We start from the raw sequence: 144179 nt of genomic DNA, 5'->3' as shown, positions 1-144179 counted from the left end.
CTATGCTGCTGCCCAGGCAACAAGTTAGTGCTTGGTAGCTAAAGATGTACACATAAGACTTTGGCTCGCCTTGTAAATGTTACAATGTGGAATACCAGGATGAATGATTCATGAGTGTGTACACATACCAGTGATGGAGCAGAGATTCCCAGACAATACTGGATCTGGCTCTTTAAAACAATTTCAACTGCATTGTGAATGTAAAGGCCTTTTTAGGACCTAAAATGCTCCGAAAATAAACTACTTTCATAAAACTTTGACTGCAGAGATAATATACAAAAGTTCCTTTAATGGAGAACACATTTTCACAATGTTAGCACTAACAATTTTGCATAACGCCAGCTTTTGAGAGCGAACAAATGATTTCCCGGTGGCCGGCTAATGAGAGAGATCAGCTGATCGCTCACAGCAGCCGGCCGCCGGGTGATCAGCTGATCGCTCACAGAAGCCGGCCGCCAGGTGATCAGCTGATCGCTCACAGATGCCGGACGCCGGGTGATTAGCTGATCGCTCACAGATGCCGGACGCCGGGTGATTAGCTGATCGCTCACAGCAGCCGGCCGCCGGGTGATTAGCTGATCGCTCACAGCAGCCGGCCGCCGGGTGATTAGCTGATCGCTCACAGCAGCCGGCCGCCGGGTGATTAGCTGATCGCTCACAGAAGCCGGCCGCCGGGTGATTAGCTGATCGCTCACAGATGCCGGCCGCCGGGTGATCAGCTGATCACTCACAGAAGCCGGACGCCGGGTGATTAGCTGATCGCTCACAGAAGTCGGCCGCCGGGTGATTAGCTGATCGCTCACAGAAGCCGGCCGCCGGGTGATTAGCTGATCGCTCACAGCAGCCGGCCGCCGGGTGATCAGCTGATCGCTCACAGAAGCCGGACGCCGGGTGATTAGCTGATCGCTCACAGAAGTCGGCCGCTGGGTGATTAGCTGATCGCTCACAGAAGTCGGCCGCTGGGTGATTAGCTGATCGCTCACAGAAGCCGGCCGCCGGGTGATTAGCTGATCGCTCACAGCAGCTGGCCGCCGGGTGATCAGCTGATCGCTCACAGAAGCCGGACGCCGGGTGATTAGCTGATCGCTCACAGAAGTCGGCCGCTGGGTGATTAGCTGATCGCTCACAGAAGTCGGCCGCCGGGTGATTAGCTGATCGCTCACAGAAGCCGGCCGCCGGGTGATTAGCTGATCGCTCACAGAAGCCGGCCGCCGGGTGATTAGCTGATCGCTCACAGAAGCCGGCCGCCGGGTGATTAGCTGATCGCTCACAAAAGCCGGACGCCGGGTGATTAGCTGATCGCTCACAAAAGCCGGCCGCCGGGTGATCAGCTGATCGCTCACAGCAGCCGGCCGCCGGGTGATTAGCTGATCGCTCACAGCAGCCGGCGCCGCTGGGTGATTAGCTGATCGCTCACAGCAGCCGGCCCCTGGGTGATTAGCTGATCACTCACAGAAGGTGGCCGCCGGATGATTTGCTGATTGCTCACAGAAGCCGGCCGCCGGGTGATTAGCTGATCGCTTACAGAAGCCGGCCGCCGGGTGATCAGCTGATCGCTCACAGAAGCTGGCCGTCGGGTGATTAGCTGATCGCTCACAGAAGCCGGCCGCCGGGTGATCAGCTGATCGCTCACAGAAGGCGGCCGCTGGGTGATTAGCTGATTGCTCACAGCAGCCGACCGCCGGGTGATCAGCTGATCGCCCGGCGGCCGCCTTCGTTCGGTCGCCGAGAGAGAGCATGCGCAGCGGAATCAAAAGGATTCCACTGCTCAAAAAATGCTACATGCTGCGTTCCTGCCGCCCGACGGTCAGTAGTTCCACAACTGATCAGTCGGGCGGAGAATGAAACTTACATCATCAGTCACAATCCGCCGCTCATACAAGTCTATGGGAACAACGGAATCCGCCAAACGAATTCCATTGTTTACCAGAGCCGCGGATTTTGACTGATACAAATTGACGGAAATGTGAACCTAGCCTAAGCCTCACCTGGTAAAATGGGACGTGACGTACGTCGTGGATTCCAGGAGTACTGGAGTAAGAAGGTCTTCTTGTTCCCATCCTCAACACGCCAATCACTGGCTGAGGTGGGTCATCTCTGAGGGTTTAAATTAGTGAAGAATAGTGACGAGCGGACTCACAGCTGATCCCGAAGATCTGTTTCTTAAAATCTGGTTCTTGTCTCCATATAAGTCTATGGGGACCAGAATCCAGAGATTAAAAATGGTGGTAGAAGGGATAGGGGGATGGGTGCTCATTGTACTTACCGAGACTCCAGCACAGCTGTACACTGCTTACAGGCCGCCCATTCACTTCGCATTAAACCCATCACATTGGCACTGCTTTCCCCGCCCACCGGTGCCTGTGATTGGTTGCAGTCAGACGCGCCCCCACCCTGAGTGACAGCGTGTCAGATGATTGCTTCCAATCACAGATGCTACCTGCATCTATTGTGGTGGCAAATAAATACAATATTTGGCTTCGAGTTCCCCCGTATTATGATACCCAGCACCTCACAGGTGAACTCACCTGCGTCTCCTGGCAGAAAACCGCATTTTTATTTGCCAAGAGATGCAGATTTGGTGCTAACATTTTTTCACCATATTCCTGCACCCAATCTACACCTGGCAAATAAAATTGCATCACTACCGCATCATGCCTCATGCGGTTTTGATGCGGTTTTTCGCCAGGAGGTGTACTTTTGGTGCATAAATATGGTGTAAAAATGTCATCACCAAATTTGAATCTCTTGGCCCAAAAATGCAAAACAAACGTTTTTTTTCTGCCAGGAGGTGCAAATTTGGTGCTGAAATCTGATGCAGACATTTCAGCACCAAATTTGCATCTCCTGGCAGAAAACTGCCAAAATGCATCAAAACCTTTTTTTTCTTGCATTTTTGGGCCCAGAGATGCAAATTTGGTGATTACATTTTTATACCATATTCCTGCACCCAATCTACACTGCCTGGCAAAGAAACGCATCAAAAACGCATCAGGTATGATGTGGTATTGATGCGATTTTTTTTTTTTTTGCCAGGAAGTATAAAATAGGTGCAGGAATATGGTGTAAAATTTCAGCACCAAATCTGCAGCTCTTGGCAAAAAAATGCTGTTTTCTGCCAGGAGATGCAGGTCTGTGAACCTGAGTTTACTGAGGTCAGGTTACCTGCGGTCAGAGGTGGAGGACCATGAGAACCTCCCGCTGTGACCACAAATAACCTGAGTAACGTCACTGCTGATGCCACCGCACCAGGGCAACCGGGAAGAGTCGGGTAAAGCGCCGGGCTTGTCGCATCTAATAGATGCGACAATCCCAGGTGGCTGCAGGCTGCTTTTTTTAGGCTGGACCTCTCCAGCCTCAGAATACCAGCCCCCAGCTGTTTGGCTTTATCTTACCTGGGTATCAAAATTGGGGAGGGGACCGCACACTGTTTTTTTTTTTAATGTTTTATTTACATTTTTTTATTTTTTTTAAAAAAAGCCACATGTGGTTCCTCTTATTTTGATACACAGCCAAGATAAGCGCACGGCTGAGGGCTGCAGTCTGTAGCCGTATGCTTTATCTGTGCTGGGTATCATAATACGGGGGGACCTTAAGCCAAATATTGTATTTATTTATTTATTTTTATATCATGATAGTGACTTGCAGACAGCATCTGTGATTGGTTGCAGTTAGACGCTGTCTCACAGGCTGGGGGCGCGTCTGACTGCAACCAATCACAGATGCCAGGACGGCCTGTGGGTGGGGAAAGCAGTGCATATGGATGAGCAGTAATTAGCGGCCCAGGAAGTGAAGGAGAGGCCGAAAGAGCAATGTAAAGCCTCAATGGAGTCTCGGTAAGTCTGAAGCACTTGCTTAATTCTTATTTTCTTCATTTTTCCTTTATTTTAAATTTTTTTTAATTTCCCCAGTGCCAGAAGTATTCTTAAAGGGGCAGCCCGGGATTATTTGTCTTTTTTCTTTTTTAAATATGTGCTTAAAAACTAATAGGTAGGTAGCTGATAAACAGAGGCAATTACCTGCCTGTTGCACATGACCTCTCCTACCAGCGGTTCAGTTGCTCCACATCAATAGAGCAGCTCTTCTTCAGAACTGCTCTGTCGACTACTTACCACAGTTAGGCAGCGGGGAGCCGGCTGTGAATCAGCATGATATCAACAGCCGCACCCTATTAACACAGCAGAGCGGATAAAAAGCGTTGTGACATCAATACAAGCAACTGGATCGCCGCCTGGAGCGAAATGAGAATGCTTTGTGTTAGCGGAGAATGGCTCTAAAGCACAACTAGCAGGTAGTTAGCAACTACCTGCCTGTTAGTTCTTAGGCTATGTGCGCACTAGAAAGTGCCTTTTTCTTAAGAAAAATCCGGACCCTCTTAAAGAAACCAGCACCCGCGATACAAAAACGCACCAAAACCGCAGGGAAATCCACGTGCGCTTTTACCGCGGGTTTACTGCGGATTTTCCGCAGGTTGGTCCCTGCAGATTTTTACCATTATCTATGGCAAAAACTGCGGAAAAAAAGTGACATGCTCATTATTTCCGCAGCGGAAAATCCACAGGTAAATCTGCGGGCATAAAAAAACGCAGTGTGCGCACAGCCTTTTTTAAAACCAATAGGATTTGCTGGGGAATGACTGCAACAATGTTAGACACATTTTCTGCAGCAATTCCGCGGTAAATCCGCAGCGTGCGCACAGGGCCTTAGGCACAGTTTAAAAAAAAAAAAAAAAATACTGGATATGCCCTTTAAAAAAATTGTCAGCCATTTAATGCTGTCTGTACCAAAGACAGTATGAAATCTAGACAGACGCTGCTAGCCAGTTCCCTCTGGCTTCTCATCTCCCATCTTTTACTGATTGATTGACAGGTCCTTATTTACACTAATGAAGAGACCTGTCATTGGAAGGCAGAAACAGAGAGAGATTCCCAGCAAACGTTTGGGTACCTTGTCTGGTTAGTACCTAGTAGCACCCCCTTTGACAAGCATCACAGCTTGTAAACACTTTTTGTTGAAGCCAAGAGTCTTTAAACTCGTGTTTGAGGGATCTTCATCCATTCTTCCTTGAAAAAGTCTTCCAGATCTGTGAGATTCCTGGCTTGTCTTGCATGCACTGCTCTTTTGAGGTCTAGCCAGTCTGTGAGATTCCTGGCTCGTCTTCCAGTTCTGTGAGATTCCTGGCTCGTCTTCCAGTTCTGTGAGATTCCTGGCTCGTCTTCCAGTTCCTGGCTCGTCTTGCATGCTCTCCCCTTTTGAGGTCTAGCCACAGATTTTCAATGATGTTCAGATCAGGGGACTGTGAGAGTCGTTGTAAAACCTTCAACTTGTGTCTATTGTAGATTTTGATATGTTTAGGATCTGTCACGATCCTCTTATGGCTCTGCAAAGCCATTGTTTGTGCTTTGCTATCTGCATTCTCCAGGGTTAGATCCTGCGGGAGGAGCCTATTCCATTGGGTCTCATCCTGGGGTCACACTGCCCTTCTCTGGGGGCTGCTTCCCTCTGCACGCTGCCAGCAATAGTTCCTGCTCTGCAGCGTGTGCCTCTGGTAATTTAGTTGCTCTGATCCTGCCCACTACCCGTTACTCCATTCCCTGTCCTCCATCCCTCCTGCCCTACCTGATCTCCCTGACCTGCTCCCTGCCTTACTGTCCCTCCTCCCCTCCCACGTGTACTCCCGGCTTCCGACCACGGCTTGCTCTCTGACTACGGCTCTGTTCCCCTCCAACTCCAGATGATACTGCCTGGCTTCCGACCACGGCTTGCTTTCTGACTATGGCTCTGTTTATTCCTTTGTACCACCGTCCCCTCCCGGCAGTGACCTCGGCTTGTCTGACAACTCTATTGTGGCTCTGCATGGATGCTAGTGACCGCCAGTAGATAAGCGTCTAAGTACACTTAGAGGCATAACATTTCACCGCAGCGTTAGCTCCCCCTAGTGGTATCTCACAGGATCATTATCCATTTGTAGACATCCACATTCTGAATAGAAGAACAATTCAAATTGTCTCTTCATGGAGGAAGGAGACAAACTCTAGCGCCAGGTATTGGAAGTAGCAATCCTAAAGTCAAAAGTGACTCTTCAACACAGCCTTTTCATATGACCTAGATTTATGCCAGATCAGAACCTTAATTTGCAGACACAACTCCAGTTTGGTAAATCTTCCTGAAGGTCTTTTGCAGTGAAGCAGGGGTTCTGATTTACCTCTCTAGCAATCCTAAGAGTAAAGCGGGCTTTACACACTACGATATGCTAGCGATATCGAGAGTGTAAGCACCCGCCCTCGTCGTGTGTGCGATATCGTGTGATCGCTGCCGCAGCGAACATTATAGCTACGGCAGCGTCACACGCACTTACCTGGTCGTCGTCGTCGCTGTGACTGCCGAACAATCCCTCCCTCAAGGGGGAGGGACGTTCGGCATCACAGCGATGTCACCGCGACGTCACTAAGCGGCTGGCCAATCAAAGCGGAGGGGCGGAGATGAGCGGGACGTAACATCCCGCCCACCTCCCTCCTGCCGCATTGCGGCCGGCGGCAGGTAAGGAGACGTTCCTCGCTCCTGCGGTGTCACACACAGTGATGTGTGCTGCAGCAGGAGCGACGAACTACATCAATAATCAACCATTACCGATTTTTAGTTTTGGGACGACCTCTCCATGGTGAACGATTTTCACCATTTTTAAGGTCGCTGGTAAGTGTCACACGCTTCAATATCATTAATGACGCCGGATGTGAGTCACTAACAATGTGACCCCGACGAAAAAACATTAACGATATCGTAGCGTGTAAATCCCCCTTAACTATCATACGTTTTGGTGTAAAAAACCTGAAGTTGAAAAAAGGATGTCTCCTACAAATGGGTATTGATCCTAAACACATTTCAAAATCCACAATAGACGACTTCAAAAGGTGCAAGCCAAAAGGTTTTACAATGGCTCTCACAGTCCCCTGATCTGAATATCATTGAAAATCTGTGACTAAACCTCAAAAGGGGAGAGCATGCAAGACGAGCCAGGAACTGGAAGACAAGCCAGGAATCTCACAGAACTGGAAGACGAGCCAGGAATATCACAGAACTGGAAGACGAGCCAGGAATCTCACAAAAATGGAAGACGAGCCAGGAATCTCACAAAAATGGAAGACGAGCCAGGAATCTCACAAAAATGGAAGACGAGCCAGGAATCTCACAAAAATGGAAGACGAGCCAGGAATCTTACAGAAATGGAAGACGAGTGAGGAATTTCACAGAACTGGAAGACAAGCCAGGAATCTCACAGAACTGGAATACTTTTCCAAGGAGGAGTGGATGAAAATCCCTCAAACAAGGATTGAAAGACTTGGCTACTACAAAAAGCATTTATAACCTGTGAAACTTACCAAAGGGGGCGCTACTAGGTACTAACCATGCAGGGTACCCAAACGGCATCAACCCATTTTCCTTTTGTTAATTTAAAAATGTATAAGATGAAAGTAATTTTTTTGCCTAAAACACAAAGGTGTCATCTTTAACTTTATGTCTTTTAGAGATCATTTCATCTTAAACTTGCTAAATTGTTATTATTTACAGTAATTTTGACCAGGGGTGCCCAAACTTTTGCATGCCACTGTAGATAGATAGATAGATAGATAGAGGGATAGATAGATAGATAGAGGGATAGATAGATAGCTATAGAGATAGAGAGAGATATAGGAGAGATAGATAGATATAGAGGGATAGACAGATATAGAGGGACAGATAGATGTAGAGGGGTAGATAGATAGATAGATATAGAGGGATAGATAGATATAGAGGGCTAGATAGATAGATATAGAGGGCTAGATAGATATAGAGGGATAGATAGATAGATATAGAGGGATAGATAGATATAGAGGGATAGATAGATAGAGGGATAGATAGATAGAGGGATGGATAGATAGATAGATAGATAGATAGAGGGATAGATAGATAGATAGATAGAGGGATAGATAGAGGGATAGATAAAGGGATAGATAGATAGAGGGATAGATAGAGGGATAGATAGATAGATAGATAGATAGAGGGATAGATAGATAGATAGATAGAGGGATAGATAGAGGGATAGATAGAGGGATAGATAGATAGATAGATAGATAGATAGAGGGATAGATAGAGGGATAGATAGATAGATAGATAGAGGGATAGATAGATAGATAGATAGATAGATAGATAGAGGGATAGATAGATAGAGGGATAGATAGATAGATAGAGGGATAGATAGATAGATAGATAGATAGAGGGATAGATAGATAGATAGATAGATAGAGGGATAGATAGATAGATAGATAGATAGAGGGATAGATAGATAGATAGATAGATAGATAGATAGATAGATAGATAGATAGATAGATACAGTTAGGTCCAGAAATATTTGGACAGTGACACAAGTTTTGTTATTTTAGCTGTTTACAAAAACATGTTCAGAAATACAATTATATATATAATATGGGCTGAAAGTGCACACTCCCAGCTGCAATATGAGAGTTTTCACATCCAAATCGGAGAAAGGGTTTAGGAATCATAGCTCTGTAATGCATAGCCTCCTTTTTTTCAAGGGACCAAAAGTAATTGGACAAGGGACTCTAAGGGCTGCAATTAACTCTGAAGGCTTCTCCCTCGTTAACCTGTAATCAATGAAGTAGTTAAAAGGTCTGGGGTTGATTACAGGTGTGTGGTTTTGCATTTGGAAGCTGTTGCTGTGACCAGACAACATGCGGTCTAAGGAACTCTCAATTGAGGTGAAGCAGAACATCCTGAGCCTGAAAAAAAAGAAAAAATCCATCAGAGAGATAGCAGACATGCTTGGAGTAGCAAAATCAACAGTCGGGTACATTCTGAGAAAAAAGGAATTGACTGGTGAGCTTGGGAACTCAAAAAGGCCTGGGCGTCCACGGATGACAACAGTGGTGGATGATCGCCGCATACTTTCTTTGGTGAAGAAGAACCCGTTCACAACATCAGCTGAAGTCCAGAACACTCTCAGTGAAGTAGGTGTATCTGTCTCTAAGTCAACAGTAAAGAGAAGACTCCATGAAAGTAAATACAAAGGGTTCACATCTAGATGCAAACCATTCATCAATTCCAAAAATAGACAGGCCAGAGTTAAATTTGCTGAAAAACACCTCATGAAGCCAGCTCAGTTCTGGAAAAATATTCTATGGACAGATGAGCCAAAGATCAACCTGTAACAGAATGATGGGAAGAAAAAAGTTTGGAGAAGAAAGGGAACGGCACATGATCCAAGGCACACCACATCCTCTGTAAAACATGGTGGAGGCAACGTGATGGCATGGGCATGCATGGCTTTCAATGGCACTGGGTCACTTGTGTTTATTGATGACATAACAGCAGACAAGAGTAGCCGGATGAATTCTGAAGTGTACCGGGATATACTTTCAACCCAGATTCAGCCAAATGCCGCAAAGTTGATCGGACGGCGCTTCATAGTACAGATGGACAATGACCCCAAGCATACAGCCAAAGCTACCCAGGAGTTCATGAGTGCAAAAAAGTAGAACATTCTGCAATGGCCAAGTCAATCACCAGATCTTAACCCAATTGAGCATGCATTTCACTTGCTCAAATCCAGACTTAAGACGGAAAGACCCACAAACAAGCAAGACCTGAAGGCTGCGGCTGTAAAGGCCTGGAAAAGCATTAAGAAGGAGGAAACCCAGCGTTTGGTGATGTCCATGGGTTCCAGACTTAAGGCAGTGATTGCCTCCAAAGTATTCGCAACAAAATATTGAAAATAAAAATATTTTGTTTGGGTTTGGTTTATTTGTCCAATTACTTTTGACCTCCTAAAATGTGGAGTGTTTGTAAAGAAATGTGACAATTCCTACAATTTCTATCAGATATTTTTGTTCAAACCTTCAAATTAAACGTTACAATCTGCACTTGAATTCTGTTGTAGAGATTTCATTTCAAATCCAATGTGGTGGCATGCAGAGCCCAACTCGCCAAAATTGTGTCACTGTCCAAATATTTCTGGACCTAACTGTAGAGGGATAGATAGATAAATACATAGATATAGAGGGATAGATAGATAGATAGATAGATAGATAGAGGGATAGATAGATAGATAGATAGATATAGAGGGATAGATAGATAGATAGATAGATAGAGGGATAGATAGATAGATAGATAGATAGATATAGAGGGATAGATAGATAGATAGATAGATAGATAGATAGATAGATAGATATAGAGGGATAGATAGATAGATAGATAGATAGATAGATATAGAGGGATAGATAGATAGATAGATAGATAGATAGATAGATAGATAGAGGGATAGATAGATAGATAGATAGATATAGAGGGATAGATAGATAGATAGAGGGATAGATAGATAGATAGATAGATAGATAGATAGATGGATGGATGGATGGATAGATAGATAGAGGGATAGATAGATAGATAGATAGAAAGATAGATAGATAGATAGAGGGATAGATAGATAGATAGATAGATAGAGGGATAGATAGATAGATAGATAGATAGATAGATAGTGTTAAACTAATGTAACGCTCCTCATTGAGGAGACAAGGATGACCATCAACAAAGAAATTGAAACCGGTGGAGTCAACTAATGAGATCGTCATTTTTATAAGGCAGACTGAAAAATAAAACCAGGAACTAGCTGCTTTCTATAGAAAACACATCTACATTTCTGTAACTTTTTTTCTTCTAGTCTCCTGCATTGAATTGATCGTCTGTTATCGTAGTTGTTGCCATATGTGAAGTTTGGTCTTTTTCCAAATATCTAAACAGAGGGGACCAACAGTGAGGGGATTCAGGAGGCAAAACATACAAATATAGTATGGGTGAAAAAAAAAAAAAAGATGATAAACTATTGGAGGGGACAGGATATGGATGAAAGGGAGGGGAAGCAAATCTGAGAGCTTAGTTTTATATTATCAAATCAGTACATGAAGCAATAATCCCATAAAGCAAGAATCAATCTGACCTAAAATTGTAGCTGGTAACAAGAAGCACAGGACAGCAAGAACACTGTAAAACGTAATCATTAACGAGACCAAATAAGAGAAAAAGTCTCAAAAAAACAAAGAAATTCTCATTTCCAGAATAAAGCTATTGTACTTTAAACGGATACTTACAGCATTTTCTTCTTCAGCGAGTCCCAATAAACTCTAGTAACTGGCAGCTGTTTCTTGACCATGTGTTTCATGGGGGAGGACACAACCCCTCTACAACATGAAAATAGAAATCTACAGATGAATTAAGGCAACTGGTGGATGAATTAGAAGAGTCTTATATAGGTATGAAAACTTTGTATGAGAACTTGGAGGCAAAATATCTCATGACATATCTTTTGGGTAAGATGGTTTGCCCACTGCAGATAGTTCATCACCAAATTTGCACCTCCTGGCAGAAAATGGCGTCAAAACCCAATCTGCACCTCCTGACAAAAAGTCGAATTACTATCGCATCAAAATTGCATGGTGTTTTAATATGTTTTTTTTTTCTTTTTGCCAGGAGGTGTAGATTGAGTGCAGGAATATCGTGTAGAAAGTTCAGCAAAAAATCTGCATCTCTTGGCAAAAACATTTGCGGTTTTCTGCCAGGGGATGAAAGTCTGTGAACTCAGTGACCGAGGTGAGGTCACTCAGTTCAATGAGGTCACCGGTGGAGGACCGTTGAAATCTCCAGCTGTAACTGTAAATAACCTGAGTGACGTCCCCGCTCATTGCTACGGCTAACTCATTCTCTGTCTGAAGCCCACAGCGGAAAGTCACGTTTTGTACTCGCGCGCGGTCACTTCGTGTGGATTACGTCGGACCTGGGTTTTTTGGGGGTTAATAAAGGGGTGAAAAAGGGTGTGTGTATTTTATTTCAAATAAAGAATTTTTTCAGTGTTTGTTTATTTGTTTTTACTTACAGATTAGAAATGGAGGCGTCTCAGACGCCTCCCATTACTAATCTAGGGCTTAGTGAAAGCTGTGAGCTATTATTAACCCCTTATTACCCCGACTGCCACCACACCAGGGCAATCGGGATGAACTGGATAAAGTTCCGAGATTGTCGCATCTAATGAATGCAACAATGCTGGTCGGCTGCAGGCTGCTATTTTTATGCTAGGGGTCCAATAACCATGGGACCTCCCCAACCTGACATTTCCAGCCCCTAGCTGTCTGCTTTATCATGGCTAGGTATCAAAATTTGGGGGGGACCGCATGCCGTTTTTTAAAGTTAATTAAATAATGTAAAAATAAATAAATAAAGCCGGATGCAGTTTCTCTTATTTTGATACATAGCCAAGCTGGGGGCTGCAGCCTGTAGCTGTAGGCTTTATCTGTGCTGGGTATCATAATATAGAAGGACACTACGCCATTTTTTTTTTAATACATTTTGTTTATTTTTACACCAACATAGGCACACAGATAGTGTCTCTCATTCAAAGCAGTCAGACATGCTGTCAAACAGGGTGGGGGTGCGTCTGACTGCAACCAATCAGAAACGCAGGGACTGCCGATGGGCGGGGGAAGCAGTGCATATGTATGAAAGGATAATGGTTGACCCCAGAAGTAGCATTAGCCGCGTGGAGACTGGTAAGTATAACGCACCTGCTCCAATCTCCCTATCCCTTCTACAACCATTTTTACACAATTCGGGTCCTCATAGACTTATATGGGGACCGGCGTTCGGCCAGATATCCGAGATCAATTACGGGCTTGAACTGGGTTTTTTTTTTCTTAAACACGGTTGGACCCACCGATCCCAGGTATCTGCGAGTCTGTCCATCATTACTCATGAGCATAGTGTACATACTTTGTAAATCCATGTTGTAGATCCTTCCTAAAAACTTTTCTGTCTGGCTCTGGGACACTGACTTTTAGGGTGCGCTCACATCAGCATATATACAGTGCTGGCCAAAAGTATTGGCACCCCTGCAATTCTGTCAGATAATACTCAGTTTCTTCTTGAAAATGATTGCAATCACAAATTCTTTGGTATTATTATCTTCATTTCATTTGTCTTCAATGAAAAAAAAAATAAAAAAAAGTGTTATAAAGCCAAATTGGATATAATTCCACACCAAACATAAAAAAGGGGGTGGACAAAAGTATTGGGACTGTTTGAAAAATCCTGTGATGCTTTTCTAATTTGTGTATTTAACAGCACCTGTAACTTACCTGTGGCACCTAACAGGTGCTGGCAATAACTAAATCACACTTGCAGCCAGTTGACATGGATTAAAGTTGACTCAACCTCTGTCCTGTGTCCTTGTGTGCACCACATTGAGCATGGAGAAAAGAAAGAAGACCAAAGAACTGTCTGAGGACTTGATAATCCAAATTGGAGATGGACTTGTAGCCTTGAGATTGCTCATGCTTCCTCACAAAGACCTGAAAGTTCCTGTGTCTACGGTGTGCAGTGTCATCAAGAAGTGTAAAGCCCATGGCACTGTGGCTAACCTCCCTAGATGTGGAAGGAAAAGAAAAATTGACGAGAGATTTCAACGCAAGATTGTGCGGATGGTGGATAAAGAACCTCGACTAACATCCAAACAAGTTCAAGCTGCCCTGCAGTCCGAGGGTACAACAGTGTCAGCCCGTACTATCCGTCGGCGTCTGAATAAAAAGGGACTGTATGGTAGGATACCCAGGAAGACCCCACTTCTTACCCCAAAACATAAAAAAGCCAGGCTGGAGTTTGCCAAAACTTACCCGAGAAAGCCTAAAACGTTTTGGAAGAATGTTCTGTGGTCAGATGAGACAAAAGTAAAGTAGAGCTTTTTGGGAAAAGCCATCAAAATAGAGTTTACAGGGAAAAAAAAAAGAGGCATTCAAAGAAAAGAACACGGTCCCTACAGTCAAACATGGCGGAGGTTCCCTGATGTTTTGGGGTTGCTTTGCTGCCTCTGGCACTGGACTGCTTGACCGTGTGCATGGCATTATGAAGTCTGAAGACTACCAACAAATTTTGCAGCATAATGTAGGGCCCAGTGTGAGAAAGCTGGGTCTCCCTCAGAGGTCGAGGGTCTTCCAGCAGGACAATGACCCAAAACACACTTCAAAAAGTACTAGAAAATGGTTTGAGAGAAAGCACTGGACACTACTAAAGTGGCCAGCAATGAGTCCAGACCTGAATCCCATAGAACACCTGTGGAGAGATCTCACAATGGCAGTTTGGAGAAGGCGCCCTTCAAATCTCAGGGACCTGGAGCAGTTTACCAAAGAAGAATGGTCTAAAATTCCAGCAGAGCGTTGTAAGAAACTCATTGATGGTTACCGGACGCGGTTGTGCGCAGTTATTTTGGCTAAAGGTTGTGCAACCAAGTAGTAGGCTAATGGTCCAGTCACACTAAGCAACTTACCAGCGATCCCAACAACGATAGGGATCGCTGGTAAGTTGCTAGGAGGTTGCTGGTGAGATGTCACACTGCAACGCTCCAGCGATCCCACCAGCAACCTGACCTGGCAGGGATCGCTGGAGCGTGGCTACACAAGTTGCTGGTGAGCTCACCAGCAACCAGTGACAAGCCCCCAGCGCTGCGTGGAAGATGCTGCGCTTGGTAACTAAGGTAAATATCGGGTAACCAACCCGATATTTACCTTGGTTACCAGTGCACGCAGCTACACGTGCAGAGAGCAGGGAGCAGCGCACACTGAGCGCTGGCTCCCTGCTCTCCTAGTTACAGCACACATCGGGTTAATTACAGGATGTGTGCTGCAGCTACATGTGCACAGAGCAGGGAGCAGCGCACAATGCTTAGCGCTGGCTCCCTGCTCTCCTAGTTACAGCACACATGGGGTTAATTTCCCGATGTGTGCTGTAGCTACATGTGCACAGAGCAGGGAGCAGCGCACAATGCTTAGCACTGGCTCCTTGCTCTCCTAGTTACAGCACACATCGGGTTAATTAACCCGATGTGTGCTGCAGCTACATGTGCACACAGCAGGAGCCGGCAGCACAGGCAGTGAGAGCGGCAGAGGCTGGTATCAAAGGTAAATATCGGGTAACCAAGGACAGGGCTTCTTGGTTACCCGATGTTTACATTGGTTACCAGCCTCCGCAGAAGCCGGCTCCTGCTGCCTGCACATTTAGTTGTTGCTGTCTCGCTGTCACACACAGCGATCTGTGCTTCACAGCGGGACAGCAACAACTAAAAAATGGCCCAGGACATTCAGCAACAACCAACGACCTCACAGCAGGGGCCAGGTTGTTGCTGGATGTCACACACAGCAACATCACTAGCAACGTCACAAAAGTTGTTCGTTAGCAGCGATGTTGCTAGCGATGTTGCTTAGTGTGACGGGGCCTTAAGGGTGCCAATACTTTTGTCTGCCCCATTTTTGGAGTTTTGTGTGAAATGATCAATGATTTGATTTTTGTTTCATTCTCTTTTGGCAAGCAAAATAAATGAAGATAATAATACCAAAGAATTTGTGATTGCAATCATTTTCAAAAAGAAACGGAGTATTCTCTGACAGAATTGCAGGGGTGCCAATACTTTTAGCCAGCACTGTACAATGGCTGAGATTCTCAACCAGAAAAGTTGTCGAGAGTCAGGAGGGTTTTTTTTTTCTTGCTTAGTGTCCGTATGCCATGTCAGTGCTCTGCTAGTGTGGGGTAAATTGTCCTTGTTCTATCATTGTTTGTGTAATTCATGTCAGTTAAATAAAATAAAAAAACATTTGGAAATTATTTGTATTTAAAACTGAAAGAAAACTAGAAGCACAAAGCCAAGCTCCAACTAATTCCAGTAATTTGTACCGTGGTCACATTGTGCGTGTGGTGGGCATCCTGTTAGGATTCATACAACACAAGCCATTTATTATTTAACCACAATGACTAATGCTGAATGTCACACTAGAATGGTGATGTGAAGCAGCAGTGGGCGCATGGGTATTATTCTCTTCATAATGACACAATTATTAAATAACCTCACTAAATTATTCACAATAAAACAATTTCAACATTTTTATATTCCAATAAGAATACACACAAGATACCACATATATAGACACTAGATCTCTCTTAAAGGGAATCTGTCAGCAGGAATTGCTATGTAATCTGAGAGCTGGATGATGTAGATGCCGAGACCCGGATTCCAGCGATGTATCGCTTGCTGATCTGCTTGCTGTCATTTTGATACAATAACACTTTTCTCTGCTGCAGACCTAGCAGTGCTCAGAATGCTGAGCTGTGTATAAATCCGCCCACACCACTGATTAGCATCTTTTCCTGTACACTGTATATTGACAGAAAACTGCATCAGAGGTGGGGAGTGGTTACTCAGAGGAGCAGGGCTAAGGGTACCGTCTCACTAAACCACATACCAGCGATTCCGACCACGATACGACCTGGTCAGGATTGCTGGTACGTCGCTACAGGGTCGCTAGTGAGCTGTCAAACAGTCAGATCTTCCCAACGACAAGCCACCAGCGACTCGTGCAACGATGCTGCGCTTGGTAACGAGGGTAAATATCGGGTAACTAAGCAAAGCGCTTTGCTTGGTTACCCGATATTTACCCTGGTTACCAGCGTACACCGCTTACAGGCTGCCAGCGCTGGCTCCCTGTATACGTAGCTAGGGTACACATCAGGTTACTAAGCAAAGCGCTTTGCTTGGTTACCCGATATTTACCCTGGTTACCAGCGTACACCGCTTACAGGCTGCCAGCGCTGGCTCCCTGTATACGTAGCTAGGGTACACATCGGGTTACTAAGCAAAGCGCTTTGCTTAGTTACCCGATATTTTCCCTGGTTACCAGCGTACGCTGCTTACACAGAGTCGGTGCTTGTTGGTCTCCCACCGTCAAACACGCCGATGTGTGCTGCACAGCGGGAGACCAACGAGCAAAAAATGAACAAGAACAGTGTGTAACGATCAACGATTTCAGGGGCCGGGTCGCTTCTTAGTGTCACACAGAGCGAGATCGCTGATGAGGTCACTGGTACATCACAAAACCTGTGACTCAGCAGCGATCTCGCTATGTGAGAAGTACCCCTAAGATAAGAGGCACGACGCAACTAGTTCTGAAATGATAATCTCCTGCTGATAAAACACAGATTTTATTAAAACAGCAAAACACAGCTAAGAGGTACTTCTCACATAGCGAGATCGCACTCATAACTCACTCTAACTTCGAATCCGAACTTTGTTTTTTTTTTGGAAGTCAGTTTCCGAACCCTAACATCGAACTTCAGATTTGCTCATCTCTACTCAACAGTCTCAGAGAGATATACGAGTCTGTTGAGTTAGGAGACACACATTCAATCCTGAAGTCATGGTCCGTATTCGGACAGTCATATACGGACGTCTGAATTCGGCTTTGACATAGTTACAGACTGACCTGCTGATTCCTTTTTTTCACACATTACTAACGCATTTTACATACCAGTTCATCCACAGTGTTGATCACAACATACTTGCTTTATAATATGTTCAATACTGCACATTACTGACCATATTTGGAAAGGGAATTCAGATTGATTAGAACTTTTTGCCTATGAAAGCGATATACGTGTATGTTACATTGTTACACAGTTGTACATTGAAAATTACAACCAAAATTTTTTTGCTCTGGTTTTGAAGAAAAAAAAAACAAAAACATCATATGAAATGCCTCGCCGGACTAGCACTGCCTCAGCAACCACTTCTTTCTTCAAATAAATGCTGCCTTAGTAAGACACATAAATCTCCTTATTAAAATAAAGAAATCTGCACCCATTCCACTACAGTAGGAGATGGTGACAGTGAGGGGACCTTTAATGTCTGGTTATCATCCCTCTTAGTCATGCTAAAATGCTGGCTTAAATGCAGATATCCATCATTAAAGGGGTTGTCTCCTCTTTATTATTCCCCCTCCATCCCCCACTTCAACTTTGTAATGCACTTGCATACAGTACAGACCAAAGGTTTGGACACACCTCCTGCTTTGCACACTCTTGGCATTATCTTGATGAGCTTCAAGAGGTAGTCACCGGAAATGGTCTTCCAACAGTCTTGAAGGAGTCAGAGAGATGCTTAGCACTTTTTGGCCCTTTTGCCTTCACTCTGCGGTCCAGCTCACCCCAAACCATCTCAATTGGGTTCAGGTCTGGAGACTGTGGAGGCCAGGTCATCTGGCGTAGCACCCCATCACTCTCCTTCTTAGTCAAATAGCCCTTACACAGCCTGGAGGTGGATTTGGGGTCATTGTCCTGTTGAAAAATAAATGATGGTCCAACTAAACGCAAACCGGATGAAATAGCACGCCACTGCAAGATGCTGTGGTAGCCATGCTGGTTCTGTATGCCTTCAATTTTGAATAAATCCCCAACAATGTCACCAGCAAAGCCCCCCCCACACCATCACACCTCCTCCTCCATGCTTCACGGTGGGAACCAGCCATGTAGAGTCCATCCGTTCACCTTTTCCACAAAGACACGGTGGTTGGATCCAAAGATCTCAAATTTGGACTCATCAGACCAAAGCACAGATTTCCACTGGTCTAATGTCCATTCCTTGTGTTCTTTAGCCCAAACAAGTCTCTTCTGCTTGTTGCCTGTCCTTAGCAGTGGTTTCCTAGCAGCTATTTTACCATGAAGGCCTGCTCCACAAAGTCTCCTCTTAACAGTTGTTCTAGCGATGAGAAGGTGTGTCCAAACTTTTGGTCTGTACTGTATGTCTAAGTGTCTCCTTCTTGGTCTTCCTGAGTGCTGTCAAGTGGCCTGAACTCAACTTATTGCGATCTGGCTGTGATTACGTTATGTCAACCAGTGACATGGGTCTTTGGCTTTTTCTAGCTTAAAGGGAATCTGTCACCAGGTTTTTGCCACCTAATCTGAGAGCAGCATAATGTAGGGGCAGAGATCCTGATTCCAGCGATGTGTCACTTACTGGGCTGTTTACTATAGTTTTGATAAAATCACTGTTTAATCAGCAGTAGATTATCATTAGAGGACTACTTGGAGTGCTGCAGGTAGTCCAGCATATCATAGAATCATAGGATCATAGAATATTAGAGTTTGAATGGACCTCCTGGGTCATCTAGTCCAACCCCCTGCTCAAAGCAAGATTCATTAAATCATCACAGACAGATGACCGTCCAACCTCTTTTTAAAGACTTCAATTGAAGGAGAACTCACAACCTCTCGTGGCAGCCTGTTCCACTCATTGATCATCCTCACTGTCATATGCTAGATCTGCAGCAGAGAAAACATTCACTTTATAAAAATGACAACAAACAGCTCAATAAGTGACACATCACTGAAATCAGGGTCTCTGTCTCTACATTATGCTGCTCTCAGATGAGGTAGCAAAACCTGGTGACAGATTCCCTTTAAATCTTTGCCCTTTTGACAGGATGTCATCAGTTGACGGTGGGGAAGCAAGCATACAACCTATGTCTACAACACATACATAGACTAAAGAACAGCTGCTTCTTCTGTATATGCAGTCTGACGTCAAGAAAGAAGATGCGATCACATCTCAATATTTCAATCAGTACCTCCCCACCTACACCTTTTATCTAATAGTGAAGCCACCTGCAGCCAAATGGGTGGTTTCCAATCCAAGGTGGGGTGACTGTGTTGTGTGTGGTGTAGCACAGCTGAATGTGCTGTGTTTGGTGTAGCAGAGCTGACTATGTGCTGTATCACAGCTGTGTTGCATCTGGTGTATCAGAGCTGACAGTGTGTTGTGTTTGGTGTAGCAGAGCTGACTGTGTGCTGTATCAGAGCTATATTGTGTATGATGTAGCAGAACTGATAGGGTGTTGCATCTGCTGTAGCAGTGCTGACCGTGTGTTGTGTCTGGTCTAGCAGAGATGACTTTGTATGTAAATCTGTCACACAATAGTAATCAGAGGCAAGGTAGATGAGCGAGCTCTGATGACGAACAATACCTACAGGGTAGGAAATTCAACTTAGATGACAGGGTGTACTGAAATTTTAAAGGGAACCTGTCACCAGATTTGGTGACTATAAGCTGCGGCCACCACCGACGAGCTCTTATATGCAACATTCTAATATGCTGTATATAAGAGCCCAGGCCGCTGTGAAGAACGTAAAAAACACTTTATAATACTCAACTAAGGGGCGGTGCGGAGCAGACGGGTCGGATGGGCATCTCCGTTCTCAGTCTTCTCAAGCCTGGGTCCTACGTCCTACGTCATGCACACAGGCCAACACTGGGGTACTGCCCTGCCACACTTTGATCTTCCCTGAGCAGGACAGATCAAAGTATTGTAGTGCACATGCGCAGAACCTCAATGCCGGCTATTGTGGATGACATCGGACGCGCCATCCACACTAGCTTCAGAAGAAGGAGGACAAAGATGGCCGAAAGAGGACCTGGAGAATTGAGACGCCCAACCGACCCTTCTGCTCTGAACCGACCGTTTAGGTGAGTATTATAAAGTGATTTTTACGTTCTACACAGCGGCCTGGGCTCTTATATACAGCATGTTAGAATGCTGTATATAAGAGCCAACTGGTGGTGGCCACAGCTTATAGTCACCAAATCTGGTGACAGGTTCCCTTTAAGACTAGAACACATACCTGGGGCCTCGCAGGCATGCTAGGTTACTTGTTTTCTATGGTTGATTTCTATGGTTGCGTGTTCTAGGGTTAAAGAAAGGGCACAGTGCACATTTAATTTACTATTTTGTAGCTGAATCTACATGAGGGGCAAGAAAATGAATAATGAAAGCCCTGTCACTGCACCTTACCCCATTGTAGATTGTAAGCTCTTACGAGTTGGGTTGTCTTTATTTTTGCTTTAACTATTGTCTGTTCTATAACTGTTACTTATGTTTATTTACTGTATATATGAACCTCTGAATTGTAAAGCGCTGTGGAATATGTTGGCGCTAGGAGCAGACATTGCAGGGATTTAAAACTGCTGCAATGATTTTCTGCATCCATTTATAAAACATGCTCTAGTTCATGGGTATACTAATACTAGCTGTAGTACCCGGGCATTGCCTGGGATAGTAACTGTCTCTCTGTCTCTCTCCCAGTCGCTGTCTATCTGTCTCTGTCTGTGTCTTTCTTTGTCTGTCTGTGTCTATGTCTGTATTTGTATCAGTCTATCTATCTCCATCTCTGTGTCTGTCTCTCTCGTTCCCCGGCTGCCTCTTTCCAGGGCTGCCTCTTTCCAGGGCTGCCTCTTTCCAGGGCTGCCTCTTTGGCCGTCTCACCACTGACATCACATTACCTCACACATAAGCTTCTTATACTAACAGTTTATTTTCTTCCTATAGCAACCACTGACAGTTGCTATTAATAGCCTGTAGCTCCCACCTCCATTCAGTTTAATGGAGGCAGGATTTTGGAGAGTAACTGTAAAGTGCAGGGTTACATTTTCCCGTCAAAACAGTCTATGGACGTTCCCTGGATCACATGGGGCATCTGTGCAAAATTTCGTGATTGTAAATGGGGAGAGATAGCGGAGATGGGTTTTAAAAACCGCGCCAGAGATCCCAGATGTAAGCTTGATCAATGTAACCTTTATTTCGGCATAGGTCTACGCGTTTCAGGGGTCTCAGCCCCCTTCCTCAGGACCAGCAAGCACAAGATACATCAAATCCTCCAGGGAGGGCACATTAGTACCCCTGCCATCTGAGATAACACAAGAACCCCCTCCCCAAAACCTGGTTACCACTATAGTTCCTGATGAGGTGTTCTCAGGAAATGTGGCTATTACTGAGAGCACTGTGGCTACACCTCCCCCTATTATTTTGGCTACTGATTCATCTAGATCTGCTGTAAAACCCAGGGATTTTGAGGACACTAAGAGACAACTAGAGTCACTCAGGGTCCAAATAGAGAAAATTCGAAAGAATAGAGAATTTATTTCTGAGCCTGTGTCGGTAGATTCCCCTCCTCCAGGCGATGTATCATCTGACAAAGCCTTTATTGATCTTTTAGACCTATCTACACATGAGGACTATATTCCTTTACCTTTCTCACAGGAGTCTTTAATGATTTCCACCTCTACTATTCCAGGAGAAGGTGTGCCTGATCATTCAAGGGAGGCTACTATTATAGTGGATAATACCTCCAGGAATGACTCTTGTGTGCCTTTTTTACCCAGGGCCAGGGGCACACAGCCCAGCATTACTTGTTTTCTCACGCCAAGGGGGGAAAAAAGAAAAAATCCTATAGAGGAGCCAGGGCTGGTACCAGGATCCAGCAAAAAAGAAAGGAAAAATATACAATAAAAGATAACATGATGGGCATTTTCAACCTTTCCAGTTATACCTTGTCTAATGTGGGCGGCACGGTGGCTCAGTGGTTAGCACTGCAGTCTTGCAGCGCTGGGGTCCTGGGTTCAAATCCCACCAAGGACACCATCTGCAAAGAGTTTGTATGTTCTCCCCGTGTTTGCGTGGGTTTCCTCCGGGTTCTCCGGTTTCCTCCCACACTCCAAAAACATACAGATAGGGACTCTAGATTGTGAGCCCCAATGGGGACAGTATTGCCAATGTATGTAAAGCGCTGTGGAATTAATAGCGCTATATAAATGAATAAAATTATTATAATTATTATTATTATTATTAATGTAGAAGTCAGTGTACTTAGAAAAGGGTTGTCCTTTTGTCCCACCAAATCTGCCAATGACTTTGATTTATATCTTGATTTTCAAAGGTTCATTAGGAAATTGACACTGACCCGTCATTTCCAAATTAATAAATACAGTCCCCATGATGAGAACGTGGTACAGGACAGTTTCCAGCACACTGATCTGAGATTAAAATCAGCTTTTTATCCTCTCCAGAGTAAGGGACACCATATCAAGACTTTCAATGATCTTGTATTGGAGGATTTTAAGGAATTGCAGAATAAGAATTCTCCCTCAAGACTTAACCTTACCAGAGAAGAAAGATGCGCTCTGTTGGCACTGAAAAATAACAATTCTCTTATTATTAAAAATGCTGACAAGGGAGGAGGAATTGTAATACAGGACAGAGGTGCATATATCCAAGAGGCTCTAAGGAATTTGTCCAACCCCCTCCATTATGAGGTTACTGATATAACTACTTACAATCAGTCTGTCCTAGATTACCGTGCCCTGATACAGAGGGCTATTGCTCTGGGGGTTCTAAATAAACACGAGAGCAAATTCCTGGAAGTAAAAAATCCGAGGGTAGCGTTCTATTACCATCTACCCAAAATACATAAATGCCTCCATAATCCCCCAGGCAGACCCATCATATCAGGGATTGGGTCTTTGACTGAGAATCTGGCTGCATACGTGGATCAGATCATGAGACCACATGTTATTAATCTCAGGAGTTACCTGAGGGATTCCACACATCTAATTAATATTATTAAAGATGTGAGTTGGATGGACTCATACTGTTTTGTCACACTTGATATTGCCGCTCTTTATACTAACATCCGACATGAATTGGGGCTGGAGTGCCTCAGACAGTTCCTAGAAGTTGATGAAAGATTGCCTATTCCACAAAAAGAGTTTGTGCTGGAGGGTATGAGATTCATTCTGATGAATAACTTCTTCACTTTTCAAGATGTGTTGTACCATCAACGCTGTGGCACAGCGATGGGCTCGAGGGCTGCACCTATTTTCGCTAATTTATTCATGGGTCTATTTGAGTTGTCACACATCTATTCCTCCGATCTTTTTAGACATGTCATCGTGTACAAAAGGTACATCGATGACCTGTTCTTTATATGGGATGATTCAGGTAAAAACCTGCACGACTTCTTGAGAGGCATACTAAATAATGATTGGGGTCTGACGTTCACACCCACTATAGAAAGGGGATCTATTGATTTCCTGGATCTCACCATTGCACACGACAGAGGGACAATTTATACTAAAACCTTTTTCAAAAAGGTCGACAGCAATGGGTACATCGATTTTACAAGTAGCCACTACAACAAATGGCTCACTAATGTGCCCAGGAATCAATTTCAGAGAGTGAGGAGGAATTGCACCCTTGATAGTGACTACAAGGAACAGGCTATGATTCTTAAGGATAGGTTTCTAGATAAAAAATACCCCCCATCGCTAATCAAGAAAGCATATCAGGTGAACAAGGATCTGAGCCAGATAGAATTGACTACACGGAGTGTTGCTTCTGGGATAAAAAATGGTCCCAATTCTGGGAATGAATTTTCCTCTCATTTCCTTACCACTTATAGTAGGGATGGTGATTTTATTAAAAACATCATCCGAAGACATTGGAATGTTCTTCGGAATGATCCCTACCTGAGGGGAGTTCTGCCTACTACTCCTGGGATCATTTATCGGAGAGCACCCACATTAAAAAACATGTTAGCCCCAAGTAGGTTAAAAGAGGAAATTCCTACCACTATATCCTATAAACCTATAGGGGTATACAAATGTGGCATAAAGAAGTGTTTATGTTGTAAGGACATACAACATGGGAGGATACATTTCGGCCTCTATCCAGGAGGGGTGGAATTTAACATTAAAAGTCATCTTACCTGCCAGACAGATCATGTTGTTTATCTAATAGAATGCGAGTGTGACAAGAGATATGTGGGCAGGACGATACAGCCGCTTCATAATCGTATCAACTCACACAGACACAACATTAAGATTGGGTTCATGTTGCATGGTCTATCTAGGCATATCAATTTGCAACATAAAAAGGCTACCAGGATTAAAGTGACCCCTATAGAGCATATTCCTCCATATGTCCATAACCGAATGGAGGTTCTAAACAGAAAAGAAACTTTTTGGATATATAAGCTTGATACTCTCAAACCAAGGGGTCTCAATGAAATCACGGATATATTTCATGAGTAATCTAGATATTATTATTCTAAATCATATTACTGTAAATTTTAATATTTTATTATTGGTCTTATTGTTTTGATTGTTCTTATTGAGGTTTTACTAGTGTTGTACCTTTTATCTATATTTACTTGATCACCATCCATGCTATGTTATTTTTTCCATTTTTATGGTTTTTACACATGATATATCTAAATTGTTTATTTATTTAATGTCATGTAGGATTAGAGTTTGTTTGCCCAGATGGATAATTGATTATTTTTGTGGTAGATTTTTGCCTTATGTTTTTATACTTGTTTTATCTTTATATCTAAATTATTATCATGGTCAGAGTTCAGTATTTTTATCCAGATGGATAGTGATTCCTTCTGGTAGACTCCTTGCCGATTTTTCAGCAAATCCTATTAGACGGGATCTTTTTTCAGGTCCGTCATATATAGATATATATGTGTAGTTTTGCACTGTATCTTAAATCTTGTTTCTTTTATTTAAGATTCCGTTTTCCTTTTCTTCTCATTTTCTTTTTACGCTTTGAACTCTGCTCACCCTAGCTCTGGTTTATTGGTTCATTCACTGCACCGGCTTCTTGCCTTTGATCGAACGCATGCGCACTTTGGTTTTTTCCCACGCTTCTGAACTCTCGTCACCCCTATCTTGCCTGTGATTACACGCATGCGCACCTGGTTTGTTTCCCACGCTCCTGAACTCCATTCACCCCTACCTGTTCCTTGTACCCGATTCCTTTTTCGGATGTATCATGTTCACTGCACAGTTCTAATAGTCATATCTTGATTTCTTCACACGGATATATACATTTGTCTTCGGCTCAATACATTTGGCCGTGGTAACCAGTTGTTTCATTTAAACCCTTTTTATATGGGTTGACTACACTTATAGGTGTTTTAATAGATCTTTTGTGGGGTACATATATGCATTTATGCTTTTTTGGTTTTATGGATTGCACTCATCTTGTGCTCACTATTGAATCATTTTATGAGATATATATGTTGTTTTTTCACGACACCATCATCTGTTCCGTATATAATTAATATGGAATAGATTTTTCTCACTTGTTACATTTTTTTAGTAATTTCCTTTTTCTATGGTTTCTTCACCTTCTTTAGATCATGAATTTTTACCGCACATCGTTCTGGCTGTGTGGACTTACTGCTTCAAAAAAAGAGATTTGATGTATCTTGTGCTTGCTGGTCCTGAGGAAGGGGGCTGAGACCCCTGAAACGCGTAGACCTATGCCGAAATAAAGGTTACATTGATCAAGCTTACATCTGGGATCTCTGGCGCGGTTTTTAAAACCCATCTCCGCTATCTCTCTCTGTTATCTGCCAACCGGGGTACTGCTGCCGTTGATCCACATATGCGGTTACAGGAGTTGTGCCTTTCACAACTCTAATAGGTGAGTAGGATTACTCCTTACTATACCCCCTGTTTATCAGGGTAAGACCCTATGCGCTTTTTCTCCACAGGTTTCTTGCTTGTGATTGTAAATGGGACGGTGCAAATTCCTTTAGCGGACATACACATACATAATAAACACATACATACACTGAACTTTGTATATTAGATTTCCAGGCCAAACATGCTGATATTCATCTTACATGTAATAAACCAGAGGTACACTGGGATCCTGCAGTAAAGTATTTTTCTTCCCGACACTGAAAAAGATAATGCTGACCACAGAAGGGAAACAAGACAAAGTTTATCAGTCATGCAGCCATTGAGCAGAATACAGATTTCTAGAATCATCCATTATGCACGTGCTTACAGTGACCTCTAGTGTTGCTACACTTAATAGGATAAACCTATTTTGCAAACTACATTTTAAAAGAGAACCTGTCACCTAATTCATGCTCCCAAATTGCGGACAGCATGAATCAGAGCCTTGGTCCTTAAAAAGAAGCTAACCAGGAACGGAGCTAAAATACCCTCCTCTATGTTTATACCCTCTTACATGATTTTTAAATTAACCCTATTTATATGATCCCCAGCTGGATCCTCAAAGTATATTGTCTCTGAAACACCGGAGCATTTTACATAAAAATATACCGGGCTGCAATATTTCAAGGAGGCTCTTAATGATCCGGATTGTGGGCACGTATCAGTAGTGTTTGGAAGCAGCGTATTTTCGCTGTGTAGTACATTACAAGCACAGAGAATGGGATTAATAGATATCCCATCCACACTGTGCTTCCTTTTAATGCTGCGTAAACTGACCTGTGGCGCGAGTTTCCTATTTGCAGGCATGTCAATTACTCGTGTGGAAACACTTGAGTCTCCTGCACGGGAGAACAGTGTAAAAATACGCTGCATCCAGAACACCACATCGCTCTGATTGTGGGCATGTACCGTTTTTCCTGCTGCCTGCGGTTTTGGTAGCATGAATTAGGTGACAGGTTCCTTTTAGGCTGCGTGCCCACGATCAGTGTTTGCAGTGTTTTGGATGTAGCGTGTTTTCGCTGCAACCAAAACGCTGCATTGTACAGTACAAGCACAGTGGACGGCATTTATAGAAATCCCATGCCCACTATGCGTGTACGGCCCGAAGCGAAAACTGACCTGCAGTGCGGCTTCTCGAGCCACAAGCATGTCAATTGCTTGCTGCGGATTCGCAAGCTCTCCGTAGGGAGAACACAAGCAAGAGACCGCAGTGCTCTGAACCCTGATCATGGGCACGAGCAGCTGTCCTGCGAAGGATAATCACAACCCCGCAGGTCAGGACTCAGCAGGTCCTGATCGTGAGCACGAACCCTTACAGGAAATGTGTGTGAATAACTAAGATAGTTTGCTTTGACATGATCAGTATTTACATATTATTCACTCTCCATATCTTATTTTAAAAAAAAATTTGGTGACTAAAAATTTTTGCAAAAGCTGCAAGTGTTTTTTTTTTCTCACCCAACATATAAGTGTGAGAATCTTACCAGAAACATAGCACCCCCTGAGGAAAGGATAGCTGAAACGCGCGTCGGGGCATAGCGGCACGCCTGGATCATTTTTGACCACACAGAAGGTATTATTTACTTTATAGATTAGCACATTTTAAATCTTTTGATATTAAAGGCATTTATACCATATCTTATTCATATATACCATATTACTTTGATACTCAATTTTGCACTGTGCAGTTTGTTATATATGATAAATATATACTATATATATATATATAAAAAATAAATAATTTTATTCATTTATATAGCGCTATTAATTCCACAGCGCTTTACATACATTGGCAACACTGTCCCCATTGGGGCTCACAATCTAGAGTCCCTATCTGTATGTCTTTGGAGTGTGGGAGGAAACCGGAGTACCCAGAGGAAACCGACGCAAACACGGGGAGAACATACAAACTCCTTGCAGATGTTGTGCCTGGTGGGATTTGAACCCAGTACTCCAGCGCTGCAAGACTGCAGTGCTAACCACTGAGCCACCGTGCCGCATAATAATATATATATATATATATATATATATATATATATATATATATATATATATATATATATATATATATATATATATATATATATATATATATATATATATATATATACATACATACACACACACACACACACACACACACACATACACATATACACACACAGTATATATAATATATATATATATATATATATAGATATATATATATATATTTATACATATACACACACAGTATATATATATATATATATATAATGTCATTGCATTAAGCACTTTATTTTCTGGTAAACCTCTGCTATAATTTATGGGACTTTTTCCTGCCTGGTATTTCTATGAATTTGTAATAAATATATATTTTAATAATTGAATAAAAATATTAATTTTAATATCAATTTCATCATCATTTCCTTTATTTATTGTATCCCATTCCCTATGGATTCTTATCAAAAGGTTTTTTGATATATACTTACCAGAAACAGCAGAAAAAAATCCCTTTTCTACATGTAAAGAGAAACCATTTATCAGAAATAGAAAAAAAAAAAAACAAAAAACCATCTCCTACCGCTACCCTCCCTGAAAGTAGGTTGTGTAAATATTCTGATAATAACTAGTGATGAGCACGCACTAAAATGCTGAAGTGTCAGCACTCGAATCGAGCGAGTCAGAAGCATAGACGGGCTCGACTCGAGTACCGAGCATAATGGAAGCCAATGGAAAGCTCAAGCATTTTTCCGGAACAAGGAAAAAATTCTTTCTTGAGCAGCCGCAAGATGCTCGATGAAGTACTGGGAGTTGCGAGCACTCAGATGCATGACATAGTATCACAATGTGCCGAGCATGCTTGCTCATCACTAGTAGGACGAGGATTTGAGACCCCATACATATTAGACTAATGTAAGCTGAACTTGCCAATAATCGATGAGTTCAGAAAACTGTCGAATGTTTATGGAGGCACCGGCTGACTGATCATGCATAATTGATGATCACATTGTTCTACCTGCGAAAAGCCACCAGCCAATGTGCCAGTTTTTACATAACACAGGAGCACTCAGCCGAGCAATACAAAACTCAAATTAAACCAACAACTACATACAGGGACACAGAGGATGTAATCTAAAAGTCTACATCACAGGACCTGCCTATCATACACCAGAATCACACAATAAGAAACAACACTTCCTAAATGCAAGCAATAAATATTACGTTCATACGTGTTGAATCTGCACATGGCAAATCTGACATATATTTCCTTGAGGATCTGGTACAGAAATCACATGCTGAAGATGTGATGTGACATATCCGTGCATCTCAATAAATTAGAAAGTCAAAAACTTATTTTATTTCAGTATTTCAATACAAAGAGGGAAACGCATTTATTATATACAATCATTACACACAGAGGGATCTATTCCTATATATTATATAGAGTCATTACACACAGAGGGATCTATTCCTATATATTATATAGAGTCATTACACACAGAGGGATCTATTCCTATATTATATAGAGTCATTGCACACAGAGGGATCTATTCCTATATATTATATAGAGTCATTACACACAGAGGGATCTATTCCTATATATTATATAGAGTCATTACACACAGAGGGATCTATTCCTATATATTATATAGTCATTACACACAGAGGGATCTATTCCTATATATTATATAGTCATTACACACAGAGGGATTTATTCCTATATATTATATAGAGTCATTACACACAGAGGGATCTATTCCTATATATTATATAGTCATTACACACAGAGGGATCTATTCCTATATATTATATAGAGTCATTACACACAGAGGGATCTATTCCTATATATTATATAGAGTCATTACACAGAGAGGGATCTATTCCTATATATTATATAGAGTCATTACACACAGAGGGATCTATTCCTATATATTATATAGAGTCATTACACACAGAGGGATCTATTCCTATATATTATATAGAGTCATTACACACAGAGGGATCTATTCCTATATATTATATAGAGTCATTACACACAGAGGGATCTATTCCTATATATTATATCGAGTCATTACACACAGAGGGATCTATTCCTATATATTACATAGTCATTACACACAGAGGGATCTATTCCTATATATTATATAGAGTCATTACACACAAAGGGATCTATTCCTATATATTATATAGAGTCATTACACACAGAGGGATCTATTCCTATATATTATATAGAGTCATTACACACAGAGGGATCTATTCCTATATATTATATAGAGTCATTACACACAGAGGGATCTATTCCTATATATTATATAGAGTCATTACACACAGAGGGATCTATTCCTATATTATATAGAGTCATTGCACACAGAGGGATCTATTCCTATATATTATATAGAGTCATTACACACAGAGGGATCTATTCCTATATATTATATAGAGTCATTACACACAGAGGGATCTATTCCTATATATTATATAGTCATTACACACAGAGGGATCTATTCCTATATATTATATAGTCATTACACACAAAGGGATCTATTCCTATATATTATATAGAGTCATTACACACAGAGGGATCTATTCCTATATATTATATAGTCATTACACACAGAGGGATTTATTCCTATATATTATATAGAGTCATTACACACAGAGGGATCTATTCCTATATATTATATAGTCATTACACACAGAGGGATCTATTCCTATATATTATATAGAGTCATTACACACAGAGGGATCTATTCCTATATATTATATAGAGTCATTACACAGAGAGGGATCTATTCCTATATATTATATAGAGTCATTACACACAGAGGGATCTATTCCTATATATTATATAGAGTCATTACACACAGAGGGATCTATTCCTATATATTATATAGAGTCATTACACACAGAGGGATCTATTCCTATATATTATATCGAGTCATTACACACAGAGGGATCTATTCCTATATATTACATAGTCATTACACACAGAGGGATCTATTCCTATATATTATATAGAGTCATTACACACAAAGGGATCTATTCCTATATATTATATAGAGTCATTACACACAAAGGGATCTATTCCTATATATTATATAGAGTCATTACACACAAAGGGATCTATTCCTATATATTATATAGAGTCATTATAAACAGAGGGATCTATTCCTATATATTATATAAAGTCATTGTTCGCTACGGCAGCGATCACCCCATGACGCGCCACCGACATGGGCAGGTGCTATCGCTAGCGATGTTGCAGCGTGTAAAGCCCGCTTAAGTCACATTTAGTGGGCTTTGTATACTATAGTGGGCTTTGTATACTAACCCCATAGCTTTCCTGGTGGAATCTAGGAAAAGTAGTAACATATTATATATTTTAAGAGTGCGTGCGCACGATCAGTGTTTGCAGCGTTTTGGATGTAGCGTGTTTCCACTGCATCCAAAACGCTGCGTTGTACAGTACAAGCACTGTGGATGGGATTTCTAGAAATCCCATGCTCACTGTGCTTGTTTTTTCCGCAGCAAACACTGACCTGCGCTGCAGCTTTCCAAGCCAAAACATGTCAATTGTTTTCTGCGGATTCACATGTGTCCTCCGTAGGAAGAACACAAGCGAGAGACCGCAGCGCACAAAACCCTGATCATGGGTACTTGCAGTCCCGCAGATCAGGACCCGCTGCGTCCAGGACGCAGTGAGTCCTGATCATGGGCACATACCCTAAAATAAGTTCCAGAAAAGCTAATCACATGCATTAAGATCCATGGATATAGGCATTTAAGTTCCATTCATATTTTCAGGATTTCATTCCATAACAAAATCCTCATCAACATGTGGATGGGATCTACACGTTACCTCCCAAAATTCACATTCTAACCGAGGTACATCAGCATATCACTTCATTTTTCTACTGAAAAAACTCACAATCTGCCCTAAAATTAGACCAAAAACTAAGAAATACAAAAATGAAGCTTGGAATTATGTTTTTGTAAGATAACTACAGATTGCTTCCCTCCAGGCCTCTGTTATATTTAGATTGCTGAGAATTTTCCAGAGATCTGTTATGGCAAGTATAAGCGATGAAAGCTTAAAAAAATAATAAAAGGTCCGAGTGAGACACAACGCTGCAGTGCGACAGTAATGTGCAATTACAGAGCTTGTCTCTGATACAGGCTGCCTGTGAATCCCCGGACAGGTTACCTTTAAAGGAAACCTGTCAGGCCCTGAATGTTCCCCAGCACTATAGGACTGATTGTTGTTAGTATGGCACATTAAAGACCTTACTGGAATAAAGAAATTGCCATGTATACTGTAAAGGCCCCGTTACACGCAACAACGTATCTAACGATATATTGCCGGGGTCACGGATTTCGTGACGCACATCCGGCATCGTAAGCGACGTCGTTGCGTGTGACACCCCCTTAAGACTAGGGGTTAGCAATAGTTCCCCTTCTTCAATATATAGCAATATGCAGTCCGCAGCTAATCTTTCTGTAGTAACAGTAACTTAGGTAATTACCTCCGCGTTTTTAACCCCTTAACGACCGCGGGCCGTAAAATTACGTCCTAAATGACATAATCTTACTGCCCGCGGTCCTCCGGCGGCAGCATGCCGCGATCGGCACACATCTCAGCTGATTTTCACAGCTGAGATGTGTGCCTGCTAGGCACGAGCAGAATCGTTATCTGCTCGTGCCGATTAACCCCTTATAATGGCGCTGTCAATACATGACAGCGCCATTATAAGCGCAATCGCGGTAAAGTTTTACTTACCGCCGAAACCGGAAGTCACGTGACGCGATCACGTGACTCCCGATAGTTGTCATGGTAGTACAGGGTCATGTGATGACTCCAGTACTACACATGAATTGGTTTCACTTTCGCTGTGCCCGGGGCACAGCAAAAGAGAAAGACAGCGTATCTGCTGTTTACAGCCTTCCAGCTGTGATCAGCAGATACTGCAGAGCGATCGGAATGCTGATCGCAATAGCCCCCTAGGGGGACTAGTAAAATAAAAAAAAAAAGTAAAAAAATAAGTTTTAAAAAATTAAAAAAAAACAAAAAAACCTAAAAGTTCAAATCACCCCCCATTCGCCCCATTGAAAATTAAAGGGTTAAAAAAATAAAAAATATACACACATTTGGTATCGCCGCGTTCAGAAACGCCCGATCTATCAAAATATAAAATCAATTAATCTGATCAGTAAACGGCGTAGCGGCAAAAAAATTCCAAACGCCAAAACGACGTTTTTTTGTCGCCACAACTTTTGCGCAAAATGCAATAAGAGGCGATCAAAACGTAGCATCTGCGCAAAAATGGTACCGTTAAAAACGTCAGCTCGAGACGCAAAAAATAAGCCGTCATTGAGCCTAAGATCCCGAAAAATGAGAACGCTACGGGTCACGGAATATGGCGTAAAACGTGCGCCACTTTTTTCGGACAAACTTCCGATTTTTTTTTAACCCCTTATATAAAAGTAAACCTATACATGTTTGGTGTCTACGAACTCGCACTGACCTGAGGCATCACACCCACACATCAGTTTTACCATATAGTGAACACAGTGAATAAAATATCTCAAAAACCATAGTGCTATCGCACTTTTTTTTGCAATTTTTCAGCATTTGGAATTTTTTTGCCATTTTCTAGTACACAATATGGTAAAACTGATGGTTTCATTTAAAAGTACAGCTCGTTCCGCAAAAAATGAGCCCTCACATGACCATATTGACTGAAAAATAAAAAAGTTACGTCTCTCAGAAAAAGAATGGCGAAAAAAAAAAACGGAAAGCGAAAAATCGGCCGGTCGTGAAAGGGTTAAAGCACAGAGGTAACTGAATACTTCAGCGTTGCGTCTTGTGTCGCACCATCACGTCTTTTGTAACATGACACAGGCAGTGCAATAGTGACCCTGCACCTCCAGCTTCATTCCATCCAGCACAAAGAGAACAGAGGCCCGTGTGGGAGTGTCTCGTGAGGTTTTTTGTTTTTAATTAACAGGGGGAACAAGATCTGTATCTTTTCATTTTCAGGAGCACATTATATACATATTTTTTGTTTACATTCAGAATGCAAAGGTTGTTTTTATATTATATATTCAACGGGACACAGTATTTTTCTTATAATATAGGTGAGCACTAAAATCACGCTCACTTATGTGGTATTACCCTATGTGCACTTCTGTCCCAACTAGACCTCAGCTATATTTTATCTGCGGCACTTTAGCAGTTATGAAGGGAGTGTTCAGTAGTGGAAAACCCCTTTAAGGGTGCACAGTGTATTTATTTATTTTTTTATTACACATATAATAATAATATATTTATTCATTTATATAGCGCTGTTAATTCCACAGCACTTTACATACATTGGCAACACTGTCCCCATTGGGGCTCACAATCTAAATTCCCTATCTGTATGTCTTTGGAGTGTGGGAGGAAACCGGAGAACCCGGAGGAAACCCATGCAAACACGGGGAGAACATACAGACTCCTTGCAGATGTTGTCCTTGGTGGGAATTGACCCGAGGACCCCAGCACTGCAAGACTGCAGTGCTAACCACTGAGCCACCACAAGACTGCAGTGCTAACCACTGAGCCACCGTGCCGCCCAAAAGGAGTTTTCCCACAAATAAAGTCAAAAAGGTATTCCCATCACCAAGATCCTATCCCAATATGTAGTAGGTGTAATAATAATAATAATAATATTAGCAAATACCTTACAATTAAAAATGTAGTATAGTTCTCCTGATAAGTTATGTCACTTACCTTATGTGCAGGGCATTGCAGTAGCTTAGGTATCCATTGTTACGACCACAAGGAACTAACTGTCCCTATATGCGTGGCCATAAACTTGGATACCTAAGCTACTGTAATGCCCTGCACATAAGGTAAGTGACATAACTTATCAGGAAAAATATACTACATTTCTAATTGGAGGTATTTGCAAATATTCTTATTATTACACCTATTGGGATAGGATCTTGGAGAAGTGAATATCCCTTTAATTTTAAGCAATAGATTATAGAATGATAAGTTCCACAATTGGATGTAATTAAAAAAAATGTTCCTGTGCTGAGATAATCTTATACAGTTAGGTCCAGAAATATTTGGACAGTGACACAAGTTTTGTTATTTTAGCTGTTTACAAAAACATGTTCAGAAATACAATTCTATATATAATATGGGCTGAAAGTGCACACTCCCAGCTGCAATATGAGAGTTTTCACATCCAAATCGGAGAAAGGGTTTAGGAATCATAGCTCTGTAATGCATAGCCTCCTCTTTTTCAAGGGACCAAAAGTAATTGGACAAGGGACTCTAAGGGCTGCAATTAACTCTGAAGGCGTCTCCCTCGTTAACCTGTAATCAATGAAGTAGTTAAAAGGTCTGGGGTTGATTACAGGTGTGTGGTTTTGCATTTGGAAGCTGTTCCTGTGACCAGACAACATGCGGTCTAAGGAACTCTCAATTGAGGTGAAGCAGATCATCCTGAGGCTGAAAAAAAAGAAAAAATCCATCAGAGAGATAGCAGACATGATTGGAGTAGCAAAATCAACAGTCGGGTACATTCTGAGAAAAAAGGAATTGACTGGTGAGCTTGGGAACTCAAAAAGGCCTGGGCGTCCACGGATGACAACAGTGGTGGATGATCGCCGCATACTTTCTTTGGTGAAGAAGAACCCGTTCACAACATCAACTGAAGTCCAGAACACTCTCAGTGAAGTAGGTGTATCTGTCTCTAAGTCAACAGTAAAGAGAAGACTCCATGAAAGTAAATACAAAGGGTTCACATCTAGATGCAAACCATTCATCAATTCCAAAAATAGACAGGCCAGAGTTAAATTTGCTGAAAAACACCTCATGAAGCCAGCTCAGTTCTGGAAAAGTATTCTATGGACAGATGAGACAAAGATCAGCCTGTACCAGAATGATGGGAAGAAAAAAGTTTGGAGAAGAAAGGGAACGGCACATGATCCAAGGCACACCACATCCTCTGTAAAACATGGTGGAGGCAACGTGATGGCATGGGCATGCATGGCTTTCAATGGCACTGGGTCACTTGTGTTCATTGATGACATAACAGCAGACAAGAGTAGCCGGATGAATTCTGAAGTGTACCGGGATATACTTTCAGCCCAGATTCAGCCAAATGCCGCAAAGTTGATCGGACGGCGCTTCATAGTACAGATGGACAATGACCCCAAGCATACAGCCAAAGCTACCCAGGAGTTCATGAGTGCAAAAAAGTGGAACATTCTGCAATGGCCAAGTCAATCACCAGATCTTAACCCAATTGAGCATGCATTTCACTTGCTCAAATCCAGACTTAAGACGGAAAGACCCACAAACAAGCAAAACCTGAAAGCTGCGGCTGTAAAGGCCTGGCAAAGCATTAAGAAGGAGGAAACCCAGCGTTTGGTGATGTCCATGGGTTCCAGACTTAAGGCAGTGATTGCCTCCAAAGGATTCGCAACAAAATATTGAAAATAAAAATATTTTGTTTGGTTTATTTGTCCAATTACTTTTGACCTCCTAAAATGTGGAGTATTTGTAAAGAAATGTGAACAATTCCTACAATTTCTATCAGATATTTTTGTTCAAACCTTCACATTAAACGTTACAATCTGCACTTGAATTCTGTTGTAGAGGTTTCATTTCAAATCCAATGTGGTGGCATGCAGAGCCCAACTCGCGAAAATTGTGTCACTGTCCAAATATTTCTGGACCTAACTGTATATGTGTCCCTGCTATGTACTGTGTAATGGCCGTGTCTGACCATACAGGGACAAGGTCTGATCATATCGCAGCTACTGGGCAGGGAAGAACGCAAAAGAGTATACAGACATTACAGCATGGGATCATAGATGATTTTTTTTTTCTGTGAGGTAAAACATTTCCTTGCCTGTTTAAAGCAATGTTTTACCTCAAAGAAAGAATAATTGGAGATTTCATGGTGTAATGTCTAATCTGTTGATTAAAAAGAACTTTGTTCATGGGAAAACTCCTTTTTAATGGACAAGGAGCATAATGTCGTGTATGTTTTATATTTAGACTGCACTGTGATGATGCTTCTATATTAATTATATACTCAGGAGGCACAGTACATTTACATTACATATACAGTACATGTATATTAAGGGGGCACAATATATTATTTGTATAGTTATGGGGACCAGTATGTTAATTTATGGCTTTCAATTCAGACAGAATATCCTGCCATCTCTGCAAACAAAGAAGTAGTCTGCTTTCTGTTGAATAATTGAGCATGCATACTTAAAACATCAGGCCACGGACTCAAGTCTTGTTCGCGACGAAGTAAGGTCATGCTGAAAAGGTTAGTCTCTTTTTGGAATTTTCAAGAACCCCCTGATGCTGTCATTTGCTGATATTGGTATTGTTTATTCATGTTTTTCATTGTCTTTGATCAATTTAAAAAAATATATTTGGGTTTCTTTTTGGCCTCTTTCACACGTGCAGGCAAAACACACACACACACACACACACACACACACACTTTGCAAGGTCTATGGTGTAGGTGTGTGCATGTGTCTGTTCAACGTGTGCTGTGTGACATCCGTATAGCACACTGACAGCAAGAACTTCTATACTTGCCTGTCCCCGATGCTGATGTCTCTGGCGCTGCTGCTTCCAGGTCCTTGGTGCAGTCATTATTCATGAGCATAATGAGCAGGGGTTGGAAGTAAGTGACAGCAGTGCCGAAGACAGCAGCGTGAGCATACAGGTGAGTATAGAAAATCATTTTTTTTTTTTTCATACGTGTTTTCTCTAGTTCTCTGGTACGTGTCACATGGCTCACATCAGCGTACGGTCTGTGTGACACCCGTGCTGCGGGAGAAAATTGGACATGTCGCCGTGTGGAGCACATGGACACACTTATACTCCATACAGACATACATACGGTCCTTGTGAAAAGCGACGTGTGCGCAGACCCATTGATTTTAATGGGTATATGTGCGTCCATGTCTCCATTTGTGTGAAAATGGACATCGCACGTGCCGGAAACACGGACATGTGAAGGAGGCCTTTAGGCAAGGGTGTCCTAAGATAAGTGCAGATCTGCACTGCCTCAGTGAGTAACACTGGTCTGAGTGCAATCCCATTTTTATCAGATTTATACATTAACTAGAAGGTGGCCCGATTCTAAAGCATCGGGTATTCTAGAATTTATTGTGTAGTTAATGTATAATTTTTGTTATATATATAGATGTTGTTGTGTGTAGTTGCCAAGTGTTTGTGTAGGGGCTGTACATGTTCTGGGTGTTGTCTGGGTGTGGCGGGAGGTGAGAGCGGTGTTGTATGTGTGTTGCGTGTGTTGCGTTGTTTGTGAAGCGCTGTGTGTCTGTCGCGTTGTGTGTGTGTGGTGTGTTTTGGGGGGAGGTATGTTTTGTGCAATGTGTGTGTTGTGCGGTATGTGCGTATATTTGTGTATGCCGCGGTGTTTGTGTGTTGTGTGTGTGCGGCGTTGTCTGTGTGTGTGGGTGTCTGTGTAGGGCGGTGTTTGTGGTTCCCAGTGTGTGTGTGTGGTGTGTTGTGCAGTGCGCGTGTGTGTGTGTGTGTGTGTGTGTGTTGGGGGGAGGTGTGCACCTCCCATCGTGCTCCATCCCCCATGCTGCGCACCCCCCATCGTGCTCCATCCCCCATGCTGCGCACCCCCCATCGTGCTCCATCCCCCATGCTGCGCATTCCCCATCATGCTCCATCCGCCATGCTGCGCACTCCCAAACGTGCTCCATCCGCCATGCTGCGCACTCCCAAACGTGCTCCATCCGCCATGCTGCGCACTCCCCATCGTGCTGCATCCCCCATGCTGCGCACTCCCAAACGTGCTCCATCCGCCATGCTGCGCACTCCCAAACCTGCTCCATCCGCCATGCTGCGCACTCCCAAACGTGCTCCATCCGCCATGCTGCGCACTTCCAAACATGGTCCATCCGCCATGCTGCGCACTCCCAAACGTGCTCCATCCGCCATGCTGCGCACTCCCAAACGTGCTCCATCCGCCATGCTGCGCACTCCCAAACGTGCTCCATCCGCCATGCTGCGCACTCCCAAACGTGCTCCATCCGCCATGCTGCGCACTCCCAAACGTGGTCCATCCGCCATGCTGCGCACTCCCATACATGCTCCATCCGCCATGCTGCGCACTCCCAAACGTGCTCCATCCCCCATGCTGCGCACCCCCCATCGTGCTCCATCCCCCATGCTGCACCAGCATCAGCCTCTCTGCCCGCAGCATCAGCTTCTCTGCCCGCAGCATCAGCCTCTCTCCTCCCAGCATCAGCCTCTCTCCTCCCAGCATCAGCCTTTTCTGTCCCCAGCATCAGCCTCTCTCCTTCCAGCCTATCCCAGCCTCAGCCTCCCCCAGCCTCTCTTCTCTCAGCCTCCCCCCTCCCAGCCTTCCCCAGGATCAGCCTAGCCTACCCCAGCCTCCCCCAGCATCAGCCTCTCTTCTCTCAGCCTCCCCCCTCCCCCTCCCAGCCTTCCCCAGTATCAGCCTCTCTCCTCCCAGCATCAGCCTTTTCTGTCCCAAGCATCAGCCTGTCTCCTTCCAGCCTACCCCAGCCTCAGCCTCCCCCAGCCTCTCTTCTCTCAGCCTCCCCCCTCCCAGCCTTCCCCAGGATCAGCCTAGCCTACCCCAGCCTCAGCCTCCCCCAGCATCAGCCTCTCTTCTCTCAGCCTCCCCCCTCCCCCTCCTAGCCTTCCCCAGGATCAGCCTCTCTCCTCCCAGCCTCCTCCAGCACGCCGTGCTCCTCTGCCGACACTCACAGATCCGATCGCATACACTCACACACACACACACACACACACACACACACCCGATCACATACACTCACACACACCCGATCGCATACACGCACACACACGATCGCATACACTCACGCACACACACATTGCCGATATTGCACATACGCGCTCACACTCACAACATCCGGAGATACCACATGCTTCTGGCCATGTGATCCTCCAGCAGGTCCTGGAAGCTCACAGCACAGTATCGGCGCCGAGAAGCAAGCGATATCCCAGGATGTTGTGAGTGTGTGGATGCGATGTGATGTGTGTGTGATGTGTGTGTGAGAGTGAGTGTGATCTGATGTGTGTGTTGTTATGTGTGTGTGTATGTTCCGCCGCTGCAGGACCTTGATGCGCTGGTAACTATGCTACCATGGTTACCAGCGTACCCCGTCCCCCGCTCGCACGGGAGCCCACACCAGCATACGCCGGCCAGCCCCAGCAATGCGAGGGTATGTGTCGGCTGGGTTGGCGGCGTACGCTGATGTGGGCTCCCGGGGGTACAGTACTCACCTAGGAGTCGTGGCTCCGTGACCGTGTCGGTTCGGGGAATGCATGGGGGGGGCGGGGCCAGAGCTAGCGTGCATTGCGTGAGGGGGGCGGGGTGTGGCCGAGTTGCCAATGCCTGCAGGGTGCCGGGGCGAGAGGACAATCTGTGGGGGGGGCGGAGCCTGGGCGAGCGGCCGGCCAATCCGTGTGGGGGCGCAGCCTGGGCGAGCGGCCAATCCGTGCGGGGGGGGGCGGGACCATGGCGAGCCCAGCGGCCAATCAGCTTTGTGTCACCGTAAGGACACAATTTTGGAGCAAGACAGACAGACAGACAGACAGACAGATAGACAGACAGACAGAATAAGGCAATTATATATATAGATGTGAGCGCTCCCTTAATTTTCTCTCAGAACTTAGACCTCTTCTGTGACGGGGTCCTTCTCCCATATCACACAATCAACAGAGCGAGAGATGGCTGTACAATCCAAAGAGCATTTATTCCAAGCAAATCAAATGGTCCATAACATAATCAACCATACAGAGGGTAAAAATACTAAAGAAACACGAATATAGTCCAGTAATGGATAAATGTCCAGGTCTCTCTGAGGAGCCGAACCTTCAGCCCAGAGGATCAATCTTCGTCCTTTTCTCTTCAAGTTCTTAAACAGACGGCCTCATTGTTACGTCACCACCGGAGTCCGCTCCAGCGACTTCTGCTCCGATCGCCAGGCGACGCCGTATTCCTGCCGTGGATGGTGATGGGAGAGGAGTCGATGCCAGCAGCACCAGTGGATGCAGGCTCCGATCATCCATTGGGATCTGCAGTACCACTGGCTGACTGTGGGTGGCGTGTGTCTTCCAGCTGAAGTTGCCAGCGTTCAGCTACAGCCAATGGGAAGACACCACACCCTTCTTAATTCCCCTCCTGTCTGCTGACCTCTGCCAGAGATAGTTCTGATTTCCTGGCTCCTGATCCGCCCTATTCTGTTTTGTGATTCCTGTGTGCTGACTTCTGCTTGTTTCCTGACTACCCTTCTGCCTGCTGTTTTTGTACCTCGCTGCCTGATCCGGATTTGACCTCTGCTACGTTTTCTGATTACGTCCTTGCCTGCCGATTCTGTCCCTGTTCTGCTATTCCTGGTTTGACCCTGCCTGACGACTACTCTCATCGGACTGCAGCCTTCCACAGGTAGTGATCTCCAGGGCCCTGTGTAATTCCAAATCCCTGTATAGGGGTTAAAAGGTTTCAGGGTTCTGGGGGTCCTGCTTGGTGAGTGGCTTCCCTCTAGCCTGTCCATTACAGCCCGTCTGAGTCTGTTGATCCAGGCAGGCGTTACACTCATCACCCAGGTAAGCAAAGAGGTTGGGTGGATTCCAGACCCACCTCCCCCCACACTTAGGGACAAACACTACAGGGGGTGATTACCTACAGACAATACAATGTACACACAAGCAATACAAATAATGGACAGTGAACCAAGTGTAAAATGCGAACCTACACAACATGATACACGGTACACCATATCCCACCATCACATCTTCATACGATATTTTTGCCCAACATATAACATGTATGAAAGCTCCCAAAGTAAACTAAATACAGTCATGGCCGTGTTGGCACCTTTGAAATTGCTCCTAATAAAATGAAGTATTTCTCCCAGAAAAGAATTGCAATTACATATTTGGTCATACATAGGTTTTGTTTCCTTTGTGTGTATTGGAACAATAAAAAAAAGGCAAAGTGGACATAATTTCACACACAACCCCCAAAATAGGCAGGACAAAATTGTTGGCGCCTTTCCAAAATTTGGGGTAAACAACTTTCTTTCCAGCATGTGATCCTCGTTCAAACTAATCTGTGGCAAGTAACAAGTGTGGGCAATATGGAAATCACACTGGAAACCAGATAACAAGGGGAGAAGTTCAATCACAATGCTGGGTTTATGTCCTAAGTTATGAGTCTTCCAGCAGGACAATAACCCCCATAATACTTCAAGAAGCCCCCAGAAAAAGATGGAAACAATGCACTGGATAGTTGTAAAGTGGCAGCAATGGGTCCAGATCTAAATCCCATTGAACACTTATGAAGAGATGTTAAAATTGCTGTTGGGAGAAGAGAAGACGCCTTCAAATATGAGAGACCTGGATCAGTTTGCAAAAGAAGAGTCCAAGATTCCAGCTGATAGTTGTAAGAAGCTTGTTGATGGTTATAGGAAGCGACTGATTGCTGTTATTTATTCCAAAGGGCGTGCAACCAAATATTCAGTTACAGGTGGCAACAATTTTGTGCTGCCCATTTTGGGGGTTTTGTGTGAAAATATGTCCAATTTGTCTTTTTCCTTTGTTTTGTTCCAATACACACAAAGGAAATAAACATGTGTATGACAAAACATGTAATTGCAATAATTTTCTGGGAGAAATACTTCATTTTATGGAACAATTTCAAGGACGGTAACACTTTCAGCCATGGCTGTACATAAAGGCTCATTTAGAAGTCAGTTTTCCCTATACAAGTTCTATCCGTGTTTTTGACTGATAGAAATCACCCTATTATAGTTTATGGGGCTCTTAACACATCTGTGTATCTTCGCACACCGAGTGCTCTGCACAAAATTAAGGAGAACAGCACTCTAAAGGGTACTTTACACGCTGTGATATCGGTACAGATATCGCTAGTGAGCGTACCCGCCCCCGTCGGTTGTGCGTCACGGGCAAATCGCTGCCCGTGGCGCACAACATCGCTAACACCCGTCACACGGACTTACCTTCTCTGCGACGTCGCTCTGGCCGGCGAACCGCCTCCTTTCTAAGGGAGTGGGTCGTGCGGCGTCACAGTGACGTCACACGGCAGCCGTCCAATAGCAGAGGAGGGGCGGAGATGAGCAACCGGAACATGCCGCCCACCTCCTTCCTTCCTCATTGCCGGTGGACGCAGGTAAGGAGAAGTTCGTCGTTCCTGCGGTGTCACACATAGCGATGTGTGCTGCCGCAGGAACGACGAACAACATCGTAACTGCAGCAGCAACGATATTTGGGAAAGGAGCGACGTGTCAACGAGCAACGATTTTTCACGTTTTTTGCTCGTTGATCGTCGCTCCTTGGTGTCACACGCTGCGATGTCGCTAACTGCGCCGGATGTGCGTCACTAACGACGTGACCCCGACGATAGATCGTTAGCAATGTCGCAGCGTGTAAAGCACCCTTTAGGCTATGTTCATACAGGGCTATTTTTGAATTTTTTTAGCATAGTTTTTGCCTTGGTTTTATGCAAATCCATGCTAATAAAACGCTACCTTTCACAGTCCCAGCAAAGTCTATGAGATTTCATAACGTACGTACACACACACACACACACACACACACACACACACAGGATTTTTCCTGACTGCTTTGTCAACCTCCTTGGTTTTTACAGCATTTTTCAAAGAATGAGCATGTCAAGTCTTTGCAGCGTTTTTTGCCATGGCTTTACACTAAAGACCACCCACAGTATAGAAAAAACGCTGCAAAAACGCCACAAAAAATGTCACAAAAAACGCAGATGACTATCAGGAGTCATCCTGCCACAAGATCAGGTTTTGGTCAGGAAAAAAATGCTGCGAAAAAACATAGCCTAAGGGTATGTGCACATGCTGAGTTTTTGGTGCAGAAAAACACTGACAGGAAAACATGTAAAAACACATGCATTTTTTGGTGAGTTTTTTTTTCGTGTGTGTTGTTTTGTGTGAAATAAAATGGCTGAAAGGGTTAAAAAAGCACCAACAACTGACATGCTGCAGATTATTTTCTGCACCCAAAACTGCAAGGAAAAAACCCAACATGTGCACAGCGCTTCAAAATTCTTGTTGACTTTGCTTGCATTAGGATAGACCTGCAGATTTGGGCAACAATCTGAGCGATAAATTGCACCAAATCTGCATAAAGAAAACCTCAGCATGTACACACAGCCTAAGGCCGGCTTCTCACTTGCTATTTTCTCGGACGAGTGCAATGCGAGTAATTCTCGCATTGCACTCGGACACATGTTAATTAATGATGCAGCTCCCATCTGCAATTTTTTTCTCAGTCCAAATCGAACTGAGAAAAAAAAAAATCGCAGCATGCTGCGATTTGGAGAGTTTCTCGTGCGAGTCTCTGCAATGATTCTCTATGGAAGCGTGTAAAATAAAGGAACACACACGCTCCACAACGTTCACATGCGTTCTCTGTTGTATTTCATGTCAAATGTGAAGACATGATAAATTTATTTTATCAATAAAGGATAATGGAAGAGTTTAGCAGCATGCAGTTTAGCTGTGAGATAGAAAATAGCTACTGTTCCATTGAGCCACGTGGGGGCTAGATCACTTACATGAGCGTTACACATATCTAAATGATTTAATTTATTTAAATGTTTGTAGGGAAACATGCATCCCATACGCATCACACACGCATTAAACACGCACTGCTAAAATTCACAAAAAAAAAAAAAATCGCATAGCAGTTGCATAGCATACTGATCTTAACGTGAACTAAAATCGTCCGGCTTTTTATCATGCAACTCGGACCGATTTTACACGCATAAGTGTGTTTCCAGCCTAATGCCATCTAGGTGCTGACTTTTTTTTCCCCCACACATCGGAAAAAAAACTGATGAAACTCAGAAGGTAAAAACTGACACACTGACCAAACTGATAAAATAAAAACATACTGATGAATCTTGGACAGATTTCATCATATGCAAAAATGGCTGACATCAGAATCATCCTTAAGGCGGTGTTAGATAGAAGGCACGTGACTGCTGTAGCGAGAAAGTTGTTGAGTGGCATAGCTGGAATGACAGGAGATTCAGCAGGTAACTGATGACTGTTTTGTTATTTTATGATTTTTACTGCCGTAAGTAAAAGTTTTGATCTTAAACAGATTTCGCTACCAAGTTAGAAGCACAAAAGTATGCAATCTTTAGGACTGCAGCAGTTTTTCAATTTATCAATCAGTAAAGCTACAAAAGTCTCAGTTTAGTCCTGGCTTTAGTGTAAAACCACACTGCAGTTGAAATGCTTTGAAAATTACATGACTGCTGTTTTCAACGCAGTTGTAATAATTCAAGAGAATTATGTAACATTAAATGTTTCACCTGTAAGAATCCAGACGGTATCAAACACCAATAGTAAATACAAGTAAAACAACTGCATGCATTTTTAATGCAATCCCAACCACACTTCAGCCCGAGGGGTTAATATATATATATATATATATATATATATATACACATATACACACACATATATATATATATATATATATATGTGTGTGTGTCTGTGTGTGTGTATATATATATATATATATATATATATATACATACATACATACACACATACACATATGTGTTTGTGTGTATATATACATATATATATATATATATATATATATATATATATATAAAGAATTTTTCTGCATTTACTTTTACAACTGCTGTATACAGTTTTAGTTTTGCTGTAATTCTGCTCAAACCATAGCAATTTGCAGTAGAAAACTTACTTTCCCCACAGTATCTAAATATACAGTAAAACTGGGCTCACATGTTGCAGCCACAACCAGAATGACAGAGATACATTCAGTTTCTTTCTAAATGGCCACACTGCTTTCCTGTTGAACCACTGAACCAGTGTGAAAATACACTAATCTGCAGGCTGCACTGTTAAAGAAATGATGATCGTGAAATGTAAAGATTAATTTTATTTTGCTTAAACATGCAATAACTTTATAAAAAAAAAAAGAACAAAGAAGTTGGGGTCTCCATCTGCCAAACCTGCCTCTAATGTGAGAAGCTTGGTGCCCCCTATTCTGATAAGTCTCCATTTTTGATGTTATATATACTAGACAGATTTTGAGGACCGGCTGTCATAGAAGCTGAACAAATACCACACTCCAAGTTTTTGAGATTGTTAGATGTACTTTTTAGCAAGAAACAAAAATCTTGCTAAAAAGTGCACGTTTTATGGTCCAGAGGCAGCTTCCTCGGTGATCGAGAACATATAATTTGTATAATTGAGGGAAGAAAGTTGAACTAGATGGACCTAGACCTTTTTTCAATGTATGTAACAACGCTGGTACAGCGTGTTTTTCCTGATCATTGAGAAACCTGCTCTCTTCCTTCTCCCTCATACTGATCTATCTGACTTATGCAGGGCAAGAGGCGAGAAATCTACAAGGACCCAAAGAGGCTCCACATATGCTCAATAGAGTTTAGACTTTGAGATATGCTTGGCAAGACCAACACCTTTACCTTCAGTTCCTTAAGCAAGACAGTGATCATCTTAGAAGTGTGTTTGGGGTCGTTACGTAGGGACATTGCCCTGCGGCCCAGTTTCCGGAGTTAGGGTATCATGCTCTGCTTCATTAAGTTATAGTACATGAGGGAAATCCTGCTTTGATAAATGAACAGTAGCTCCCTTCAGCCTCAAACCATGACACTCCTACCATCATGTTTGACTGTAAGCAAGACACACTTGTCTCTGGCCTTCTCACTTGGTTGCAGCCACACACGCTTGACATCATCTGAACCAAATGAGTTTATCTTGGCCTAATCAGACCACGGGACATAGTTCCAGTAATTTGTGTCCTTGGTCTGCTTGTCTTCAGCAAACTCAAACTGGGGGCTTTCTTGTGCATTATCTGTAGAAAATGCTTCCTTCCTGGACGAAAGCCATGCAGACCAATTTGACACAGTATGCGGCATACGGTCTGAGCACTGACAGGCTAACCCACCCCACCCCAACAATGTAACCTCTGCAACAATGCTGGCAGCACGCATATGTCTATTTTTAAAAGACAACCTCTGGTTATTACGCTGAGCACGTGCACTCAACCATATCGAGGCTTGTTGTGAGTGGAACCTGTCTTGCTAATCTGCTGTATGGCATTGGCCACCACGCAGCAGCTCAGTTTCAGGGGGTTGGCAATCTTCTTATAGTTTAGGCCAGGGCAGGGCAAAGTGTGGCCAGTGGGCCACATCCAGCCCTCTGGCTGTCCCGGTCCAGCCCGCGTACCGAGACAGCCAAAGGCTTGAAACAGTGCATTGAGGGCAGCATCATGCCCTCCCCTGCCACCCATCCGCCGCTGCCCAATATCCCCCTATCAGCATCCTCACCATGCAGACAGAAGTGAATACATTAGTGGAGGAGGGGCTGCTGCCTCTGTCTTCCACCAATCAGTGTCTGACGTCACCTGCTGGCCTCTGATTGGCTGGAGGCTGCCACTGGTAAAGCTCTTTAGAGAGTTCCTGTGCACAGCAGTGGAAATCAATAATCTGCAGTAAAGCACAGATGGCTGCGCCCCCTGGAATAAGGCCACGATTGTCAGGGGGCCTGCGGACCACAAGAAGCTGGAAAGAGGACTTTGAGGGAACGGAGGATATGTGAGACGTGTGTGTGTGCGTGTGTGTGTGTGTGTGTGTAAACGGCATAATGCGGCATAAATAGGGGACATTACTACAGGATGACGAATTGCTAAAAGAAGGGGACATGGATGGGCACAAGAATGGACACATTACTACACATGACCAGGATGGGGCACATTGCTACAGCGGACAAGGATGGGGCACATTACTACAGCGGACAAGGATGGGGCACATTACTACAGCGGACAAGGATGGGGCACATTACTACAGCGGACAAGGATGGGGCACATTACTACAGCGGACAAGGATGGGGCACATTACTACAGCGGACAGGGATGGGGCACATTACTACAACGGACAAGGATGGGGCACATTACTACAACGGACAAGGATGGGGCACATTACTACAGCGGACAGGGACGGGGCAATTACTACAGCGGACAGGGACGGGGCACATTACTACAACGGACAAGGATGGGGCACATTACTACAGCGGACAAAGATTGGGCACATTACTACAGCGGACAAGGATGGGGCACATTACTACAGCGGACAAGGATGGGGCACATTACTACAACGGACAAGGATGGGGCACATTACTACAACGGACAAGGATGGGGCACATTACTACAGCGGACAGGGATGGGGCACATTACTACAACGGACAAGGATGGGCCACATTACTACAACGGACAAGGATGGGGCACATTACTACAGCGGACAGGGACGGGGCAATTACTACAGCGGACAGGGACGGGGCACATTACTACAGCGGACAAGGATGGGGCACATTACTACAGCGGACAAGGATGGGGCACATTACTACAAGATGAGGACCAGGATGGGGCACATTACTATAAGATGTTGGCCAAAATTACTATATGGTGCTAATTGTAAAATATTACTTACAAGAAGGGGATAAAATGTAAAAATAAAACATGACTTTTTTACCACTAAAAAAGCTTTTTTATATATAAAGTGAAACACGAAAAAACAAAAAAAAAACACGTTTGTTAAAGTAAACAAGTGAATAATGTTAAAAAAAACAACGTGATTCAAAGGTGTATAGAAAAAAAAATACTGCATCACTAAAAATGTCACTTTGTCCTGTAAAGAATGCAGCTCCCCAAATTTTTTTTTTTTATTTCTATGTGCGGCCCTTAGGCTGCTTTCACACTTGCATTGTTTTGCATCAGTCACAATCAGTTGTGTGGCTGATGCAACGGATGCGTTGCAGATAGTGGCACAACTGATGTGACTGATGCTGCAAAAAAACGGATCCATTGTTTGTTTGGTTTTTTTTTTACTGGTTTACCGGCAGCCGGCTTTTGTGAACGATCAGCTGATTGTTCACGAAAGACAGCTGACGGGCAATCAGCTGATCGTTCACAAAAGCCAGCCAACAGGCGATCAGCTGACCGTTCCTGCTGCTGAAACTGAATTTACAGTCCATCATGGTTTTTTACTGTGTGAATGCTCACAGTAAAAAAACGATCCGCCGCACACAAAAAACGTCACAGTGTGCGTTCCTACCGCCTGACGGTCAGTCAGTAAACAACTGATCCGTCACACGGCGGATGCAACGCAGGGCCATCAGTCACAATCCGACGCTAATAGAAGTCTATGGGGAAAAAACGGATTCCTGCAAAATATTTTGCAGGATACCCTAATTCCTCAAGATCAGGGTTCCCCAACTCTAGGAGGTCACAGTAGGCAGGGGTAATACTGCGGGCGCTGCTTTGTGCCGGGGCTGTGGGCGCTGCTCTGTGCAGCGGAGCACAGGCCATTCTGAAGATGTCAGTGGTGAGGGCTTCAAATAATGGCACCCAAAGTCAGCGCATGCACAGATGGAGCTGTCGCTTTAAGCTCTCATCTGTGCATGCACCGCATCTGGCCCATTGATGTCGCAGCGGCGGACTTGAGGAAAATGGCGAGTGCGCAGAGGAGATCTCAGCTTGTCATTGAGCCGATAAGGCAATCTGAGCACGTGCTGACTCCGGACGCCATTTCTTTGAATCCCGGACTGCTGACCTCTTCAGAATGGTCCGTGCCTCACTGCCCGCAGCGAGCACCAGCACAGCACCACTGCCCGCTGCCCCAGCACAGCGCCACCGCCCACAGTGAGCATTTGGGCCTCCCTCTGCACCACCCGCAGCATTGCCATACTCCAGCACCGCCCCTGCCCCCTGTGACCCCCGCTGCCACCCCTTCTCCCTGATAAGGCCAAGTTCACACTTCCGTTGTTTTGCATCAGTCACAATAAGTTGTGTGACTGATGCAACTCATGCGTTGAAGACAGTGGCACAACTGTGACTGATGCTGCAAAAAAAGATCCATTGTTTGTATGTTTTTTTTTACTGTTTTACTGGCAGCCGGCTATTGTGAACGATCGGCTGATCGATCGTTGCGGCCAGTCGGCTGATCGATCGTTGCGGCCAGTCGGCTGATCGATCGTTGCGGCCAGTCGGCTGATCGATCGTTGCGGCCAGTCGGCTGATCGATCGTTGCGGCCAGTCGGCTGATCGATCGTGGCGGCCAGTCGGCTGATCGTTCGTGGCGGCCAGTCGGCTGATCGTTCGTTCCGGCCAGTCGGCTGATCGTTCGTTCCGGCCAGTCGGCTGATCGTTCGTTCCGGCCAGTCGGCTGATCGTTCGTTCCGGCCAGTCGGCTGATCGTTCGTTCCGGCCAGTCGGCTGATCGTTCGTTCCGGCCAGTCGGCTGATCGTTCCGGCCACTGGAACTGGATTTACAGTCGATCATGGTTTTTTACTGTGCGCATGCTCACAGTAAGTAAAAAAACGATCCACCGCACACAAAAAACATTACATTCATCGTTGCTCCCGCCTGACTGTCAGCAAACGACTGATCGTTACGCGGCGGATGCAACGCAGGGCCATCAGTCACAATCCGTTGCTAATAGAAGTCTATGGGGAAAAAACGGATTCTTGCAAAATATTTTGCAGGATACCGTAATTCCTCAAGGCGACGGATTGTGACTGATGCAAAACAATGGAAGTGTGAGCTTACCCTAAGACACCAAAGGATTATAAACCAGACCTCATTTTTTTCCCTCTAAATCTGGGTTGCATCTTCTAAAACAAAAAATACGGTACTCACCTGGAAGCTAAATTTGCCTTTGTCCAGTAAATATGGGTCGACGGATGCAATTAATTTGTGTCTCCTCATAAAGCTAGTTTCACACTTGCGTTGAACGGCATCCGTTGCATTGCGTTGTGTGACGGATGCGTTGCATATAATGGCACAATGGATGCAACGGATCGTACAAAACAATGGAAAGTTTTTTTTTTTTCTTCTTTACAGTTTTACCGGCAGCAGACTATTGTGAACGATCAGCTGACCACCCGGCGGCCGGGTGCTCAGCTGATCGCTCTCACATGCCGGCTGCTCAGCTGAGCGCTCTCACATGCCGGCTTCTCAGCTGATCTCTCTCACATGCCGGCTTCTCAGCTGAGAGCTCAACTGAGAGCTCTCACATGCCGGCTGCTCACCTGAGAGCTCTCACATGCCGGCTGCTCACCTGAGAGCTCTCACATGCCGGCTGCTCAGCTGAGAGCTCTCACATGCCGGCTGCTCAGCTGAGAGCTCTCACATGCCGGCTGCTCAGCTGAGAGCCCTCACATGCCGGCTGCTCAGCTGAGAGCCCTCACATGCCGGCTGCTCAGCTGAGAGCCCTCACATGCCGGCTGCTCAGCTGAGAGCCCTCACATGCCGGCTGCTCAGCTGAGAGCCCTCACATGCCGGCTGCTCAGCTGAGAGCCCTCACATGCCGGCTGCTCAGCTGAGAGCCCTCACATGCCGGCTGCTCAGCTGAGAGCCCTCACATGCCGGCTGCTCAGCTGAGAGCCCTCACATGCCGGCTGCTCAGCTGAGAGCCCTCACATGCCGGCTGCTCAGCTGAGAGCTCTCACATGCCGGCTGCTCAGCTGAGAGCTCTCACATGCCGGCTGCTCAGCTGAGCGCTCTCACATGCCGGCTTCTCAGCTGAGCGCTCTCACATGCCGGCTTCTCAGCTGAACGCTCTCACATGCCGGCTGCTCAGCTGAGCGCTCTCACATGCCGGCTGCTCAGCTGAGCGCTCTCACATGCCGGCTGCTCAGCTGAGCGCTCTCACATGCCGGCTTCTCAGCTGAGCGCTCTCACATGCCGGCTTCTCAGCTGAGCGCTCTCACATGCCGGCTGCTCAGCTGAGCGCTCTCACATGCCGGCTGCTCAGCTGAGAGCTCAACTGAGAGCTCTCACATGCCGGCTGCTCAGCTGAGAGCTCTCACATGGCGGCGGCCGGGCATGCCAACGGCCGGGCACTCAGCTGAGAGCTCTCACATGCTGGCGGCTGGGCGCTCAGCTGAGAGCTCTCTCTCTTTTGCGCTGCTCAAAAAAAGTTACATGCTGCGTTCCTTCCGCCCGGCGCAGCGTCAAAATAACATCGTCCAGCGGATGCAACGCTGACACTTGTGTTATAGTGCGTCGTCCATACAAGTCCATGGAGAATAGCGGAGTGTAATATTCTCCATAGTGACGAACTGCGCTGAACGCAAGTGTGAAAGTAGCCTTTGTCATCCGTTGTACAACGCATCAGTCACATGCGTCAAGCAACGCATGTGACTGATGCAAAACAACAGAAATGTGAACCTAGCCTTATGCGAACGTGCCCCACAAATCTTTTCACACAACCACCGTCCCTCATAACTATGAGCCAAGACGTACACCCCCAAATTTCTGAGGTAAATAGTGCACAACTCAACCCCAAATTTGCCTCAAAGCCGAGCTACATTGCCAGGGCACGTCGCATTATCAGTTTCTGAGCACAAATCTGGGCCCACTTGTTGTAAAGCAACTACAACTACACACAGTTGAAACATGTTGAGAGTTGTGGTGAGAGAACTGTACAAAACAGCGCTAAATCATAGCAAAGCCAAGGGACATACCTGCCCTCCAGCCACTCCCTGACAAAAACGCCTTCTACAGCTGTCACTCGAGTGACGACAGCGGGCGGTCTCCTCACAAGAGCCTCCTCCCCTTCCCCCGCCTGCTTTACTGTGTACCACCTCCCCTCCAACTATTCCCACCCTCGGCTACTACGAGCGGAGCGGCAGAACCACGTTATTCCTGTCACACCGGAGCCACCTGAGGTAAGAAGAACGTTCTAGAAATATTTTCCCTGACGCAACCGATTCCCGCTCTTTCTGCCCCGCCCTTTTGATTGGCTGAGCGCTGGACACCAGCGGGCAGGCGGTGTGGGCGTGGCCCGGAGGCGACGGTTGAGCGCGTTTTTTGCCGCCCATTTTAATTAGTCCACTTGTTATAAAGATGGTGCTGGTTGTGAGGGAATAATGGCGGCTGAGGCGGTCGTCGTCGAGCTTGTGGCCAAATCTCTGTAAAATATATCAGTTTGTGCTGGCCTGGACAATCATGAACACTGTTGTCAAACTACAGCGACCATAATGCTCTGCGGCTCTTTTTTTTTTATAGCTTTAGCTAGTGTCCTGTCAGCAAATGTGCAGATTTGGGTATATAAACTGTGAAATGTGGAAATTACATGAAGTAATTAAAGTCAAGTGAAAGAATTATTAAATTACATGCTTGTACTAAGCAGTTTCAGGTATTTCCCATCTTTATAAATGGATATAATCAGCTAGGGCTTGTAAAAAAACAAGCAATTTCGCAATTTATCGCTTGTTAAAATTTTACGCCATTCGTGAGGTATTCGCACATTTATTTTCTGTACAGCTCGTTGTCTATGAGACCGACCACCGCTGCTGTCTAGCTTGTAAGCACTGCTCTGAAGCCGGGCCTGGTTTAAAGGGGTATTTCCATCTCCAAGATCCTATCCCAATGTATGTAGTTGAACAGTGGTCCCCAAACTCAGTCACTGGAGGGCTCTTGTCGGCTCAGTCCGACACTGCCTCCTTAAAGGGGTATTCCCATCTCCAGGACCTTATCCCAACATGTAGTAGGTGTAATAATAATAATATTAGTAAATACATCCAATTAGAAATGTAGTATAGTTCTCCTGATTAGTTATGTTGCTTACCTTATGTTCAGGGCATTGCAGGACCTTAGGTATCTATGGTTACGACCACGCATATAGTCACAGATAGCTAAACGGTTGCTAGTGGTCATAAGCAACACAGTGAATCCGAAGAAGTAGTAGCAAATATCACCAATTAGAAATATAGAATAGATCATTGGGTTCACTATGTTGCTTACCCCGTGTTCAGGGCACTGCAGGACCTTAGGTATCTATGGTTATGACCACTAGCAACTGACTAGTTAACTATCTGTGACTTTATGCGTGGTCGACTCATAACCATGGATACCTAAGGTCCTGCAATGCCCTGAACATGAGGTAAGCACATAGGGAATCCGAAGAAGTAGTAGCAAATACCGCCAATTAGAAATGTAAAATAGATCATCGGATTCACTATGTTGCTTACCTCATGTTCATGGCATTGCAGGACCTTAGGTATCTATGGTTATGACCACTAGCAACTGACTAGCTAACTATCTGTGACTATATGCGTGGTCGACACGTAACCATTGATACCGAAGGTCCTGCAATGCCCTGAACATGAGGTAAGCACATAGTGAATCCAAAGAAGTATTCTACATTTCTAATTCGAGGTATTTGCTAATATAATAATTCTTACACTTACTACATAAAGGGATTAGATCCTGGAGATGGGAATACCCCATTAAAGGGAACCTGTCACCAGATTTGGTGACTATAGGCTGCGGCAACCACCAGTGGGATCTTATACAGCATGTTAGAATACTGTATATATAAGAGCCCAGGCCGCTGTGTAGAACGTAAAAATCACTTTATAATACTCACCTAAGGTGCAGTGCCGTGCAGACTGGTCATTGGGTGTCTCCATTCTCCGGTACCAGTGCTTCCTCTTTCGGCTATCTTTGTCCTCCTTCTTCTGAAGCCTGGGTGCATGACGTGTCCAACGTCATGCACATGCGCCAGCTTTAAGGTCCTGCGCAGGCGCACTATAATACTTTGATCTGCCCTGCCAATGCCGACCTGTGTGGATGACGTAGGATGCGTCATGCACCCAGGCTTCGGAAGCAGGAGTACAAAAATGGCCGAAAGAAAAGGTACCGATACCAGAGAATGGAGAGATCCATCTGACCAGTCTGCACCGCCCTTAGTTCAGTGTTATAAAAAGATTTTCTTTGTCGCTCCTAATTGGGAGACCCAGACAATTGGGTGTATAGCTACTGCCTCCGGAGGCCACACAAAGTACTACACTTAAAAGTGTAAGGCCCCTCCCCTTCTGGCTATACACCCCCCCGTGGGATCACGGGCTCCTCAGTTTTATGCTTTGTGCGAAGGAGGCCAGACATCCACGCATAGCTCCACTGTTTAGTCAGCAGCAGCTGCTGACTATGTCGGATGGAAGAAAAGAGGGCCCATACGAGGGCCCCCAGCATGCTCCCTTCTCACCCCACTTTCTGTCGGCGGTGTTTGTTAAGGTTGAGGTACCCATTGCGGGTACGGAGGCTGGAGCCCACATGCTGATTCCTTCCCCATCCCCATTAGGGCTCTGGGTGAAGTGGGACTTTACCGGTCTCCGGGCACTGAGGCCGTGCTCCATCCACAGCCCCTGGAGGATCTGCTGGATACGGAGCGGAGTTTCCTCAGGGACAGGACCCTGCTCCATCAAGGTACTCCGTGTCCCCGTGCTTATCGCACGCACACTGCAGCATTGCTGGGTGTGTTAGTGCGCCGGGGTAAACAGCGCTGCTGCGCTTGTGCCGTTACTCACTACAGCTCTGCTGAGTGAGGTGACTTAGTACGATCGGCCGATCCGGCCGCGGGGGTCAGTTTTTACTGCGTCGCGGCTGGGATTTGTGGTGCGCCGGGGACTTCCGCGCTGGCCGTGCATATATGACGGCCGCGCTAGATTACTACAGTCCCCGGCTTTTGCGGCCTAGTTCGTATCGTTCCCGCCCCCAGACCTGCCAGTCAGGAGGAGGGCGGGACGCTGTACAGACCAGCAGCGCTAAGAGCTGGAGTCTGTTTTACATACTCCAGCCCTCACACTAGGCACAGTGGGACGCAGTTTCCCGCACTTTTGTTTGTGACGCCCACGGTCCGCCCCTCTTCACAGGACGCCGGCAGCCATTCCTGCCTGCACGCTGAGCTGCAGAGGGGAGACGGGGAGACTCAGACAAGGGATTCTACGACCTCACACCCGCTTTCAGCGGGCGGTAAGCAGCCCTCAAGGGCTCTCCCCCACTTGTGCCATAGTGTACTTTGTATTTGTGCTGGCAATACTTTGCACTGTACAGTCGCTGGTGATTTTCTGCTATATACCCTCCTTAGATTTCTCAAGGAGACAACAGCATGTCGTCCGCAAAAAGCAAAAGTGCCAAGGCACGGACTTTATATGCTGCTTGTACCGCATGTGGGGCTACTCTACCGGCAGGTTCCACTGACCCCCATTGTGTGCAGTGCTCGGCCCCTGTGGCAATTGCTCAGCCGGGGCCGCTGCTAGAGGTGACCCAGGGAGAACCACCTGTGAATGCTGTCCAGGTGACAGGGACGGAGTTTGCAGCTTTTGCTGACAGATTGTCTATGACTATGTCTAAAATTCTTGAAACATTGCAGTCTAGACCAGTAACTCAGACCATGGGCACTGTTGATTCATTGCCACCTTGTCCCCCTCAGCTGGACCACTTCCTAGCTCCGGGGGTGTCACATGCACCCCAGGGTGACGGCTCTGACTCGGACGACAGTCCCAGACAACCTAAGCGGGCTCGCTATGAGCGACCCTCAACTTCATCACACTGGTCAGGGTCCCAGCGGGACGACTCTCTGTGTGATGAGGCGGATGTAACTGATCAGGAGTCTGATGCTGGGGCCGCTCTCAATCTAGATATCCCGGATGGTGACGCCATAGTGAATGATCTTATAGCGTCCATCAATAAGATGTTAGATATTTCTCCACCAGCTCCTCCTGCGGAGGAGGCAGCTTCACAGCAGGAGAAATTCCATTTCAAGTATCCCAATCGTAAATTAAGCACTTTTCTGGACCACTCTGACTTTAGAGACGCAATCCAGAAACACCACGCTTATCCAGATAAGCGTTTTTCCAAACGGCTTAAAGATACACGCTATCCTTTTCCCCCTGACGTGGTCAAGGGCTGGACACATTGTCCCAAGGTGGACCCTCCAATCTCCAGGCTTGCAGCCAGATCTCTAGTTGCAGTGGAAGATGGGGCGGCACTTAAAGATGCCACTGACAGACAGATGGAGCTCTGGTTAAAATCCATCTATGAAGCGATTGGAGCGTCGTTGGCGCCAGCATTCGCAGCCGTATGGGCACTCCAAGCTATTTCAGCTGGGCTTACACAGGTCGACACGGTCACACGTACATCTGCTCCGCAGGTGGCACCCTTGACCTCTCAAATGTCTGCATTCGCGTCTTACGCGATTAATGCTGTCCTAGACTCTACGAGCCGTACGGCGGTGGCGTCAGCCAACTCTGTGGTTTTACGCAGAGCTTTGTGGTTGAGAGAATGGAAGGCAGATTCTTCTTCCAAGAAGTGCTTAACCAGTTTGCCTTTTTCTCGTGACCGATTGTTTGGTGAGCGTTTGGATGAAATCATTAAACACTCCAAGGGTAAGGATTCATCCTTACCTCAGCCCAGACAAAACAAACCCCAACAGAGGAGGGGACAGTCTGGTTTTCGGTCCTTTCGAGGTTCAGGCAGGTCCCAATTCTACTCGTCCAAAAGGACTCAAAAGGATCAGAGGGGCTCAGATTCTTGGCGGACTCAATCACGCCCAAAAAAGCCAGCCGGAAGAACCGTTACCAAGACGGCTTCCTCATGACTCTCAGCCTCCTCTCTCCGCATCCTTGGTCGGTGGCAGGCTCTCCCGCTTTGGCGACATTTGGCTGTCACAGGTCAAAGACCGTTGGGTGAGAGACATTCTGTCTCACGGGTACAGGATAGAGTTCAGCTCTCGTCCTCCAACTCGCTTCTTCAGAACTTCTCCACCGCCCGACCGAGCCGATGTTCTGCTACAAGCGGTGTCCGCTCTAAAGGCGGAAGGAGTGGTGACTTCTGTTCCTCTTCAGGAACAAGGTCACGGTTTTTACTCCAATTTGTTTGTGGTGCCAAAGAAAGACGGGTCGTTCCGTCCCGTCCTGGATCTAAAGCTGCTCAACAAACACGTAAAAACCAGGAGGTTCCGGATGGAATCTCTCCGCTCCGTTATCGCCTCAATGTCTCAAGGAGATTTCCTAGCATCAATAGACATCAAGGATGCTTATCTCCACGTGCCAATTGCGCCAGAGCATCAGCGTTTTCTACGCTTCGTTATAGGAAGCGAACACCTGCAGTTCGTAGCTCTACCTTTCGGGCTGGCGACAGCCCCTCGGGTCTTCACCAAGGTCATGGCAGCAGTAGTAGCAGTCCTGCACTCGCAAGGTCACTCCGTGATCCCATATTTGGACGATCTACTTATCAAGGCACCCTCTCAAGAGGCATGCCAACACAGCCTGAACGTGGCACTGAAGACTCTCCAGAGTTTCGGGTGGATTATCAACTTTTCAAAGTCAAATCTAACCCCGACCCAATCACTAACATATCTTGGCATGGAGTTTCATACTCTCTCAGCGATAGTGAAACTTCCACTGGACAAACAGTGCTCGCTACAGATAGGGGTGCAATCTCTCCTTCAGGGCCAGTCGCACCCCTTGAGGCGCCTCATGCACTTCCTAGGGAAGATGGTAGCAGCAATGGAAGCAGTTCCTTTTGCGCAGTTTCATCTGCGTCCACTACAATGGGACATTCTCCGCCAATGGGACGGGAAGTCGACGTCCCTCGACAGGGAGGTCTCCCTCTCTCAGGCAGCCAAGGAATCTCTCCGGTGGTGGCTTCTTCCCACCTCATTGTCAAAAGGAAAGTCGTTCCTACCCCCATCCTGGGCGGTGGTCACGACAGATGCGAGTCTATCAGGGTGGGGAGCAGTGTTTCTCCACCACAGGGCTCAAGGTACGTGGACTCGGAAAGAGTCCACCCTTCAGATCAATGTTCTGGAGATCAGAGCAGTCTATCTTGCCCTACAAGCCTTCCAACAGTGGCTGGAAGGCAAGCAGATCCGAATTCAGTCGGACAACTCCACAGCGGTGGCATACATCAACCACCAAGGGGGAACACGCAGTCGGCAAGCCTTCCAGGAAGTCCGGCGGATTCTGACGTGGGTGGAAGACACGGCATCCACCATATCCGCAGTTCACATCCCAGGCGTAGAAAACTGGGAAGCAGACTTTCTCAGTCGCCAGGGCATGGACGCAGGGGAATGGTCTCTTCACCCGGACGTGTTTCAGGAGATCTGTCGCCGCTGGGGGATGCCGGACGTCGACCTGATGGCATCACGGCACAACAACAAGGTCCCGGTTTTCATGGCACGGTCTCACGATCACCGAGCTCTGGCGGCAGACGCCTTAGTTCAAGATTGGTCGCAGTTCCGGCTACCGTATGTGTTCCCACCTCTGGCATTGTTGCCCAGAGTGCTCCGCAAAATCAGGTCCGACTGCCGCCGCGCCATTCTCGTCGCTCCAGACTGGCCAAGGAGGTCGTGGTACCCGGATCTGTGGCACCTCACGGTAGGCCATCCGTGGGCACTACCAGACCGTCCAGACTTGCTGTCTCAAGGGCCGTTTTTCCATCTGAATTCTGCGGCCCTGAACCTGACTGTGTGGCCATTGAGTCCTGGATCCTAGCGGCCTCAGGTTTATCTCATGAAGTGGTTGCCACCATGAGACAGGCTAGGAAGCCATCCTCCGCCAAGATCTACCACAGGACGTGGAGGATATTCCAATCTTGGTGCTCTGCTCAGGGAGTTTCTCCCTGGCCTTTTGCATTGCCTACTTTTCTTTCCTTCCTGCAGTCTGGGTTGGAAAAAGGTTTGTCGCTTGGCTCCCTTAAGGGTCAAGTCTCCGCGCTATCCGTATTTTTTCAGAAACGCCTGGCGCGACTTCCTCAGGTACGCACGTTCCTGCAAGGGGTTTGTCATATCGTCCCCCCTTACAAGCGGCCGTTGGAGCCCTGGGACCTGAACAAGGTTCTAATTGCTCTCCAGAAGCCGCCTTTCGAGCCTATGAAGGAGGTTTCCCTTTCTCGTCTTTCACAGAAAGTGGCCTTTCTAGTGGCGGTCACGTCTCTTCGGAGAGTGTCCGAGCTGGCGGCGTTATCATGCAGATCTCCATTCCTGGTGTTTCACCAGGACAAGGTAGTTCTGCGTCCAATTCCTGAATTTCTTCCCAAGGTGGTATCTTCCTTTCATCTCAATCAAGATATCACTTTACCGTCTTTGTGTCCGCATCCAGTTCACCAATTTGAAAAAGGTTTGCATTTATTGGATCTGGTGAGAGCACTCAGGATCTACATTTCCCGCACGGCGCCTCTGCGCCGCTCGGATGCACTCTTTGTCCTTGTCGCTGGTCAGCGTAAAGGGTCGCAGGCTTCCAAATCCACCCTTGCGCGTTGGATCAAGGAACCAATTCTTCACACCTACCGTTCTGCTGGGCTTCCGATTCCATCAGGACTGAAGGCCCATTCTACCAGAGCCGTGGGTGCGTCCTGGGCATTACGGCACCAGGCTACGGCTCAGCAGGTGTGCCAGGCGGCTACCTGGTCGAGTCTGCACACTTTTACCAAGCATTATCAGGTGCATACCTACGCTTCGGCGGATGCCGGCCTAGGTAGACAAGTCCTTCAGGCGGCGGTGGCTCACCTGTAGGAAAGGGCTGTTTGACGGCCCTATCACGAGGTATTCTTTTACCCACCCAGGGACTGCTTTTGGACGTCCCAATTGTCTGGGTCTCCCAATTAGGAGCGACAAAGAAGAAGGGAATTTTGTTTACTTACCGTAAATTCCTTTTCTTCTAGCTCCAATTGGGAGACCCAGCACCCGCCCTGTTTTTCTTAGGAAGTTTGTTTTTTTCGGGTGCACATGTTGTTCATGTTGAACAGTTCAGTTCTCCGAGGTTGTTTCTCGGGTTGAATTTGTATTTAAAACAGTTATTGGCTTTCCTCCTTCCTGCTTTTGCACTAAAACTGAGGAGCCCGTGATCCCACGGGGGGGTGTATAGCCAGAAGGGGAGGGGCCTTACACTTTTAAGTGTAGTACTTTGTGTGGCCTCCGGAGGCAGTAGCTATACACCCAATTGTCTGGGTCTCCCAATTGGAGCTAGAAGAAAAGGAATTTACGGTAAGTAAACAAAATTCCCTTCTTTACGTTCTACACAGCGGCCTGGGCTCTTATATACAGAATGTTAGAATGCTGTATATAAGAGCCCACTGGCGGTGGCCGCAGCTTATAGTTGCCAAATCTGGTGACCGGTTCCTTTTTTAAGGATGCAGGGTCTGACTGAGGCGAGAAGAGCCCACCAGTGACTGAGTATGCGGCCCACTGTTCAGCTACATACATATATTACATTATCCGCATTCACAAACTTACTATATGATGAACTGAGTAGTTTGATAAATGATGCGATGCTGCCATTGTCATGGCGCACACTGTGAATCAAGTGTGTTGTGCCATTTACTAGTGGGTGACAAACTCCTGCAGAAGGGCCCACCAAGGAAATTACCTGTCCCCCTGTGGGCCAGTCCAAGTCCGTTAGAAGGTAACAGCGCACTTCAGCTTCAGTAGTAGAGTTTGTAAGCACTTTGTGCATGTTCTTTTTAGCAGCAGTGGTCTGTTTCCAAGACAACGAGCTGTAAACAAAAGTGTTAAGTGTCAAGAATGGGAGAAAATATTAGCAAGCAGTAAACTGCAAATCTGCTTATATTTATACATATACATTTATGGGTATTCAAAGTAGAGGTTATAAAAAAATGTCTGGAGGAGATAAAGATGGAAGGAAAGTCCAGCTCACCATGAACTGAAGCTGGCTCTGCCACACCACAAATAATAATAATTATAATAATTAATAATAAAAGAAAGCTCCAGCCCGACAGATGTTCTTCTTTATATATAACACACAGGACAAGTGGTGTGATCGTTAGCAAAACCATTTACGCGTTTCAAGTGTCTAAGTGACCTGAAACGCGTAGATGCTTCAGCTAACATAACATGAAAATCACACCACTTGTCCTTTGTGTTATATTTTCCTAAATGGAGAAGATTGTATGACCGTTGGATGGAGCTGTATTTTTGTCTGAAGTGGATGCATTAAAGTAACAAAAAAATAAACCAGCCTGGTAAATCACCCGTGGTTCCGTCACTAGTTCAGAGCCTGATTTTTTTTTTTTTTTTTTGTTATTGGATTTGTTTTGGGTTTTGTACTGAAATGTAACACAATCTGTTTGTCACATATCCAGTGTGTATCAGAGTAGGCCAACAAAGCTAATGTCAGAAAAAGGAGTGGGCATGCTACTTTTCAACATGCCCAATCCTTTGCTCACGTGCCAGAGGCATTTACATGCTTCCTCTAAGACAACCAAGTTGCTCTTGGAAGTACGCCCTGAGCCAGTAACCCCAACCTATCACATCCATGTATGAAAAGGAGTCGTCCATTTGCAAAATATTATACTACTAAAATATATAACATATGATTTTATTTTTTTTTTCCGCCAGGAATTAACAAAATGGAAAAATTCAAAAAAATGACAGATGAGGAGCTTATCAGCACCCTGCGGAAATATGGCCTGCAGTATGGTCCCATTGTTGGTAAGTGGATCTCCTCCTGTTTTAATCCATATTTCTATTCTTTGAGAATAATTACTGCCTTAGTTCAGGCTCACATTGCTATAGTTAAAAATATACGCCATACGTCGGACTTGTGTCTATATTTTGAAGTATTCATTTAACGTATGTAATATGTCTAGATAGTTTTGTTTTTGTTTTTTTTCTTTAGATACTTTTTGTTTTCCAACTAGTTTTTCTGGTTTAGTCAACTCCACCCTCCCCACTGGATTTTGGTTTCAATTTTGTGGGGATGTGTAGAAAAAATGACTATATCTCCCACCCCCCACTAAATTAATTAAAGACATATACATTATTGTCGTATTAGAACGTACCATTTCTTTATCGTTCCTTATGGGAGACCCAAACCATGGGTGTATAGCTTCTGCCTCCGGAGGACACACAAAGTACTACACTAAAAGTGTAGCTCCTCCCTCCGAGCATATACACTCCCCGGATGACAAATCCAACCAGTTCAATGCTTTGTGTTCAGGAGGTCACACACACACATGCATCCTCTGATTTTTGATTTTTGATTTCAAAGATTTGGAAGAAAAGCGGGTCCAATCTGGACTTCCGGCATGTCCCTTCTCACCCCACTGTGTCGGCGGTGCTGTTAAGGTTGACTTTACAAGGCTGGAGCCTTCACATGCCGCGCTCCTTCGCCATCCCTTGGGGCTCTGGCTTGAAGTGGGAGCCATCACGGTTCTCACTGCTTTGCAGGAGACCGGTCTCCATCCGCAGCCCTGTTCAGGATCCTGCCGGACGGAGCGATGACCCCCCAGGGACCTGGCACCTGCGTCTCAAGCTAAGTACTGAGACGTTATTACCACAGAAAGTGGTCTTTCTAGGGGTCCCTTGTACTTTATTTGTGGGGGAGAATGTGTTATATGTATGTTTTAACATTTCCGGCCGGTTCTCCAGTTTTCACTGGAGAACCGCGCCGATGGTGCCTGCACGCTGGCCGCATGTTTAAATCTAAGCCCCGGCTTCGCCTGAGGCCTAGTTTCGATTCTATGTCAGTCAGTGCAGTGAGACAGGGTGGCTCCGCCCACCGGCTGCTCAGCACAGGGAAGGGACACTCCTCACTGAGGAAAGATTCCCTCCCCTGTATGCCTCATTTGCCCTCCGTCCTGCTCTCAGAGTAGGCCCTGCCCCCTCTCCTCGCTGCGGACGCCATGTTCTCAGCGTTCTAGGGCACAGAGATCAATGTCTGCAAACACATTGTGACAAATGGGGGCCTGGGACAGAGCCCCCAGTTCTGGGGGATCTGGAGGGCACAGAGATGCCCCTATGTTAAACAGTCTGGCAAGCCACAACCTCCGGTTGTGCAGCTGCTTATACACTCTGTTTATATACTCTGCTGGGGTTTTTTTTCCGAAAAGCCCCCACTTCTGGGGAATCTGGAGACACAGAGTTGTTATGTTAAACGGTCTGGCAAGCCACAACCTCTGGTTGTGCTGCTGCTTATATACTCTGTTTATATACTCTGCTGGGGGTCTTTCTGGACAGAGCCCCCACTTCTGCAGCATGTCTCATATCAGTGCAGGGCTGCAAGGCTGTTTTTTATTATGCACCGCATGTTGACTCGTACTGTCTGTACCGAGCACATAACCACATTGTGATGCCTGCTCTGACATAGTGGTGCCTCAGCCTGGAGGCTTATCCCCAGTGGTCCCTCCGGCTGCTCCGGCTCCGGGGTAGAATCCCTCTCTCCAGGGGACAGCTGTCCCGGACACTGCTGAGCATGCATCAGCCCCCTTCTCAGGGCGCTTCTGCTGCTACGGCTCGCTCAGCAAAGCTCACAGAGGATTCTTCATCTGGGAGCCCGTCCTCCTAAAATGGAGACGCAGGGTCCCCTTTCCCTCCTCGCCCCGCGGCTCTGGTTCACGAGCTGACTCGCAGGACAAGGAGGATGCCTTACTGGGGGCTCGGACGCTCTCCATGTACCCCATTGATCTATCCGAAAGTGATGCAGATGCTAATGATTTGATTGCGTCCATTATATTTGTACTGGACCTCAATCCGCCTGTATCAGGGGAGCACCCCTCTTTGGCAGAAAATCATCAGTATACCTTGCCTAAGAGAACAAGGAGTGTGTTCCTTATCCACTCCAGTTTTCAGGTCACTGTGACCAAGCCCAGAGCCTGTCCTGACAGACGCCTCCCAGAGCGTGGTTCTGATGACTGTTTCCCCCTTCCACCAGTGGTGGTCAAGGAGTGGGCTCATTCACCAAGGGTGGACCCTCCGGTGTCTAGACTTTCAGCCCGGACAGTTGTATCAGTGGCTGACGGCACCTCTCTGAGGATCCCACTGTCCGCCAGGTTGTCCTTCTGGCCAAATCTATATATGAGGCGGCAGGGGCCTCGTTCTCCACATCTTTTGCAGCAGTGCGGGCTCTCAAAGCCATCTCTGCTTCTCGGGAGGAGATGCATTCCCTCACCAGGGCCTTTATGCCCGAATTGGTTGCCTTAACTCCCAGGCTTCAGTCTTTTCATCCTATAGCTGGAGACTGTCACCGCACTGCGGTGGCCTCGGCTACTTCCCTCGCTATCCGCAGGTTCCTGTGGCTTCGAGAGTGGAAGGCAGATGCTTCTTAAGAAGTTCCTTGCTGGACTCCCTTTTGCTGGGACCAGTCTATTCGGTGAACAACTGGATGAAATTATTAAGGAAGCTTTTGGCAGGAAGAGTACTTCCATGCCACAACCCAGGAAACCTTCCAGGGCAGGAACCAGTCGAGGTTTCGTTCCTTTCGTTTCCTCTAACTGGTCGTCCTCTAAGCCCTCGGCCTCGTCCACTAACTCAGCCAAGGTCCGTAAACCAACTGGCGCATGAAGCCGCGTCCTAAGTCGGCAGGAGCTGCTGCCACCAAGGCAGTCTCCTCTTGATTATCTGGCCGCGCCAGTAACGTCCTTGGTCGGTGGCAGGCTCTCCCTCTTGGGCGACGTGTGGTTTCAACACGTCTTCGATCAGTGGGTGTGGGTTACCATCTCCCACGGCTACAGAATAGAATTCTATTCAGCCGCCAAACAGATTTTTTCTGACAACTCCCCCCTGCTCCAAGGCCGCCGCCTTCTCACAGGCCGTGGCATTCTTGCAGGCCAATGGAGTAATTGTACCAGTTCCCGACTGGGAACGGTTCTGAGATTTCTACTCAAATCTCTTCCTAGTCCCCGAAAAGGACGGTGCTTTCCGACCTGGATCTCAAGCTTCTCAACAAGCATGTTCAGGTGCGGCAATTTTGCATGGAATCTCTGCGATCAGTCAATGACCCAAGGAGATTTCTTAGCATCCATTGACATCAGAGATGTCTCTCTGCATGTGCCATTCGCAGTTTCACACCAGCGTTGGCTACGTTTTGTAATCGGAGAGGAACATTTCCAATTCGTGGCTCTCCCCTTTGGGTTAGCCACGGCCCCTCGTGTATTCACCAGTTGCGGTTTTGCTCCTCCAGGGGTTGGTAGTGATTCCTTACCTGGACGCCCTTCTAGTCAGGGCTTCATCCAGTGCAGACTGTCAGCGGAGTGTCTCGCTCACTCTCGCCACGCTTGCAAGTCCACTCTGACCCCGACCCAGGAACTTACGTACCTAGGGATGCAATTCGAGACTCTGCTGGCACTTGTGAAGCTGCCCTTAGTCAAACAGCAGTCTCTTCATCTGGCGGTTCGCTCTCTGCTGAGGCTCCGCCGTCATTCCATCAGGCACCTCATGCAGGTGCTGGGTCAGATGGTGGCGTCAATAGAAGCGGTTCCCCTTGCCAGTTCCATCTGCGTCCCCTGCAGCTGGACATTTTCTGCTGTTGGGACAAGGGACTTCTTCCTTGCACAGGCTGGTGGCTCTGTCGCCACAGACCAGGAGCTCTCTTTAAGTGGTGGCTTCGGCCCCTCTCTCTGTACCAGGGACGCTCCTTTCTGGCCCCGTCATGGGTGATTCTCACCACGGATGCCAGTCTATCCGGCTGGGGAGCAGTGTTTCTCCACCACCGAGCACAGGGCACTTGGACTCCGTCCGAATCAGCCCTCTCGATCAATGTGCTGGAAATCAGGGCTGTAGTCCTAGGACTCGCAGCCGCCTAGCAATGTTGGAAGTTCAACATATCCTTCAGTGGACGGAGGACTCCAAGTCCACCATATCCGCAGTCCACATCCCAGGCGCAGAAAACTGGGAGGCAGATTATCTCAGCCGTCAAACCGTGGACAGCGGCGAGTGAGCCCTGCATCCGGCAGTGTTCCGGTCAATTTAGCAGGCGGGGCACTCCGGGAGTGGATCTAATGGCATCCCGGCACAACCACAAGGTCCCGGTTTACGTGGCTCGCTCCCACGATCCTCAAGCCTTGGCAGCGGACGCGCTGGTTCCAGATTGGTCCCAGTTCCGTCTGGCCTACGGGTTTCCCCCTCTAGCTCTCTTGCCCAGAGTCCTGCGCAAGATCAAAATGGAGGGCCGTCGGGTCGTACTCATCGCCCCAGGCCCAGGCGAGCTTGGTTCCCAGACCTGCTCCGTCTGTTCGTAGAGGTGCTGTGGCATCTCCCGGACCGGCCAGACGTTCTCTCAGAGGGTCCGTTTTCCACAACAATTCTGCGGCTCTCAGATTGACGGCGTGGCTCTTGAGCCCTGAATCCTTACGGCTTCAGGCATTCCTTCCGAGGTCATCTTCACTATGACTCAGGCTCGGAAGTCTTCCTCGGCCAGGTTTTACCTCAGGACTTGGAGAATTTTCCTGTCCTGGTGTCGTTCTTCCGGCCATGCTCCTTGGCCGTTTTTTCCTTGCCGACCATCCTGTCCTTTCTACAGTCCGGCCTGCAGCTAGGTCTGTCCCTCATTCCCTCAAGGGACAGGTCTCGGCTCTGTCAGCGGCGTATCGCCCGACTGGCCCAGGTGCGCACCTTCATGCAGGGCGCATCTCACATCATTCCGCCTTACCGGCGGTCTCTGGATCCCTGAGACCTTTCTTTGGTCCTCATGGCCTTACAGAAACCCCCCTTTGAGCCTCTTAGGGAGGTTTCGTTGTTTAGTCTTTCACAGAAAGTGGTTTTTCTGGTGGCCATAATTTCTCTCAGGAGAGTCTCTTATTTGACTGTGCTCTCTTCGGAGTCACCCTTTTTGGTTTTTTTCACCAAGACAAGGTGGTTCTCCATCCAACTCCGGGCCTTCTCCCTAAGGTGGTGTCTCCGTTCCACCTTAACCAGGACATTTCATTGTCTTCCCTTTGTTCGGCCCCTGTGCATCGCTTTGAGAAAGCGTTGCATGCTTTAGATTTGGTGCGGACGCTCCGGATCTATGTGTCACGCACCGCTGTTTTTTTTAGGCGGTGCACCTCTTTTTGTGCTGACCACAGGTCAGCGCAAGGGTCTCTCGGCTTCTAAACCGACCCTAGCTCATTGGATTAGGTCGGCCATATCCGATGCCTACCTATGTTCTCAGATGCCTCCCCCGCCAGGGATTAAGGCGCACTCGACCAGAGCTGTCGGTGCCTCTTGGGCTATGGCTCAGCAGGTCTGTCAGGCTGCCACTTGGTCTAGTCTGCACACCCTTTCGAAGCACTACCAAGTGCATGCTCATGCTTCGGCAGATGCGAGCTTGGGCAGACGCATCCTTCGGACGGCTGTCGCCCATTTGTGAAGTTAGGTTTCGCCTACTTCTCAGTTTCTGTTTATTTCCCACCCATGGACTGCTTTGAGACGTCCCATGGTTTGGGTCTCCCATAAGGAACGATAAAGAAAAAGAGAATTTTGTTTACTTACCGTAAATTCTTTTTCTTATAGTTCCGACATGGGAGACCCAGCTCCCTCCCTGTTGCCTGTTGGCAGCTTTCTTGTTCCATGTGTTTTCACCGGCTGTTGTTGTAGACAGAAGTTCCGGTTATTCCGGGTTTTACTCTATCTCTACTTATGGGTGGATGTCCTCCTTCAGCTTTGGCACTAAACTGGTTGGATTTGTCATCCGGGGAGTGTATATGCTCGGAGGGAGGAGCTACACTTTTAGTGTAGTACTTTGTGTGTCCTCCGGAGGCAGAAGCTATACACCCATGGTCTGGGTCTCCCATGTCGGAACTATAAGAAAAAGAATTTACGGTAAGTAAACAAAATTCTCTTTTTTACATTTCAATATGTCTCCGATTGAAAATAATGGAGAAATAAACCGTATTTTATACATTTCTTTTTGTTGGGGGGGACACAAAAAAGGCATGGTCAACCACGCTTTTCTGTATGTCCAAAGAAAATGCAATACGATATAAATCTGATTGTAGTCAAAAGAACATTTTTTTTCCCACTATGTATCTCACATTTTAGTTTATGGGTACACTGCTTTATACGTCTGAATACCATTTTCTTTTTTGTTTTGCAAATTGGGGTTATACGTCTAGTGGAATGCACTGGGTAAATGTGAATACAAGCTTACAGAAGAAAAAATTGTATATATACTGTAGGCTAATAAAATCCAGTAAAATATGTACTATAAGGCCATGTGCCCACGGGGACAGTGTCCTGAAGATATATCCGCAAGACATTCCGCAGGTGCTCCCAGGAAACAGCACCACAACTTTTGTCTGTTTCCATGCTGCGGAATGTCCTGTGGATATGGTGCGGGCTTTCTGCATTGAGGATACAGTACCATGGCTTCGGCACTGCATCCTCAATGCAGAACAAGTGCTGCAGTGATCGGGGGAGTTCATACTTACCTCCATCATGCAGCACCTCGCTTTCCGGCAGCCGGGTCACTCTCTCAGCGTCTTCAGGAGAAGGTGGGCGGGCCTGAACTAGCTCCGGCTGTCAGATGACCAGAGCTCGTGCAGGCTCCACCCACCTCTTCCTTCCTGACCTGGATTCACCGCGCTCCTGTGCACCGGACGGAGAAAGTGACTCCGGTGAGGCAGGTAAGTATATGGAACCCTGCGGAGAAATCCGCAACAATAATTGACATGCTGCAGATTTTTCCGCACGATTTCCGCTGCGGAAAAATCCACAGCGTGGGCACAGCATTTCCCAAATGCCATAGAAATGGCTGGGGAGTAGCTGTGCTGCAGATTACTGGAAAATCCGCGGCTTTTCCGCGAGAAATCCGCGGCAAAATCCGCGCATTTTCCCCAGCGTGGGCACATAGCCTAATATAGACAATAGTTAACAAAAAACTACTGTATGTGACTGGCTTAGGAGAAGGGAAAAAAAAGAACTTACATTCATAAGTCTATTTACTCATTAATTGATACATATCGAATAGTAATGCCTATATATTTCTGCTCCATATAATTACACCAAACAGTGGCGTAACTAGAGTTTGATGGGTCCTGGTGCAAAGTCCAGACCTGGGCCCCCCCTCCACATACACCGACACTTGGGGTAGGGGATAATGACTGACACTTGGCTCTTACCCACAGCATCCAGGTTTCCCATGATCTGAAATCCCTCTATCAGCACCCAGCTTTCCTATGTTCAGATATCCATCTTTTCCTCAGCACCCAGCTTCCCCATGCTCTGCTATACATCTTTCCCTCAGCACCCAGCTTTCCCATGTCAGAGCATGGGAAAGCTGGGTGCTGAGAGAAGATGTATAGCAGAGCATGGGAAAGCTGGGTGCTGAGGGAAAGAGCCTTTTCCCTCGGCACAAAACATTCCCATCCCCTGCTTGTATCTTTGGCCCCCCTTGAATATAGTTCTCCAAATACTATAATGGCCCCCACATAGCCTTCCAAATAGTATAAAGGGTCCCACATAACCCTTCATATATTAGAATGCACCTCCATAGTCCTCCATGTATTATAATACATTTCTTATAGTTCTCCATGTATTATAATACACCTCTATAGTTCTCCATGTATTATAATTCACTCCATAGTCCTCCATATATTATACTGCACCACATAGTCGTCCATATATTATAATGCCCCCCCATAATCCTCCATGCATAAAGTAGCCCTCATAGCCCTCCCATTATTATAATGAATTTCTCATAGTTCTCCATGTATTTTAATTCACCCCAAAGTTCACCATATATTATACTGCACCATATAGACCTCTATCTTTTATAATGCACCCCCATAGTTCATGTATAAGATAGCCTCTATAGCAGTGTTTCTCAACTCCAGTCCTCAAGACCCACCAACAGATCATGTTTTCAGGTTTTCCTCAATGTTACACATGGAATAATTCCATCACCTGTGCTACATTAAGGAAATCCTGAAAACCTGATTGAGGAAAACCTGAAAACATGATCTGTTGGTGGGTCTTGAGGACTGGAGTTGAGAAACACTGCTCTATAGTCTTCCATATATTATAATGTAGCCCGCATAGTCCTATATGTATTATAACGCAACCCTATAAAACTTCATATTGTATTATGCAGCCCCATACTCCTCCATGTAGAATACACCCCTATAGTCCATGTATAAGGTGTCCTTCATGTTTATTATGCAGCCCCCCAGGCCTCCATATATAATAATGCAACCAGCCTCCCCAGTCCTCCATGTATAATAATTCAGCCAGCCTCCCCAGGCCTCCATGTATAATAATTCAGCCAGCCTCCCCAGGCCTCCATGTATAATAATGCAACCAGCCTCCCCAGGCCTCCATTTATAATATAGCAGCCAGCCTCTCCAGGCCTCCATGCATAATAATGCAGCCAGCCTCCCCAGGCCTCCATGTATAATAATGCAGCCTCCCGGATGCAATGCTGGACCGGTTACTGTTGTGCCTGCAGTGATGGCATGTGTGAGGAAGGGAATTAAAACTAGTTTTTTTTGTGACGAAGTGGACTTTGAATGAAGAGGTGAGAGAGGACTGGAACGGTTTGATTTATGACTGCACGGAGAGGAAGGAGCAGGAGAGTATAGCAATATGATGTGGAGCGACACGGCTGATGGAGGAGGTGTTCCTGTTAGTCTGAGGCATTATTGCATAATTTAAGTTTTGTTTATTTGTAGAGCCACGAGGTTTGTAGGCTCAAGCTATATAATATAATTATGATTTGAGAACTCTATTATATTTACATACATGCAGAGAAAGAACCTGATTTATAAATCACATGTGTTTATCTGTTTATTGTTATCAGTTATATGAAAAGTGAAATACTCTCTGTATTGATCCCTAATGATTTAATAAAAAAAGATCTGATTTAAAAAAAAAATAATGCAGCCTCTCCAGGCCTCCATGTATAATAATGCAGCCTCCCCAGGCCTCCATGTATAATAATGTAGCCTCCCCAGGCCTCCATGTATAATAATACAGCCTCCCCAGGCCTCTGGCCACCGTGTACTCACTAATTTATATTAAAAAAAAAACAACAAGTACTCACCTCTCTCCTCCTTCCACCGTTGTCTTGTCTTCACCTCTTCTCGTTCCCCAGCCGCTGCTCTCTCCTCACCGATTTCCTCTTCCACCGCTGCTCTTTCCTTCCCTTTCCTCGTTCTCCCGGTGCTCCGGTCAGCGTCCTCCCGTCCTGCGCTCTGTGCACTCAGCACAGCAGTCGCACAGGAGTGACGTCACCTTGCAGGCACAGGGGAGCATGATGATGCATAGAGCGGCACCGGCCGCTCTATGTTCCATCATTACTGTGCGCGGTGACGGGCCCCGGTGCCGCCGCAGCCGCTGACACCAGGCAGGGGGGGGCCTGGTGTCGGCGGCGGCAGCGGATCATATAGCGGCTGTGTGGTCTGTGACAGATCAGCGCAGCTCCTCTCTCACTGAAAGGAGCTGGCTGCTGATCTGCCAGGCGGCCGCCGGGCCCCTAACCTCCCGGGCCCGGTCGCAATGGCAACCCCTGCGACTGCGGTCGTTACGCCCTTGACACCAAATGTATCAAAATGAGATGTTATTAGGATGGTGATAGGAAGGTATTACTACTTTAGTTATTTCTTGCTTGATCATGACAGGTATAGTTTCGTTAGCGCCGAGGGGTAGCTTTATCGTAAGAATATTCTAACGGCTTCTCGTTGGTTGTCCAATATTCCAGGAGGCTGCGGCCTGCGATGAGAGGGCATCTCCTTACGGATTAGGCTGTAGCTCTCTCCCCTCTGATGGCTGAGTTAACTAAGGTGTCCCAGACCTTGCTTACCTTCATGGAGGACCTGCCAATTTTTCTTGTCGCTCCCGATACTCTGACCACTTTCTAGGCTGAGTCACACCCACCAGCTATTCCACACCAATGTGGCAAATCGCGCAGCAGCAGCAGCAAGCAGCCTCACGAGAGTTCTTCCATGTTGCCTTCACTCTCTGCCTCACCTAGGATGGGTTCCCTGTCTCGATCCCTCTCTCCTGAGGTACAGTCTGCAAGAATCTGGGCTTCATTCCCACTCAGATTTGTATCTGGACACTGACCAGGCGTCCAATATGAGAGACATGGTCGACAGTCTAGTTCAGACCGTAAACCAATCTCGGAACATCAATAAAGAAACCTACCCCTCAACCTTTACGCAGACGGTGTCCTTCAAGAGGGCCAGGTGAGCTGCCAGACACTTCTGGAACCATAAGTAATTTGACAAGGTGTTGGCCAATGAGTGTAAGTAATCAGCCAGGCGTCTCCACAGACTGAGAGAGATTTTATACCTTTTCCCAAAAGAACTTCTCACCATCAGAATTGTCTCGCATATCCACACACAGCACTGTACCTCTCTGGGATGTACCATGTCTGAAGGATTCTACAAACAAACGCGTTGATACCTGGCTAAGTCTGCCTTTGAGGTCAAGGGCTCGGCCCTGTGGCCAGCCTTCTTCGCCAGCGGTGTCACCATAGCAGTCTTCGCCTGTTCCGCTCCTTTAGAAACAAGCCAGTTGCTATGCTCAGGCTTCAATCAACATCATGGCTATCCATGGGGTCCTGTAACTCAAAGTATGGAATGCAGACTCTGCATCTAAAAATCTCTTACGGGCCTTCCTTCTGAGGGCTCCCAATGTTTGGGACCAAACTGGACCAAAGTATTTCAGACGCCACTGGCAGAAAGATCATCCAAGTCCAAACCCTCTTATAGTAAGCGCAGGACACATCAGTTTCATCCCTTTTATCGGTTCTCCTTGGTTAGTTACTCCAACTGATAAGAGACAACCACCACCTCAGGAAAAAAGGAAAACATCTTTCAAGTCAACCCCATCCTGGCACCCACATGGGATCTCAACCTAGTTTTGCATGCCCTTCAGTTCCCTTCTTTCGAGACAATCAGGGACATCTCTCTGCTTTTGCGATCATGTAAGGTAGCCTTCTTGATAGCAATCACATCCATCTGGTGAGTCTTAAAGCAGGTGGCTCTCTGCTGTCACTCCCCATTGTTCTTCACTTGGACAAGGTGGTTTTGCATCTGGTTCCCTCCTTCACCCCGCCAAGAAGGTCTCTTCTTTCTAACTCAATAAGGAGATTGTTTTTCCTTTGTTCTACTCCTCGCTCTCTCATGCCTCCGAGAGGTCCTTAGGTGTAAATGGTCAGAGCAGTGCTGATCTACTTGTTCGTAGACATTTGGATGTGTTTTGTCATTTGGGTTGGTCTTCCCAGAGGTCTGGCTGCCTGTAACCTTATCATTGCTTATCGGATTTGTTCTGCCATTTTGAAAGCTTATCACGCTAAAGGCCGCTTTACACACTGCGATATCGGTACCGATATCGCTAGTGTGGGTACCCGCCCCCATCTGTTGTGCGACACGGGCAAATCGCTGCCCGTGGCGCACAACATCGCCCAGAGCCGTCACACATACTTACCTGCCTAGCGACGTTGCTGTGACCGGCGAACCGCCTCCTTTCTAAGGGGGCGGTTCGTTCAGCGTCACAGCGACGTCACTGAACCGCCGCCCAATAGCAGCGGAGGGGCGGAGATGAGCGGGACGTAACATCCCGCCCACCTCCTTCCTTCTGCATAGCGGCCGAGAGGCAGGTAAGGAGAGGTTCCTCGTTCCTGCGGTGTCACACGGAGCGATGTGTGCTGCCGCAGGAACGAGGAACAACTTCGTTACTGCTGCAGTAACGATATTTGAGAATGGACCCCCATGTCACCGATGAGCGATTTTGCACGTTCTTGCGACGATGCAAAATCGCTCATAGGTGTCACACGCAACGGCATCGCTAATGCAGCCGGATGTGCGTCACAAATTCCGTGACCCCAACGACAACGCATTAGCGATGTCGTAGTGTGTAAAGCCCCCTTTAGACTATTGAACCACCTGTTCAGGGTTACAGCTTCTGGGCCTTACTACATCAGTTTGTTTTGCAACTCTATTTCTTCTACTCGGTGTTCAGTCCACATATTTTCAGATTTTACATAGTATAGATACTCACGTCGGTGAACGCAAGTCTTGGTAGGAAGGTGGTGGCAGCCTGAGGGTTTGTTATTCATTATCTTCTGAACTCTGGTTCTTCTGTTTTCACTTACCAAGCTTTTGGATGTCTCCTGTTTTCCGGTGTTCCCCAAAGAAGAGCCCAAGAAAAGAGGATTTGTGGCACTTACCATAAAGGCTAGAAGACGTTTTATGGTAGCCACCAAAACTCCTCTTGGTAACAAAATATCTGCTTTTGTGTGCGCACAATGGCTTAAAATAATACCCCGTGGGAATTTTTCACACCAAAAATTGTCTACAAGAGCATTGAAAAGGAAGGAAGCACTTTGATTTGAAAATTCACGCTCTGTTCACTTTTTCTTCAGAACTAGTTCCTTTTTGTTATCACATCTGGAGCCAGAGAACCGATCTGTTACCAACACCTGGTAAATGCTGCAACTTCACCTACATTGACCTTCAAGATAAGAGAGAAAAATTAGCAAATATTAATCATTTGTGTTTGTAAAATAAAAGCTACTCCTTGTCACCAGTGTTACATTTCACATGTTGCATACAATTATTTCATGGACATGTTCTCAGGAAATGTCCCTTACAGACATGATTAGGGTTTTAGTGCTACAAGAAATGACTTTGCTAAGTGCTATTTCTAGTCTGTGACTATATAACGTTGCAATCGTATATACTCGTGTATCAGCTAACTATTTCAGCACAGTTTTTATGCTGAAAAAGCCGCCCCTCGGATTAAACTCGAGTTGGGGTCCCACTTCCGGATTATAAAACGCATGTTTTCTCCCAAAACTGAGGGGACAATGAGGATGCATCTTATAATCTGGATAAACCTTAGGCTGCTTTCACACTTGCGTTGTTTTAAATCCATCAGGTCCGTCGTTGCGACGCAACGACGGATCCGTCGTTTTTTAGATGGCAACTGACGCAACAGATGTGTTATTTCACAGGATTCCGTTCACAGGAATCCTGTGAAAAAACAAATCCGTCGCGTCAGTTACATCCTCTGTGCGTCCGTTTTTTGACGGATCCGTTGTGATCCGTTTTTGTTTGGGACAGCCCAGTGGGTGTGCCAATCATGCTGGGCATGCTCAGTAGAGAATTATGGAATCCAGCACTGGATTCCATCGTGTGACGGATTACGGCGGAATCCAGCACCATAGACATCCATTACAGCTTTTGACGGATGGCGACGGAATCCTGCCAAGTATGTTATTTTGCCGCTCCAAAAAACGTTACATTCAGCGTTGCTCCCGCCTGACGGTCAGTCAGTAAATGACTGATCCGTCACGCGGCGGATGCAACGCAAGGCCATCAGTCACAATCCGTCGCTAATAGAATTCTATGGGGAAAAAAACGGATTCCTGCAAAATATTTTGCAGAATACTGTAATTACTCAAGGCGACGGATTGTGACTGATACAAAACAACGCAAGTGTGAAAGCACCCTTACCGGGGAGAAGCGGGGTCACTGGACGGAGGGTTGGGGCTGTTGCAGCGGTGTTGTGACGGCTCTTGAGGGCCGGCGATACTAGGGGCGCCATTGAGGAGGACGACGGACCCCGTTGAGCCAGCCAGCGGTTGACGTGATAGACTATAAAGAAATGGAAGCGGCGCGTGCGCCGCTTCTGCGGCTATTTTTTTTTAAGTCTATCTCTTCAACCACTGGCCGGTTCAATGTGGCCCGCCAGCAAGTGCAATGGCACCCGCTACGACACCCCTGTAACCTAGTATCGCCGACGCTCAAGAGCCGCCACACCACAGCAACAGCCCCGAACCACAGTATCACCGACCCTCTGTCCTGTGACCCCCGTTCCACAGCAGTGACCCGTAACCTTTATCTGGATTATAACACACACCCCCATTTTAACATTTAACAATTATTTTTTTCCAATTTTCCTTCTCTTAATTTGGGGTACGTCTTACAATCCTAGGCTCGACTTGAGGCAATAAGTTTTCCCAGTTTTTTGTGGTAAACTTTGGTGCCTCAGCTTATATTCGGGTCGACTTACACTCTAGTATATATTGTAGATAGTTGCCTGCAGTATTAGGCCAGAGTGGTCACAAAATCAATGCCAGTTTTATTATTTGGAATAAAAATATCAAACCCATAGAAAATATTAATCTTTAATACGATTTATCAAATGTTCTATAAGGAAAGAGAAAAGTAAGTTTATACTGCAGCAGTCGCAACCTCGTGCTACATGACAGATTATTGTGCTATGAGATGCAAATTTGGATCTGCAGATGCAACATGGCTGTAATCGAGAAACACAATTTTTTTTTCTCTCTTATTCTCTCCAATAGGTTCTACTCGCACGCTATATGAGAAGAAGCTTTTTCAGTTTGAACGTGAAAAGACTAAATTTCCAGGTTCTACAAGTGAGTAAAGGGCTTCTGATTGTTTAGAAAAGTTTATGCCATATGCTGCGATAGATCTAAAAAAATAACTAAATAAACTTAGTATTATTCGCCCTCCCCAGGTCCACCTTTGGTCTTCCGCTGCTGCCCTGCTCTGTATAGTTTGGCCGCACATTTGACCTCACAGTGACAGCACTGCAGCCAATCATACAGCTTAGTGGTCCTGTCTATCTACACAGCACAAGCCGCAGAGCTTTGTGATTAATTATTGAGATAAAAGATTAGGACAACCCCTCCTGATTCCACGTTTCCCCCAGGTAAAATAACAAAGCCTATACTCACGTCCCATACTGGTGTCCTTCCTGCGGTGTGTCCGGGCTCGTGGCTCTGAGGCTCACGTGGAGTTGTGACGTCACGCCATCCCTGCATCCAATCAGCGCCGGCCCCCTTCTCCTTGCCTTTGGACCAAACGAGTTAATAAACAGGAAGTGAGTGCTGTGGCTGCCACGCACTTCCTGTTGATTGCTTGTTTGGTCTGAAGGCGGGGAGAAGAATGCCAAGGACTGATTGGACTCTGGGCTCACATGACGCTCACTTCCTGTTGATTGCTTGTTCGGTCCGAAGGCGGGGAGAAGAAAGCCAAGGGCTGATTGGATAGGGGGCTCACGTGACGCTCACTTTCTGTTGATTGCTTGTTTGGTCTGAAGGTGGGGACAAGGAAGCCGATGCTGATTGGACTCTGGGCTCACGTCACAACCCCACGTGATGCCCAGCCCCGCGAGCCCAGACTTTGCTGGAAGGGCGCCGATACTGAAGGCTTTTACCTGGTGGAAACGTGAAATCAGAAGGGGTAGTCTTATAAGTCTTAGAAGTGGACAACCCCTTTAAATTATTATTATTTTTTTTAAAGAGCACGATCCTTTTAACCCTGTGTTAGGGCTTACAACACTATACTCACAATAATATGATCATACGGCAAAGTTCATTGTAGGGTCCCGGTCTCTTTAGTTAAGGCCTCATTCAGATGTCAGTGATTTTTCATGTACAACAACACTCATTTTCATCAAAGTTTGGATCAGATTTGTTCAATGTTTCATCAGTTTTTACCATCAGTGATTGTCACGAACCACCGGGGGGGGTCACTCAGAAATCCCCCGCGCTGGCTACCAGTACGTCACAATCGGGGGGTAACAAGTGGGGGTCACCCCTCCTTTATACCTCCCGACCGACAGACAGAGCACGTGACGCGCTCTCTAGCGCCCCTCTTATAGTCAGGCCAATTATGGAATTGCCCGACAATAAGCAAGGAGGCCGCTATACTACTTATGCCGATTATTGAAGGGTCCCCGGTGAGAGTAGGGTATATATTCCCCCGACCTCCGCGGGCGGAATATATAAAACCTCCCCGAATCTCACTGGCCTCCCCACAATAATCCTTGGCACAACTCGCTGCCACCAACCGCTTCACGGTAACTATTAGCCGAACACACGGACGTGGGATTCAAGATCGAGATAACAGAACAGCCCAAGATTAATTATATAATTTAATCAGCCTAAAGCACACTAGAACTACAATATATACAATAGGGAATCTACAGAATATACATATGTCAGAGTACAGTTACAGATAAAGCATGGTTTACAAACAGGCATACACAGTTCCAGCAGTTACCTTGTGCGTCTGGCCACAGGGGGGCGCTGTAGACCAGGTTTCTAGGATCCTTCCCACAGATGTTTCCTACACGTGACCCCCGGCGAAAGAACACTGGAAAATGGCCGAAGTAGGGTTATCAACCTGGGCAAATCCAGGTCCCCTCCTACCTTAGTGACCTCAGAGGGAGCACTGCTCCACCCCTGGCTGGAGTTATGGACAATATCCACAACATGGAATATGGGCCATAACTTTGCCTGGGAGCGTCGTAGGCGGACGCCAACGCTCTCATTGTGACAGTTATGAATTTAGCTACAGAACGAGAGGACTCATAACTTGTCTACTAGTTCCCCATTGGCTGATATCACGCCTGGGGTACTTCCCAATGTCCTACTCCCATAAAAAAGGTGTGCCAGCATCGTCCGCATGCAGAGACACCATTTTTATGGTTGCCATATTTATCGGAAATATGGCTTGCGAGATATGAACCATATTTTCCTGGAGTCGTTCTGTCTGGATACTTCCAAGCTTGCTAATTAGATAGCAGCCCCTACCACAGGGTCACGGCAGGGAGTCATCCTGTGTCCATTGTTCCCACATCATCTAATCTCCATATCACAGGAGATGGCCATGGAGGTGTAAGTGGAACACAGACCAGTTCCTTTGACACCTATCTGCTAAACAAACCGTTTATCCCTGTGGTAAATTTTCTGATTGAAGGAGTTGTGTGAAGGAAAGGGGGGGTGACACCAGGAGAGGGCTTCCTGACATAACTTGAATATCATGATTTATCGTCATATCTCCGGATTTACCTCACACCTCCCCCCTTTTGAGGGCGCTAGGGGGCAGCACACTCCGGTGTTCCCCCGTGCGCCCGTCCGCGACCTCTCCTTGTCGGGACAGCCCGTCTGCGTTACCGTGGTCACGGCCCCTTTTGTGTCGAATGGTGAAGTTGTATTGCTGGAGCGCCAGGCTCCATCGCAACAACCTGCCATTCGTCCCGGAGACAGTGTGTAACCAGCTGAGGGGATTGTGGTCCGTCTCCACGATGAAGTGGCGCCCGTATAGATAGGGTTGCAGACGCTGCAGGGCCCACACTATGGCCAGGCACTCCTTTTCCATCGTGGAATAGGCCACTTCCCTTGGTAACAGCTTCCTGCTCAGGTACAAGACTGGGTGCTCTTGGCTCGCAGAGTCCACCTGGCTGAGCACCGCACCGAGGCCGAAGTCACTGGCGTCGGTCTGTACTACAAACGGCCGCGTGAAGTCGGCTGCCTGTAGCACGGGCGCGCTGGACAGGGCGTCCTTTAGGGCCCGGAAGGCTGTCTCGCAGTCCATTGTCCAATCGACTGCAGAGGGCAGCTTCTTCTTGGTGAGGTCCGTCAAGGGCTTTGCCAGGCTACTATAGCATGGAACAAACCTCCTATAGTACCCAGCGGTCCCCAAGAAGGACATCACCTGCTTCTTGGTCCTGGGGGTGGGCCAGGACGCGATGGCCTCCACTTTCTCAGGCTCGGGCTTCAGTGTTCTCCCGCCTACCCGGTGACCGAGGTACTGGACCTCGCTCATGGCCAGCTGACACTTTCCCGGCTTGATGGTCAAACCTGCCTGGTGGATCCGCCTGAGCACCTGTGCTAGATGCTCTAGGTGGTCCTCCCAGGTGGGACTGAAGACGGCAATGTCATCCAGGTACGCGGCCGCGTACCCTTCAAGTCCCTTGAGCAGGGTGTTGACCATCCGCTGGAAAGTGGCAGGGGCATTCCTCATCCCGAATGGCATCACCGTGGACTCGTACAGTCCAAATGGGGTAATAAAGGCAGAGCGTTCCCTGGCCTTGCGAGTCAGGGGGATCTGCCAATATCCCCGGCTCAGATCCATGATGGTCAGGTACTGAGCCCCGGCCAACTGATCGAGCAGGTCATCGATGCGTGGCATTGGGTACGCATCGGCGACCGTGACAGCATTGAGCCCCCTGTAGTCCACGCAGAACCGAGTGGTTCGGTCCTTCTTAGGGACGAGGACTACAGGCGAGGCCCAAGCGCTGTTGGATGCCTGGATCACCCCCAGCTTCAGCATCTCATCAATCTCCTGGCGCATGTGTTGCTGCACCTCCAGGGAGACCCGATATGCTGAACGCCGGATCGGGGGATGATCCCCAGTGTCCACGTGATGGACAGCCAAGTCAGTCCTTCCGGGCTGGTTGGTAAACAACCCCCGGAAGGGGTGTAGGGTGGCCCACAGCTGGGACCGTTGGTCCTCCAAGAGCTGGTGGCCAACCTCCACATCCTCAATGGATCCGCCTGCCCTAACCTGGGCTAGCATATCCAAGAGGGTTTCCGCTTCTCCCTCCTCGGGCAGGTTGCACACCGGGAGTGCACATGCCTCCCGCTCATGATGTGCCTTCATCATGTTCACATGGAAGGGCTTCCGCCTTCCACGGGCAGGGTCCAGGGTGACCAGGTACGTCACAGGGTTGAGCTGCTGGTACACGAGGTATGGGCCTTCCCAGGCTGCCTGAAGCTTGTCCTGTGGTACGGGGACCAGTACCCACACCTTTTGACCCACTTGGTAGGTCCTCTCACAAGCGTTCTGGTCGTACCAACGCTTCTGATCGGCCTGGGCTTGAGCCATATTGTCGTGTACCAGTTGCGTCACGGCCTGCATTTTGTCCCGGAAGCGCATGACATACTCGATAACCGACACTCCAGGGGTGGCCAAATCCCCTTCCCAAGCCTCTTTCACCAGAGCCAGGGGGCCCCGCACACGTCGCCCGTACAGGAGCTCAAACGGTGAGAATCCTGTTGAGGCCTGTGGAACCTCCCGGTAAGCAAATAACAGGTGTGGGAGATACCGCTCCCAGTCACGCCCGTGGGAGTCGACCAACATCTTAAGCATCTGCTTTAGGGTGCCATTGAACCGCTCGCACAGGCCATTAGTCTGTGGATGGTACGGGCTGGCCACCAGATGTCGCACCTGGACTTGCTTACAGAGGGCCTCCATCAGCTGGGACATGAATTGGGTCCCCCGGTCAGTGAGCATTTCCTGGGGAAAACCCACTCGGGAGAAAATCTCCAGCAAGGCGGTGGCCACCTTGTCAGCCCGAATGGACGACAAGGCCACTGCTTCTGGGTACCGGGTGGCATAGTCCACTACCGTTAGTATGAAGCGTTTCCCGGAGCTGCTGGGGATGGCCAGCGGGCCGACCAGATCCACAGCCACCCTCCTGAAAGGCTCATCGATGATTGGCAGAGATACCAGTGGGGCTTTGGGGTGTGGCCCCGCCTTCCCCACTCTCTGACAGGTTTCACACGAACGGCAGTAGGCAACCACATCGGCCCCCATTTTTGGCCAGTAGAAATGCTGGTTTAACCTGGCCTTGGTCTTAGCGATCCCTAGGTGTCCGGCCATCGGAATCTCATGTGCGATCCGCAACAACTCCGTCCGGAACGGATAGGGTACCACTAACTGTCGGTCCCTGGGCCACGCCTCCGGTGAACCCTGCTGGACCGTGACCCGGTACAGCCGTCCTTGGTCCCAGACCACTCGCTCCGGGTCCGAGTCCGAGGGAGGCTGTGCCGCCTGCTCCTTTAGAGCTTTCAGGCTGTCGTCAGCTTCTAACGCTGCCTGAAACCCCTGACTAGATGTGGCCAGAATCGACGAGACTGTCACATCTTCGGTCAGTACCCCGGGACCTGTGTCCTGGCCTCCACCTGACTCGGCTGCCACTTGGTCAGAAGGGGAAGAGCTATCGGACCTCCGGGAGGCCCCTTGGCTTCCAGCACTCCCACTGCGGGTGACAGCGGCCACAGCTGCTGCGACCGTGGGTCCTGCCTGCTCCTCCTCCGTTCCTGACCAAGTCGCCGGTTCAGGCAGACCTACCTGGCTTCCTGACACCCCGGTTGTGGGGGAACCCTGCACCGAGATCTTACCTGGGAGCACTTCCGCTCCGGGACCGGCCCCAATCTCACCTGCCTGTTCCCCCCCTGCAGCAACAGAACCCCGCTGTGAAATCTCTGGGGACCCCACATTTGCTGTGGTAGCCCCCACCCCACACACTGGTCCTCCCCCTGCAGCACCCTGCTCTCTGCTTATCCCTGCAGGGGGCAACAGATCCCAGCTCACTGGCTGATCACTTGTAGAGGCATTGTCACACCTTTCTCTGACCCCCTCCCCTGTCACAGCTGCAGCTGAGTGTGTGTCTATGGTGTCTATGCAAGCAGAAAAATCAGAGTTCACTCCCTCCTCCCTTACATCATTCATAGATAACACATTAACATTGTCCGGAGGCACGTCAGTACTGGCTGAAGGTTCAGCCCTTGGGGGGGGCCCAAACTGGGAGGTTATCTGCCCCAAATCTGTCCCAAGTAACACGTTTGCGGGGATCCGATCAGTTACCCCCACCTCCCTCACCCCTCGCCCTGCGCCCCAGTCCACATAAATGCCAGCAACAGGCAGCGCCGGGTCAATGCCTCCAATCCCGGAGACAGCGAGGGTTTTTCCAGGTATCAAGTCTTGGGGGGACACCATCTCAGGCCGCACCAGAGTCACCTCCGAGGCGCTGTCTCGCAGTCCTATGGTCACAGACCGGCCGACGGTGACAGGTTGGAAGCTGTCCAGGGACCTACCACCACCCCCACCCACACAATACACCTTGGGCGGCCCTTGGGACGGGGACGGAGCCGGGGCCTTGGGACGCTGAGGGCACATGGCCTTGAAGTGTCCAGGTAGGTTGCACTGGTGGCACCGTCTTGGCTCTGCCACGGGCCTGGAGAGGGGAGTTGAGGGGGACACCCCCTGCAGTCTAGGGGCAGGTGGGGCAGTCGTAGAATTCATCTTACCCCCTCTCCAGGTGCTGCTGGTGGCTGCTCTCCTGGCCTCAGGAGCCCGATTGTTGGTGTAGTCATCGGCCAGGGCAGCTGTAGCCGTGGACCCCTTTGGCTTCTGGTCTCGGATGAACTGGCGGAGATCCTCAGGGCAGTTCCACAAGAGTTGCTCTGTGATGACCAAGTCCAGGATCTCCGGTCCGGTGGAAAGCTGCAGGCCTTGGGTCCAGTGGTCGGCAGCTCGGGCAAGTGCCCGCCGGTGGTCAGCCCAGGAGTCCTTTGGTCCCTTCTGCAGGGTCCGGAACTTCTTGCGGTAGGACTCCGGAGTGAGGTTGTACTGTTGGATCAGGGCCCGCTTGATTGTGTCGTAGCCCTGATCTGCCTCAGTAGGCAAGTCCCCAAGGATTTCCAGGGCCTTACCCCTTAAACGGGGGGTCAGGTATTTGGCCCACTGGTCCTTGTCCAGATGGTGCTGCAGGCAAGTCCGTTCAAAAGCAGTCAGGAAAGAGTCCAAGTCTCCATCCTTCTCCAGCACGGGAAAGTCCTCAACACGGACCTTTTGAAGTTTGGTGTCTTGAAGGTCACGGGTGGCTGATGAGGGCCGGAGCTGAGCTAGCTGCAGCTGGTGGTCACGGTCTGCCTGTTGCTGTCGCTCTTCACGCGCTGCCTGCCGCTCCGCAGCCTCAGCCTCACGCGCTGCTTGCCGCTCCGCAGCCTCACGCGCTGCTTGCCGCTCCGCAGCCTCAGCATCACGCGCTGCCTGTCGCTCACGCTCGGCCATGAGTATCTCGTAGGTATCCCGGTCTCCAGCCATAAGCCTGGCCAAGGCAGCTTGAAGGAGGGCCTCTGCACCTCTCAGGCCGGAGGGATTGGCAAGTGGTGATCTGCGGCACGCTGCAGAGCCAGGTGATTCACTGTCCATTTCAGAGCGGAGGACTGGCATCTGGCTCGTTGAGGACCCTTGGGCGAGCTCCTCCTCATTTTGTCCAGCAGTGCCAGGTTGTGCGATGTCCTCTGCAGAGCTGTTCTCTGGCGTCGGGCTCTTGGAGGGCTCGTGGACAACCTCCTCATCGTCTCTGGCCTGAGCATCGGCCATTCCTTTGGCTTTGCTCCTGGTGCTCTCAGCCATTGTTGCAGACTTTGGTCACTGACACAGAACTGACACCTGATGCCTCCACACACCTTACAGTATCTGCACTCTGACACTCTAGTGTTGAGCTGGTCTGAAGACCCCAGCAGCCACAGCTGCTGCAGGCAGTCTTTAGTGTCTGGGAGTATGGGTCTCACACTCACACACACTATTATCTCGATCCCACCGCTTGCCACCAATATGTCACGAACCACCGGGGGGGGTCACTCAGAAATCCCCCGCGCTGGCTACCAGTACGTCACAATCGGGGGGTAACAAGTGGGGGTCACCCCTCCTTTATACCTCCCGACCGACAGACAGAGCACGTGACGCGCTCTCTAGCGCCCCTCTTATAGTCAGGCCAATTATGGAATTGCCCGACAATAAGCAAGGAGGCCGCTATACTACTTATGCCGATTATTGAAGGGTCCCCGGTGAGAGTAGGGTATATATTCCCCCGACCTCCGCGGGCGGAATATATAAAACCTCCCCGAATCTCACTGGCCTCCCCACAATAATCCTTGGCACAACTCGCTGCCACCAACCGCTTCACGGTAACTATTAGCCGAACACACGGACGTGGGATTCAAGATCGAGATAACAGAACAGCCCAAGATTAATTATATAATTTAATCAGCCTAAAGCACACTAGAACTACAATATATACAATAGGGAATCTACAGAATATACATAGGTCAGAGTACAGTTACAGATAAAGCATGGTTTACAAACAGGCATACACAGTTCCAGCAGTTACCTTGTGCGTCTGGCCACAGGGGGGCGCTGTAGACCAGGTTTCTAGGATCCTTCCCACAGATGTTTCCTACACGTGACCCCCGGCGAAAGAACACTGGAAAATGGCCGAAGTAGGATTATCAACCTGGGCAAATCCAGGTCCCCTCCTACCTTAGTGACCTCAGAGGGAGCACTGCTCCACCCCTGGCTGGAGTTATGGACAATATCCACAACATGGAATATGGGCCATAACTTTGCCTGGGAGCGTCGTAGGCGGACGCCAACGCTCTCATTGTGACAGTTATGAATTTAGCTACAGAACGAGAGGACTCATGACTTGTCTACTAGTTCCCCATTGGCTGATATCACGCCTGGGGTACTTCCCAATGTCCTACTCCCATAAAAAAGGTGTGCCAGCATCATCCGCATGCAGAGACACCATTTTTATGGTTGCCATATTTATCGGAAATATGGCTTGCGAGATATGAACCATATTTTCCTGGAGTCGTTCTGTCTGGATACTTCCAAGCTTGCTAATTAGATAGCAGCCCCTACCACAGGGTCACGGCAGGGAGTCATCCTGTGTCCATTGTTCCCACATCATCTAATCTCCATATCACAGGAGATGGCCATGGAGGTGTAAGTGGAACACAGACCAGTTCCTTTGACACCTATCTGCTAAACAAACCGTTTATCCCTGTGGTAAATTTTCTGATTGAAGGAGTTGTGTGAAGGAAAGGGGGGGTGACACCAGGAGAGGGCTTCCTGACATAACTTGAATATCATGATTTATCGTCATATCTCCGGATTTACCTCACAGTGATTTTCTCATTTGCCCCCCAAAATATACATAGTTTCCCTACACATTAGCAGCCGGATTAGAAACAGATGGCAATGTGTGCTGTCGGTGATTTTTCTCCGACCCTTAGGGGCACTTTGCACACAACGACATCGTAAGCCGATGCTTGCGATGCCGAGCACGATAGTCCCCGCCCCCGTCGCAGCAGCGATATCTTGTGATAGCAGCCGTAGCGAACATTATCGCTACGGCAGCTTCACATGGACTCACCTGCCCTGCGACGTCGATCTGGCCGGCGACCCGCCTCCTTATTAAGGGGGCGGGTCGTGCAGCGTCATAGCGACGTCACACGGCAGGTGGCCAATAGAAGCGGAGGGGCGGAGATGAGCGGGACGTAAACATCCCGCCCACCTCTGTTGTTCCGCATAGCCGGCGTGAGCTGCAGGACGCAGGTAGGAGATGTTCCTCGCTCCTGCGGCTTTACACACAGCCATGTGTGCTGCCGCAGGAACGAGGAACAACATCGTACCTGTCGCAGTCGCGTAATTATGGAATTTCCAGACACTACCGATGATACGATTACGACTATTTTGCGCTCATTAATCGTATCATCTAGGATTTACACACTACGATGTCGAGTGTGACGCCGGAAGTGCGTCACTTTCGACATGACCCCTCCAACATCGCACCTGCGATGTCGTAATGTGCAAAGTGCCCCTTAGACTTGTGACTTGGATCAAAAGCAGACATGTCTCCCTGATTTATTTATTTATTTTTTTTGTGTGGACACAGTCTTTAGGTCTATTCACATGACTATATATTTGTGCTACCTGTGAAAATCTGGCCATCTGAATGAGGCTTATTGGGGCTATCCAACTTGTAAATAATGCTGCAGGAAACAAGTCCATATCAGATAGTGTAATTTAATAGTTGCTTCGTGTCATGGGGTTATCCTTTTAAAAAAATAAAAGCAGCAACAGATGTTATAAAGAACACTTCCCTTTCTCTTTTTTCTTTCTTTTTTGTATCGGTGCTGCTCCTGCTGTTTGCTTACAAGTAGCTAAAAATCTTTAAGCTCTCCTGATTCTTCCTCTCTTTTTTTCTTTTTGTGCAGCGTCGCTCCATTTCAGAGATATTTACATTTGTTTGTACTGGAGAGCATTATGTGAAATCTCTGATTTTAGTCCAACTGGGCGTTTCTTCAGAGTCTTCTCTGGGGGCGTGTGCTTTCACCCCTTCTTCCCAGATGCAGCCAATAACAGCTCGGCAGCCTCTGATACTGATTAACTGTTAGATCAAATGACGAGCTGTGATTGGCTGCATCTTGTAGGGAGGGGTGAATGCACGCGCCCCCAAAGAAGAAACAGAGATTTCACATAGTGCGCTCTGAAAGAAACAAACATGAATATCTTTGCAATGGAGTGACACAAAAAGAAACCGGAAAGGGTGACAGAATCTGGGAAGCTCAGGGATTTTTTTTTTACAGCTTATTTAAAGGGAACCTGTCACCAGATTTTGTGACTATAAGCTGCAGCCACCACTGGTAGGCTCTTATATACAGCATTCCAGAATACTGTATATAAGAGCTCAGGCCGCTCTATGTAACATAAAAAACAATTTTATTATACTCACCTAGGGGGTGGTCCGGTCCGATAGATGTCGCTGCTCTCCGGTGCAGCACCTCCCATCTGCGGCGAACGCTGTCCTCCTACCCAGCCCAGTATGGATGATAGGTCCTACGTCATCCACACAGGCCAGCATTGCGATCCTGCGCAGGCGCACTTTGCCTGCCCTGCTGAGGACAGATCAAAGAAGTACTGTAATGCGCAGGCGCGAGGAAATGTCAAAGACCACCCACGCATGCGCACTACAATAGATTGATCTTCCCTCAACGGATCAAGAACCCCTATATACATATGTATAGATAATTGTATAACATGGCAGCTATTCAAATGAGCAGTGTCCTCTGAAGGTAGATCCAAGTGAAGGACCCCCTCCATAACATCCATACCCACATATAGTGCATGGTTGTGACAAGAGACAATATTTCACATTAGACAAATGATTACAAAAAATAATATCTTTGAAAAATATAATGTTTTATTTTTGCAGGCTCTTACGAGAGTAGACAGCAATACAGCACAAGACACTATGATGATGACAATGGTTAGTGGTAATTTTTTAGCGACGTACTGTAAACTGTATTAAATGTAACTAGTGTATTAATTGTGCCATGCTCCTCCTGTCCTGCACTTTACAGCTAGTCAGTAATAGCTTTGAGCTGGATTGCCTAAAGGCATAACGAGGAATAGCAAGTCCTGAAAACAGAATTCATGTCAGCCTTGTATAGTCAATGTGTTACCACCACATCCTTTGTATCAACAAATATTCCCTCTACCGTATCCTGTAATATTTAGCAAAATTTAAGTATAGTTTTACTGAAGAAAGGGCCAATTTGATGCCATACATTGCAGGCCCCGAAACCCGAGGAAGTTAAGATTTTGAGATGACAATTTTTTCTTCGGCGCTCCATTGGGAGACCCAGACAATTGGTGTATAGCACTGCCTCCGGAGGCCACACAAAGCAATTACACTAAAAAGTGTAAGGCCCCTCCCCTTCTGGCTATACACCCCCAGTGGGATCACTGGCTCACCAGTTTTCTGCTTTGTGCGAAGGAGGTCAGACATCCATGCATAAGCTCCACTGTTCAGTCAGCAGTAGCTGCTGACTATATCGGATGGAAGAAAAGAGGGCCCATATAGGGCCCCCAGCATGCTCCCTTCTCACCCCACTTGCGGTTTGTAAGGTTGAGGTACCTATTGCTGGTACGGAGGCTGGAGCCCACATGCTGTTTTCCTTCCCCATCCCCCTGAGGGGCTCTGAGGAAGTGGGATCTTTCCGGCCACCAAGCCCTGAGGCCGGGCTCCATCCACAGACCCATAGAACCTGCTGGATGTGGAGCGGGAGTGCCGTTCAGGGACAAGGCCCTGCAACTTTCAGGTACTCTGTGTCCCCGTATGGCAGGCCACGCACACTCCAGGCTTGCTGGGTGTGCTAGTGCGCCGGGGACTGTAGCGCTGTGCGCTGGGCTTATAGTCCCTGCAGATTACTGGGGGACTTTACGTGTAGGGACCGCCGCGCCGACCGCCCCTGGAGCGGCGGCGCAGCTGCGACTTGTAGTGCGCCGGGGACGCGCCGACCGCGCTTTTACGGCGGCGGCGCTTCTAACTTTAGTCCCCGGCTTTTGCGGCCTAGCGCCGCTTCGTTCCCGCCCCCACCCTGTCACTCAGGGACAGGGAGAGACGCTGTTCTATAGCAGCGCCGAGGGCTGGAGACTTATTTGCATTCTCCAGCCCCCTTTACTAGACACAGTGGGCGCCGGGTTCCCGCTCTTGTCTCGGGCACGCCCTCGGCCCGCCCCTCTCCTCTGGACGCCGGCAGCCATTCCAGCACGCAGAGCGGGAAAACGGAGACACTGAGCTACCAGTACAGGATTCCGGCGCCACACTCCCGCTTTTGTGCGGGCGGTAAGCGGCAACTAAAGTGCTGACCCACTAATGCCGAAGTGTCCGGTTGTACTTTTGTACGGTCGCTATTCAGGATGCAGACCTAGAAACAGCAGCAAAAGATCAGGGGTGCTAAAGCACAGACTCTATATGCTGCTTGTCTTGCATGTGCTGCAGTGTCATGTGTCCTTTATGCTTGTATGCTTTACATTGCACTGTAAGGGCTATTCTTGGCTGTCTACCCGCCTAGATGGCTAGACAGCGGCAGCAAACAGCAATGGTGCTAAGGCACAAGCTTTCAATGCTGCTTGGATTGCATGTACTGCAGAGTTTATTTTCATGCTTGTACATTCACTGCATGTCGCTATTCTTGGCTAATGCTCCTTGATGACTAGACAACAGCAGCAGAAAAGCAAGGGTGCTAAGGCACAAGCTTTCAATGCTGCTTGGATTGCATGTGCTGCAGTGGTTATTTTCATGCTTGTATGCTATACATTCACTGTATGTCGCTTTTCCTGGCTAATGCTCCTGAATAACTAGACAACGGCAGCAGAAAAGCAAAGGTGCCAAGGCACAGGCTTTCTATGCTCCTTGTACTGCATGTGCTGAAGTGTTTATTGTACTTCATGCTTGTATGCTATACATTGCACTGTACGGTCGCTATTCTTGGCTAATGCTCCTAGATGGCTAGACAGCAACAGCAAAAAAAAAAAAAGGCATGGGTGCCAAGGCACAGGCTTTCTATGCTGCTTGTACTGCATGCGACTGTTCCAGGACCCCCAGTGTGAGCAAATACTCAACGGGGTCTCTGCTACAGGTGGCCAAAAGAACCACCTGTGATCCCTGTCCAGGGACAGGGACGGAGTTGCAGTTTCCGCTGATATATTGTCTGTGGCTATGACTAACATCTTACAGACTTTGCAGTCCAGACAGACCTTAGGCAATGTTGATTCAATGCCCCTGGCCACCCTGATTTCGAAACAAATCATGGCTCCAGGAGGGTCCCATGCATCCCAGGGTGCAGGCTCTGACACGGACGACAGTCCCAGACGGCCTAAGCGAGCTCCCTAAGAACGGCCCTCGACTTCATCACAGTACTCTCTGTATGACGAGGCAGACGTAGCTGTTCAGGACTCTGATCCTGAGACCGCTCTCAATCCGGATACACCGGATGGTGACGCTATAGTGAATAATCTTATAGCGTCCATCAATGGAAGGTTGGGTATTTCTCCCTCAACTCCTCCAGTGGAGGGGTCAGCTTCACAGCAGAAGAAATCCCTATTTCGGTATCTCAAGCGTATATTGAGTACTTTTCTGGTCACTCTGACTCCAGAGAAGCAGTCCAGGAACATCACGCTTATCCCGATAAGCGTTTCTCCAACCGTATTGAAGATACGCGTTGTCTCTTCCCCCCTGACGTGCTCAAGCGCTCCAAGGGTGGATCCCCCAATCTCCAGGCTTGCAGCTAGATCTATAGTTGCAGTGGAAGATGGGACTTCACTTAAAGATGCCATTGACAGACAGATAGCCCTATCGGCAGGTCGGTTGCCCCGGCATTCGCAGCCATAGAGGCACTCCAAGCTATTTCAGCTAGTATTGCGCAGAGGGACGCGGTCACATGTACATCTTGGCCGCAGTAGCGTCCTTCACCTCGCAATGTCGGCATTACGACTCAAGCTGTTTATGCTGTCCTGGACTCTACGAGCCGTACGTCAGTGGCGTCCGCCAACTCCGTGTTGTTACGCTCCTAGTGTTAAGGGATTGGAGTAGATGCTGCTTCCACAAAAGTGCTTAACCAGATTGCCTTTATCTGGTGACAGACTGTTTCGTGAGCGGTTGGATTAAATCATTCAACTGTCCAAGGGTACGGATTCTTCCTTACCCCAGCTATCAAACAAGACCCATCAGGAGAAGGGACAGTCGAGGTTTCGGTCCTTCCCAGGCTCGGGCACGTCCCAATTGCCCTCGTCCAACAGGACTCAAAAGGCTCAGAGGGGCGCAGGTTCCTGGCGGGCTCAATCACGCCCGGAGAAGGCAGCCGGAGGAACCGCTACCAAGGCGGTTTTCTCATGACTTTCAGCCCTCTCTCTCCGCGTCCGCGGTCGGTGGCAGACTCCCCCGCTTTAGCGACATTTAACTGCCACAGGTCAATGGCCGGTGGGTGAGAGACAGTTTGTCGCAAAAACTTCCTCACCGGCCGAGCCGAGGCTCTTCTGCAGGCAGTAGGAGTCGTAATCCCGGTTCCTCCTCAGGAACAAGAGACACTTTTTACTCCGATCTGGTCGGGGTGACAAAATAGGACGACTCCTTCCGTTCCGTCCTGGACCTTAAACTGCTCAACAAGCACGTGAAAACCAGGCGGTTCCGGATGGAATCCCTCCGCTCCGTCATTGCCTCAATGTCTCAAGGAGATTTCCTAGCATCAATAGACATCAGGATGCTTATCTCCACGTGCCGATTGCTCCAGAGCACCGGCGTTTGCTACGATTCGTTATTGAAGACGAGCATCTTCGGTTCGTAGCCCTACCCTTCGGTCTGGCGACAGCCCCACGGGTTTTCACCAAGTTCATGGCAGCAGTGGGACCACTCCCGCACTCTCAGGGTCACCCTGTGATCCCTTACTTAGACCATCTACTTGTCAAGGCACTCTTTTAAGAGGCATGCCAACACAGCCTGAACATGGCGCTGGAGACTTCCCAGAGTTTCGGGTGGGTCCTCAACTTTTCAAAGTTAAACCCAATCGCTGGCATATCTTAGCTTGGGGTTTCACACTCCCTCAGCGATGGTGAAGCTTCCACTGGACAAACAGCGGTCACTACAGACGGGGGTGCAGTCTCTCCTTCAAGGAGACACCTCATCCAGAGGCAGTCCCTTTCACGCAGTTTCATCTGCGTCCACTTCAATAGAACATTCTTCGCTAATGGGAGGGGAAGTCGATGTCCCTACACAGGAACGTCCCCCTTTCTCAGACGATCAAGGACTCTCTTCAGAGGAGTCCACTCTTCAGATCAATTGTCTGGAGCTCTGGGCAGTGCATATGGCACTGCAAGACTTCCTGCAGTGGCTGGAAGGCAAACAGATCCGAATTCAGTCGGACAATCCACAGCGGTGGCATACATCAACCACCAAGGCGGACTACGCAGTCGGCGAGCCTCCCAGGAAGTCCGCCGGATTCTGCTAGGGGTGGAAGACAGAGCATACACCATATCCGCAGTTCACATCCCGGGCGTAGAAAACTGGGAAGCAGACTTCCTCAGTCACCAGGGCGTGGACGCAGGAGAATGGTCTCTGCACCCGGACGGGTTTCACGAATCGGCACAACAGCAAGGTCCCGGTTTTCATGACGATCAAAGAGCTCTGGCGACAGGCATCTCACGGTCGGTCAACCGTGGGCACTACCAGACCGGCCAGACTTACTGTCCCAAGGGCCGTTTTTCCATCTGAATTCTACGGCCCTGAACCTACTGTGTGGCCATTGCGTCCTGGATCCCAGCGTCCTCAGGATTATCCCACGGGGTCGTTGCCACCATGAGACAGGCTATGAAGCCCACGTCTGCTAAGATCTACCACGGAAGTGGAAGATTTTCTTTTACTGGTGCTCTGTACAAGGAGTGTCCCCCTGGCCATTGGCATTGCCTACTTTTCTTTCCTTCCTGCAATCTGGGTTGGAAAAGGGCTTGTCGCTCGGCTACCTTAAAGGGCAAGTCTCGGCGCTATTGGTGTTTTTTTCAGAAGCGTCTAGCACGACGTCTGCAGGTACGCACGTTCCTGCAGGGAGTTTGGTCATATCGTCCCCCCGTACGAGCGGCCGTTAGATCCATGGGATCTGAACAGGGTACTAGTTGCTCTCCAGAAGCCGCCTTTCGAGTCTCTGACGGATGTTTCACTCTCTCGACTATCACGGAAAGTGGCCTTTCTGGTAGCGATCACGTCTCTTCGGAGAGTGTCTGAGCTAGCAGCGCTGTCATCCAAGGCTCCCTTCCTGGTGTTCCACCAGGACAAGGTAGTGCTGCGCCCCATTCAGGAGTTTCTCCCTAAGGTAGTATCCTCGTTTCATATTAATCAGGATATCTCCTTACCTTCTTTTTGTCCTCATCAGGTTCACCGGTATGAAAAGGATTTACATTTGTTAGATCTGGTGAGAGCACTCAGGATCTACATTTCCCGCACGGCGCCCTTGCGCCGCTCTGATGCACTCTTTGTCCTTGTCGCTGGCCAGCGCAAGGGGTCGCAGGCTTCCAAAGCCACCCTGGCTCGATGGATCAAAGAACCAATTCTTGAAGCCTACCGTTCTGCTGGGCTTCCGGTTCCATCAGGGCTGAAGGCCCATTCTACCAGAGCCGTGGTTGCGTCCTGGGCATTACGACACCAGGCTATGGCTCAACAGGTGTGCCAGGCAGCTACCTGGTCGAGTCTGCACACTTTCACCATACATTATCAGGTGCATACCTATGCTTCGGCGGACGCCAGCCTAGGTAGAAGAGTCCTGCAGGCGGCAGTTGCCTCCCCGTAGGGGAGGGCTGTCTTGCAGCTCTAACATGAGGTATTTCTTTACCCACCCAGGGACAGCTTTTGGACGTCCCAATTGTCTGGGTCTCCCAATGGAGCGCCGAAGAAGAAGGGAATTTTGTTACTTACCGTAAATTCCTTTTCTTCTAGCTCCTATTGGGAGACCCAGCACCCGCCCTGTTGTCCTTCGGGATTTTTGGTGGTTTTTCGGGTACACATGTTGTTCATGTTGAATGGTTTTTCAGTTCTCCGACGTTACTTCGGAGTGAATTTGTTTAAACCAGTTATTGGCTTTCCTCCTTCTTGCTTTTGCACTAAAACTGGTGAGCCAGTGATCCCACTGGGGGTGTATAGCCAGAAGGGGAGGGGCCTTACACTTTTTAGTGTAATTGCTTTGTGTGGCCTCCGGAGGCAGTGCTATACACCAATTGTCTGGGTCTCCCAATAGGAGCTAGAAGAAAAGGAATTTACGGTAAGTAACAAAATTCCCTTCTTTTTTTTAGTTAGTCTTGTGTTGCCTGCATGTCTCCTGCTACATTGCAAGCTGCTCAGACCAGTTCAAAGTCAATGAAATACATCAGACTAGAATTATGACAACTCAGTAACTGTTCTGCTCTCCTGAATGCTCATAAAGTTGACGTTCCTTTTTATTTGGTTGTAAAGATATCAGCTGTCACGGTCGTCTCTATGCAGTATGAGACTAGTGACAGATTTCAGGTTCCAGTCTTTCATTGCTAAGCAAGACTCTTTATATTAGATGTGTGTTCTTTCCTTTGGCGAGTTTAGGATTAATGTTAGTTTCTTTGTCGCTCCATTGGGAGACCCAGACAATTGGGTGTATAGCTTCTGCCTCCGGAGGCCACACAAAGTATTACACTTTAAAAAGTGTAACCCCTCCCCTCTGCCTATACACCCTCCCGTGCATCACGGGCTCCTCAGTTTTATGCTTTGTGTGGAAGGAGGCACACATCCACTCATGCATTCTCAACTTAGTTATGTCGGTTGGAAGAAAAGAGGGCCCCCACGGGGCCCCCGGCATGTTCCCTTCTCACCCCACTATGTCGGCGGTGCTGTTAAGGTTGAGGTACCCATTGCGGGTACAAAGGCTGGAGCCTCATGCCGTTTTCCTTCACCATCCCTTAGTGGCTCTGGGAGAAGTGGGATTGTGAGGTAAATCCGGAGATATGACGATAAATCATGATATTCAAGTAGTATAGCGGCCTCCTTGCTTATTGTCGGGCAATTCCATAATTGGCCTGACTATAAGAGGGGCGCTAGAGAGCGCGTCACGTGCTCTCTCTGTCGGTCGGGAGGTATAAAGTAGGGGTGACCCCCACTTGTTACCCCCCGATTGTGACGTACTGGTAGCCAGCGCGGGGGATTTCTGAGTGACCCCCCCGGTGGTTCGTGACATATTGGTGGCAAGTGGTGGGATCGAGATAATAGTGTGTGTGAGTGTGAGACCCATACTCCCAGACACTAAAGACTGCCTGCAGCAGCTGTGGCTGCTGGGGTCTTCAGACTAGCTCAACACTAAAGTGTCAGAGTGCAGATACTGTAAGGTGTGTGGAGGCATCAGGTGTCAGTTCTGTGTCAGTGACCAAAAGTCTGCAAGAATGGCTGAGAGCACCAGGAGCAAAGCCAAAGGAATGGCCGATGCTAAGGCCAGAGACGATGAGGAGGTTGTCCACGAGTCCTCCAGGAGCTCGACGCCAGAAAACAGCTCTGCAGAGGACATTGCACAACCGGGCACTGCTGGACAAGATGAGGAGCAGCTCGCCCAAGGGTCCTCAACGAGCCAGATGCCAGCCCTCCGCTCTGCAATGGACAGTGAATCACCAGGCTCCGCAGCGGGCCGCAGATCACCACGTGCCATTCCACCGAGCCTGGGAGGCTCGGATAGCCTTCTTCAAATGGCTATGGCCCTACGCCAGGCTGGAGACCGGGAGGGCTACAAGGAACTCATGGCCGAGCGTGAGCGGCAAGCAGCGCGTGAAGAGCGCCAGGCAGAGCGTAACTACCAGCTGCAGCTAGCTCAGCTCCGGCCCTCATCAGCCACCCGTGACCTTCCAGACACCAAACTTCCAAAGGTCCGTGTTGAGGACTTCCCAGTGCTGGAGAAGGATGGAGACTTGGACTCTTTCTTGACTGCTTTTGAACGGACTTGCTTGCAGCATCATCTGAACAAGGACCAGTGGGCCAAATACCTGACCCCCCGTTTAAGGGGTAAGGCCCTGGATATCCTTGGGGACTTGCCTGCTGAGGCGGATCAGGGCTACGACACCATCAAGCGGGCCCTGATCCAACAGTACAACCTCACCCCGGAGTCCTACCGCAAGAAGTTCCGGACGCTGCAGAAGGGACCAAAGGACTCCTGGGCTGACCACCGGCGGGCACTTGCCCGAGCTGCCGACCACTGGACCCAAGGCCTGCAGCTTTCCACCGGACCGGAGATCCTGGACTTGTTCATCACGGAGCAACTCTTGTGGAACTGCCCTGAGGATCTCCGCCAGTTCATCCGAGACCAGAAGCCAAAGGGGTCCACGGCTACAGCTGCCCTTGCCGATGACTACACCAACAACCGGGCCCCTGAGGCCAGGAGAGCGGCCACCAGCAGCACCTGGAGAGGGGGTAAGATGAATTCTGCGACTGCCCCACCTGCCCCTAGACTGCAGGGGGTGTCCCCCTCAACTCCCCTCTCCAGGCCCGTGGCGGAACCAAGACGGTGCCACCAGTGCAACCTACCTGGACACTTCAAGGCCATGTGCCCTCAGCGTCCCAAGGCCCCGGCTCCGTCCCCGTCCCAAGGGCCGCCCAAGGTGTATTGTGTGGGTGGGGGTGGTGGTAGGTCCCTGGACAGCTTCCAACCTGTCACCGTCGGCCAGTCTGTGACCATAGGACTGCGAGACAGCGCCTCGGAGGTGACTCTGGTGCGGCCTGAGATGGTGTCCCCCCAAGACTTGATCCCTGGAAAAACCCTCGCTGTCTCCGGGATTGGAGGCATTGACCCGGCGCTGCCTGTTGCTGACATTTATGTGGACTGGGGCGCAGGGCGAGGGGTGAGGGAGGTGGGGGTAACTGATCGGATCCCTGCAAACGTGCTACTTGGGACAGATTTGGGGCAAATAACCTCCCAGTTTGGCCCCGCCCCAAAGGCTGAACCTTCAGCCAGTGCTGACATGACTCCTGACAATGTTAATGTGTTATCTATGAATGATGTAAGGGAGGAGGGAGTGAACTCTGATATTTCTGCTTGCACAGACACCATAGACACACACGCAGCTGCAGCTGTGACAGGAGGGGAGGGGGTCAGAGAAAGGTGTGACAATGCCTCTACAAGTAATCAGCCTGTGAGCTGGGATCTGTTGCCCTCTGCAGGGATAAGCAGAGAGCAGGGTGCTGCAGGGGGAGGACCAGTGTGTGGGGTGGGGGCTACCACAGCAAATGTGGGGTCCCCAGAGATTTCACAGCGGGGTTCTGTTGCTGCAGGGGGGGAACAGGCAGGTGAGATTGGGGCCGGTCCAGGAGCGGAAGTGCTCCCAGGTAAGATCTCGGTGCAGGGTTCCCCCACAACCGGGGTGTCAGGAAGCCAGGTAGGTCTGCCTGAACCGGCGACTTGGTCAGGAACGGAGGAGGAGCAGGCACGACCCACGGTCGCAGCGGCTGTGGCCGCTGTCACCCGCAGTGGGAGTGCTGGAAGCCAAGGGGCCTCCCGGAGGTCCGATAGCTCTTCCCCTTCTGACCAAGTGGCAGCCGAGTCAGGTGGAGGCCAGGACACAGGTCCCGGGGTACTGACCGAAGATGTGACAGTCTCGTCGATTCTGGCCACATCTAGTCAGGGGTTTCAGGCAGCGTTAGAAGCTGACGACAGCCTGAAAGCTCTAAAGGAGCAGGCGGCACAGCCTCCCTCGGACTCGGACCCGGAGCGAGTGGTCTGGGACCAAGGACGGCTGTACCGGGCCACGGTCCAGCAGGGTTCACCGGAGGCGTGGCCCAGGGACCGACAGTTGGTGGTACCCTATCCGTTCCGGACGGAGTTGTTGCGGATCGCACATGAGATTCCGATGGCCGGACACCTAGGGATCGCTAAGACCAAGGCCAGGTTAAACCAGCATTTCTACTGGCCAAAAATGGGGGCCGATGTGGCTGCCTACTGCCGTTCGTGTGAAACCTGTCAGAGAGTGGGGAAGGCGGGGCCACGCCCCAAAGCCCCACTGGTATCTCTGCCAATCATCGATGAGCCTTTCAGGAGGGTGGCTGTGGATCTGGTCGGCCCGCTGGCCATCCCCAGCAGCTCCGGGAAACGCTTCATACTGACGGTAGTGGACTATGCCACCCGGTACCCAGAAGCAGTGGCCTTGTCGTCCATTCGGGCTGACAAGGTGGCCACCGCATTGCTGGAGATTTTCTCCCGAGTGGGTTTTCCCCAGGAAATGCTCACTGACCGGGGGACCCAATTCATGTCCCAGCTGATGGAGGCCCTCTGTAAGCAAGTCCAGGTGCGACATCTGGTGGCCAGCCCGTACCATCCACAGACTAATGGCCTGTGCGAGCGGTTCAATGGCACCTTAAAGCAGATGCTTAAGATGTTGGTCGACTCCCATGGGCGTGACTGGGAGCGGTATCTCCCACACCTGTTATTTGCTTACCGGGAGGTTCCACAGGCCTCAACAGGATTCTCACCGTTTGAGCTCCTGTACGGGCGACGTGTGCGGGGCCCCCTGGCTCTGGTGAAAGAGGCTTGGGAAGGGGATTTGGCCACCCCTGGAGTGTCGGTTATCGAGTATGTCATGCGCTTCCGGGACAAAATGCAGGCCTTGACGCAACTGGTACACGACAATATGGCTCAAGCCCAGGCTGATCAGAAGCGTTGGTACGACCAGAACGCTTGTGAGAGGACCTACCAAGTGGGTCAAGAGGTGTGGGTACTGGTCCCCGTACCACAGGACAAGCTTCAGGCAGCCTGGGAAGGCCCATACCTCGTGTACCAGCAGCTCAACCCTGTGACGTACCTGGTCACCCTGGACCCTGCCCGTGGAAGGCGGAAGCCCTTCCATGTGAACATGATGAAGGCACATCATGAGCGGGAGGCATGTGCGCTCCCCGTGTGCAACCTGCCCGAGGAGGGAGAAGCGGAAACCCTCTTGGATATGCTAGCCCAGGTTAGGGCAGGCGGATCCATTGAGGATGTGGGGGTTGGCCACCAGCTCTTGGAGGACCAACGGTCCCAGCTGTGGGCCACCCTACACCCCTTCCGGGGGTTGTTTACCAACCAGCCCGGAAGGACTGACTTGGCTGTCCATCACGTGGACACTGGGGATCATCCCCCGATCCGGCGTTCAGCATATCGGGTCTCCCTGGAGGTGCAGCAACACATGCGCCAGGAGATTGACGAGATGCTGAACCTGGGGGTGATCCAGGCATCCAACAGCGCTTGGGCCTCGCCTGTAGTCCTCGTCCCTAAGAAGGACCGAACCACTCGGTTCTGCGTGGACTACAGGGGGCTCAATGCGGTCACGGTCGCCGATGCGTACCCAATGCCACGCATCGATGACCTGCTCGATCAGTTGGCCGGGGCTCAGTACCTGACCATCATGGATCTGAGCCGGGGATATTGGCAGATCCCCCTGACTCGCAAGGCCAGGGAACGCTCTGCCTTTATTACCCCATTTGGACTGTACGAGTCCACGGTGATGCCATTCGGGATGAGGAATGCCCCTGCCACTTTCCAGCGGATGGTCAACACCCTGCTCAAGGGACTTGAAGGGTACGCGGCCGCGTACCTGGATGACATTGCCGTCTTCAGTCCCACCTGGGAGGACCACCTAGAGCATCTAGCACAGGTGCTCAGGCGGATCCACCGGGCAGGTTTGACCATCAAGCCGGGAAAGTGTCAGCTGGCCATGAGCGAGGTCCAGTACCTCGGTCACCGGGTAGGTGGGGGAACGCTGAAGCCCGAGCCTGAGAAAGTGGAGGCCATCGCATCCTGGCCCACCCCCAGGACCAAGAAGCAGGTGATGTCCTTCTTGGGGACCGCTGGGTACTATAGGAGGTTTGTTCCATGCTATAGTAGCCTGGCAAAGCCCTTGACGGACCTCACCAAGAAGAAGCTGCCCTCTGCAGTCGATTGGACAATGGACTGCGAGACAGCCTTCCGGGCCCTAAAGGACGCCCTGTCCAGCCCGCCCGTGCTACAGGCAGCCGACTTCACGCGGCCGTTTGTAGTACAGACCGACGCCAGTGACTTCGGCCTCGGTGCGGTGCTCAGCCAGGTGGACTCTGCGAGCCAAGAGCACCCAGTCTTGTACCTGAGCAGGAAGCTGTTACCAAGGGAAGTGGCCTATTCTACAATGGAGAAGGAGTGCCTGGCCATAGTGTGGGCCCTGCAGCGTCTGCAACCCTATCTATACGGGCGCCACTTCATCGTGGAGACGGACCACAATCCCCTCAGCTGGTTGCACACCGTCTCTGGGACGAATGGGCGATTGTTGCGATGGAGCCTTGCGCTCCAGCAATACGACTTCACCATTCGCCACAAAAGGGGCCGTGACCACGGTAACGCAGACGGGCTGTCCCGACAAGGAGAGGTCGCGGACGGGCGCACGGGGGAACACCGGAGTGTGCTGCCCCCTAGCGCCCTCAAAAGGGGGGAGGTGTGAGGTAAATCCGGAGATATGACGATAAATCATGATATTCAAGTAGTATAGCGGCCTCCTTGCTTATTGTCGGGCAATTCCATAATTGGCCTGACTATAAGAGGGGCGCTAGAGAGCGCGTCACGTGCTCTCTCTGTCGGTCGGGAGGTATAAAGTAGGGGTGACCCCCACTTGTTACCCCCCGATTGTGACGTACTGGTAGCCAGCGCGGGGGATTTCTGAGTGACCCCCCCGGTGGTTCGTGACAGGGATCCTGACCGGTCATCCATTCACTGGGACCGGACTCCCTCCGCAGCCCCTGTGGGAATCTGCTGGACAGGAGTCTATCCATCCTCAGGGACCGGGCCCTGCATCCATAAGGTACTCTGTGTCCCCATGGGGATTGTGCATGGAGCGCCTTCTTCCCGGACGCTGCAGCAGCTGCTGATTTGTGAAGACCGGCGGACTTCCGCGCCGACCGCGCCTGCTTGTCGGCCGCGGTCTTAAATTTAGTCCCCGGCTTCATCGCGGCCTAGTAGCAAAAATCCCGCCCCCGGGCCTGCCTGTCAGGGGTAAGGGCGGGACGGCCGGCCTGACGTCGGCTGTGAGGGCCGGAGCATCCTGTATGTTTCCTCCCCCCTCACTGATCACTGTGGGGACCCCAGATTCCCGCACTTTTCTAGCACCGCCCACGGCTCCACTCCTCCCCTGAGAGCTCCGGCAGCCATGTTTTTGGCATTCTGCCGGTGGAGGATTATCAGAGAAGAGCTCTGCAGCTCTGGGAGACCTAAGGCAGGGAATCTGGAGGACACACACTCCGCTTTTTAGCGGTCGGTTAGCCACACCGGTCACCCGGGGCTGGTCCCCCCCAGGGTGCCGGAATAGATACGTATTTATATACATATTTCTGTTCGGTCGGGCTGTATACCCCTTCCCATATACCCTCAGTGATCACTCTCCTAGGAGACAACAGCATGTCGTCCACAAGGAGCAAAGGTGCTAAGGCACAGGGTTTTTTTGCGACCTATACCTCTTGTGCGGCTATGTTACCTGCGGGTTCCACCTACCCTCACTGTGAGCAATGCTCGACCCCTGTTTCGCTTGCTCAGCCGGAGCCTCGGTCACTAGTGGGCCCCTCGGCTCATGTAGACCCCCCTGCTCCCCCTGTCCAGGCGGCAGGGACAGAGTTTGCTGCGTTTGCTGAGAAACTCTCTGAGTCACTTTCACAATCCATGGCTCAGTCTATGGACAAATGGTCTCCCAAGCTGCTAGAAGCTTTGCAGTCCAGACCGGTCCTTACAGAGGCCCCGGTCCCCGTTAGCTCGTCGCCTCCAGGCCCCTCTCGGTCCGCGCCGCAGCGCGCTCCCAGGTTGGGCCCTAGGTCCCACGCGGAGGACTCCTGCCCGGACCACAGTCCTAGACAGGCTAAGCGGGCTCGCTGGGAATCTTCCCCGACTTCTTCACGCTGCTCGGGTTCCCAGCTCGAGGACTCTCTGGAGGACGAGGCGGACGTCGCAGCTCAGGGCTCTGAACCTGACGTTGCCCTCAATCTTGATACACCTGAAGGGGACGCCTTAGTGAATGATCTTATCTCGTCCATCAACCAGGTGTTAGATCTGTCTCCCCCGCCTCCACCTGTAGAGGAGTCGGCTGCTCAGCAGGAGAAACACCAGTTTAGGTTCCCCAAACGTACACGGAGTGCGTTTTTCGATCACTCTAACTTCAGAGATGCTGTCCAGAAGCCCAGAGCGGTTCCGGACAAGCGCTTTACTAAGCACCTTACTGACACACGTTACCCCTTCCCCTCTGACGTAGTTAAGGGTTGGGCTCAGTGTCCCAAGGTGGATCCTCCAGTCTCTAGATTGGCGGCTAGATCTGTGGTATCGGTGGCAGATGGCTCATCGCTAAAGGATGCCACTGACAGGCAGATAGAGCTCCTGGTGAAATCTATCTATGAAGCCACGGGCGCGTCTTTTGCCCCGGCCTTTGCAGCCGTGTGGGCACTACAAGCTATCTCAGCTTGTCTGGCTGAGATTAATGCGGTTACACGTAATTCTGCTCCGCAGGTTGCGTCTTTGACCTCTCAGGCGTCAGCTTTTTCTTCCTACGCCATGAACGCAGTCCTAGATTCTGCTAGCCGTACAGCGGTGGCATCCGCCAATTCTGTGGCAGTCTGCAGGGCCATGTGGCTGCGCGAATGGAAGGCAGACTCGGCCTCCAAGAGGTTCTTAACCGGTTTGCCGTTTTCTGGCGACCGATTGTTTGGCGAACGATTGGATGAGATTATTAAGGAATCCAAGGGAAAGGACTCCTCCTTACCCCAGTCCAAACCTAAGAAACCTCAGCAACGGAAAATTCAATCGAGGTTTCGGTCCTTTCGTCCCTCCGCCAAGTCCCAATCCGCTTCGTCCGGCAGGCCGGAGAAAGGCCAGAGGAACTCCTATGCGTGGCGGTTTAAGTCACGCCCCCAAAAGGCCGCCGGAGGCGCTGCCTCCAAGGCGGCCTCCTCATGACTCTCGGCATCCCCGAACCGCATCCTCGGTCGGTGGCAGGCTCTCCCGCTTTTGCGGCGCCTGGTGGCCACATGTTCAAGACCGATGGGTGAGAGACATTCTGTCTCACGGTTACAGGATAGAGTTCAGCTCTCGTCCTCAGACTCGTTTCTTCAGAACCTCTCCGCCCCCCGCTCGGGCCGACGCACTTTTTCAGGCAGTGGTCACTCTGAAGACAGAGGGAGTTGTGATCCCTGTTCCCCCTCAGGAACATGGTCGCGGCTTTTACTCCAACTTGTTCGTGGTGCCAAAGAAGGACGGATCATTCCGTCCCGTTCTGGACCTCAAACTGCTCAACAGACATGTGAGCACCAGACCGTTTCGGATGGAATCTCTCCGCTCGGTCATCGCCTCGATGTCACAAGGAGACTTCCTAGCATCGATCGACATCAAGGATGCTTATCTCCATGTGCCGATCGCACCCGAACATCAACGCTTCTTGCGTTTCGCCATCGGGGACGAACACCTTCAGTTCGTGGCATTGCCTTTCGGCCTGGCGACAGCCCCACGGGTGTTCACCAAAGTCATGGCATCCGTTGTGGCGGTCCTACACTCTCAGGGCCACTCGGTGATTCCCTACTTAGACGATCTCCTAGTCAGGGCACCTTCTCGGGTGGCGTGTCAACACAGCCTTACAGTCGCTCTGGCGACTCTCCAGCAGTTCGGGTGGATAATCAACTTCCCAAAATCCCAGTTGACACCGACCCAATCACTGACTTACCTCGGGATGGAGTTAAATACACAGTCAGCGGTAGTCAAGCTACCGCTGGACAAACAGCTTTCCCTGCAGGCAGGGGTGCAATCTCTTCTTCGTGGTCAGTCATACCCCTTGAGGCGCCTCATGCACTTCCTGGGGAAGATGGTGGCAGCGATGGAGGCAGTGCCGTTCGCGCAATTCCATCTGCGGCCACTCCAATGGGACATTCTCCGCAAATGGGACAGGAGGTCGACTTCCCTCGACAGGAACGTCTCTCTGTCCCTTGCAACCAAGACGTCTCTTCAGTGGTGGCTCCGTCCCAATTCTCTATCGCAAGGAAGATCCTTCCTACCCCCAACCTGGGCTGTGGTCACCACGGACGCGAGCCTGTCAGGGTGGGGAGCGGTTTTCCTCCACCACAGGGCTCAGGGAACCTGGACTCCGGTAGAGTCCTCCCTTCAGATCAATGTTCTGGAGATAAGGGCAGTGTATCTAGCCCTATTGGCCTTCCATCGGTGGCTGGAGGGCAGACAGATCCGTATACAGTCGGACAACGCCACTGCCGTCGCATACATCAACCATCAGGGCGGCACGCGCAGTCGTCAGGCCTTCCAGGAAGTCAGGCGGATTCTGCAGTGGGTGGAAGCCACAGCCTCCACGATCTCCGCAGTTTACATCCCGGGCGTAGAAAACTGGGAAGCAGATTTTCTCAGTCGTCAGGGCATGGACGCGGGGGAATGGTCTCTACACCCAGACGTGTTTCGAGAGATCTGTCGCCGCTGGGGAACGCCGGACGTCGATCTCATGGCGTCACGACACAACAACAAGGTCCCGGCCTTCATGGCACGGTCTCAGGATCACAGAGCTCTGGCGGCGGACGCATTAGTTCAGGATTGGTCGCAGTTTCGACTGCCTTATGTATTTCCTCCTCTGGCGATGCTGCCCAGAGTGTTACGCAAGATCAGGTCCGACTGTCGTCGCGCCATTCTCGTCGCTCCAGATTGGCCGAGGCGATCGTGGTACCCGGATCTGTGGCATCTCACGGTGGGTCAACCGTGGGCACTTCTAGACCGCCCAGACTTGCTGTCACAAGGGCCGTTTTTCCATCTGAATTCTGTGGCCGTCAACCTGACTGTGTGGCCATTGAGTCCTGGCTCCTAGCGTCTTCAGTATTACATCACTCCGAAGAGTGTCGGAGCTTGCAGCGCTGTCGGGCAAAGCCCCCTTCCTGGTTTTTCACCAGGATAAGGTGGTTCTGCGTCCTGTCCCGGAATTTCTCCCTAAGGTGGTATCCCCTTTTCATCTCAATCAGGTTATCTCCTTACCTTCATTTTGACCTAATCCAATTCACCAATGTGAAAAGGATTTGCACTCTTTGGATCTGGTGAGAGCACTCCGGTTCTACGTGTCTCGCACGGCGCCCCTGCGTCGTTCAGATGCGCTCTTGTCCTTGTCGCTGGCCAGCGTAAGAGTTCGCAGGCTTCCAAGTCAACCTTGGCTCGGTGGATCAAGGAACCGATTCTTGAAGCCTACCGTTCTTCTGGGCTTCCGCTTCCTTCAGGGCTAAAAGCCCATTTACCAGAGCCGTGGGTGCGTCCTGGGCATTGCGGCACCGGGCTACGGCTCAGCAGGTGTGTCAGGCGGCTACGTGGTCTAGTCTGCACACTTTCACGAAACACTATCAGGTGCATACCTATGCTTCGGCAGACGCCAGTCTAGGTAGGCGAGTCCTTCAGGCGGCGGTTGCCCACCTGTAAGAGGGGGCCGTTTCGGCTCTTTTTTATCGAGGTATTCTTTTACCCACCCAGGGACTGCTTTTGGACGTCCCAATTGTCTGGGTCTCCCAATGGAGCGACAAAGAAGAAGGGAATTTTGTTTACTTACCGTAAATTCCTTTTCTTCTAGCTCCTATTGGGAGACCCAGCACCCGCCCCTGTTCCCTTCGGGCTGGTTGTTCTTTTGTGTACACATGTTGTTCATGTTGAATTGTTCTTTTGGTTCATGGTTCAGTTCTCCGAACTGAGCAGTCTGCATTGTATGAAAATACATGAAGGCTGCAGAAGACAAAGAATTTGACATTTTTAATGAAACCTAGTTTCAAAAATTATTTTTGGCCAACAATGGAACTTGCCATTGTAGTATAAGTACCGAACCTAGGGTGTCTCAGTAATTCATTATGTACACTGCTAGAGTATCCTGATTTTAATAGCCAGTATTATTATTATTATTGTTTATTTATAGAGCACCATTGATTCCATGGTGCTGTACATGAGGGGGTTACATACAGAATACATATACACGTTACAATAGACAGACTATCACAGAGGGAAGAGGGCCCTGCCCTTGCGGGCTTACATCCTAAAGGATTTTGGGGAGGAGACAGTAGGTGGGGTGTAGGTTGGGCGGCAGCTCCGCACGGTGGTGGGGCGGCAGCTCCGCACGGTGGTGGGGCGGCAGCTCCGCACGGTGGTGGGGCAGTGAGGTCATTGTAGATTATAGGCATTTCTGAACAGATGAGTTTTCAGGGTCCGTTTGAAGTTTGCAAGTGTAGTAGATAGTCTGACGTGTTGAGGCAGCGAGTTCCAGGAGACTGGGGATGCTCGAGAGAAGTCTTGGAGTCGGTTGCATGAGGAGCGAATGAGAGAGGAGGAGAGAAGGAGATCTTGGGAGGACCGGAGGTTACGTTTTGGAGTGTAGCGAGAGATTAGTTCAGAGATATATGGAGGAGACAGATTATGGATAGCTTTGTAGGTCAGGGTTAGTAGTTTGAATTGGATACGATAAAAGATTGGGAGCCAATGGAGGGACTTGCAGAGAGGAGAAGCGGGGTGGTATTGAGGAGAGAGGTGGATCATTCGGGCAGCAGAATTAAGGATGGACTGGAGAGGGGCGAGTGTGTTAGCAGGGAGACCACACAGGAGGATGTTGCAGTAGTCGATGCGGGAGATTATGAGGGCGTGCAGTATCCACTATTTACGTATTCTGATTGCTTTATGGATATGTGACATAGCCCATAGGCAGTTTACTGAACATCTGGATGCCTGAAAATGCTATTACATCTTTTCATCTACAGCTTATAAAAGAGTGTGCTCATATCATGTAATCGTATGGAATTAGCGAGTGTTGGAATTTTTGAGAATTAAGGATATACGAGATGAAATAGTGATCATGGAAGCAGACATTTTTCTGCAATTTCCATCAGTAATTTCACAGAAGAACATTATGAGCTTCCTCTACATAGTCTGAAATAGCCGATAAGGGTGGACAATAACTTCACAGCAAGAGATGATATGGATCTCCAATTTCTTTTTTTTTTATAATTCCCATGACTACAAGAGCATTAAAACTTGAAGAGTCAAGAAAGGGTCTCGATTTCTTTAAATGTTTACCTAACAAACAAGAAAAGCTACATCTCTTGAGGCTATTGTAAGTCACATGAGCGTCATTCTTTCACCTTGGGGATCACTAGTGTAGGGGAATGCTGTATTTCATTACACAAGGCCAAGTTAGCACCAATCGCTGTTGTTAGACCACATAAATGACAGTGGCATTAAGACAGCGCAAACAAGTGACACCTTCTGACGGACATCTTCCTTCACTACTCGGGTACAGGCTGGGATTCTAGAAAGATTACTATTTATAGTATACTAGCTGTAGTACCCGGGGGTTGCCCGGTATAGTAACTGTCTCTCTCCTTGTCTGTCTGTGTCTATCTGTCTCCATCTCTGTGTCTGTCTGTTTCTTTCCCGGTCTGTCTTTGTCTATTTCCCGGTCTGTCTTTGTCTCTTTCCCGGTCTGTCTTTGTCTTTTTCCCGGTCTGTCTTTGTCTCTTTCCCGGTCTGTCTTTGTCTCTTTCCCGGTCTGTCTTTGTCTCTTTCCCGGTCTGTCTTTGTCTCTTTCCCGGTCTGTCTTTGTTTCTTTCCCGGTCTGTCTTTGTCTATTTCCCGGTCTGTCTTTGTCTCTTTCCCGGTCTGTCTTTGTCTTTTTCCCGGTCTGTCTTTGTCTCTTTCCCGGTCTGTCTTTGTCTCTTTCCCGGTCTGTCTTTGTTTCTTTCCCGGTCTGTCTTTGTCTCTTTCCCGGTCTGTCTTTGTTTCTTTCCCGGTCTGTCTTTGTCTCTTTCCCGGTCTGTCTTTGTCTTTTTCCCGGTCTGTCTTTGTCTCTTTCCCGGTCTGTCTTTGTCTCTTTCCCGGTCTGTCTTTGTCTCTTTCCCGGTCTGTCTTTGTTTCTTTCCCGGTCTGTCTTTGTCTCTTTCCCCGTCTGTCTGTCTCTTTCTGTCTCTCTCTATCCGTCTCCCCACTGACATCATATTACCTCACACATAAGCGTCTTATACTAACACTGTCCTTTGTTGCAATAGCAACCAATCACAGCTCCTATTAATAAACTGTAGTTCCAGGCTCCATTCACTTTAATGGAGGCATGTTTTTTGCAGAGTAACTGTACAGCGCGGGGTTACATTTTCCTGTCAAAACATAGTCTACGACGTTCCCTGAGTCACATGAGGCGTCTGTGCAAAATTTAGTGATTGTAAATGCGACGGTGCGGATTCCTTTAGCGGACACACATACTCTTTAGCGGACACATATACACTCAGCTTTATATATTTAGATTTTACAATTCTAAGGTTTTGCAGTATATAAACTTACAACCAACTGATTGTATGTACTAATTCCCCTCAGGAACTAAAAAATAAAATACATTTGAAATTTAATAATGTGTGCGTGTGTGTGTGTGTGTGTGTGTGTGTGTATGTATGTGTATCTATATATATATTATATATATATATATATATATATATATATATATATATATATATATATATGTGATATAATATACAATTTATTTTTTTAACCACTATTAAATTTCAATTTTATTTAATTGTTTTTCTTATATATCTAAAACTTTGAACCACTCCTTGTCCCAACACAAAAATAAGGAAATAGAATAAATATACTGTATTTCTTGGTTGCTTCATTGGGGGACACAGCTCCCATAGTTCTTATATCCCCCAATGAGACGACCTTGAAAAGGAGATTTTTGTTACTTGCCATGTAATGTATTTCTAACAGCCTTCGTTGGGGGACACAGCTCCCATGATTCCTGTGTCCCCCCCCCCCCAATGAAGCGACCGTGAAAAGCAGATTTTTGATACTCGCTGTAAAATCTGTTTCACATAGCCTTCATTGGGGCACACAGCGATTGTCAACAGACGATTTTTAGGTACTCGCCGTATAATCTTTTTCTATTGGCCTAATTGACAGTGAAAAGGAATTTTTATTAGACAAAGCTCTCCTGGTTCCTATGTCCCCCAATTAACCCCTTCAGCCCCCGGGCACTTTCCGTTTTTGCGCTTTTGCGTTTTTGCTCCTTTTCTTCAGAGAGCCGTAACTTTTTTATTATTCCGTCAATCTTGCCATATGAGGGCTTGTTTTTTGCGGGACGAGTTGTACTTTTAAATGAAACCATAGGTTTTACCATATATTGTACTGGAAAACAGCAAAAAAATTCCAAGTGTGGAAAAACTGCAAAAAAAGTGTGATCGCACAATAGTTTTTGGGATGTTTTATTCACCGTGTTCACTATATGGTAAAACTGATGTATCTATGTGTTGCCTCAGGTCGGTGCGAGTTTGTAGACACCAAACGTGTAGGTTTACTTGTATCTCTAAGGGTTTAAAAAAAATTCACAATTTTGTCCAATAAAAGTGGCGTACGTTTTGTGCCATTTTCCAAAACACGTAGCGTTCTCATTTTTCGGGATCTATGGCTCAGTGACGGCTTATTTTTGCATCTCGAGCTAACATTTTTAATGGTACCATTTTTGCGCAGATGCTACCTTTTTTTTTTTTTTTTTAACTTCGTTTTATTAACAATTTCAAACATGGTACAACTGACATTTGCCATATAAAGATAGCTCAGTATTATTGCATTTTGCGTAAAACATGCGGCGACCAAAAAACGTAATTTTGGTGTTTGGAATTTTTTTGCCACTACGCCGTTTACCAATCAGATTAATTGATTTTATATTTTGATAGATGGGGCATTTCTGAACGCGGCGATACCAAATATGTGTATATTTATTTATTTATTTTTTAACCCTTTAATTTTCAATGGGGTGAAAGGGGGGTGATTTGAACTTTTAGGGGTTTTTTTGTTTTTTTTTATCTTTTAAAACTTTTTTTTACTTTTTTTTTTTATTTTACTAGTCCCCCTAGGGGGCTATAGCGATCACCAATCCGATCGCTGTTATCTATCTGCTGATCATAGCTATACAGCTGTAAACAGCAGATTCAGTCACTTCCGGTTTCCCTCTGCTCCGTGCCGAGGAAAAACGAAAGTGAAACTTCGTAGCTGCAGGCGTCATCACATGACCCTGTGCTACGATGGCAACCACCGAACGTCACGTGATCACTCACATGACTTCCGGTGGGGGCGGCGGTAAGTAAAAAAACATGGCCGCGCGCATATAGATCTCGTTGCCAGACTTTGGCAGCGAGATTTAAGGGGTTAAATGTTGCGAGTGGAAGCGATTCCACTCGCAACATGCAGGCACACATGTCAGCTGTTGAAAACAGCTGATATGTGTGCCGACCGCTGCCACCTGCCCGCGGCAGGGGGCGGGGCTTAACGGGACACGATTCTTGACGGATAGATCCGTCCAAGGTCGTGAAGGGGTTAAGACTACTTTGAGAAATAAATTTTACAGTGAGTACCAAAAATCTCCTTTTTTCATTAAAGTCCAAACTATGACACTATAAAATTAATTAACCCATGTGATAAACTCTGTAGAGATAAAATTAAAGTGCCAAAATGAAATTAAGTGATTATAATTTAGAGGATTATAGCACCGCCGGGCGGGCGCAGTCGGTGCTGTCTCTGCTGTCTCCTAGGCCTCATTCTCCATTGGTATAGGAAGATGTAATTTAATTGTACAGTTTTGCAGCTCGAAACCTCAGAGACCACACATATTGGTAATGAAAGGGGTTTAGAAATGCTATTATTCTGTAGAATCATGCTCTGTAATCATTTTTCCTGTAGAGTTGGTAGAATTGGAGGTGCTCTTTACTTCCAGACAAATACAGATAACAGTTGTAGCAGAATATATCTCTTCACTGTAAATATATTCAGGGTTTTTTTATAATATTGGATATAAATGTGCATTATTTTAATACAATTCTTTCTTCAGCGCTCTATTGGGAGACCCAGACGATTGGGGTATAGCTACTGCCCTCCGGAGGCCACACAAAGCACTACACTAAAAAGTGCAAGGCCCCTCCCCTTCTGGCTATACCCCCCCGTGGTATCACGGGTTCTCCAGTTTTCAAGCTTTGTGCGAAGGAGGTCAGACATCCATGCATAGCTCCACAGATTTTAGTCAGCAGTAGCTGCTGACTATTTCGGATGGAAGAAAAGAGGGCCCATATAGGGCCCCCAGCATGCTCCCTTCTCACCCGTGGATGGTGTTGTAAGGTTGAGGTACCTATTGCTGGTACGGAGGCTGGAGCCCACATGCTGCTTTCCTTCCACATCCCCCTGAGGGGCTCTGAGGAAGTGGGATCCTGCCGGCCTCAAAGCTCTGACGCCGGGCTCCATCCACAGACCCATTTGAACCTGCTGGATACGGAGCTGGAGTACCGTTCAGGGACATGGCCCTGCACCATTACAGGTACTCTGTGTCCCCGTACACACAGGCACAGCACACTCCAGACTTGCTGGGTGTGCTAGTGCGCCGGGGACAGTAAAGGGTTACAGTCACTGCAGCTTTGCTGAGTGACTGTGTTTTGGGAACTACCGCGCCGGACGCTCCGGGAGCGGCGGCGCGGCTGGGACTTGTAGTTCGCCGGGGACTGGGCGCCGACCGCGCTTTTACGGCGGCGGCGCTTATAAATCCAGTCCCCGGCTTCTGCGGCCTAGTGCCGCTTCGTTCCCGCCCCCTCCCTGTCACTCAGGGAAGGGGACAGACGCTGAGCAATCAGCAGCGCCGAGGGCTGGAGCCTTTTTACATGCTCCAGCCCTCTCACTGCACACTGTCGGACGCCGGATTCCCGCTCTGCCTTGGGGGCACGCCCACGACCCGCCCCTCCTCACATGAGCTGGGGAAGAAGCCGGCAGCCATTACTGCAGTCCGAGCTCGGACTTTCGGCACCAAGGCAGGACGGTGGCGATCATACACCCGCTTATAGGCGGGCGGTAAGAGGCACACATAGTGCTGACCACGATATAACTGCAGTGTGTACATGTGTTGTTTTTTACTGCATAGGTCGCTATATGCCCGCTTGGGGAGCGACACATCAGCAGCAGGAAAGCAGGTGTGCTAAGGCACAGGCTTTCTAGGCTGCTTGTATTGCACGACTGAGGTGTTCATTTGTGTTTATGCTTATATGCTATACATTGCACTGTACAGTCGCTAGTCTTAGCTATATTCTCCTGGAATGGCTAGACTACAGCAGCAGAAAACCAAGGGTGCTGGGGCACAGGTTTTTTTCTATGCTGCTTGTATTGCATGGGCTGCAGTGTGCATTTGTACTTGTGCTTGTATGCTATACATAGCACTGTATGGTCACTCTTCTGGGCCATATTCCCCGAGATGACTAGTCTACAGCAGCAGAAGAGCTGGGGTGCCAGGGCACAGGCTTCTATGCTGCTTGTATTGCATGTGCTGCAGTGTTCATTTGTACTTGTGCTTGTATGCTATACATTGCACTGTAGGGTCACTCTTCTGGGCTATATTCCCCTAGATGACTAGTATACAGCAGCAGAAGAGCAGGGGTGCAAGGGCACAGGCTTCTATGCTGCTTGTATTGCTTGTGCTGCAGTGGTCTTTTGTACTTTATGCCTGTATGCTATACATTGCAATGTACGGTCACCAATCTTGGCTATATACTTCTAGATAGCTAGTCGGCAGCGGCAAAAAAGCAACACAGATTTCAGTGCTGTTTTTACTACATGGGATGCTGTTCATGACACCGTCCCATTGTGTGCATGCTCCCCTGTAGCACGTCGTCTGCCGGGGTCTCTAGCACTTCGTCTGCCGGGGCTCTACTAGTTGTGGCCAAAGAAACCTCCTGTCAACCCTGTCCATGGACAGGGACGGAGTAGTCATAATATAGAGACTTGCAGCCATGGGCAATCTACTTGACCAAAAGGCAGCTCTTCAGGGCTTTGATACTGACATCGCTCTCAATCCGGATACACCGGGTGGTAACGCCATACGGAATGATCCTATACCGTCCATCAATGGAAGGTTGGATCTTTCTCCCTCAGCTCCCCCAGTGGAGATAGGAGACGAACAGGAGAAGTTCCTTTTCAGTATCTCACGCAGATATTGAGTTTTTTTTTCTGGCCACGCTGACTTCAGAGAAGCAGTCCAGGAACACCACGCTTACCAGATAAGCGTCTTCTCCAAACGTTTTTAGGATACACGTTATCCCTTTTCCCCTGACGTGGTCAGCGCTGGACCCAGGGTCCAAAGGTGGATTCTCCAATCTCCAGGCTTGCATATAGAGCCATAGTTGCACTGGAGATGGGGCTTCACTTAAAGATGCCATTCACAGTCAGATGGACTCTGGTTGAAATCTGTCTAGGAGGCTATCGGCGTGTCGGTTGCTCCGGCATCCACAGCCGTATTGGCAACCTAACCTTTTCAGCTGTTCTTGCGCAGCTGACCTTGAGCAGGGACATCTGTACCGCAGAGGCGTCCGTAACCCCGCAATGTCTGCACTGCGACTTACCCTGTTAATACTGTCCTAAAAGTACAGTCGAGGTTTCGGTCCTTCCCAAGCTCCGGCAGGTCCCAATTGTCCTCGTGCAAAAGGGCTACAAAACCTCAGACGGGCTCAGATTCCGGCCGGGCTCAATCTCGCCCAAGGAAGGCAGTCGGAGGAACCGCTACCAAGGCGGTCTCCTCAGGACTCTCAGCTCTCTCTCTCCGCATCCGCGGTTGATGGCAGACTCCCCCGCCTTTGGCGACATTTAGCTGCCACAGGTCACAGACCGGTGGGTGACGGACATTGTGCTCACGTGCACAGGACAGTGTTCTGTTCTCGTCCTCCGACTCCATTCTTCAGAACGGCCCCACCTCTCCACCGAGCAGATGCCCTGCTGCAGGCGGTGGACGCTCTAAGAGCAGAAGGAGTGGTGATCCCTGTCCCCCCTCAGGAACGAGGGCGAGGGTTTGTACTCCAATCTCTTTGTGGCTCCAAAAATGGACGGTTCCTTCCGTCCTGTTCTGGTCCTGAAACTGCTCAACGAGCATGCGAACGCCAGGCGGTTCCGGATGGGATCCCTCCGATCCGTCATTGCCTCAATGTCTCGAGGAGACTTCCTTGCCTCAACAGACATCAAAGATGCCTATCTCCACGTGCCAATTGCTACGGAGCACCAACGTTTTCTACGTTTTGTGATAGGAGACGAACATCTTCAGTTCGTAGCTCTGCCATTCAGTCTGGCGACAGCCCCACGGGTGTTCACCAAGGTCATGGCAGCAGTGGTAGCAGTCTTGCACTCTCAGGGACACCCGGTGATCCCGTACTTGGACGATCTACTCGTCAAAGCACCCTCCCTCGAGGCATGCCAACGCAGCCTGAATGTTATGCTGGAGACTCTCCAGACTTTCGGGTGGATCATCAATTTGGCAAGGTCAAATCTGTCTCCGACTCAATCACTAACGTATCTCGGCATGGAGTTTCATACTCTATCAGCCATAGTGAAGCTTCCGCTGAACCAGCAGCGTTCACTGCAGACAGAGGTGCAGTCTCTCCTTCAAGGCCAGTCGCACCCCTTAAGGCGCCTCATGCACTTCCTAAGGAAGATGGTGGCAGCCATCGAGGCAGTTCTCTTTGCGCAGTTTCATCTGCGCCAACGGCAATGGGACATTCTCCGCCAATGGGATGGGCAGTCAACCTCCCTGGACGGGAAGTCTCCCTTTCCCTGACGGCCGAGGACTCTCTGCAATAGTGGCTTATTCCCACCTCATTGTCATAGCCCCCATCCTGGGCAGTGGTCACGACAGATACGAGTCTGTCAGGGTGGGGAGCAGTTTGTCTCCGCCACATGGCTCAGGGGACGTGGACTCAGCAGGAGTCCACCCTTCAGATCGATGTTCTGGAAATCGGGGCAGGGTATCTTACCCTATTAGCTTTCCAGAAGTGGCTAGAAAGAGAGCAGATCCGAATCCAGTCGGACATCTCCACAGCGGTGGCATACATCAACCACCAAGGAGGGACACGCAGTCAGCAGCCTTCCAGGAAGTCCGGCGAATCCTCATGTGGGTGGAGGACACAGCATCCACCATATCCGCAGTTCACATCCCGGGCGTAGAAAACTGGGAAGCAGACTTCCTCAGTCGCCAGGGCATGGACGCGGGGGAATGGTCCCTTCACCCGGACGTGTTTCAGGAAATCTGTTGCCGCTGGGGGGTGCCGGACGTCGACCTAATGGCGTCTCGGCACACCAACAAGGTCCCGGCATTTATGGCACGATCGCGCGATCACAGAGCTCTGGCGGCAGACGCCTTAGTGCAAGATTGGTCGCAGTTCCGGCTCACATATGTGTTTCCACCTCTGGCACTCTTGCCCAGAGTACTGCGCAAAAATCAGATCCGATTGCAGCCGCGTCATACTCGTCGCACCAGACTGGCCGAGGAGATCGTGGTACCCGGATCTGTGGCATCTCACGGTCGGCCGACCGGGGTCACTACCAGACCGACCAGACTTACTGTCTCAAGGGCCGTTTTCTCCATCGGAATTCTGCGGCCCTGAACCTGACTGTGTGGCCTTTGTGTCCTGGATCCTAGCGTCTTCAGGATTATCCCAAGGGGTCGTTGCCACCATGAGACAGGCTAGGAAGCCCACGTCTGCTAAGATCTACCACAGAACGTGGAAGATTTTCTTAATCTGGTGCTCTACTCAGGGAGTGTCTCCCTGGCCATTTGCATTGCCTACTTTTCTTTCCTTCCTACAATAGGAGTTAGAAAAGGGCTTGTCGCTAGACTCCCTCAAAGGGCAAGTCTCAGCACTATCCGTGTTTCTTCAGAAGCGTCTAGCACGTATTTCTAAGGTGCGCACGTTCCCGCAGGGGGTTTGTCATATCGTACCCCCGTACAAGCGGCCGTTAGATCCATGGGATCTGAACAGGGTTCTAGTTGCTCTCCAGAAGCCGCCTTTCGAGCCTCTGAAGGAAGTTTCCTTTTCTCGCCTGTCACAGAAGGTGGCGTTTCTCGTTGCGATCACATCGCTTCGGCGAGTGTCTGAGCTGGCAGCTCTGTCATCCAAGGCTCCCTTTCTGGTGTTTCACCAGGACAAGGTAGTGCTGCGCATCATTCCGGAGTTTCTCCCTAAGGTCGTATCCTCGTTTCATCTTAATCAGGATATCTCCTTACCGTCCTTTTGCACTCATCCGATTCACCGGTATGAGAATGTTTACGTTTGCTAGATCTGGTGAGAGCACTCAGAATCTACATTTCCCGCACGGCGCCCATACGCCGTTCCGATGCCCTTGTCGCTGGTACGCGCAAGAGGTTGCAGGCTTCTAAAGCCACCCTGGCTCGATGGATCAAAGAACCAATTCTGGAAGCCTACCGTTCTGCAGGGCTTCCGGTTCTTTCAGGGCTGAAAGCCCATTCAACCAGAGCCGTGGGTGCGTCCTGGGCGCTACGACACCAGGCTTCGGCTCAACAGGTGTGCCAGGCAGCTACCTGGTCGAGTCTGCACACTTTCACCAAACATTATCAGGTGCATACCTATGCTTCGGCGGACGCCAGCCTAGGTAGAAGAGTCCTGCAGGCGGCAGTTGCCTCCCCGTAGGGGAGGGCTGTCTTTGCAGCTCTAACATGAGGTATCTCTTTACCCACCCAGGGACAGCTTTTGGACGTCCCAATCGTCTGGGTCTCCCAATAGAGCGCTGAAGAAGAAGGGAATTTTGTTACTTACCGTAAATTCCTTTTCTTCTAGCTCTTATTGGGAGACCCAGCACCCGCCCTGTTGTCCTTCGGGATTTCTTGGTTGTTTGCGGGTACACATGTTGTTCATGTTGAACGGTTTTTCAGTTCTCCGACGTTATTCGGAGTTAATTTGTTTAAACCAGTTATTGGCTTCCTCCTTCTTGCTTTGGCACTAAAACTGGAGAACCCGTGATACCACGGGGGGGTATAGCCAGAAGGGGAGGGGCCTTGCACTTTTTAGTGTAGTGCTTTGTGTGGCCTCCGGAGGGCAGTAGCTATACCCCAATCGTCTGGGTCTCCCAATAAGAGCTAGAAGAAAAGGAATTTACGGTAAGTAACAAAATTCCCTTCTTCTTATATTTATCCTAATAAAGGTGATAATCACACATATGAAGAAGAGGAATACACCAAAACCTATCACTATCCACAAGCTCACCAGAGGGTAAGTCTGGAGTGGTTGATATGAAAACCTTTCACTATATTTTTCTGCCATCTTTTCTTATTTAGAGCACTTGTTTTAAAGCTGAAAGAACCATAAAGAGCCCAAAGAATAACTATACAGTTCGTGTATATTATATCCTGACTGAACCAGCCAAAATAATGCATCCGGCTTCATAGTGCACATCACTGGAAGTACTGGGACTTCTCATCACGTGCACGGAGCCTCAACCCGGCGTCTAATGTGGTGGTAACAGACACAGATACAGTGCTGGCCAAAAGTATTGGCACCCCTGCGATTCTGTCAGAGAATACTCAGTTTCTTCCTGAAAATGATTGCCATCACAAATTCTTTGGTATTATTATCTTCATTTAATTTGTCTTCAATGAAAAAAAAATAAAAAAAATTTGTCATAAAGCCAAATTGGATATAATTCCACACCAAACATAAAAAGGGGGTGGACAAAAGTATTGGCACTGTTTGAAAAATCATGTGATGTTTCTGTAATTTGTGTAATTAACAGCCCCTGTAACTTGCCTGTGGCACCTAACAGGTGTTGGCAATAACTACATCACATTTGCAGCCAGTTGACATGGGTTAAAGTTGACTCAACCTCTGTCCTGTGTCCTTGTGTTTACCACATTGAGCATGGAGAAAAGAAAGAAGACCAAAGAACTGTCTGAGGACTTGAGAATCCAAATTGTGAGGAAGCATGAGCAATCTCTAGGCTACAAGTCCATCTCCAAAGACCTGAAAGTTCCTGTGTCTGCGGTGTGCAGTGTCATCAAGAAGTTTAAAGCCCATGGCACTGTGGCTAACTTCCCTAGATGTGGAAGGAAAAGAAAAATTGATGAGAGATTTCAATGCAAGATTGTGCGGATGGTGGATAAAGAACCTCGACTAACATCCAAACAAGTTCAAGCTGCCCTGCAGTCCGAGGGTACAACAGCGTCAACCCGTACTATCTGCCGGCGTCTGAATGAAAAGGGACTGTATGGTAGGATACCCAGGAAGACCCCACTTCTTACCCCGAGACATAAAAAAGCCAGGCTGGAGTTTGCCAAAACTTACCTGAGAAAGCCTAAAATGTTTTGGAAGAATGTTCTCTGGTCAGATGAGTCAAAAGTAGAGCTTTTTGGGAAAAGCCAACAACATAGAGTTTACAGGAAAAAAAAAAGAGGCATTCAAAGAAAAGAATACGGTCCCTACAGTCAAACATGGCGGAGGTTCCCTGATGTTTTGGGGTTGCTTTGCTGCCTCTGGCACTGGACTGCTTGACCGTGTGCATGGCATTATGACATCTGAAGACTACCAACAAAGTTTTGCAGCATAATGTAGGGCCCAGTGTGAGAAACTGGGTCTCCCTCAGAGGTCATGGGTCTTCCAGCAGGACAATGACCCAAAAAACACTTCAAAAAGCACTAGAAAGTGGTTTGAGAGAAAGCACTGGAGACTACTAAAGTGGCCAGCAATGAGTCCAGACCTGAACCCCATAGAACACCTGTGGAGAGATCTCACAATGGCAGTTTGGAGAAGGCACCCTTCAAATATCAGGGACCTGGAGCAGTTTGCCAAAGAAGAATGGTCTAAAATTCCAGCAGAGCATTGTAAGAAACTCATTGATGGTTACCGGAAGCGGTTGTTCGCAGTTATTTTGGCTAAAGGTTGTGCAACCAAGTATTAGGCTAAGGGTGCCAATACTTTTGTCTGGCCCATTTTTGGAGTTTTGTGTGAATTGATCAATGATTTGACTTTCTTTATCGTTCCTTTGGGAGACCCATACCATGGGTGTTTAGCTTCTGCCTCCGGAGGACACACAAAGTACTACACTTAAAAGTGTAGCTCCTCCCTCTGAGCTTATACACCCCCTGGTGAGCCAGTCCCAGCCAGTTTATTGCTTTGTGTCAGGAGGCATACATCCACACATGCATTCTCATCTGATTTGTTTGACTTTTGGAAAGAGTTTGAAGAAAAGCGGGTCCATGTCTGGACTCCCGGCATGTCCCTTCTCACCCCACTGTGTCGGCGGTGTTGTTAAGGTTGATTTACAAGGCTGCAGCCTTACATGCCGCGCTCCTTCACCATCCCTTCTGGGCTCTGGCTTGAAGTGGGAGCCAGCACGGTCTCCATGCCTGGCAGGAGTCCGGTCTCCATCCACAGCCCCTTGAGGATTCTGTTGGACCGGAGCACTCATCCCCAGGGACATGGCCCTGCGTCTCAGCAGCTAAGTACCTGAGACGTTTATGTTGGGGGTCCCGGTTCTTTATTGTAAGGGGAGAGTATGCTGTATGTGATTGTTTTAACTTTTCCGGCGGATTCTCTAGCTTTTGCCTGAGAACCGCGCCGATGGTGCCTGCTTGTCGGCCTCGCCGCTTAAATTTAGGCCCCGGCTTCGCCGGAGGCCTAGTTTCATTTTCCTGCCCTCGCATGTCACTCATGCAGAGGGACAGGTTCGGCTCCTCCCGGCGGCCGTTCTGCACAGGGGATGGACACTCCCCACTGCTGGGGCGTCCCTCCTTTCCTGCAGGTCTCTATAGCCCTCCAGTTCCCGCTCTTTTATAGGAACGCCCCCTAGTCATTTCTCAGGCAGAGTTCACTCTGCTCTGGGACATCCTGCATTCTGCATCTCTGCTGAGGTGCTGCGACTGGGGGACCGGGCTTCGGGATCTGGAGGGCACACAACACCACGCTCAGCGGTCTGGTAAGCCACAGCCGGTCTCCGGTTGTGGACCTCTGTATACCAGCAGCATGTCTCACACAAGGAGCAAGGCTCCAAAGCTTTATTCTGCATGCACTGCATGTAAGCTCCTGCTGCCTGAGCTGAGCATTTATCCACACTGTGATGGTTGCTCTAACTTGGCGGTGCCACAGCCTGGAGTCTCACCCCCAGTGGTCTCTCAGGCTGCTGCTGCACCTGTGATTGAACCCCCGGCCTGGGTAGAGTCCTTTTCTAGGTCCATATCCCAGTCATTTGCTGAGTCCATGGGACTTTTGTCCAGGACTCTGATGAATATGCATCAGCCCCCCTCACAGGGTGCCTCTAATACTCTTGACAGAGGACTCCTATCCTCTGACCTCTGTCCATCAGAGCTCACGGAGGATTCATCATCTGATCCCAGACCCCGTCCTTCTAAGAGAAGGCGCAGGGTTTCCTCCCCCTCCCCATCCCACGGCTCTGTCTCAAGAGCTGACTCTCAAGATGAGGAGGATGCCCTCACTGGGGGCTCGGAGGCTATGTATCCCATCGATTTCTCTGAGGGTGACTCAGATCTTAGTGATTTGATTGCTTCTATTAATTCTGTGCTGGATCTCAATCCGCCAGTGTCAGAGGAGCAACTCTCTTTGGCAGAAAAACATCAGTTTACCTCGCCTAAGAGAGTGAAGAGTGTGTTCTTTAACCACTCCAGTTTTCAGACCGCTGTGACCAAACCCAGGGCCTGCCCTGACAAACGCTTTCCAAAGCGTGGTTCTGATGACCGGTTTCCATTTCCACCTGAGGTGGTCAAGGAGTGGTCTCACTCCCCAAAGGTAGACCCTCCGGTGTCTAGGCTATCAGCCCGGACTGTTGTGTCGGTGGCTGACGGCACCTCACTTAAGGATTCCACTGACCGTCAGATTGACCTTCTGGCCAAATCTGTGTATGAAGCTGCGGGGGCCGCGTTTTCCCCGTCTTTTGCAGCAGTGTGGGCTCTCAAAGCCATCTCTGCTTCTCTAGAGGAGATGCATTCCCTCACCAAGGAATCTATGCCTGAGATGGTTACCTTAACTGCTCAGGCTTCAGCCTTTTCATCTTATGCCATGTCTGCCATGCTAGAGGCTGCTCACCGCACTGCGGTGGCTTCAGCTAATTCTCTTGTTATCCGCAGGATTTTGTGGCTTCGAGAGTGGAAGGCAGATGCTTCTTCCAAGAAGTTTCTTGCTGGGCTCCCTTTTGCTGGTTCACGGCTGTTTGGTGAACAGCTGGATGAAATCATTAAAGAAGCTACTGGCGGGAAGAGTACTTCCATGCCACAAACCAAGACCAGGAAACCCGCCCAGGGTAGGAATCAATCGAGGTTTCGTTCCTTTTGTTCCTCCAACTGGTCATCCTCTAAGCCTTCCGCCTCGTCCGCTAACTCAGCCAAGGATCAGAAATCCACCTGGCGCCCAAAAGCGCGTCCGCAGAAGACCGCAGGAGGTTCTGCCACTAAGGCAGCTTCCTCATGTGGCTCTGTCGCCACGGACCAGGAGCTCTCTTCAGTGGTGGCTTTGACCACTCTCCCTGTCCCAAGGGCACTCCTTCCTGACTCCGTCCTGGGTGATTCTCACCACGGATGCCAGCCTTTCCGGCTGGGGAGCGGTACATCTCCACCACAGAGCACAGGGCACTTGGACTCCGTCCGAGTCAGCCCTTTCAATCAATGTGCTGGAAACCAGAGTTGTGCTTCTAGCTCTCCTAGCCTTTCACCACCTGTTGGCGGGCAGGCACATTCGAGTCCAGTCAGACAACGCGACAGCGGTTGCCTACATCAATCACCAAGGCGGGACACGCAGCCGCCTGGCAATGTTGGAGGTCCAACGCATTCTTCAATTGGCGGAGGACTCCAAGTCCACCATATCCGCAGTCCACATCCCTGGCGTAGAAAACTGGGAGGCAGATTATCTCAGCCGTCAATCCGTGGACGGTGGCGAGTGGTCCCTGCACCCGGCAGTGTTTCAGTCAATCTGCCGCAAGTGGGGCACTCCGGACGTGGACCTAATGGCATCCCGTCACAACAAGAAGGTTCCGGTTTACGTGGCTCGCTCCCACGATCCTCAGGCCTTCGCCGCGAACGCTCTGGTTCAAGACTGGTCCCAGTTTCGTCTGTCCTACGTGTTTCCCCCTCTAGCTCTCTTGCCCAGAGTCCTGTGCAAGATTAGAATGGAGGGCCGTCGAGTCATCCTCATTGCACCGGACTGGCCCAGGCGAGCTTGGTATCCGGACCTGCTCCAACTGTCTGTGGAGATGCCGTGGCATCTTCCGGACCGTCCAGACCTGCTCTCGCAAGGTCCGTTTTTCCGCCCGAATTCTGCGGCACTCAAATTGACGGCGTGGCTCTTGAGTCCTGGATTTTGACGGCTTCTGGTATTCCTCCTGAAGTCATCTCCACTATGACTCGGGCCCGTAAGTCTTCCTCCGTCAAGATCTATCACAGAACTTGGAAAATTTTCCTGTCCTGGTGTCGCTCTTCCGACCATTCTCCTTGCCGACCCTTCTGTCTTTTTTACAGTCCGGTCTGCAGCTAGGACTGTCCCTCAACTCTCTCAAGGGACAAGTCTCAGCTCTATCAGTGCTGTTCCAGCGGCGTCTCGCCCGGCTGGCTCAGGTCCGCACCTTCATGCAAGGTGCGTCTCACATCATTCGGCAGCCCTTGGATCCCTGGGACCTTAACTTGGTCCTCACGGTATTGCAGAAACCCCCTTTCGAGCCCCTTAGGGAGTTTTTTTTGTATCGTCTTTCTCAAAAGGTGGCCTTTCTAGTTGCCATAACTTCACTCAGGAGAGTCTCTGATTTGGCTGCGCTCTCCTCGGAGTCACCTTTTTTGGTTTTTCACCAAGACAAGGTAGTTCTCCGTCCGACCCCGGACTTTCTTCCTAAGGTGATCTCTCCCTTCCACCTTAACCAGGATATTTCCTTGCCTTCCTTCTGTCCGGCCCCTGTTCATCGCTTTGAGAAAGCGCTGCATACTCTAGATCTGGTGCGTGCTCTCCGGATTTATGTGGCTCGCACCGCTGCGCTTAGGCGGTGCACCTCTCTTTTTGTGCTAACCACAGGTCGGCGCAAGGGTCTCTCTGCTTCTAAGCCGACCTTGGCCCGTTGGATTAGATCGACCATTTCCGATGCCTACCAGAGTACTCAGGTGCCTCCCCCGCCGGGGATCAAAGCACACTCGACCAGAGCTGTCGGTGCCTCTTGGGCTTTTAGGCACCAGGCTACGGCTCAACAAGTCTGTCAGGCTGCCACTTGGACTAGCCTGCATACCTTTTCAAAGCACTACCAAGTGCATGCTCATGCTTCAGCAGATGCGAGCTTGGGCAGACGCATCCTTCAGGCGGCTGTCGCCCACTTGTGAAGTTAGGCTCCGCCTACTTCTTAGTTTTTCTGTTTATTCCCACCCAGGGACAGCTTTGAGACGTCCCATGGTCTGGGTCTCCCAAAGGAACGATAAAGAAAAAGAGAATTGTGTTACTTACCGTAAATTCTTTTTCTTATAGTTCCGTATTGGGAGACCCAGCACCCTCCCTGTTGCCTGTTGGCAGTTTCTTGTTCCGCGTGTTATCACCGGCTGTTGTTGTGGACAGAGTCTCCGGTTGTTCCGGTTCTTGCTCTGTTCTACTTGTGGGTGGCTATTCTCCTTCAGCTTTTGCACTAAACTGGCTAGGACTGGCTCACCAGGGGGTGTATAAGCTCAGAGGGAGGAGCTACACTTTTAAGTGTAGTACTTTGTGTGTCCTCTGGAGGCAGAAGCTAAACACCCAATGTCTGGGTCTCCCAATACGGAACTATAAGAAAAAGAATTTACGGTAAGTAACAAAATTCTCTTTTCTTTGTCGCTCCATTGGGAGACCCAGACAATTGGGTGTATAGCTTCTGCCTCTGGAGGCCACACAAAGTAATTACACTTTAAAAAGTGTAACCCCTCCCCTCTGCTATACACCTTCCCGTGCATCACGGGCCCCTCAGTTTTTTGCTTTGTGTTGAAGGAGGCACACATTCACGCAAGCTCCACGTTTTAGTCAGCAGCAGCTGCTGACTTTATCGGATGGAAGAAAAGAGTGCCCCTATGGGGCCCCCGGCATGCTCCCTTCTCACCCCACTCAGGTCGGCGGTGTTGTTAAGGTTGAGGTACCCATTGCGGGTACACAGGCTGGAGCCACATGCCGCTTTCCTTCCCCATCCCTTAGGGGCTCTGGGGAAGTGGGATCCTATCCGGTCATCCAGACACTGGGACCGGTCTCCCTCCGCAGCCCCTGGGGGAATCTGCCGGACAGGAGACTGAGTATCGTCAGGGACATGGCCCTGCATCCACAGGTACTCTGTGTCCCCGTTGGGACGGCGCATAAAGCACCTTGGGCCCAGACGCTGCAGCGACTGCGGCGTGGGTATGGGTCCGGGACTACCGCGCCGACCGTGCACTGCCGGCTGGCCGCGGTTTTAACTTTAGTCCCCGGCTTTTGCGGCCTAGTATAGTATTCTCCCGCCCCCAGGCCTGCCAGTCAGGGAAAAGGGCGGGATGGTCGGTATGACGCCGACAGTGAGGGCTGGAGTACACTGAGCTGTCCTCCGCCCCCCTCACTACTCACGCTGGGGCACCAGATTCCCGCACTTTTGTGACTACGCCCACGCCTCCCTCCTCCTCTGAGAACACCTTCAGCCATTTTTTCAGCACATTCTGCGGTGGAGAACTTCTGGCTGCAGCTGAGGGAGACCCGGGGCAGGGAATCTGGTGGCCACACAGAGCGGTTGGTAAGCCACACCGGTCTGCCGGTGCTGGACCCCCCAGAGTGCCGAACTGTATATATATATATCTTTTGTGTATACATTTGCTGGTTCGGCTGTACTGTTAACTTGAGGCTATATATATCCCTCAGTGATCACGGTGAGCCCTTACTTATCTCTTGGAGGACAACAACATGTCGTCCGCAAAGAGCAAGGGTACCAAGGCACAGGCTTATTTTGCAACCTGTACCTCATGTGCGGCTATGCTACCTGCAGGTTCCACCTACCCTCATTGTGTGCAATGCTCGGCCCCTGTGACACTCACTCAGCCGGAGCCTCAGGCACTGGTGGGACCCCCGGCTCAGGTAGAGACACCGGTTCCCACTGTCCAGGTGACAGGGACAGAGTTTGCAGTTTTGGCTGACAAACTGTCTGAGTCGCTTTCACAGTCCATGGCTCAGTCTATGGACAAATGGTCTGCTAAGATACTAGAAGCCTTGCAGTCCAGACCAACAACACAGATGCAGGGCACTGTGCGTTCTTCGTCCCCAGGTCCCCATCAGTTGGCGCAGCAATCTGCTCCTGAGGTGACACATAGGTCCCACGGTGAGGACTCCGACTCGGACCGCAGTCCCAGACCGGTGAAGCGGGCTCGCTGGGGACCTTCCTCCACTTCATCACGCTGCTCAGGGTCTCAGCATGAGGACTCTCTAGAGGATGAAGAGGAAGGCGCAGCTCAGGGCTCAGACCCTGACGGTGCTCTCAATCTAGATACACCTGAAGGGGACGCCATAGTAAATGACCTTATAGCGTCCATCAACCAGGTGCTAGAAATTTCTCCTCCAACTCCAACTGTAGAGGAGGCGGCTTCACAGCAGGAGAAACACCAGTTTCGGTTTCCCAAACGTACACGGAGTGCCTTTTTCGATCACTCTAATTTCAGGGATGCTGTCCAGAAGCACAGAGCATACCCGGACAAGCGCTTTACTAAGCGCCTTAATGACACACGCTATCCCTTCCCCCCGGAAGTAGTGAAGGGTTGGGCTCAGTGTCCAAAAGTGGATCCTCCAGTCTCTAGGCTGGCGGCCAGATCTGTGGTTTCAGTGGCAGATGGCTCATCGCTCAAGGATGCCACTGACAGGCAGATAGAGCTCATGATGAAATCCATCTATGAAGCCATAGGAGCATCTTTTGCTCCGGCATTCGCGGCAGTGTGGGCGCTCCAAGCTATCTCAGCTTGTCTGTCTGAGATTACTGCGGTCACACGCACCGCTACTCCGCAGGTTGTGTCTCTGACTTCTCAGGCGTCGGCTTTTTCGTCCTACGCCATGAACGCCGTCCTGGACTCGGTGAGCCGTTCAGCGGTAGCATCCGCCAATTCGGTGGCAGTCCGCAGAGCCATGTGGCTACGTGAATGGAAGGCAGACTCTGCCTCCAAGAAATTCTTAACCGGTTTGCCATTTTCTGGCGACCGTTTGTTTGGCGAGCAATTGGACGAAATTATTAAACAATCCAAGGGAAAGGACTCGTCCTTACCCCAGTCTAAACAAAACAAACCTCAACAGCGAAAGTTTCAATCGAGGTTTCAGTCCTTTCGGCCTTCGGCCAAGTCACATTCCTCCACGTCAAACAGGTCGGAGAAGGGCCAGAGGAACCCTTCTGCATGGCGGTCTAAGTCACGGCCTAAAAAGACCGCCGGAGGCACCGCCACCAAGGCGGCCTCTTCATGACTCTCGGCCTCCCCAAACCGCATCCTCGGTCGGTGGCAGGCTCTCCCGCTTTTGCGACGCCTGGTGGCCACATGTCCAAGACCGATGGGTGAGAGACATTCTGTCTCACGGTTACAGGATAGAGTTCAGCTCTCGTCCTCCAACTCGTTTCTTCACAACATCTCCGCCCCCAGAGCGAGCCGCTGCACTTTTTCAGGCGGTGAATGCTCTGAAGGCAGAAGGAGTGGTGATTCCCGTTCCCCCTCAGGAACATGGTCACGGCTTCTACTCCAACTTGTTCGTGGTGCCAAAAAAGGACGGATCTTTCCGTCCCGTTCTAGACCTCAAACTGCTCAACAAGCATGTCAGCACCAGAAGGTTTCGGATGGAATCTCTCCGCTCGGTCATCGCCTCAATGTCACAAGGAGACTTCCTAGCATCAATAGACATCAAGGATGCTTATCTCCATGTGCCGATCGCACCCGAACATCAACGCTTCTTGCGTTTCGCCATTGGGGACGAACACCTTCAGTTCGTGGCACTGCCTTTCGGCTTGGCGACAGCCCCACGGGTCTTCACCAAGATCATGGCAACAGTGGTGGCGGTCCTACACTCTCAGGGCCACTCGGTGATCCCTTACTTAGACGATCTCCTAGTCAAGGCACCCTCCTGGGTGGCTTGCCAGCACAGCCTGACCATTGCCCTGGAGACTCTCCAGAGGTTCGGGTGGATCATCAATTACCCAAAGTCAAAATTGACACCGACCCAATCCCTGACTTACCTCGGGATGGAGTTTCATACTCTGTCAGCGATAGTGAAGCTTCCGCTGGACAAACAGCGTTCACTACAGACAGGGGTCCAATCTCTTCTTCGGGGTCAGTCACACTCTTTGAGACGCCTTATGCACTTTCTAGGGAAGATGGTGGCAGCAATGGAAGCAGTTCCCTTTGCGCAGTTTCATCTGCGTCCACTTCAGTGGGACATTCTCCGCAAATGGGACAAGAGGTCGACGTCCCTAGACAGGAACGTTTCCCTGTCAAGAGCAGCCAAAACCTCCCTTCAGTGGTGGCTTCTTCCCACTTCTTTGTCGAAGGGAAAATCCTTCCTGCCCCCATCCTGGGCTGTGGTCACGACAGACGCGAGCCTGTCAGGGTGGGGAGCGGTCTTCCTCCACCACAGGGCTCAGGGAACCTGGACTCCGACGGAGTCCGCCCTGCAGATCAATGTTCTGGAGATAAGGGCAGTGTATCTAGCCCTACAGGCGTTCCAGCGGTGGCTGGAGGGCAGACAGATCCGAATACAATCAGACAACGCCACGGCGGTCGCATACATCAACCACCAGGGCGGCACACGCAGTCGTCAAGCATTCCAAGAAGTTCGGCGGATTCTGCTGTGGGCGGAAGCCACAGCCTCCACCATCTCCGCAGTTCACATCCCGGGCGTAGAAAACTGGGAAGCAGACTTTCTCAGTCGCCAGGGCATGGACGCAGGGGAATGGTCTCTTCACCCGGACGTGTTTCAAGAGATCTGTTGCCGCTGGGGAACGCCGGACGTCGATCTAATGGCGTCTCGGCACAACAACAAAGTCCCGGCATTCATAGCACGGTCTCAGGATCACAGGGCGCTGGCGGCAGATGCGTTAGTTCAGGACTGGTCGCAGTTTCGACTACCCTATGTATTTCCCCCTCTGGCACTACTGCCCAGAGTGTTACGCAAGATCAGGTCCGACTGCAGGCGCGCCATCCTCGTCGCTCCAGACTGGCCGAGGAGGTCGTGGTACCCGGATCTGTGGCACCTCACGGTGGGTCAACCGTGGGCACTCCCAGACCGACCAGACTTGCTGTCTCAAGGGCCATTTTTCCATCTGAATTCTGCGGCCCTCAACCTGACTGTGTGGCCATTGAGTCTTGGCTCCTAGCGTCATCAGGGTTATCTCAAGATGTCATTGCCACCATGAGACAGGCCAGGAAATCAACGTCCGCCAAGATCTACCACAGGACTTGGAAGATCTTCTTAGCCTGGTGCTCGGATAGGGGTTTTGCTCCCTGGCCGTTTGCATTGCCCACTTTTCTTTCCTTTCTTCAATCAGGATTGGACAAGGGTTTGTCTCTTGCCTCTCTCAAGGGACAAGTGTCGGCGCTTTCAGTGTTTTTTCAAAAGCGTCTAGCCAGACTCTCGCAGGTCTGCACGTTCCTGCAGGGAGTTTGCCACATAGTCCCACCTTACAAGCGTCCGCTAGAACCCTGGGATCTTAACAAGGTGCTGACGGCTCTCCAGAAGCCACCTTTTGAGCCGATGCGGGAGATCTCTCTATCTCGCCTTTCACAGAAAGTGGCCTTCCTAGTGGCAGTCACTTCACTTAGGAGAGTGTCTGAGCTAGCAGCGCTGTCATGCAAAGTCCCCTTCCTGGTCTTTCACCAGGATAAGGTGGTCCTGCGTCCGGTCCCGGAATTTCTCCCCAAGGTGGTATCCCCTTTTCATCTCAATCAGGATATCTCCTTGCCTTCTTTTTGCCCTCATCCAGTTCACCAATGTGAAAAGGATTTGCACTTGTTAGACCTCGTGAGAGCACTCAGAATCTACATTTCTCGCACGGCGCCCCTGCGCCGTTCGGATGCGCTCTTTGTCCTTGTCGCTGGCCAGCGTAAGGGGTCTCAGGCTTCCAAGTCAACCTTGGCTAGGTGGATCAAGGAACCGATTCTTGAAGCCTACCGTTCATCGGGGCTTCAGATTCCTTCAGGGCTTAAAGCCCATTCACCAGGGCCGTAGGCGCGTCCTGGGCTTTGCGGCACCAGGCTACGGCTCAGCAGGTGTGTCAGGCGGCTACCTGGTCGAGTCTGCACACCTTCACAAAACACTATCAGGTGCATACCTATGCTTCGGCAGATGCCAGCCTAGGTAGGCGAGTCCTTCAGGCGGCAATTGCCCACCTGTAAGAGGGGGCCGGTTTCCGGCTTTTTTTATCGAGGTATTCTGTTACCCACCCAGGGATTGCTTTTGGACATCCCAATTGTCTGGGTCTCCCAATGGAGCGACAAAGAAGAAGGGAATTTTGTTTACTTACCGTAAATTCCTTTTCTTCTAGCTCCTATTGGGAGACCCAGCACCCGCCCCTGTTCCCTTCGGGCTGTTGTTCTTTTGTGTACACATGTTGTTCATGTTCAATTGTTCTTTTGGTTAATGGTTCAGTTCTCCGAACATCCTTCGGATTGAGTTTACCTTAGACCAATTTATAAGTTTCCTCCTTCCTGCTTTGGCACCAAAACTGAGGGGCCCGTGATGCACGGGAGGGTGTATAGGCAGAGGGGAGGGGTTACACTTTTTAAAGTGTAATTACTTTGTGTGGCCTCCAGAGGCAGAAGCTATACACCCAATTGTCTGGGTCTCCCAATAGGAGCTAGAAGAAAAGGAATTTACGGTAAGTAAACAAAATTCCCTTCTTTTGTTTCATTCTCTTTTGTGTTTTTTTTTTCATTGCAAGCAAAATAAATTAAGATAATAATACCAAAGAATTTGTGAGTGCAATCATTTTCAGGAAGAAACTGAGTATTATCCGACAGAATTGCCGGGGTGCCAATATTTTTGGCCAGCACTGTATCTGTGTCTGTTACCACCACGTTAGACGCCGGTTTGAGGCTCCGTGCACATAAGTCCCAGTACTTCCAGTGATGTGCACTATGAAGCCCGGGTGTACGCCTCCCGGCTTCAGAGAGGTCTAGTGCGCATGACTGGAAGTGCCCAGCATTCTAATCATGTGCACTGATGTCAAAAATCGGCGTCTGAGACGGTGACAACGAACACAGGTACACATATCACCGGTGATGACTCTGGGCAATGCGCATTGAATGGCATGTTCACACGCCCCTGTGGGCCTGCTAACATGCTAAGAGGGCAGACTAGTCAGGGGAACTAACGCCCTTGCGACTAGTCCCTACATTTATTAGCGTATCATAAAGGATCTCTAGAAACACTTTTTCTAAAGCTCTGTTTATCTATGCTACTAGATGCAGGGATTAGCAATATGCACTCAGAAATGCTCGTGGTTCTCACAGGACGTACAGGACGCTCGGTCGGCCTCTACCACTACACCACAGGCACCTGTAGCCTGGTAGTCTCTGGACTTCCTGCCAAACACAATCCATGGACCTCTCTCCCAGGTTAACCCCTTGAAGCCACAGCCATCCAGAGATTTACATCAGCCTACCCTGTACACATCAGCTTGCTTGGGACACTTCCCTGCTGATTTAGCACACTCCCTGTGCTCCTTAATAGAGTCATCCAGAGACTTACATCCACCTACCCATCTGCATATTAGTTGGCTTGGGACACTTCCCGCTTATGTGGTATACCCCCTGTGCCCTTCAACACAGATCATCCTTATCAACCCCGAAGATTTCTTCCCTCATGTCTTCAACTTTTAGTCACGATATAGAAGCATCCATTTGACCGCTGGATTTGACCGGTCCCCTCTTTATATAGTTTATTTCTACAAATACCCATCCTGTACACTAGTACTGCTTCAACCTTGTGACTATGTGACTATATATATGGTTGATTACGCACATACGTACTCTACATATTACCTGCTGAATCTAGTCTGTCCGACCTGAGGAAGGCCTATCAGGCCGAAACGTCGTCACCTGGCAGACATTAATTTGTACAGCACTTCTACTCGATTTTTTGCACTAATAAATGAAAAGGAACTGAAATCAATTTTTTCGTGTATTTTCTTCTAAATACACACTGGAAACAATCAGTGTGATGGAGATATTCTTTTCTACTAGTCAGGGGAACTAACGCCCTTGCGACTAGTCCCTACATTTATTAGCATATCATAAAGGATCTCTAGAAACACTTTTTCTAAAGCTCTGTTTATCTATGCTACTAGATGCAGGGATTAGCAATATGCACTCAGAAATGCTCGTGGTTCTGGGCGCATATTCCACCTGACAGGTTCCCTTTAAAAAGACAACATTTGTCTGCTTACAACCCAAGGTGCCCTTAGGGTCAGTACATGTGGTATTAAGGGTCTCTCCGCTCAGGCATCCCTTTCTTCATACCGTATCTTCAAAATTAATAATGTCCAATTACTCTTGCAACTATGTGAAAACCTTTAATAACTTTGTAAAGTATTACCTCATCATTGGTTTTCTTCTAGTCAAAGTATGTTAATGGTTTAATTCATCTATCCAATAATTTCCATCATTTGTTTTACAGACTAAAGATGATGTGCAAAACAGGTAGGTCGGTCTTTACTAAATAATATGATTTTATATGTGTTTTTAATGAATGATAAGCAGACAACAAATCACATAGATGATGAGGATAAATCAAGACGATTAGATGACTGTCGATGGTCCAGTGTGTAGTCATCTCAGCCATCTGTCCTATACACAAATTGTCTCTTCAGGGAGGAAGGAGATGAACTCTAGTGCCACCTAGTGGAAGTAGCAATCCTAAAATTCAAAAGTGATCCTTTTAACAAGCCTTTTCATATGACTTAAGGTCCAGTCACACTAAGCAACTTACCAGCGATCCCAACAACGATAGGGATCGCTGGTAAGTTGCTAGGAGGTTGCTGGTGAGATGTCACACTGCGACGCTCCAGCGATCCCACCAGCAACCTGACCTGGCAGGGATCGCTGGAGCGTCGCTACACAAGTTGCTGGTGAGCTCACCAGCAACCAGTGACCAGCCCCCAGCGCTGCGTGGAAGATGCTGCGCTTGGTAACTAAGGTAAATATCGGGTAACCAACCCGATATTTACCTTGGTTACCACTGCACGGAGCTACACGTGCAGAGAGCAGGGAGCAGCGCACACTGAGCGCTGGCTCCTTGCTCTCCTAGTTACAGCACACATCGGGTTAATTACCCGATGTGTGCTGCAGCTAAATGTGCACAGAGCAGGGAGCAGCGCACACTGCTTAGCGCTGGCTCCTTGCTCTCCTAGTTACAGCACACATCGGGTTAATTAACCCGATGTGTGCTGCAGCTACATGTGCACAGAGCAGGAGCCGGCACTGACAGTGAGAGCGAAGGAGGCTGGTATCAAAGGTAAATATCGGGTAACCAAGGACAGGGCTTCTTGGTTACCCGATGTTTACATTGGTTACCAGCCTTCGCAGAAGCCGGCTCCTGCTGCCTGCACATTTAGTTGTTGCTGTCTCGCTGTCACACACAGCGATCTGTGCTTCACAGCGGGACAGCAACAACTAAAAAATGGCCCAGGACATTCAGCAACAACCAACGACCTCACAGCAGGGGCCAGGTTGTTGCTGGATGTCACACACAGCAACATCGCTAGCAACGTCACAAAAGTTGTTCGTTAGCAGCGATGTTGCTAGCGATGTTGCTTAGTGTGACGGGGCCTTTAGGCGGGCTTTGCACACTACGACATCGCAGGTGCGATGCCGGTGGGGTAAAATTGAAAGTGACGCACTTCCGGCATCGCAGGCGATATCGTAGTGTGTAAAGCCTAGATGATACGATTAACGAGCGCAAAAGCGTCGTAATCGTATCATCGGTATAGCGTCGGCGTAATCCATAATTACGCTGACGCGACGGTCCGATGTTGTTCCTCGCTCCTGCGGCAGCACACATCGCTGTGTGTGAAGCCGCAGGAGCGAGGAACATCTACCGGCGTCATCGCAGCTCCCGTAGGATATGCGGAAGGAAGGAGGTGGGCGGGATGTTTACATCCTGCTCATCTCCGCCCCTCCGCTCCTATTGGCCGCCTGCCGTGTGACGTCGCAGTGACGCCACACGACCCGCCCCCTTAATAAGGAGGCGGGTCGCCAGCCAGAGCGACGTCGCAGGACAGGTGAGTCCATGTGAAGCTGCCGTAGCGATAATGTTCGCTACGGCAGCTATCACAAGGATATCGCAGCTACGACGGGGGCGGTGACTATCGCGCTCGGCATCGCAGCATCGGCTTGCGATGTCGCAGCGTGCAAAGTACCCCTTAGAGTTTATGCCAGATCAGAACCTCAATTATAGCTTTTCATGCAGCCAGATCAGATCTCATACTTTGCACTTGTAGCTTCTCATACAGCCAGATCAGATCTCATATTTTGCACTTATAGCTTCTCATACAGCCATATCAGATCTTGTACTTTTCACTTATAGCTTCTCATACAGCTAGATCAGATCTCATACTTTGCACTTTTAGCTTCTCATACAGCCAGATCAGATCTCCTACTTTGCACTTATAGCTTCTCATACAGCCAGATCAGATCTCATATTTTGCACTTATAGCTTCTCATACAGCAGATCAGATCTCATACTTTGCACTTATAGCTTCTCATACAGCAGATCAGATCTCATACTTTGCACTTATAGCTTCTCATACAGCAGATCAGATCTCATACTTTGCACTTATAGCTTCTCATACAGCCAGATCAGATCTCATTCTTTGCACTTATAGCTTCTCATATAGCCAGATCAGATCTCATACTTTGCACTTATAGCTTCTCATACAGCCAGATCAGACCTCATACTTTGCACTTATAGCTTCTCATACAGCCAGATCAGACCTCATACTTTGCACTTATAGCTTCTCATACAGCCAAATCAGACCTCATACTTTGCACTTATAGCTTCTCATACAGCAGATCAGATCTCATACTTTGCACTTATAGCTTCCTATACAGCCAGATCAGATCTCATACTTTGCACTTATAGCTTCTCATACAGCCAGATCAGATCTCATACTTTGCACTTATAGCTTCTCATACAGCCAGATCATATCTCATACTTTGCACTTATAGCTTCTCATACAGCAGACCAGATCTCATACTTTGCACTTATAGCTTCTCATACAGCCAGATCAGATCTCATACTTTGCACTTATAGCTTCTCATACAGCCAGATCAGACCTCATACTTTGCACTTATAGCTTCTCATACAGCAGACCAGATCTCATACTTTGCACTTATAGCTTCTCATTCAGCCAGATCAGACCTCATACTTTGCACTTATAGCTTCTCATACAGCCAGATCAGACCTCATACTTTGCACTTATAGCTTCTCATACAGCCAGATCAGATCTCATACTTTGCACTTATAGCTTCTCATACAGCAGATCAGATCTCATACTTTGCACTTATAGCTTCTCATACAGCCAGATCAGATCTCATACTTTGCACTTATAGCTTCTCATACAGCCAGATCAGATCTCATACTTTGCACTTATAGCTTCTCATACAGCCAGATCAGATCTCATACTTTGCACTTATAGCTTTTCATACAGCCAGATCAGATCTCATACTTTGTACTTATAGCTTTTCACACAGTAGATTAGATCTCATATTTTGCACTTATAGCTTCTCATACAGCAGATCAGATCTCATACTTTGCACTTATAGCTTCTCATACAGCAGATCAGATCTCATACTTTGCACTTATAGCTTCTCATATAGCCAGATCAGACCTCATACTTTGCACTTATAGCTTCTCATACAGCCAGATCAGACCTCATACTTTGCACTTATAGCTTCTCATACAGCCAGATCAGATCTCATACTTTGCACTTATAGCTTCCCATACAGCCAGATCAGATCTCATACTTTGCACTTATAGCTTCTCATATAGCCAGATCAGATCTCATACTTTGCACTTATAGCTTCTCATACAGCCAGATCATATCTCATACTTTGCACTTATAGCTTCTCATACAGCAGACCAGATCTCATACTTTGCACTTATAGCTTCTCATACAGCCAGATCAGATCTCATACTTTGCACTTATAGCTTCTCATACAGCCATATCATATCTCATACTTTGCACTTATAGCTTCTCATACAGCCAGATCAGATCTCATACTTTGCACTTATAGCTTTTCATACAGCCAGATCAGATCTCATACTTTGTACTTATAGCTTTTCACACAGTAGATTAGATCTCATATTTTGCACTTATAGCTTCTCATACAGCAGATCAGATCTCATACTTTGCACTTATAGCTTCTCATACAGCAGATCAGATCTCATACTTTGCACTTATAGCTTCTCATACAGCCAGATCAGACCTCATACTTTGCACTTATAGCTTCTCATACAGCCAGATCAGACCTCATACTTTGCACTTATAGCTTCTCATACAGCCAGATCAGATCTCATACTTTGTACTTATAGCTTCCCATACAGCCAGATCAGATCTCATACTTTGCACTTATAGCTTCTCATACAGCCAGATCAGATCTCATACTTTGCACTTATAGCTTTTCATACAGCCAGATCAGATCTCATACTTTGTACTTATAGCTTTTCACACAGTAGATTAGATCTCATATTTTGCACTTATAGCTTCTCATACAGCAGATCAGATCTCATACTTTGCACTTATAGCTTCTCATACAGCAGATCAGATCTCATACTTTGCACTTATAGCTTCTCATATAGCCAGATCAGACCTCATACTTTGCACTTATAGCTTCTCATACAGCCAGATCAGACCTCTTACTTTGCACTTATAGCTTCTCATACAGCCAGATCAGATCTCATACTTTGCACTTATAGCTTCCCATACAGCCAGATCAGATCTCATACTTTGCACTTATAGCTTCTCATATAGCCAGATCAGATCTCATACTTTGCACTTATAGCTTCTCATACAGCCAGATCATATCTCATACTTTGCACTTATAGCTTCTCATACAGCAGACCAGATCTCATACTTTGCACTTATAGCTTCTCATACAGCCAGATCAGATCTCATACTTTGCACTTATAGCTTCTCATACAGCCAGATCAGATCTCATACTTTGCACGTATAGCTTCTCATACAGCCAGATCAGATCTCATACTTTGCACTTATAGCTTTTCATACAGCCAGATCAGATCTCATACTTTGTACTTATAGCTTTTCACACAGTAGATTAGATCTCATATTTTGCACTTATAGCTTCTCATACAGCAGATCAGATCTCATACTTTGCACTTATAGCTTCTCATACAGCAGATCAGATCTCATACTTTGCACTTATAGCTTCTCATACAGCCAGATCAGACCTCATACTTTGCACTTATAGCTTCTCATACAGCCAGATCAGACCTCATACTTTGCACTTATAGCTTCTCATACAGCCAGATCAGATCTCATACTTTGTACTTATAGCTTCCCATACAGCCAGATCAGATCTCATACTTTGCACTTATAGCTTCTCATATAGCCAGATCAGATCTCATACTTTGCACTTATAGCTTCTCATACAGCCAGATCATATCTCATACTTTGCACTTATAGCTTCTCATACAGCAGATCAGATCTCATACTTTGCAGTTATAGCTTCTCATACAGCCAGATCAGATCTCATACTTTGCAGTTATAGCTTCTCATACAGCCAGATCAGATCTCATACTTTGCACTTATAGCTTCTCATACAGCCAGATCAGATCTCATACTTTGCACTTATAGCTTTTCATACAGCCAGATCAGATCTCATACTTTGTACTTATAGCTTTTCACACAGTAGATTAGATCTCATATTTTGCACTTATAGCTTCTCATACAGCAGATTTGATCTCATACTTTGCACTTATAGATTCTCATACAGCAAATTAGATCTCATACTTTGCACTTATAGATTCTCATACAGCAGATTAGATCTCATACTTTGCACTTATAGCTTCTCATACAGCAGACCAGATCTCATACTTTGCACTTATAGCTTCTCATACAGCCAGATCAGATCTCATACTTTGCACTTATAGCTTCCTATACAGCCAGATCAGATCTCATATTTTGCACTTATAGCTTCTCATACAGCCAGATCATATCTCATACTTTGCACTTATAGCTTCTCATACAGCCAGATCATATCTCATACTTTGCACTTATAGCTTCTCATACAGCAGACCAGATCTCATACTTTGCACTTATAGCTTCTCATACAGCCAGACCAGATCTCATACTTTGCACTTATAGCTTCTCATACAGCAGATCAGATCTCATACTTTGCACTTATAGCTTCTCATACAGCCAGATCAGACCTCATACTTTGCACTTATAGCTTCCTATACAGCCAGATCAGATCTTATACTTTGCACTTATAGCTTCCCATACAGCCAGATCAGATCTCATACTTTGCACTTATAGCTTCTCATACAGCCAGATCAGATCTCATACTTTGCACTTATAGCTTCTCATACAGCCAGATCATATCTCATACTTTGCACTTATAGCTTCTCATACAGCCAGATCAGATCTCATACTTTGTACTTATAGCTTTTCACACAGTAGATTAGATCTCATATTTTGCACTTATAGCTTCTCATACAGCAGATCAGATCTCATACTTTGCACTTATAGCTTCTCATACAGCAGATCAGATCTCATACTTTGCACTTATAGCTTCTCATACAGCCAGATCAGACCTCATACTTTGCACTTATAGCTTCTCATACAGCCAGATCAGACCTCATACTTTGCACTTATAGCTTCTCATACAGCCAGATCAGACCTCATACTTTGCACTTATAGCTTCTCATACAGCAGATCAGATCTCATACTTTGCACTTATAGCTTCTCATACAGCCAGATCAGATCTTATACTTTGCACTTATAGCTTCCTATACAGCCAGATCAGATCTTATACTTTGCACTTATAGCTTCTCATACAGCCAGATCAGATCTCATACTTTGCACTTATAGCTTCTCATACAGCCAGATCAGATCTCATATTTTGCACTTATAGCTTCTCATACAGCCAGATCATATCTCATACTTTGCACTTATAGCTTCTCATACAGCCAGATCATATCTCATACTTTGCACTTATAGCTTCTCATACAGCAGACCAGATCTCATACTTTGCACTTATAGCTTCTCATACAGCCAGACCAGATCTCATACTTTGCACTTATAGCTTCTCATACAGCAGATCAGATCTCATACTTTGCACTTATAGCTTCTCATACAGCCAGATCAGATCTTATACTTTGCACTTATAGCTTCCTATACAGCCAGATCAGATCTCATATTTTGCACTTATAGCTTCTCATACAGCCAGATCATATCTCATACTTTGCACTTATAGCTTCTCATACAGCCAGATCATATCTCATACTTTGCACTTATAGCTTCTCATACAGCAGACCAGATCTCATACTTTGCACTTATAGCTTCTCATACAGCCAGACCAGATCTCATACTTTGCACTTATAGCTTCTCATACAGCAGATCAGATCTCATACTTTGCACTTATAGCTTCTCATACAGCCAGATCAGATCTTATACTTTGCACTTATAGCTTCCTATACAGCCAGATCAGATCTTATACTTTGCACTTATAGCTTCTCATACAGCCAGATCAGATCTCATACTTTGCACTTATAGCTTCTCATACAGCCAGATCAGATCTCATATTTTGCACTTATAGCTTCTCATACAGCCAGATCATATCTCATACTTTGCACTTATAGCTTCTCATACAGCCAGATCATATCTCATACTTTGCACTTATAGCTTCTCATACAGCAGACCAGATCTCATACTTTGCACTTATAGCTTCTCATACAGCCAGACCAGATCTCATACTTTGCACTTATAGCTTCTCATACAGCCAGATCAGATCTCATACTTTGCACTTATAGCTTCTCATATAGCCAGATCAGATCTCATACTTTTCACTTATAGCTTCTCATACAGCCAGATCAGATCTCATACTTTTCACTTATAGCTTCTCATACAGCCAGATCAGATCTCATACTTTGCACTTATAGCTTCTGATCCAGCCAGATCAGATCTCATACTTTGCACTTATAGCTTCTCATACAGCCAGATCAGATCTCATACTTTGCACTTATAGCTTTTCATACAGCCAGATCAGATCTCATACTTTGCACTTATAGCTTCTCATACAGCAGATCAGATCTCATACTTTGCACTATCGCTTCCTATACTCAGGAGGGCTTGTTTGATCATGCGCACCTGTGAGAAAGTTATTGCCAAGTATGTCTTGTGGTGCATTATCTTCGGGAGACAATACAATCGACTGTATCCGAAATAATACATGCCGGATTGGTCAAGGGACCCCCATACACATTAGACCGTTGGCCGTGACTCTAAATATTAGCAGGTTCAGCTGACATTATTCTGTGTATGGGGGCTTAAGGGCTAATCATTGAAGAAAGCAGGCAGGCCACTCCCTAGCAAGTAAACAGTATGTTCACTGAGCATGTGCAGCTGTGGTGATGTCAGCAAGAAATTTCTTGCAGAAATTAATAGGATATTCTCATGTCGTACTGCCATAAATGTCTAGTCAATGCAAATATGGCACTTGTTGGCCAAAATCAGGAATCACCAGTAAGTAGCTCATGTTCCTGCTGTTATATACACCTTTAGTATTATTCACTTCTGCTCTGATTTGGTTACAGAAGTTACAGCAGTAAAGAAAACACATACCAGAACGTATCCCAGTCACGTTATCAGTCCACCTATTCTCAGGGAGTGGAGCCACGGAAGCCGATCCGTCCCAAACAGAAGGAGGAGACGCCGGTGAAACGCTTCATTCCGCTGTGGCTGCAGCTCCTCCTGCTCCTCCTAATTACGGCATTTCTGGTGTATATGTACGTACTCCAGACGGATGACAACCCATTCAAACTTATTCAAGACAGCCTGTAACGTTGTTGTATGCCCTCTTTGTTACATTTCCAATTAGCTGTTAATCAGATACAAACAAGTATCGTTTTTTTTGATTCTCTCTTTTATATAATCTGAATGGTGCAATTTATAATTATACCACTTTTTTTGTCATGGTTTATGGTGACAGATCAAAAGTGTAAACGCTCTATATTTTTTTGACATGTCAGAAGTGTTGATTGTGGGGCTTAGGGTGCTGAGACGCCCATGGGTCACTAAAACCAGTGCTCAGCCAAACGCCGGTCTCCTCGGAGACTTAGCACAGGCTTAAAAGAAGGACTAGGAGGCTCCCCCCATACAAATTAGGCCGCTTTCACACTGCGTTCCGATCTCCGTCCATTGGTTCCGTCTGGGCTTCTGTCCAAACCCCCCTCAAAACGGGTTTCGACCGTATGCGCCGACAGGGCCTTTGACTATAATAGTGCAGACGGAGTCACCATATGTCATGCAGCATTTATGGGAGTATACGCGTACTGGAGATGGACACCGAGACATAGTAGACTGCATTTGGGTATCCGTCTCCAGTAAGCGTATACTTCCGAAAATGGTGCACGACAGAGCAGACGGTGACTCCATCTGCACCATTATAGTCAAAGTCCCCATCGTCGCATACGTCCAAAACCCGTTTTGAGGGGGGTTAGGACAGAAGTCCTGACGGGACCACTGAACGGAAATCAGAACGCAGTGTGAAAGCAGCGTAAGACTATGTGCGCATGGTGCGTTTTTCGCAGCGTTTTTTTCGGGAGCGTTTTTGGTCTTAAAACTGCATGACTTTGCTTCCCCAGCAAAGTCTATGAGTTTTCATTTTTGCTGTCTGCACAGTGCAGTTTTGTTTTAGGTGCGTTTTTGTGGTGACTACAAAGATGCAACATGTCAATTATTTCTGCGTTTTTTCCAGCGTTTTTCACCCATGCAATGCATTAGAAAAAACGCAGTAAAACGCAGGCGTTTTGTTTTTTTATGCATTTTTTACTAAGGGTGCGTTTTTTTAGCAGCCAAAAACGCTGCATCTTTGTGGTCACAAAAAAAGGCAACATGCGCACATAGCCTTAGGGTGGCTTTACACGCTATGATATCGCTAAAGCGATGTCGTTGGGGTCACGGAATTTGTGACGCACATCCGGCCGCTTTAGCGATGTCGTTGCATGTGACACCTATAAGCGAGTTTGAATCGTCGCAAAAACGTTCAAAATCGCTCATCGGTGACATGCCCTCCTATTCCCAATTATCGCTGCTGCTGCTTTTACGATGTTGTTCGTTGTTCCTGCGGCAGCATACATCGCTATGTGTGACACGGCAGGAACGAGGAACCTCACCTTACCTGCGTCCGCCAGCAATGAGGAAGGAAGGAGGTGGGCGGGATGTTACGTCCCGCTCATCTCCGCCCCTCCGCTTTGATTGGGCGGCCGCTTAGTGACGTCGCTGTGCCGCCGAACGAACCTCCCCCTTAGAAAGGAGGCGGTTCGCCGGTCACAGCGACGTCGCTAGGCAGGTAAGTAGTGTGACGGGTCCGCGCGATTTTTGTGCACCATGGGCAGCGATTTGCTTGTGTTGCACAAACGATGGGGGCGGGTACGCTCGCTAGCGATATCGTTAATGATATCACAGCGTGTAAAGTGGACCTTAGACTAAAGTCATCCAATATCGGCAGGATAATGTGTATAGGGGCCTCTTAGCTCTTTCCTTGATTGAGGATTTCGGCACCCAGACCCTACACTGATCAAGACGTCTGACGTCAAAAGTTTTCTAAGATTGCAGTTACCTTTTTGAGTCTTGACTGCAACCAAACATTGATGCAATATATTATAACCAAAATGTACATTTGTAATGTTTCACGTCCTTCTTCATGCCACTCCATCATTTTTACATGTCACATGTAAACTGATTAGATCACAGTGAATTAAATGACCACTTTAATAACATTGTTTGTTGCAATTCTCCAAAACTGAGTTGATTTGGGGAAAAAAAAAAATCTTAAATTTATGATTAGTTGTTTTATTTTGTAGTTTCTAATACAAGTGACCAAACCAAAGCTATAACTCTACTGATTATTATAAACATTCATGGGGCTGACTTAAAGGGCATCTGTCACCCTGTTTTCGCTCCCCCATCTGAGAGCAGCATAATGTAGAGACAGAGACCCTGATTCTAGCGATGTGTCACTTACTGAGTTGTTTACTGTCATTTTGATCAAATCAATGCTTTCTATGCTGCAGATCTAGCAGTTATACAGAGCTCATGAATATACTGGACTACCAAGTCCTGTAATGATAATCTTCTGCTGATTAAACAGTGATTTTATCAAAACTACACTAAGCAGCCCAGTAAGTGACACATCACTGGAATCAGGATCTGTGCCCCTACTTTATACTGCTCTCAGATTAGGAGGCAAAACTGGTGACAGATTCCCTTTAATAAGACAGATCAGGCCTTCTTTAACTAGGTTTGGCTATAGTTTTCCCCTGCAGCGATCACTGCAGATAAAATAAAATATTCAAGAAATGGCTGATCATTGAATATCTTTATTGGCCACAGCTGGAAGAATGGAGGCCGCTATTACTCTGGCTATAGCAGCCTTTATTCATATTCCCTAATAAGTCAAAAACAATAGTGTACATAGTTATCTCTGGAGTCTTATTTTTTCAGAGGTTTTATATTTACATACTATTTCTCAAACTAATCCAATATTTCCCTAGTACAATATTAAAAGATGCAACCTGTTTGGCAGTAATCTGATGTGCCAGAGCTGTAAAAGTGCATTAGAGGCGTGTCCATGCGCTGAGTGTAGCGACACGCCCCCAGTGCACTTTCAGGCTAATTTGCATATGGCCTTAATACTTGATTTCTCCACACTGGCACATCGGATTACTAAAAAAAAAAACTTTACAGCCGTACCAATAGTTTTAATAGTAAAATTGTCTTGACAGCCTCTCTTTATTATAAAGTATCATTTAATGCATTTTTACTAATAAAAACAAGCAAAACAAATAAATAGAAATTTTTTTATTATTATTATTAGTAGTAATGGATTTGTAACAGTTTTTTGCATGTTAACTAAAAATATTATCTTGGAATGGAAATGACAATGCATGGACGACGCTGACATTTCTATTGTCCCGGCTGATTAAACAGGACTTTGGGTGGAGTACACAGTCTGCTAATAATCAGTATACATAGTTTGGGGAATTATATGCTGTTGTTTTGATATTTTGTACAAGACTTCCAGATCGCGGCAAAGGTAAAGCTGCAAGACCCAGATCCATGACTGCCGGAAAAAGTAGGGGCACAGCCAAAGGCTGGCAAGTCAACCGGATGGCTATTGTTTTTTCAGGAGCTCGAGAGTTACGTAAAGCTATTAAGTGTATAAAAGGTGTTGCAAATACAATATAGAAATACGGCTAGGCTACAAAATTGGGCTTTTGTTATTGGATTCCCCCATAGATTATAACTAAACTCTTTGAAGTTCTTGTCAATGTTGTGGATATTTTCTAAAATCTCATGCGCTTTGCTGGCACTGGAAGACGCAGCGGACAATCAGTCAATATGGGAGGTGCGCATTAAATACGATCCATGGGGATATTGATAATGGTGTGTATATATACCGTATATATATATATATATATATATATATATATACCATTATCAATATATATTATCACTATATATTCAGATGGAGGGGCGGGGGGGCTAAGTTTTTCAAGCAGAAACCACTTTAGGAAA

The 144179-nt window shown here is 48.0% G+C and overlaps 2 protein-coding genes across 3 annotated transcripts in view; one reads left to right on the top strand and one right to left on the bottom strand.

The window, feature by feature from the left end:
* Positions 1–11230, bottom strand: part of LOC142251419 (uncharacterized) — a 220138-nt gene extending 208908 nt beyond the window's left edge. The window contains exon 1 of the mRNA XM_075324199.1: positions 11142–11230. The gene's annotated coding sequence lies outside the window, so the exon portion shown is untranslated. The remainder of the gene's footprint in view (positions 1–11141) is intronic.
* Positions 11231–52932: 41702 nt separating this feature from the next.
* Positions 52933–141039, top strand: EMD (emerin). 2 transcript variants are annotated; one of them, XM_075324196.1, is made up of 7 exons: positions 52933–53039; positions 62513–62605; positions 77184–77258; positions 88487–88540; positions 117588–117655; positions 132038–132060; positions 140195–141039. In XM_075324196.1, exons 2-7 carry the CDS (start codon positions 62524–62526, stop codon positions 140439–140441), a joined length of 549 nt encoding a protein of 182 aa, XP_075180311.1. In that variant the 5' UTR covers positions 52933–53039; positions 62513–62523; the 3' UTR covers positions 140442–141039. The 2 variants fall into 2 exon arrangements, with proteins under 2 accessions (XP_075180311.1, XP_075180312.1); XM_075324197.1 differs by lacking the exon at positions 52933–53039 and adding an exon at positions 53270–53509.
* Positions 141040–144179: the final 3140 nt, after the last annotated feature.

The sequence above is a fragment of the Anomaloglossus baeobatrachus genome, chromosome 9 (genome assembly GCF_048569485.1).
Source record: "Anomaloglossus baeobatrachus isolate aAnoBae1 chromosome 9, aAnoBae1.hap1, whole genome shotgun sequence".
Taxonomy (NCBI): Eukaryota; Metazoa; Chordata; class Amphibia; order Anura; family Aromobatidae; genus Anomaloglossus; species Anomaloglossus baeobatrachus.
The sequence above is the reverse complement of the archived record's forward strand: the minus strand, read 5'-3'. Positions and strand labels throughout refer to the sequence as shown.

Bases quoted from the DNA above. Each gene is read 5' to 3' on its own strand.
- EMD (XM_075324196.1), top strand. From the start codon at position 62,524: ATGGAAAAATTCAAAAAAATGACAGATGAGGAGCTTATCAGCACCCTG. The intron at 77,259-88,486 runs GTGAGTAAAGGG...TTATTTTTGCAG, and splicing joins TAAATTTCCAGGTTCTACAA to GCTCTTACGAGAGTAGACAG. The intron at 132,061-140,194 runs GTAGGTCGGTCT...ATTTGGTTACAG, and splicing joins AAAGATGATGTGCAAAACAG to AAGTTACAGCAGTAAAGAAA.